This window comes from Monodon monoceros, unplaced genomic scaffold, assembly GCF_005190385.1.
Source record: "Monodon monoceros isolate NGI ecotype Baffin Bay Population unplaced genomic scaffold, NGI_Narwhal_1 Super_Scaffold_9, whole genome shotgun sequence".
Classification (NCBI taxonomy): domain Eukaryota; kingdom Metazoa; phylum Chordata; class Mammalia; order Artiodactyla; family Monodontidae; genus Monodon; species Monodon monoceros.
In genome coordinates, this window is record NW_021703786.1 from 17,785,255 (window position 1) to 17,920,029 (window position 134,775).

General features: G+C 51.3%; 7 protein-coding genes across 12 annotated transcripts in view; 3 read left to right on the forward strand and 4 right to left on the reverse strand.

The window, feature by feature from the left end:
* The window catches only part of ACLY (ATP citrate lyase), a 42,401-nt gene extending 20,641 nt beyond the window's left edge, over positions 1–21,760 (reverse strand). The window contains exons 1-14 of one of the 2 annotated variants that reach the window (XM_029211517.1): positions 21,618–21,760; positions 16,478–16,659; positions 15,191–15,313; positions 13,412–13,474; positions 12,766–12,956; positions 12,221–12,300; positions 11,003–11,133; positions 10,086–10,204; positions 9,349–9,485; positions 8,454–8,515; positions 6,517–6,634; positions 4,361–4,515; positions 3,820–3,910; positions 2,704–2,733 (exon numbers count right to left, since the gene is read on the reverse strand). In XM_029211517.1, the coding sequence (XP_029067350.1) occupies positions 2,704–2,733; positions 3,820–3,910; positions 4,361–4,515; positions 6,517–6,634; positions 8,454–8,515; positions 9,349–9,485; positions 10,086–10,204; positions 11,003–11,133; positions 12,221–12,300; positions 12,766–12,956; positions 13,412–13,474; positions 15,191–15,313; positions 16,478–16,636 (1,459 nt within the window). In that variant the 5' untranslated portion in view covers positions 16,637–16,659; positions 21,618–21,760. The remainder of the gene's footprint in view (positions 1–2,703; positions 2,734–3,819; positions 3,911–4,360; positions 4,516–6,516; positions 6,635–8,453; positions 8,516–9,348; positions 9,486–10,085; positions 10,205–11,002; positions 11,134–12,220; positions 12,301–12,765; positions 12,957–13,411; positions 13,475–15,190; positions 15,314–16,477; positions 16,660–21,617) is intronic. The other variant, XM_029211518.1, reaches the window with a different exon arrangement.
* Positions 21,761–32,134: 10,374 nt separating this feature from the next.
* On the forward strand, positions 32,135–59,658 carry TTC25 (tetratricopeptide repeat domain 25). Of its 2 annotated transcripts, XM_029212439.1 has the most exons (12): positions 32,135–32,347; positions 34,021–34,152; positions 34,407–34,557; positions 35,205–35,266; positions 35,747–35,912; positions 37,235–37,459; positions 37,636–37,843; positions 43,393–43,479; positions 50,734–50,930; positions 54,446–54,546; positions 56,184–56,268; positions 58,925–59,658. In XM_029212439.1, the coding sequence occupies exons 1-12, from the start codon at positions 32,234–32,236 to the stop codon at positions 59,470–59,472; spliced, it is 2,076 nt and encodes a 691-aa protein (XP_029068272.1). In that variant the 5' UTR covers positions 32,135–32,233; the 3' UTR covers positions 59,473–59,658. The 2 variants fall into 2 exon arrangements, with proteins under 2 accessions (XP_029068272.1, XP_029068273.1); XM_029212440.1 differs by lacking the exon at positions 32,135–32,347 and having other exon boundaries at positions 34,023–34,216.
* Positions 59,659–60,964: 1,306 nt separating this feature from the next.
* Positions 60,965–68,163, forward strand: CNP (2',3'-cyclic nucleotide 3' phosphodiesterase). Of its 2 annotated transcripts, none has more exons than XM_029213030.1 (4): positions 60,965–61,126; positions 62,407–63,076; positions 65,083–65,222; positions 66,640–68,163. In XM_029213030.1, exons 1-4 carry the CDS (start codon positions 61,124–61,126, stop codon positions 67,087–67,089), a joined length of 1,263 nt encoding a protein of 420 aa, XP_029068863.1. In that variant the 5' UTR covers positions 60,965–61,123; the 3' UTR covers positions 67,090–68,163. The 2 variants fall into 2 exon arrangements, with proteins under 2 accessions (XP_029068863.1, XP_029068865.1); XM_029213032.1 differs by lacking the exon at positions 60,965–61,126 and adding an exon at positions 61,279–61,366.
* Positions 68,164–69,365: 1,202 nt separating this feature from the next.
* DNAJC7 (DnaJ heat shock protein family (Hsp40) member C7) lies at positions 69,366–97,233 on the reverse strand. Of its 2 annotated transcripts, XM_029211561.1 has the most exons (15): positions 96,730–96,825; positions 88,710–88,907; positions 85,745–85,833; positions 83,907–84,031; positions 83,414–83,527; positions 82,692–82,766; positions 78,788–78,906; positions 77,930–78,083; positions 77,234–77,398; positions 76,320–76,411; positions 73,208–73,281; positions 72,682–72,828; positions 72,297–72,449; positions 70,124–70,186; positions 69,366–69,715 (listed from the first exon to the last, which is right to left on the reverse strand). In XM_029211561.1, exons 4-15 carry the CDS (start codon positions 84,027–84,029, stop codon positions 69,678–69,680), a joined length of 1,317 nt encoding a protein of 438 aa, XP_029067394.1. In that variant the 5' UTR covers positions 84,030–84,031; positions 85,745–85,833; positions 88,710–88,907; positions 96,730–96,825; the 3' UTR covers positions 69,366–69,677. The 2 variants fall into 2 exon arrangements, with proteins under 2 accessions (XP_029067394.1, XP_029067393.1); XM_029211560.1 differs by lacking the exon at positions 88,710–88,907 and having other exon boundaries at positions 96,730–97,233.
* On the forward strand, positions 96,410–103,659 carry NKIRAS2 (NFKB inhibitor interacting Ras like 2). 2 transcript variants are annotated; one of them, XM_029211563.1, is made up of 4 exons: positions 96,410–97,016; positions 100,181–100,288; positions 100,688–100,929; positions 101,573–103,659. In XM_029211563.1, the coding sequence occupies exons 2-4, from the start codon at positions 100,195–100,197 to the stop codon at positions 101,810–101,812; spliced, it is 576 nt and encodes a 191-aa protein (XP_029067396.1). In that variant the 5' UTR covers positions 96,410–97,016; positions 100,181–100,194; the 3' UTR covers positions 101,813–103,659. The 2 variants fall into 2 exon arrangements, with proteins under 2 accessions (XP_029067396.1, XP_029067395.1); XM_029211562.1 differs by lacking the exon at positions 96,410–97,016 and adding an exon at positions 98,968–99,192 and having other exon boundaries at positions 101,573–103,658.
* Positions 103,660–113,841, reverse strand: ZNF385C (zinc finger protein 385C). Its single transcript, XM_029211679.1, has 8 exons — positions 113,718–113,841; positions 113,427–113,599; positions 111,503–111,613; positions 110,031–110,196; positions 106,449–106,739; positions 105,726–105,922; positions 105,315–105,425; positions 103,660–104,779 (listed from the first exon to the last, which is right to left on the reverse strand). The coding sequence occupies exons 1-8, from the start codon at positions 113,839–113,841 to the stop codon at positions 104,543–104,545; spliced, it is 1,410 nt and encodes a 469-aa protein (XP_029067512.1). The 3' UTR covers positions 103,660–104,542.
* Positions 113,842–113,944: 103 nt separating this feature from the next.
* CUNH17orf113 (chromosome unknown C17orf113 homolog) lies at positions 113,945–121,434 on the reverse strand. Its single transcript, XM_029211559.1, has 2 exons — positions 117,877–121,434; positions 113,945–116,704 (listed from the first exon to the last, which is right to left on the reverse strand). Exons 1-2 carry the CDS (start codon positions 118,417–118,419, stop codon positions 115,220–115,222), a joined length of 2,028 nt encoding a protein of 675 aa, XP_029067392.1. The 5' UTR covers positions 118,420–121,434; the 3' UTR covers positions 113,945–115,219.
* Positions 121,435–134,775: the final 13,341 nt, after the last annotated feature.

Here is a 134,775-nt window from a genome sequence, read left to right on the forward strand (position 1 = left end):
AGTTCCCCAACCAGGGATTGATTGAACCTGTACCCCCTGCAGTGGAAGCACGGAGTCTTTTTGTTTTTTCATTTTTTTTTTAATTTTTAATTTTATTTATTTGTTATACAGCAGGTTCTTGTTAGTTATCTATTTTATACATATTAGTGTATACATGTCAATCCCAATCTCCCAATTCATCCCGCCACCACCCCGCCGCTGCTTTCCCCCCTTGGTGTCCATACGTTTGTTCTCTACATCTGTGTCTCTATTTCTGCCCTGCAAACAGGTTCATCTGTACCATTTTTCTAGGTTCCACATACATGCGTTAACATACGATATTTGTTTTTCTCTTTCTGACTTAGGAAGCATGGAGTCTTAACCACTGGACCACCAGGGAAGTCCCTTGGACTTTTTAAAATTGAAGTATAGTTGATTTACAATGTTGTATTAATTTCTGCTGTACAGCAAAGTGGCTCAGTTATACTTCTATATATTCTTTTCTATATTCTTTTCCACTATGGTTTATAAAAGGACACTGAATATAGTTCCCTGTGCTATACAGTAGGACCCTGTTGTCTACCACAAGACTTCAAACAGCTCCCCAACAATCCTTATCACCTGTGAATTTGGACATAAGCCAGCTCGGGACAGGATTTGAATCCTCTTGATTCTAGGTCAGCGTAGGTCCAATGAAGGGGTCTGCTGTACCCTGATCCTAACTGACCTTCCACCTGACCTTCTCCCCACAGCCTCCTCCCAGGTGGCTCTTTCCTGCTCAGAACAATGCTCTTGGACAGGCCGGCAGGAAAGGGGCGTCAGGAAAGGGGTGAGGGGAACAACAAGAGCTGGCGGAAGTGCATTCCTCCTGAGCTGTCGCCCCAGACAGGCAGGTCACCTGACCCTCCTGCTTTCTGCTGGAGAAAAGTAGCCCACAGGGGACGTTCTCAGCTCCCCCAAGGAAAATAACGCAGAGAGCTCAGGGGCATTGGTATTAATTAACCTACTGTACTAGCACAGGCTTGGCTAAAAGAGACCAGTTTCCCAAGGCATGTAAGATTCTCATCCCTACGCAGGCTTGCCTCTTCCATCACAGCCATAAGCTTCTCATGACAGAAGGCTCCTGCTGGTGCAAACACCCGGGATTTACTGTGCCCTGGACCCATCTGGGTTCCAATGAGACGTGCGATCACAGAACAAGGGAGGCCACCTAATCCAGTTCCCTCACTTTCCAGTCCCAGAAAACTGAAGGCCAGAGTTGCCAAATGACGAAGATTGAAGGTCATCTAGCATCAGAGCCAGGATTCTGTCCTAAGCTGAGATGCAGCTCAACTGTGCAACTGAGGAGGGATATAAAGCCAGCACGGCCCCACCACTCCCCATCCTCGGGGAGCCCACATCCCCAAGAGTCAGCATGCACGCAAGTGCACATACACCCATCTGTCCACCCGAGAGGCTACAGAAATCAGGACAAGGCCTGGAATCTCTACGAACCCACCCGCACTTCCAGCTCGAACGGGGGGCAGAACTGGAGCTCTCAGAGCACAGAGAAGGCAAAGCTGAAGGTGGCAATCCTCAGCCCCGCAGCAGCACAGATGGAGGCCCCAGAGAGAACCTGTGCTCCGGGGCTAAGCCCCCACCAGGCTCCTCCACTGGCTCTGCTGTCCTGGCCCAATCTACCCTCCCTTCCTGATCCACCGCCATCCTTCCTCTCCCACGTCTCAGCACCGCCCAGGACAGTAAGACTAAACCCCACCTCCACCCTCCACAGCCAAGAGCTCTCACTGAGAGTCTGCCCCCGTTCCTTCTGTCCTTCTGCGCAGGGCTCAGCCTCAGGTCTGGTCTTTTAGGTAACAGCGGAGGCTGCCAGAGGTTAAGGCGGGAAGGGCTACTTGACCTTGCCTAGTTACCCCTTTCCTCTTCTCAGCAAGGAGTCAGAGGTCATCATTACGAAACCCCCCTTCACCAGAAACTCCCCTTCCCCAGAGCGGGGGATCTCTCACAGCTGTCAATGTCAAAAAGGTAAATGAAGGCGCTGACGCTTTGAACTGATTCACCTATTCACCTCGGTCAACAGATGAACGTGTACAAGTTTGTGTGAACACACACAGAAAATGTCCCTGCTGAACAGTGACCTCACACACCAGACAAAGCCCAGTCCCTCCTCCAGATTTACTGCACACCCTTCCGGGTCTCTCTCTCTCCTTCTCCATTCTGTCTTCCACCCAAATCCCAGAGAAATCTAAACTTGTCCCTGGTGCTGGGAGTCTGGGCTGAAGTCAGCGGTGGTGAGGCTGAGGTGGGAAAAGAAAACGAGGACATCATGGGATGTAGATGAAAATCAGGTGGTCAGTGGCTCCCCTCCTGGCCCGCTGGCTCTGCCACGCCCCCTTCAGTTTCCATGGCTCCCTCTTTCCCAGGAGGACCCTCCCTCCTCGGCTCCACCCACTGCCCAAGGCTGTGGGCCTGGCTCTTGCCCGTCCTGCGCTCTCCACCCCCTCCCACGTATGGAGTCACAGCCCCACGGCAAGGAAAGCGGGGGTGTGAAATAAGCAGGGGTGGGAAAGAAAGGAGAGCGAAGACTAGGACTTGGGGCAGGCCACACCAAGGCAGGGACAGAAAGTATACCAGACAACACTGCAACCCACCGGGGACGGGGAGACAAAGCACACCGTAAGACTGTAACCGGCTAACAAGCCACACGCGGAGCTGGGGGCATCCTACCTTGCAGGGATCTTGGACCTGGGACTGAATCTGTCAAAGAAAATGACCAAGGCAACTGAGTGACCCGCTGATGGCTGGAGGCTTTGGAGGGAGCGGGTGAGAACAGGGAGGGGTCCATGGACAAGCCTTGCAGGGCTGCTGTGCTCACCGTCTCTTGTCTATTCACAACAGACAGGAGCAAGGCCAACAGAAGAGAGACCCCCGATCAGCAGAGTGGAGGCAAGAAGGGGAGAAGGACCACAGAGCACAGAGAGGAGCAAAAGCACCAAGGCTTGGAGGGTGTGCTGAGCACCAAAGGCCCAGGCCCTCCAGAGGGACAGCAGGCCTGGCCCCACCCTCTTGACCTGTTTTGTCCCCATGAAGCACAACGAGGTGATTAGGCCGAGGGACTGGACCTGTCATTCTGTGCTGTGGACAAAGCTGCCGGTTTGGGCACTGCAGGGCGGCGGCTTCCAATCTTGAGTGCCTGGAGCCAGTGTCACTATTTCACAAGATGCCTTAAGCACGCTCCGTCCGTCCCAAGAAGAGGCCACACAGGCCATGTCAGCCCAGCGGTAACTAACACAGGTTACCTAGTGCTGGTCGCAAGAGCTGGCTGGCAGGGATCATGTCTCTCATGAATCACAGGAGGGACAGACGAGCAGGCAAAGCACAGACGGGCTGGGAGACAATGTGCGCCCTTGCGGTGGGCTCACCGGAAGGGAATGTCCTGGTAAGAGCCCCAGGATGGTTGGGGGCGTGGGCGCGGGAGTTCTCTGCCGTTCTGAGCTTTGGGCTCCTGCCGTCCACTCAGGAGGAGAGTCTGAGGGACCCTGCCCCCACCTGGTATTTCTGTAACCCTGTCTCCTCCGCAGCCTCCCTGCCCAGCTCACACACCCCACAGAAGGGGGCGGAGGGGAAGACAATGGGGAGTGGGGTGACCCAGGCGCAGCGTGGGCCCTCAGCACCAGGAGAGCCCACGCGGAAGGCTCCAGCCACCACTTCCTCGTGTCTGTTCCCATCCCATGCACCATGCCCAAAAGCAAAGCCCAAACCGCTTTCCATCCACCTCTGCTGGCCCAGCGGGGCCCAGGAAGGGAAGGGGGACAGGTGGGTCCTGAAACTGCTGAGAGTTACCTAGTGGCATGGCGGGCTTGGCCTTCTTTGCAGGTGCCACTTCATCAGCCCTGGACTCAGAAAAAGACGCCGTCCTGCTAGGGGCTGGAGTCTGGGGGGACAAGGAGAGAGAAACAGTCGCAGGGAACAGCTGGAAAAAAAGCTACCGGTCACTAAGGCCCCAAAGAACTCGGGTAACAAGAACTATGCACAGCTCTGTTCTCTACAAGCTGCTTCCAAAAGAACTATTTAACAAGCCTCTGAGATAGGAATTAGTATTGTCCCCAAGCTACAGGTGAGCAAACTGAGGTTCTTGGCGATACCCACCAAGGTCCCTCCCTTGAACTCAGGTCTGATTAAAAAATCCCTGGTCTTTCCATTACACTACCTTGATAGGGCAGAAAAAACTGGCAGAGATACAGAAACCAACCACATACTACCTTCTCCCCATACCTCCCCAGTGCCCCCAAAAAGCTGGGGACCGTGCCCAGGATGGGATGGGATATGAAGGGCGACAAAGATGACCCTGCAGGCTTTACAGCAGAGGAAGACTGGCACCTACCGACGTGCTCCCGCTGGCGTTGAGGAGGAAGTTTGCAGTGTGGGCCGCTGTGGGTGGCTGATTGGGGATGGGCCGATGGCCCAGGGCCATGCCCACAATGGCCGTCATGTGAGTCTCAGTGCCAAACACATGGATGGGGATCCCAGTGGTCTTCCCTGTGAGGGACGGAAAAGCATCCATGGTTCAAGTCTCCTAATAAGTGCCTTGCAAGGAAGGCCACATGACTCTGGCAAGGCCGCTTTAGAGCCCGCCCGATGTCTGGCGCTTTCTGTGCAAGACCAATTATCCCAGGAGAAGTTGGTGGTCGTTATCTTCACCATCAAACAAAACTCTGTAAAGGTTACCTGCCAATAAGAGCAAGAAAGAGCCTTACAGACACACTCCAGTGACCACAGGCAGCATGAGAGCCTGCGCTCCTCACGTTCCCCGGCTCTCCGACCCCCTCCAGATTTGTCACCCGTGGCCAGCACGCTGCAGCCACCCAGGCCCGGCCTCTGTTCCTCAACAGCCGGGCTCCTTTCCCCAGGGCTCTGGCCCTGTTCCTTCCTCTGCATGGAGCTGTCACCTGGCTGTCACTCAGCTCAGCTCAAGTGCCACCTCTTGGGAAAGGCCTTCTCTGACCTTGACAGTCGCTCCCCTCCACACCGCCCTGCCTGTAGATCCCCACCAAACAGCCTCTTGTTCCAGCCGCTGTTTACTTGTTCATTGTCCCGTGAGTTGAACGTCCCAGGCATGACTGAGTAACATTCACTGTGCTGTTCCGAGGGCTACGTCCATGGCAGGTCCACACTTTCAGGTGAAAACTAGGACTTGGTACCACTTCAAGTGACCTAGGTGGGTTAGTGTTTGCCATGGATATCAGATTTGGGAAAATGGGAAAGTGGAAAGGTTCTGTCTCTCCAGTTAGAGGGCATGATCACCGAGCAGGAGTGTCTCATATCCTCACCCCCCCCGCCCCACACATAACTGCTCTTAGCAACGGGGCAGCGCTGCACTCAAGACCAAAGCTGCTGGTTCCATCAGGTCAACTCAGGGAGACCCACTCTTAGTCCTCACTGATGTCGCATGGTCCCCAAGTTCTTGATGGCTCTGAGTCTGAGGTCTCAGGAGCCTGCAGGAGATGCCCAAAATGCAGAAGGAAGAAAGGAAAAAAAAATGGACCCACATCCTCTCTATCCTCAGCTCAGCGAGGGGCAACTCCCTCCAGTTCTATCAATTACCAGACCCCTCCCGCCATCCAGGTCACCAGCAGTCGGGGCCTGGACACTTACCACTGTCTCCCTCCTCCGCCCCCCAGTCCAGGCCACCACTCTGCCCTAGAGGCTGCTGCAGCCTCCTAGGTGGTCCCCCTGCTTCGACCTGGCTGCCCTCTGGTCTTGTCTCCACCCAGCAGCCTAAACAACCTTCTCAAACCTAAGTCAAATGGTGTCACTCCTCTGCTCAGTCTTCCAGCAGCTGCCAGGGTCACAGCCAAGTGCCCACGGGACCTGTTCTAGCCCCGCGCGTATCTGCTCCCTCGGCCTCTCTGCCTCCATCCCCGGACTCCCTGCCTCCATCCCCGGACTCCCTGCCTTCGCTCTCCCGACCCCAGTCCCTCAGCCCTCCCAGCTGATCCTACCCCAGGGCCTTGGGACTTGCCCTTTCCTCGGCAGACAGTCACCACTGACTGCTCCCTCCTCCAGGTCTCTGCTCAGATGCCACCTTTCTGGTCAAGCGTTCTCGGATTGCCTCATTTAAAACTGCCCTGTCCCCTCCCACAGATGCTAGAGGCACAGATGTCCCGCCCCTTCCCCCTGCTCGTCTTCCTTCATGCCGCCTGACACTGCAGTCACTGTTCTCAACGGCACGAGGGCTTGCTGCCCGTCATCTGTCGCACGTGGCTGTGACCCCAGGGTTCAGCACAGGGCCCGGCACACAGCAGGCCTTCCACAATTATTTGTTAAGTGAACAGCTGAATGAAAATGCCTTCCTGCCCATTGAGTTTAGGTTTCGGTCAGGTGCTCTGTGTCAGGAGGACACAGAACAGCAGCAGAAGCAAGCTGCACCTCCAGAGGCGGAGGGGAGGGCACGGAGGCACTGGAAGACTGACTCTTGCAGGAATCCCAAGGAGGCGTGACACTCAGGGTGGGAGAGACAGAAAAGGTTCCCCATCTTACCGACTTCTCCCATCACCCGTAAGCCCTCCTGGTAGTTGGGGCCACCTCTTCGGACAAAGATCGTGACCTCGTGCTCCTTCAGGGGGCCCTGGTAATCTCGAATCGCTCTCACGATGCCCTGGAAGCACCAAGGGACAACAGACATGTGAGTAGAATGAACGCAGCCATAAAGCAAGCATTTATAACCATGGGAAACAAATGTCCCAGGGCGTAGATTACAAGGGCTGCTGGGAGTTCCCTGGTGGTCCAGTGGTTAGGATTCAGCGCCTTCACTGCCGCGGCCCAGGTTCAATCCCTGGTCGAGGAACTGAGATTCCACAAGCCGTGCGGCACAGCCAGAAACAAAACAAAACGAAAAAAACAGGGCGGCTTCTCACAAAGCACGGCAGGCCCTGGCACTCAAGAATTTTACACGTGTTGCACACACAAGTGACCCAAAGGCCTAGGACAAGCAACCACTGTTAATGGTGCTGAGGTGAGAACATGGGGCACCTAGCGGTGACACCCCTCGATGCGCGGGGTGCTGGGCCTCCAACGCCAGTGGGGCTTTGCTGGTCTCTCTTATCCCAATCTATAGTCGTTCTTGTTCTCTTATTGCAATTTTGGGGGAAACTCTATACCGAGGTCCTATGCAAGAGTTGTCAGGGTGATCAGGACATTGTCTACTTAAATGTCAAAGTCCTACAAAAGCTTCTTCAAGTGATTTGGGGGAAAAGCATTGCAACGGGTATCAACTTTGGAAACGTGGGAGCATGTACAGGTGTGGACCAGTTTTGTCTCTCCAGATGGAGGGCAAGTTTACTGAGTCTAAGTTCTGTCGCTCATGGCATTTCACGGGAAGCTCTACACACAGTTCCTGCTCCAGACATAACCGCCCTTATCGACAGCACTGCCTTTATTACAGGCTGCTCAGAAGTCAAAACAAAGCTGTCGAGATTCACCTGTGTCAGATTTGTTTGTTGAATCAGGTCCAATTAGGGACCTGTTTTAGGCAGGACTGGCGAGGCCTGGTCCCCTCCTTCTCGAGAGCTCAGACTTTCAAGACTGACATTTATTTATGCATTATTTTCTTTCTTTCTTTTCTTTTTTTTTTTTTTTTTTTGCGGTACGCAGGCCTCTCCCGTTGCGGAGCACAGGCTCCGGACGCGCAAGCTCAGCGGCCATGGCACACGGGCTTAGTTGCTCCGCGGCATGTGGGATCTTCCCGGACCGGGACACGAACCCGCGTCCCCTGCATCGGCAGGCGGACTCTCAACCACTGCGCCACCAGGGAAGCCCTATGCATTATTTTCAAAGCTTATGTGGAACTACCAGATGGAAGACACTCTTTTGAAGGGCTTCAGTGAGCACCTGACAGGATGGGATAAGTGGCCTCCTGAGGCGGCCCCCTTGAAGGGGAGGAGTCTCGAGACACGTTAGCTGTCATCCTTCTTGACCGGCAGTCACACTTTCTTTAAACTGGGGCCCACGCCCCTGACTTGTGCACAGGGACCCAGGCTGACGGGCCTCTGGCTGGAAGAGCAGGAGCCCCAGGGCATCAGACACTTCCTCATGCCAACCTTTTGGAGAAGGGGCAGATGGTTGGGAAACAGAAACGCTGGGAGGTGCAGAGAACCCAGAGTCTTACAACGGAGTGTTGGAAATGAGATCAGTCAAGCCAGTTTTAGAAGAATTGGTCCTGAAAGGGGGGAAGACAGAAATTCCCCTTCTCCCCACACTTCAGATGGGAGAATTATGGCCCAGCGAGGGTCGGCTGCTTGGCCAGAGACACACAGGTTCGGATCCAGATCCATCCCAGTGTCTTGTGCACCCCTAGGTCAAAAGCCCCTCCCCCGGACTGGGTAACTCATGGGAACCTGCTTCTGTCTCAAACCTACTTGCGCAGAAACTTCCCTTCCCTGCTCCCAACCCACCCACGTTCCCCTGCAGCTGGTTACCTTGAATGTGGCGGCCACATTGGTGAAGTTGGCGATGCTGCCTCCGATAATGAGGATCTTGCCTGGGTTTGGAGCAAGAGAAGTCAAAAAAAGGTTAGAAAGGTAGACTTGGGCATCATAGAAATCCAACTGAGAGAGTGCTCTCTCCTGAGTGAGCGTCCCCCAGCTGTTAGGAGATACCAGTGCAGAGGCGGGGGGAGCAAGCTGGTCTCTCCTGATGCCTGTTCAGTGTCGTCAGCTCAACTCTCCATAACCTATGCCACCAAGCAGGCGGCTGATCCAAGCCCAGAAAACCTCAATTTCTTTTTCTGGCTGCGTCGTGCAGCTTGTGGGATCCTACTTCCTGACCAGAGATCAAACCCGGGCCCTTGGCATTGAGAGTGCGGAGTCCCAACCACTGGGCGGCCAGGGAATTCTCGAACCCACAGAATCTCTACATCATTCCTAGCTGGCATCTAGAAACCCAGCTTGGTTTTTGGATACCCCTGGTGGGAATCTCTATCTGGCTCAAGGGAAGGGGAACTGGTATGCGTGGTCCCAAAACACAGGACAGGTGATATAGGAAAGCTGGGAATCACACAGCCCAGACAATAAATGTGTAAGTGAGTCGCTAAGAACCGCGTTATAGCAGTCAGCAAAAGCATGCCACCACCGCCTCCCCGCTTGCATCTACTCATAGGGCTGTATACATCCATCCATTCCTCGCCCCCTCGGAGCCCCCAGTCTGACAGACCCTGTCACTGCCCATTGTGCAGTCAGGGAAACTGAGGTCCAGAAGTTAAATAACTAGCCCCAGGTTGCAAAGGACCAGGAAAACCTTGGTGCCTCACAGCCCAGCCATAGCTGTTCCCACCGAGGACGCTGGGCTGTCCTGGGGAAGGAACGCGTGTCTCACCATCGGGGTGCTTCTCGCGGGTCATGAGGGAGAGGATCGTCTTGGCGTAGTCATAGGTCTGCTGCTCGCTGGGGGCTCCCGAGTACTCCCCGTAGTTCGCTAGCTCGTTGACACCCCCTAGGTCGCAGATGGTATCGCTGCCAGGGAAACAAGGAAGTCAGTGCTGGCTCCAGCTTGAGTGGCAGAGGGTGGCGGCCTGGTGCCTGGGAGGCCACGCAGACGCCCCTGAAGCCTTGAGGCCGGGCAGCCTATGGACCTCAGACCCTCAAGGCCCAAACAAGTCATACTTGAAGGTTAACTGTCCTGCATCATACTCTCCCGGGGGGGGGGGGGGCATCCTCCCAGCCCTACCCAACACTTCTATGAAGTGTAGAAGTGTGACTATTCATACAGGCACTACAGCACCTGGAAGGACACCCAACGTGGTGACCTGGTAGGGGGAGGGGTGGTGACACAGCCAAGCAAAATTTGCTTTCTGGTTCATTTTCCGTATTTGTTGTACTTTTGCATGGAGCACATATCACTAATGATAAGAATTATAACTAATAACTTCATTTTGAAGCAAAGAAGAAGGTTGCAGAGACGCTGTGTAGGCCCCTCTGGGATGCCCCACGAGTTCTGCTCTGCACCGAGTGGGGGGAAACTGGAGACCCCGAGGTGAAGCGACTTGATCCAGGCCACATGTGGGAAGCCTAGGTGGACCTGGCTGCCATCCCCTCAGCAGCCCTCTCAGTCACCTGTACACGACAGAGGCGCCACCTCCGGCCACCATGGTCCAGATCCTCCCCTTGGGGTTCAGCAAGGTCAGCTTCAAGCTTGCCCCACTTTTGGCATCCAGGTCTGCGATGTAGGCTTCCTAGGGGCCAGACAGCAACAGGTGGGCCCTGGGGGCACGCCCTTCACCAGGTCACAGATCCCAGGACCCTTCCCCTTCTCCTGGAGTCGTATGAAGAGGTCCTCCATTGCCTTCACAGCGTCAGGGAGAAGGGGTTGTGCAGGGCCTCATGGGCCTGGGACAAAACGTGATGCCGTCTCCAAGTACCAAAACCACCCACAGCCAGTCACCACCTGGAGACAAACTTCCCAAGTCCTTTCTCTCAGACTTCAAGTCCTTGGCTCTCTGCCCAAGTCCCAGGCCTCGCTATGTCACTCTGCTTCTAGCATGGCCCCCACTCCCAGCATCTACCTGCCTAGCTCATCCCGTGCTGTGCCCCCCAGGCCCCATCCCTCCCCCCAGCCCAGCCTCTTCCCTTGACCTGGGTTCTGTCACACATGCCTGATGCTGTGGCGAGGACCTCTCAGAGGATGGGGTGGGAAGGAGCAATTAAAATTCTCAGCAAGTGGCTGAGAGAACTACCTTCCTGGCAGGATTCGGGGAGCCACTCAGAATTACTGAGAAACAACAAATCACGTCACGAGCCCAGGGAGGTTGATTGAGAGGGGAGTCTAAAAGGATCTCCAGCCGGGATTCAGAGGTTTGGCTGACCCCCACACCCTTCTCCTCCAGGGTTTTTAAAAAATTAAATGGCTCCTGGCCTTCCTTTCCTGCCAAATACATAGCCCACAAGGGTTGTTAAATGCTCATAGGAGATCAGTCACTCCCCAGCCCCGCCGGTCCCCCTCACTCTCCATCTCCTCCCCAAACCAGCCTTACCTCTGGATAAGCCTCCCGCCCGAAGGGTGGAGGGAACTCTATATCACCCCACTTCACTTTGCAGATGTAGTCGGCAGTGGCATCCACCTTGGCTGCCAAGTCAAGGACGTAGACGCCATCTTTGGTCACAACTTTAAGAAGAAAAAAAAAAAAAAAGAAAAGAAGAGGCAATCAGACATGGGCCCTAGCCAAGGTGACCATCAACCTCCAACCCCCTCCAGACTTCCCCACACACCACTCCCATGGGGGACCACCCAGGCCTAACGACTCTCCAGCTCAACAAGAAACCAGATTGGTCCTTATGGAGACACAGCTTTTTCCCCATTCAAGGAAAAGCAAATTCTACAAAACCAGTCCCAGCTCCCTGACCTGTAGGTAATAGGGCAGGAACGTCTGTTTCAGTTGCCATGGCAATTTTTAAGCATTTTTACAAAATGCTATACTCCATGCCTTAAATGTTTAACTATTCATCCACCACAACCCCGCTATTTACAAAAAAAAGTGTCTAAGGCACAGTCTCTAAGGCCCCCGGGTGCACACACCAGGGTCTCCTAGGGTCCAGCAGAAGTGGGAAGCCGTGGGCGCACTGGGTCCCCAGCCAGCAGGATTCATTTACTGCCGACTCACCGGAGTCCATTTCCCTTTCCCCCAGGGCCATTTAGCTAATTAAGTCAGCACAGAGCCATCTGGTCCATTAGAGGGGCTACATCCCTAGTTGGAATCTGAATCAGGACTTTGCCCTATGAAACCCTGGCCAGAGCCAGCCCACGCCATCTGCCTCCTTCACAGCGTGAGAGGCTTCGCAGCGATCTTTCCAGCCTTGGGGGTCAATGATGGACCAACTCCTGGAGGGGGAGGCGGGGAGGGGGTCTCCGAGGCACCAAGAGGAAGGAAGGGTCTGACCGGTCAGGCGGATACAGGGGCAGCTCAGCTCCTGGTAGAACAGCCTAACCCACTGGCAGCAAGAGCCACAGGGCAGAGTCAGATCACAACCAGGACTTCCCCATCACAGAAGAAAGAAAGAACCTGGAGTTGGCGAAAAGAGGAATGACTGTGGCCTCCTGAGAGCTCAGGAACAGGAGCCTGGAGATCCCTCCGCCCACGCACAGCTGTCTGCGCTGCCCCCTGCAAGTGGGGGTCTGGTCCTCCGAACGTCAAGGCCAGGGTTACCATAAGTACTCAGACTCTGCCCTGTCCCACCGCAGCAGAGATAGTTACCAAGGGGGTTGATCTCGAGGTAGGTGAAGTACAGATCCTCATAGAAATTGAAGAGGCCGGAGATAAAGCTGGCTAGAATCCTACAGGGGGAGGCAGAGAGGGACTGTCAATCCGTGGCGGAGCGGGCTCAGAAGCAATCTCTCACTGCCTCTGACAGCTCCACTTGCCAACAGCCACCCCGGTGACCCCTCACTTTCCGCTCCAAACCCCGCTCCCCAGACATCACTCTTCAGCCGCTGAGGCGGAAGGGAGCTGTCAGGCATGCAGCAGGAGGGGGACACGCGCCAGACAGAAGGGGCACAGAGGTGAGGGACACTGACGCACGTTTCAGTCTGAGCCGGCCTCCCCTCCACCCTCAGCATCCCTCCTGGGGACGGGGAGTGGCGGTGCCTGCCTTTTGCTCCCCACCTTCCGGCCAGATGCTGGGGCGGCGCAGTGGGTGCCCAGACAGGGATAGACCACTCTGCTTTCCCCACTCTGCGCCCAGAGCTGTTGGCCTTCCCCGTTCCTCCACTGCCACCTCCCTGCCATCCCTCTCACTCAACTCTTTCTTGTCTTCGGGGGCGTGGACCAACAGGTGTTTCTTGATGCCCTCAGGATTCAGCTTCTCGTCCACACCAACGAGCAGTTTCTGGGCTTTGGTGTCCACGTCACCCACGTCCACCCCGCCTTCGTGGTGGAACAGGACGTAGTCCCCTTCTCGGGTAGCATAGATGCAGACATAGAACTCCTCCTCCTTACGGGGGAAGAGAGCACCACGTGGGTGAGGGGCCCAACCCCGGTGGTATCATTTTTAAAACCCCATAGACACCTCTCACAAGGTAAGAGCAGGTCACCATCTTCCCCTTGAGGACAAGAGACAAGAGGCCACTGCCTTGCTGGCTGACAGTCCAGACTGAGCCAACGTGACCTGCTCTGGGGGAAGAGGTCCTGCCTTCAAGTCCTTCTCATCCTAGCACTGGGAAGTCCCTTCTGTTACCAACCTTGATTCCTTCCTGCTGCAAACTAAGCCCTTTCCTTCATCTCTGGACTCCCTGCTCCGTAGCACCCTCAAACCCTTAGCACCGCTTCAGAGACTCTGGTCCCTTTGGTTTTTCTCCAGCAGCTTGATTTCTCCTTCATCATTTTAGGGTCAACAGGCACAAAGCTCCCAGAGGGAGAAGACCCAGCTTGGAGCCACTTCACACATACCTGAGTGTGGGGGACAAAGGGTTCGATCAGAAAGTTCTTGAGGAAGCCTCTGGCCTTGCCAACCTACAGAGATTGAGGGAGGTAAAGCTTAGACCAGAAGGCATGTCTTGCTCGCAGGGCAGGAGGAAGGATCGCCCTCTGGTCCCTCCACCTTGCCCTCCCATCAGAGGCGGGGCCCAAGCACTACTGCCACAACACCTGCCAGAAAGAGATATTTCCAGAAACCAGGGCAATGGGCTCAAGAAGTCTTCATGAGATCTCCTCTTCCATCCACCACCTCGTGCCAGCTACACTTCAACACTGACCTCACACATTCTTTCCTGCCTCCTCTGGAGGAGGATAAATGAGCTGCAGCAACACCCCGCCCCCAGAAGCAGAGATCAGGAGCATCTCCCCCTCTGCTGTGCCACAAATTAAAGCGCTCAGACAAATCAAGGCTATCTATCCCAGAGCTCAGGCAGGGAGACCCAGCCCCAGAACATGAGTCTACGCGCAGGGAATGGCTCGGAGCGGGGAGAGAGGGGAGCCGGAGCCTGACAGGGAAAACTTTTCCACACAGACCTTCCCGGCTGAGGACAACAGGCCTGCAGAGCTAATCAGTTTGAGTGGGTCCCTGGCAGCAGCCGAGGCGAGACAGCCCTCATCCCTCCCAGCATGTCCCGAAGCCCCCGCCCACCCATGCGTGCGTCATTGCTGAGTCAGGACCAGACAGTGATCCATCAGAGGTAATGAGCTGCTCCCGCTGGGGTCAACGCTGCTGCCAGCTCAGAGGTCCCTGACATCCCCCTCCCAACAGACAGCTGAGGAGAAGGAAGCATGAGGACCTCCCTGGGGACACTGCTCAGCCCCCAACCCTGCTGTCCTCTCCCCAAAGGCCTGGGGGCACAAAGGTCAAGATCCCTCTGCCCCCAGGCCTGTGTGTAGCTTCAAGGATCCCTCTTTACCCAGGACAGCCAGAAACCGGGAAATTAACGTGAAGAGCTTAATTTGAGGAAGGCCAGTAAAAAGGAAGATGGCTCCATCACCATCTTCATCCTACTCCCGGGCAACCAAGTTAGAGAACAGCTCAACCCTGGTCCATGGTCACCCCAGATGCAACAAAGCCAGGTATGGACAGCACATCCTCCCCAGTGTAAGCCAAGCCTCAGCTTACTCCCTCCCTTCAGTTCTCCAGCTCCTTTTGGGAGAAGAAAAAGAAATGCAGTTTTATTTCTGGGCATCACTTAGCCTTCCTAAGCCATATTTCACTTTAACTATCTCATCTACAGAGTTGAAATGGATCAATGAGCTGGAAGAAGGCAAGAATTAAGTTTACTCTTCAGTATTATTGTTTCCTCCTCCTAGGTTCTTGGCCCAAGAACGTTTCTGCCTAAATGATTCTGCATCTCCCTTCAAGTTTTTTTTTTTTTACCCACCCCCTTATATATGCAGGTCATGACAAGCTACCCTACCCTTTCTGGAAACTAAAAAGAAAGGAGTTCCCAGAATAGTTCTCAGAGTCCCATCTCCACGACTGTTGTTAAAGAAACAGACCATTTCCACCTGGCTCTCTAATTGTACTGGGGTTACCTGTACAGCACATCTTGCCGTTCCCTGATAGGGGAGCTGGGAACGAGCACCAAGGCAGCCCTGCTGCCTAAGGCAGCTCTGCTGGGCCCCTGCCTTCCCCAGGCTGCAATCTGACCAGCTGTGGGGGTGACCCACAGTGCTGATCTGGAGGCGACCACATTTGCTTCTGTTACCACAGCACATCCACCCCGATCCTACACCCAGACTCACTGTGGCCTCCTGTCCCAGCCGTGGCTTCAACCAGGACTTGACTCCGTCCAGAGTGAGGTTGACCCCAACTAGGCCCAGCTTTCCACGCCGTTTGATCAGCTGGTCTGGCTTAACCACCAAGCTCTGGAATAAGAGGGGTTTGTATTTACAGCAAGGAAAGATAGGGTAGAGTAAGAGGTGACAGTTTGGGGACCCAAAGCACAGCGTAGCCTGGTGGCTTCCAATCCACCCCACCCCCATAGCGAATTCCACCCAACCTTCAAGGTCAACTCCCAGAAGCTTCCCTCACCTACTCCAGCCAACATCTTTCTTTTAACAACAAGGAATCTAAAGCCATCCTCACCCAGGAAGGGGTCTGGCAGAGCAGGTGCTCACTGAATACGTGCTGAATGAGTAAGTGATTCCCTACCCTCCCTATGTGGTATCTTAGCTTCATTCAACGCCTCAGAATATCGACTAGCACCTGTGTTTCAAAAGAAAGAATGGAGACAGAGCCTTGGGGTGACAAAGGACCTTTGAGGACATCTGGTCAACCCAATCCCAGGGTTTGAACCCTGTCTATAAGACCAACAAGCAGCCCCTAGCCACTGCTCACACACCTCTAGGACCAGGAAGTTCACCGCCTCCGGAGGCAGCTCGCTTTGTGGTTTGGGCTGCCTCATGGTGGGAGGAAACCTGCATCCCTGAATGCCTCCCCCTACTGGTCCCAGTCCCGCCCTCTGGGGCCTGCCAAAGAAGTCTAAGCTTCCAGACACCATCCCAACAATAGCCCTGCAGAGATCTACAGAGCGAAGCCTCTACTCCAGGGTGGATCCCATCAGCCATTCTACCCAAAGTACAACGTCACACTTCCTCATGCCCTGACATATTCCTGACAGGGTGGGTGTTTGTCAGTGAGCAACTACCAAGTGCCAGGCAGCACACTGAATACTTTCCAGACATTGTTGCTAATCCTTAAAACTCACAGGGTGAGTGTTATGCCCATTTGACAGATGGGGAATCTAAAACTCTAGAGAGGTGAAATGGCTTGCCCCAGGCCACATGGTTAATATGCAGAGAGCTGCCATCTGAACTCTGGTTTGTCCAGCTCCAGTCCAGGCTCTGTACGCCGTGCCAGGGGACCTCAGCATGCCAAACACAAAACATGCTCAGCCCCCTGCACCCTGCCCACCCATGCAGACCGTCTGCCATCACATGCCCCGGGGGGACATCTCCAGCAAACCGACTGCTTTCTCTTCCTGGGACTCTGGGCCTGGAGGAGGGGCTCAGGCCGGGGGGTGGGCTCACCTGGCTGAGCAGCCACGGGTGGTCCTGCAGCAGGTGGGCCCAGTCAGTGTCAGGGGTGACCCGGGCATACTTGAACCGGTTCTGGATGGCCGAGGTGGTGCAGATGTACTTGTAGAGGAGTTCTTTGCCTGTCTGCTCGGAGATCGCCTTGGCCGACATGGCTGCGGAGGGCCCTGCTCTACCTGGTGGGGTGAGAGGGGCTGGTCAGAGGAGGTGGGGAGATGGAGGTGCTATCTTCTCCAGCAGGGCAGACCTATGCCCAGCTGCCCCCAGACGATAAAACCAGATCTCTGCGCTTCTCTGAGGGAGAAGAGGGCTGCCCCAGGAGGAGGGATGGAAGGGAGATCTCAAACAGCACTTCTAACATCATAGAAGGAGGATCGGGAAATGATGGATGAGGAAAGATGGTGGAGAAAAACAAAGGTGGCATTTTTTTCCCCCAGGGACTCTTGGCCTCCACTCCCTCTAGGAAAACTAGCTCACCCAAGACCACATTCATCTTGGCACAAAGGAAGCCAGATGGGGAGACCAGGAATAGCAGGGATGTGACCCACACCTGAATGCTAGTCTCAGCCGAGGTGGGCATACAGACACTGAAACACACCCTTTGGTTCTGTGACCTGTGGGGAACACGGCCAAATGTCAATGCTGGCCTTACACCCCCTCCACGTTTGGTCTTTCCCACACCCAGACTCACCCACTTCACACTCATACACATCACCAGCCTGAAGGCTAGGTGAGCAAGTCTACTTAGCCTCACGCAGGACCAAGCCCCCAAGGAGCAAAGAGGAAGAGTCACGTCAAAGCCCATTTCTCCTAGGACACTAGACTCCCACCAAAGTTCAGAGCAGAAACAGGCTGGCGGAACTGTGACTTTCAGTGCATCCCACCCACCCCACTGAGTCATCCAGCTACTAATTTAGAGCAAAACAGAGGCCTCTCTGGGGACCACCCATACTGGTCACTTCTAACTGAGCCAGAGTTGGGAGAAGAGGCAGAAACCATCCTCGGTCACATGTATGTGAGCCCTGGGAGGGACATGGAGATTTATGGCCTTGTTTCTTAGATGAGGAATAAAACCTCAGAGGGGTTAAGATAACTTGTCCAAGAAGCCTAATTAATAAGCGGGTTGGGCGGGGAGGACTTCCCTGGTGGTGCAGTGGTTAAGGATCCGCCCGCTAATGCAGGGGACACGGGTTCGAGCCCTGGTCTGGGAAGATCCCACATGCCACGGAGCAACTAAGCCCGTGCACCACAACTACTGAGCCTGTGCTCTAGAGACCGTGAGCCACAACTACCGAGCCTGAGCCCTAGAGCCCGTGCTCCGCAACACGAGAAGCCACTGCAATGAGAAGCCCGCGGGCCACAACTAGAGAAAGCCCACACGCAGCAATGAAGACCCAATGCAGCCAAAAAAAAAAAAAAAAAAAAAAGCAGGGGACCTAAGGCTTTTTTTTTTTTTGGCTGTGTTGGGTCTTCGTTGCTGCACGCAGGCTTTCTCCAGTTGTGGCCAACGGGAGTTACTCTTTGTTGTGGTGCGTGGGCTTCTCACTGTGGTGGCTTCTCTTGTTGCAGAGCATGGGCTCTAGGCGCATGGGCTTCAGTAGTTGTGGTGCACAGGCTTAGTTGCTCTGCGGCATGCGGGATCTTCCGGGACCAGGGCTAGAACCTGTGTCCCGTGCATTGGCAGGCGGATTCTTAACCACTTCCAAACCAGGGAAGTCCGGGACCCAAGGCTTGAACCCAAACCCTCTCACTCCTGGTCCCCAGAAAACCCACATCTCAGCCCTAGAGAAAAGAGCAGTTCTCCAAGAACCAGGCCATTTCCCCTACCTTCACCTCACAGAAGAGTCTCTGATGACAATTTCTTCATATTCCCTCCCCATCGCTTTGTCCTGACACACCCATTCTCCCTTGGGTAGTGCCAGGAGCGATTTGGGGAGAGAAAGGGTGGGGGAGACAGGGAGGGAAAGGAAACCAAGTCATTCATGCCAAGAGCTTGGCCAGATCAGGAAAAGTCACTCCTGCCTCTCCAACAAAGACCCAGAACTGAAGTTGTTGAATTTGCTGGGGGAGAAAAGTCAAGTGTAAATAAAGGAGGGTGGAACTGGAGGGCTGGCTGGTTTATACACTCAGGAAGGCTGGTCTCCATTCCCAGCTGAGGGAAGGCCAGAGTTCCAGGGGCCACTCTGCACCTCCCTCCCAAAAGCCAGGCTGGGCTTCAGGTTCTCACCCTGGCTTGGCTGGCTCCCTCAGCCTCCCAGCTAGTCTCCAGCTCGGCACAATGGGTGCATTCAGTCTGGTGTCTGGCCCAAAGTCGGGTAGCTGGGAAGGGGCTCAAAGGAGACGTTCCCTTTTCTCACCTGCCCCTGGGATGACTTCCGGCTCCTTCTCAACATAAGTTTCCGAAGGAGGTACCTCAACCAGCCCCACTGCCTCACAGCCCTCCACCCCCCACCCACTCCAGCTCCATTTCCCAACCTCCTTGACTCAGACCAGAAAAACTGGTCCTGAAATCAGATGGGTACACGTGCCCCTACCCCCCTCCCAAACGGAGTGCAGCCCAGGGCAGATCAAGCAGAGAAAGGAGGGGGCAACTGCTGACCACCCTTAGCGGTTCAGACACATCAGCCACCGGCTGATCACGGATTCCAGGAGAAAGGAAGCCCCTCGCGAAGCCTCTCCAGCAGAGGGCACTCCCAGAACAACAACCCCCCAAACCTGGCACCTCCCCAGACAGAGACCCAACTTTGGAAAGAACACGGATGAGAAACAAGACCTTCTGCAGCGGAAAAAAAATCTCAATTTTCTTGAGCCCTTGTTCAAATCTCAGATCCAAGAACTCATCTTCAACCAGTCCTCGGGAGGGGATGGGAGAGAAGACAACAGGGGATGATACAGGATAGAAAAGTTTTGCCAGTTCACCCACAGATTTGCCACTAGAGCACTGTGGCTTAGATGGCGAAGGCCCTCTCAAAGCCAAGACACGGAATTTAATGATAGAAAAAAAGCAGGGGAAGAATCTGGCCTCTGCATATTCAAGACAGGGTAAGAAGGTTCACAAAACCAGGGAGTGGACTGGGTGGAGATAAATCCGCAAGTTTAATCATTCAGTAGGGCCTCTCTAGGGCAGTGGCTCTTAACCTATCTGAGGTCTCAGACTCTTCTGAGCACCAGAAAAAAAGCCCAGAAAAATGTGCACATACCCAGTTGTGCATATCATTTCAAGGTGGTGACCTATGACCATGATCTGACAGCCCAGAGACCAATAGCTAAGAACATCTGCTCAAGTGACAATAGGACTTAACGTGTATACCAATCTGGGCTGGGAACACAACACACACACATACACACAAACACACACACTCCACTACGGAGTCTTGGGCTGCCTCCTCAGGAATTGAATAACTGAATGTGCTATCAAACTGGTGAGAGATGGTTTCAGGGCAGAGCGAAGACCCCAGGGGTCCACTCTGGGGCCCCAGAAACTGTTACTTAGCTAAATGTGGCAAATATCATGCCAAGGAACCTGAAAACACACACACACACACACACACACACACACACACACACACTCACACACTCTCTCTCTCTCTCTCTCTCTCTCTATCCAAAGGAGGGACCTTCTGAGCAGAATGGGGTCTTTTCTGCAGACAGGATAAGTGGCCCAGAACTGAGTTCACCCACAGCAGCCACCGAGGGCAGAAGCAGCCCACAGAGAAGGCTGAATGAAAGGAGCCTGTTCCCCAGGACTGTATCCCTGGGACACCGCCAGTGGAGAGGAACCACTGGGGACGCTACTTATGGTCTCTGTGGGAAGGCCAAAGAGCACTTATTTTAAGCTTAGTATCCGTAGGATTGGGATTTTTTTGAAACGACAGACAATCCCTGGAGTAAAAGGAGGGGCAGAATTCTGAGGGTCCTCTACTGCGGCAAACATAGTGGAGAGTGGGGGTGGAGGCACCAACCACCCAGCTCAGTGTCTGAGGGCTGTTCCCATCACCATCCTCCAAGCTGTTGAAGGAGCGCTTAAAAAAAAAAAAAAGCAGAAGAAGCAGCAGAAGCAGCAGCTCTTTCAGAGGTGAAAACAACCCTCTGGGCAACTGGGTCTACCAGTTGTCCTTCACCCAACATTTCAGAATCTCAGAAACCTAACGACCTGAGCTGGCTGGAACCCAGAGCAAAGTTAAAGGGAGGAGAGAGAAGCGGGCTGTGGGCTGGCTGACCAAACTGTGCTATGCACTGCTCCCCTCCCACCCCCCCAAAATCCTCTTCCCAGGCAGACTCCGGAGGACCACCTAATGGCAGACTCCTTGGCCCTTCACCGTATCCGCCAAGGTTGGAGAGGGCAGCTGGCGCCGCGACTGGCCCTCTGCCAAGCCCAACAGGAGGGCGGCGGCAGCATCCTCCAGCCCCATGAGGACCTTGCCTCGACAAAGCTCGGCAGCAACGCCAAGGGTGGGGAGGGAGACGGGTACCCCGACCATCTGTCGCTTAGCGGCTGGGCCCGACGGCACCTCCAGAGCTAGGAGGGTCTTTCCTGCACCGCCGATCCAAGGCTAGGTCCTCGTGGCGAGGCCTGGGTCGGCCCAGCCCCATGTGGCCCGCAGCGGCTGCGTGCCCCGCTCGCTCCCTCCACTTCGGCGCGGGGCTCAGTCGACTCTCCACAGAACTAAGAGGAAGGGCCTGAGCCCGGCTTATGAGGGGTAGGAGTGGGGAAACTAGCCACTACTTCCCGTCCCCGGCATCCGGTGGGAGGGACCCAGATGGGGGCAAGAGGTGGCCGGATAAAGCCCGACGAGGCTCGATGACTGGCCCCGGGGTGGGGATGAGGGGCTCCAGTTAGGAGCAAATGCAATTCGGCGGAGAGAAGACAGCCAAGGACGGCGGCAAGCCCTGTGCAAACTCCCAGGAACTGGAATGTGGAGGAGTGGGGGAGGGGGCGACACGAGGCAACCAGCCGGGATCCCGGCGAAGGCTAACCTAAAGCTTAAGACCCTCAAAACTTCCAAGCAGGTGTAGGGAGCGCGCGTGAGCCCGAAGCCGGCGTCGGGGGAGGCGGTTCCGGGTTGGGGGAGGGAGGCAGGAAGCTCTGGACCAGGTGAGGTCCATCTTGCGAAAGCAGTCGCCCGCCACTCACCACTCTGCGAAAGCCTGTGCGCGGCGCTCGGTCTACAGGCCCCCAAACACCGCCACTACCGGGAGCGTTCCAGCCTCCCGCGGCCGCCCGTGATCCGGCTTTTGTCCCGGCCCTGGCGGGCTTCTCCCCGCCCCCAACGGCACTCTGCCCGAGCCGCCCGGCGATTGGCCATGCGCGTTCCCTAGCCTGAGCTCCAGGGCTCCTCCCAATTCGCTGCCCGGTATAGCCCCGCCCCCGAGGCCGGGCCCCAGTGGCTGCTGGGGCTTGTAGTCCCGGTGGTGCGTCTGTCCCAGACCGCTGGCCAGCACCGCCTCTCCGGAGCCTGCCAGGACAGGGAGGGGTCGGGGGCGGGGCCTCGGGTGGGGAGATAGGCCGGGCTACACTGGGAGGAGAACGTAGGAGGCTAGGGGCAGTGGCCTGATCGCTTAGGAGGTGGGCGGACCGCCGCTGCGATGGGGGAGTTGGGGAGGGGGGCTGGGGTGTCAACCGAACGGGCTGTATAGCAGCTCTGGGGACCCGGAATCTCCTTCCTGTCTCCCCGGGGGAGAAACTGACGTCCGTATCCCCGCAGCCTGAAATCGGCGACAACGAACCCAGGTGCTTAGACCAGGTATTTAAGCAGCCGTGGTAGACTGCTTTCCCATTTGCACGTGGACCTTCTTCGTTGAGCTGGTGGGGCGAGGCAGAGAGCTGAGGCTTATAGATTAGACCTCCCAAAGTGGGTAGGATAGGGCGGAGGACCGGGTGAGCAGGTGGGGCTAGAAAGGTGTCAATCACACCACCTTGCGTCCTACTCACCTGCTCACCTCAGCGCAGAGCTGAGAATTCAACGGGAGATTCTAGCACAGAGCTGGGCCCATCTCTGCTGGTCTCCTGCTCCCGCCCCTCCCCCCACAATCCCACGCTTAAACACGAATGAACGAACTGCTGCCTTCCCCCTTCTCCATTACCTGTGAGACAGACTATATTTTCCAAGTCAAAATCTGGGACACCCGGCCTGACAGGTGCTGGTGAACTTGTGGGGCAGTATTTTTGAAATCAGACAGTCCTGGAAACCAAGACATATATTTACTGCTGCGACATTCTGGAGCTTTCCTATGTCCACCCCAGTCCTCTAGGTCTCCCGAGCTGCCCCCTGACCCTGACAGCTGTCTAGCTCCAGGAAGGAGAATCATGCGCTGAGCAGCTCAGGTGAAGGGGTCAGCCCAGTGTGCAGAGAATCCGCATGGCCGTGTCCCTGCCAAGCACTGGGGTCATACACTGTAACGATGTTGACATTCTTGTGCACAAAAACTCTGCCAAACCCTTCTGCCTGCAATCCAGTCATAGCCAGGAGCGGGGCAGCTAAACTTGCTGCCCATGCCTGAACAAAGTGATCCCTGTTGATGTCACTTTCTGGCCCCTTCCCTTGGGCATCTTTTTGAAATAGCAGTTCCTCAACTCCCCTCTCCTCTTGGTCACAAAGAGTCTTCCACTCCTACATGGAGTGAGCTCCACCCCTACCAAGAATCTCCCCAAATAGCATCAATCTTGGAGAAAGATCACCTCATCACAGCTAAAGAAAGCATCTCCTATGAAGGTACTCCTTTTCTGGCCTTGGTGGATAGCAACTCAGGATCTTCGTGGGCTAGTGGGAAGATTTCAGTCAGGGGGAATCAACTGCGTAGCAATTATCCCTCTGGTTAGAAAGATACACTCATCCAAACAACAAGGCCCTACTGTATAGCACAGGGAACTATATTTAATATCCTGTGATAAACCATATGAAGGGCTTCCCTGGTGGCGCAGTGGTTGAGAGTCCACCTGCCGATGCAGGGGACATGGGTTCGTGCCCCAGTCCGGGAAGATCCCACATGCCGCGGAGCGGCTGGGCCCGTAAGCCATGGCCGCTGACCCTGCGCCTCCGGAGCCTGTGCTCCGCAATGGGAGAGGCCACAACAGTGAGAGGCCTGCGTACCACAAAAAAAAAACAAACAACCATATGGAAAAGAATATGAAAAAGAATACATATATGTATAACAAACACTTTGCTGTACAGCAGAAATTAACACAACACTGTAAGTCAACTATACTTCAACAAAATAAAAAAAAAATACACTCATCCAGAAACAGGCATCCAAGTAGAACATAAACTATAACAAACTTTGTTTATCAACTTGACAATGTGGAGAAAAAATGTAAATGCACACGTCCTTTGCCCCAGCAATTCCACTTCTAACAATTTATCCTTCAGATATATTTGCAGATGTACATGTTTTCTTCATTGCTGTCTCTCCAGCCCTTTGAGTGGGGCCCGGTACATAGTAAATGCTCAATAAATATTTGCTGAGTGATTACGTTCCCCATCTAGATGTTGCTGGACCCAAGTCTGACTAGTCCTGGGTAGGACAACAAGAAAGTAACTGTCCAAGGAGTGAGGGAGGAGAGGTGCTGGCCAGAGTGTCCATGAGCCAATCACTGAGGTTTTTCAGTTCTCTCAGTAGTCCCATTCCGGGCCTCTACCCCGAACCTCGCCCAGGAAGACTCCCTCATTACCTCGCCATGCCCCCACAGAGGCTCCTCTGCTTCAAATTAATCAATCTGGGCCCCATCTTCTCATCTTTCTGTTCTGACTTAAAAGCTCTAAACTCTTTTGATTCTCCCTTTTGAATCACCTCCCTCCTCTTTTAGACTGGGCAGAGGACAGGTCCATGTCACTGGGTACCATCTCTGAGCCCAGGCTTTGGGCATTCTATCTCAGTTTCAGAAGCCTTAGACTACCTAATGACTCCCTCCCAGATTTTAATCCATTTTGGCTAATATTCATTGAGCACGTACTACGTGAAAGGCATGGGTGCTAGCACATACTCCTCACAGCAAACCCTTGCGCTAAGTGTCATCATTATTTTGCAGATAAGCAACTGACCCTCTGCCACCAGGTCCCTTGCCTAGTCCGCTACAACCTGCTGCAGGTGAAGAGGAGGGAAAGATAATCATATCCAGTGCATCTCCCCATTGGACGATAAGCTCCTCAAGACACGGGAATGTGCCTTGTTCATTATGGCATCCCCAGTGCCTAGCATGGGGCTAGGCACATATTAGGCATTCACTGTATATACACTGGAATGAATGTGTGAATGAAAGAAAGAAATCATAGGGGGACAGTAGGGGGAGGAGGGAGGAGATGCAGCCAGGAGGAGGGTCTACGGGAGTGTGCAGTTCTAAATCTACCTCTCTCTTGTGACAGCCAGAGACAGGGGCTTACAGCAGAGACCCATCGTCCTCCACCCTCTGGAGAACCAGGGGGAGTTCTCACTCCTGCAACACTCAATTTTTTCCCAACACCAATTGGAGCCAAGGGCCTGTGTGCCCTGGAGAAGTGCCCCAGGGAGGGTCCACCAGAGCCAGCATCTGTACTCAGGAAGTATCTTCCAGCCAGACCAACCAATTCCTGGCTGGCCTCTTTCTAGTCATCTCCAACTTTACCCTCACCCTGTCTTAAAAATTGCTGCTGCAATAGTTTCCTGTGAAATTCCCCCTTCTTTCAGGAAACTTTCCCCTAGGAAGGCAGTTTACCACTTTCTGTTCCAAGACAGAGCCTGCATGACTCCTCCCTAACAGATCACTCAGGCTTGACCTTTACTTGCCATGTTTTACCTTATCTCTGAGTGAATTTGTCATTTTTGCCTCTTGTCTCTCTTTGCGTTCCATTTTGGGGAATTCTCTCAAGGGCAGGTAGAAGGTGTACAGATAAGAGCTGTCAGGCTCCATCAGGGCCAAAGTCTCTACCCTGACACCAATCTTTTTTTTTTTTAATATTTATTTATCTATTTAGCTGCACCTAGTCTTATTTGCAGCACACGGGATCTTTTAGTTGCAGCACATGGGATCTTATAGTTGAGGCATGCGGGATCTAGTTCCCTGACCAGGGATCGAACCCGAGCCCCCTGCATTGGGAGCGAGGAGTTTTAACCGCTGGACCACCAGGGAAGTCTCCCGACACCAATGTTAAGAGACATCCTGGGATGTTTGGAGGCCTCGTCCCAAGCACAGGTTGCATTCTTCTCTCTCCCTCACAACTTAGGTGTTGTTGCAAGGATGCACAGCCCCTAGTGCTGCTTATTCAGGGCTCCTTGATGACAGATTCATAGAAAGTCAGAACCAAAAGAGACCTCAGAAATACCCTAGTCCAATTCTCTAATTCTACAAAGGAAATACAGGGGAAACTGAGGTCCAAAGAGGTGACCTTACTGCAGATGGGAAGGCAGATTGATGCAACTACTTTGGGGGACTTCCTTGGTGGTGCAGTGGTTAAGAATCCGCCTGCCAATGCAGGGGACACGGGTTCAATCCCTGGTCCAGGAAGATCCCACATGCCGCGGAGCAACTAAGCCCATGCGCCACAATTACTGAGCCTGTGCTCTAGAGCCCGCAAGCCACAACTACTGAGCTCGTGTGCTAACACTACTAAAGCCCGCATGCCTAGAGCCCATGCTCCACAACAAGAGAAGCCACCGCAATGAGAAGCCCATGCACCACAACTAGAGAAAGCCCACACGCAGCAACGAAGACCCAACGCAGCGAAAAAAAAAAAACTACTTTGGAAATCATTTGGCATTTATCTTATAAAATTAAAGAGTCACATACACTAAGACCCTGCAGCTTCACTCCTAGGTATGTACCCCGGAGACTCTCACACACATATGTGCGAGGACACACATGCAAGATTGTCCAAAAACTGGACAGAGCCCAGATGTCCATCAACAGTTGGACGGATGGATGGGTTGTGGTATATTCATACAAGGAAAAACTTGACAGCAGGGGAAAATGAATGAATTGCAGCTACCCACAGCAACATGAATGCGTCTCAAAAAACAAGTGTTGAGCAAAAGAAAGTAGACCAGGGGACATAGGTTCGTGCCCCGGTCCGGGAAGATCCCACATGCCGCAGAGCGGCTGGGCCCGTGAGCCATGGCCGCTGAGCCTGCGCGTCCGGAGCCTGCGCGTCTGGAGCCTGTGCTCCGCAACGGGAGAGGCCACAACAGTGAGAGGTCCGCGTACCGCAAAAAAACCCAAAAAAAACCCCCAAAATCCCCACACAGTTATAGTAGGATTCAACTCACATAGAGTTAAAACAAGCAAAACTAAATTGTATTATTTGGAATGGATACATAGGTGGAAAAACCACAGAGAAAAGCAAGGAAATGATTATTGAAAAAAAAAAGGACAGTGGTTCTTTCATTTCATATGTGTTTACTGAACTCCTGCAATGTGCCACATGCTATTCTGGGCACGGGAGCAACAACAGTGAATGAAACAAGCAAAGATTCTCACCCTGTGGAGCTCACATTTTATCAGCAATAAACAATTCATAAAATAAATAAAGAAGTGATAGTAGTATATTGGAAGGTGGTGCTATGGAAAAAAGAAAAGCACGGAGGCTCAAGAATTCCCAAATCAGGGAGGGATAAATTAGGAGGTTGAGATTAACATATACACACTACTATATATATAGAACAGATAACCAACAAGAACCTACTGTATATAGCACAGGGAACTCTACTCAATATTTTGTAATAACCTGTAAGGGAAGAGAATCTGAAATATATATATATATATATATATATATGTATGTATGTATAACTGAATCGCTGTGCTGTACACCTGAAACTAACACAATTTTATAATCAACATACTTCCATAAAAAATTAATTAGTTAAAAAAAAATGAATAAACAATTCCCGCATTGGAAGTTGAGGGCAAGTAGGTTGCAGTATTATAGAGGATGGGCAGGGTTAGCCTCATTGCAAAGGAGAGATTTGAGCAAATGCATGAAGGAGGGGAAAGTGTCAGTTAAGTGGTGGGGAGGCAGTATTGCAGCCCAGTCCCAGGCCCTTTGGAGCTGAGAGAACAGGCCAAGAGAAGGCCCTAAGGAAGGAGTCTAGCTGGTGTCTTCCTGCATGAGGAACAGTAAGGAGGCCAGGCGGCTGGAGCACAGGGCGTGATGGGGAGAGTAGCTTTTATTCTGAGTGAAATAGGGGACCATTACAGGGTTTTAAACAGAGTGCCATGATCTGAGTTATAATTTAGAAGGAATATTCTGACTCCTGTGTTGAGAAAGAAGGGGGCAAGTGTAGAACGTGGAGACCTAGTTGGAAGGATCTTGCATTAATCCAAGAGAGAGACCATGGGGGCTCCGACCAGAGCAGTAACTGGAAAGGTGGTGGTTACCTGGGTAGGGGTGGCAGTGCACGAGTGGGGTTGTGATTGGGGAGGGGCCTCACAGGGAGCCCCCTGTTGGTAATATGTTTCTTGACTTACCTGTGTGATGAATGCATGGGTGTTCATTTTATAATTATCTATTAAACTGTACATGTTTCATTGATGTTTCTGTACCTATGTTTTAATTCACAGTAAATGAGGAAATAAAGAAGTAACATAAGGAGACAAGCTAGTAAATGGCTGGGACAGGTTGGGATCCAATTCCAGTGCCTTTTACCCTACCAATCCAACCCAAGACACGCGTCCCAGCTCAGTTCCCCTATATCCTGGTGCTGTGGCTTGGGGCAAACCCTGTCACCTCTCTCAGGCCCAGTGTTTCATCTGGGAAACCAGGAAAGTACTGCCTGGCTCCCTCCCTCCCTTGGGTGCTGTGAATATCACAAAGTGTTTTGTAAACTGCCAAAAAAGCACACTTTACTGTTGCTGTTTTATTGATTTTTTTTTTTTTTTTTTTTTTGCGGTACACAGGCCTCTCACTGTTGTGGCCTCTCCCATTGCGGAGCACAGGCTCCAGATGCGCAGGCTCAGCGGCCATGGCTCATGGGCCCAGCTGCTCCACGGCATGTGGGATCTTCCCAGACCGGGGCACAAACCCGCGTCTCCTGCATCGGCAGGCGGACTCTCAACCACTGTGCCACCAGGGAAGCCTGTTTTATTGAATTTAAAAAACCATCTTTATTGATATATAATTGAAGTACAATAAACTGTACATATTTAAAGTGTACCATTTGATGAGTTTTAACACATGCATACACAATGAAAATGTTACCACAATCAAGATAATACACATATCCTTTACCCCCCAAAAGTCTCCTTCTACTCCTTTGTAATCTATCCCTCCCTGCCCTATACCTCCAAGTTCCCAGGAGACACTGTTTTGCTTTTGGGCAATACAGATTAAGTTTGCATTTTCTAGAATTTTATATAAATGGAATTATATAGTCTTTTTTGTACAAATTCTTTCATTCAGCATCATTACTTTGAGATGTATCCATGTTATGCATGTATCAATAGTTCTTTCCTGGGCTTCCCTGGTGGCGCAGTGGTTGAGAATCTGCCTGCTAATGCAGGGGACATGGGTTCAAGCCCTGGTCTGGGAGGATCCCACATGCCGCGGACCAACCAGGCCTGTGAGACACAACTACTGAGCTTGCGCGTCTGGAGCCTGTGCTCTGCAACAAGAGAGGCTGCGATAGTGAGAGGCCTGCGCACCGAGATGAAGAGTGGCCCCCGCTTGCCACAACTAGAGAAAGCCCTCGCACAGAAACAAAGACGCACACTGCAAATATTAATTAATAAACTCCTACCCCCAACATCTTCTTTAAAAAAAACAAAAGTTCTTTCCTTTTAATAGCTGAGCAGTATTCCATTACATGGATAAACTACAATTTGTTTATCCATTGACCGGTTGATGGATATGTTTCCAGTTTGGGGCTATTACAACTAAAGCTGCTATGAATGTTCCCATAGAGCTTTGATTTCTCTTGGGTAGATTTCTAGGAGTAGAATGGCTAGGTCATATGGTAAGTGTGTTGAACTTTTTTAGAAGCTGCCAAACCGTTTCCTAAAGTGGTTAAACCATTTTACATTCTCACCAGCAGTGTGTGAGAGTTCTGGTTGCTTAACGACCTCATCAACACCTGGTAAAATCAGTCTTTTTCACTTTAACCATTATAGCGGGTGTGTAGTGGTGTCTACCTGTAGTTCTTTTTATTTATTCATTTATTTGTTTGTTTATTTATTTATTTTTGGCTATGTTGGGTCTTCACTGCTGCGCACAGGCTTTCTCTAGTTGCGGTGAGCAGGCGGTGGTTTCTTTTGTTGCGGAGCACAGGCTCTAGGCGCGCGGACTTCAGTAGTTGTGGCACACAGGCTCAGTAGCTGTGGTGCACGGGCTTAGTCGCCACGCAGCATGTGGGATCTTCCTGGACCAAGGCTCGAACCCGTGTCCCCTGCCTTGGCAGACAGATTCTCAACCACTGCGCCACCAGGGAAGCCCCGTACCTGTGGTTCTTAATTTGTATTTTCCTAATGACATCGAGCATCTTTTCATGTGCTAATTGACCTTCCACATATCTTCTTCAATGAAATAACTATTAAAATCTTTTGGTCATTTTTTAATTTATTTGTCTTACTATGGAGTTGTAAGAGCTCTTTACTTATTGTACTTACAAGTTCTTTGTCAGATAGATGTTTTGCAAATATTTTATCCCAGTCTGTGGCTTGCCTTTTAATTTTCTTAACAGTGTCTTTTTGAAGAGCAAAGGATTTTCATTTTGATGATATCAAATTTATTTTTTTTCATGTTTTTTTGCTCTATTATTTTCATCTTTTTTTTTTACAGTTTTATAATTCGACCTCTTATATTTAAGTCTTTTGAGTTAATTTTTGTATGTAGTATGAGGTAAGGGTCAGATTTTTGCTTATTTTGCTTTGTTTTGGCATATGGTCATCCAATTGTTCCAGCATCATTTGTCAAAAAGATTATTCTTTCCCCAGTGAGTTTCCTTAGCAACATTAATTGATCATATATGTATGGACTCTATTCTGTTCCATTGATTTATATATTGATCTTTATGCTAATGCCATTACTGTAGCTCTAAAGTACGTGTATCCTCATCTCCCTCACAGGCACACAGAACTTTGAATAACAATATCACTTTGTGTAGTCATTTTTATTTTTTTGGTTTTATTTTTTAAAATTTATTTAGTTATTTAGTTATTTTTGGCTGTGTTGGGTCTTTGTTTCTGTGCGAGGGCTTTCTCTGGTTGCGGCGAGCGGGAGCCACTCTTCATTGCAGTGCGAGGACCTCTCACTGTCGCGGCCTCTCTTGTTGCGGAGCACAGGCTCCAGACGCGCAGGCTCAGTAGTTGTGGCTCACGGGCCTAGTTTATCCACGGCATATGGGATCTTCCCAGACTAGGGCTCGAACCCGTGTCCCCTGCACTGGCAGGCAGATTCTCAACCACTGCACCACCAGGGAAGCCCCGTCATTATTGTTTTATGCAACTCTCTCCCTGGTTAGACAGAACTCTTCCAGGAAAGAAATCACGTTATTTTTTTATATTGGTACTAACGGTATTCTTTTTTAAAATTAAACTTATTTTGACATAATTACAGATTCATATGCAGTTTTAAGAAATAATACAAAGACATCCCATGTACCCTTTACCCAGTTTCCCCGAATGGTAACATTTTGAAAAACTTTAGTGCGATAACTCAACTAGAAAATAGACACAGATCTTATTCAGGTTTCGCCACCTTTACATGTACTCATTGGTGTATAGTTGTGCGTAGTTAAGGGTATCTTTTTGCTATTTAAACCTTAACAGTGATTTTTGTTTGTTTGTTTTTAGCTCCCCCTATGAATACAAGGCTAAGCCCTCATAATCTCGTTGGTGTTGGAAGTTGACGTTCCAGAGTAATGTAGTAGAGACTTCCCTGGTAGCACAATGGTTAGGAATCCGCTTGCCAATGCAGGGCACACAGGTTCAATTCCTGGTCTGGGAGGATCCCACGTGCCGTGGAGCAACTAAGCCCGCGAGCCACAACTACTGAGCCTTTGTGCCACAACTACTGAAGCCCGCGCACCAGAAGCCCCTGCTCCGCAACAAGAGAAGCCACAGAAACGAGAAGCCCACACACGGCAACTAGAGAAAGCACCCCCCCCCCCGCAGCCAAAAATAAATAAATCTTAAAAAAAAATATGTAGTAAATGCAGAGTGTTTATTGGAACCTAGAAGAACCTAGTCCACCTTTTTTGGGGGGAAGTGGTGGTACGGGGAAGGATATCAGGAAACGCCTGGAGGGGGTAAGGGCCTGCCAGGTTGTCACTAAATGTGTCACATTGAAGGTTAGTGTCCTTAGGTGCCTGGCCCAGGGTCACGCTGTGAGTGTACACAGACCTAGCACTACGGCTCCAAAGTCCAGGGCTCTCTCCCTCTAATAGTGGTACACGTGCACATATCCTTGCCACGGATGCCTTACCCCTATTTGGAATTCTGCCCCCGACCTTCTTCCTGTTTTCCTGACTGTAAATTCTGAACGCCACGCAACGCCGAGAAGAACCGATGTAGCGTGCAACAGCCAACATTACAGAGCGCTCCCGCCTCGCAGGCGCCTTGCAGCCGCTGGCCACGAACTCCTCTCGCCCCGCTCAACGCGCGGCTGCCTGGACGCATGCGCACGCTGGCAGCGGTTGTGCCCGGGACTCAGCCTTGCGCGCGAGGGGCGGGGCCGGAAGCAAGTCTACGTCTCCCTGTTGGTAAGAGACGGAGCTTCCACAAGCCAGACAGACGTTCTCAGGCTTCTTTTCCTCCCTTTCTCCGCTTCATCGTCTCCGAATTGCGTCACCATGGCGGACCCAGAAACTGAAGGCCTGCGAAGCACCTTCGCCTCTTACATGGCGGAGGGCGAGCGGCTCTATCTGTGCGGGGAGTTCGCTAAAGCCGCCCATAGCTTCAGCAACGTGAGTCGCGCTCCGAACCTATCAGCCACCCATCACTGAGGTCCTGATGATTCCTGAACCACCCTATTGTTTCCATTATTTCACTGTTACTGATTGATGCACACCTGTCACAGATAAGCCCCTGTTTGGCCGTTTTCTACCAATTCCCACTTGCTTTCTGCCTGGTTGTTAATAACCAACCTCTGTGTTAACACTGACCTCGTCTCCTACTTTTTTACTCAAATGTTTCGCGATTGGCCTCCTTCCTCAGTTTCCCATAACTGGTTGGGAGATTGGCTGGGAGGCTGCTTGCAGAAGTGAAGTCTGGCACACGGTTGCTTCTGGAAGGTGGTCAGTGAATAACTAACATCATAAAACTTTACTGTAGTATAAATAGCTCCACTCGATCCTAAGGGGATTGAGTGCTATTTTAGGATACCAGGCGTACTGTTAAGTGGCAAGCTTATGGGGGAGGTGCTGTTATTACGCCATTTTGTAGATGAGGAAACTGACATAGAAGTCGAGTAACACGCCCAAGATCACTGAACTAACGAGTGGCAGAGGAAGGATTCAAACTCAGGCACTCAGACTTCAGTGCTGAGGTGCTAACCACCATACTCTACTGTACTGTCTCCCAAATAAGCTTTCGTATGTTTTCATGACTGTTTCTTTTATAACAAATAGCCCGCTTGGTACAAATGGAGTGGTAGGATAGCCCTGTAACCAGTCCAAAGGCTCCCCCTAAAGTCAAGCTTCTCAACTGCTACCTAGAGTCTTTTGGCCCTTTGGATCACCAACCACATCCTAACACCAAAAATAATTGATCGGATGGGCCAGCAATTAAGTTCAGGGGCCCTGCCCCGTGCATTCTCCTCTTTCTGGATCCTGTTTCATCCTGGAGAAGCTCAGGTAGTGAGAAAAGAACATCTTGAGGGCCTATAGCTTTAGGTGAGAAGTGGGCTTTTCTAGGAAGAGAAAGTAGCTACTTTCTCTTCCTGGAAAAGTGTGAAGGTCTTAGACAGGGGCGGGTACAGTCTGATGCCTCAGGAAGGACAGTACACTGCAGACTATGGTAATGGTCTTAAGAGAAGGGAGGACATGGGGAGTAGGGGAAGCATTCTGCTGCCACTTTAGGGCCAAAATCACAGGTTCCATTTTCCCCGCACTTTCATCTTAATCCCCTGAAATAGTGATTCATTCTCAAATAAGCTATGTAAAAAGAGAGGGCACGTGGCATGGATAACCAAGTTGCAGATTGTCTAAAATCCATTTTGTTAGCCTCCAGAAGGCTAGCCTCCGAGTAGTATTTTGAATGTGTTGTGCAGCCATTACGGGTTCATGGTTGAATTTTTATGCACCAAACACCCTATGATTCTAAGTGGACTGGAGGCATCCCAGACACTAGGAGAAATTCCGAATATCCACGGGGTAGCATGTTCTCACATCTCAACCAGTGGTTTCCACAGTAGCTTGTGATTTTACCTTGTTCCAGATGAGCCAGATGCAGATAACCTAGTTGACTGAGCGGAGATCAGTGTGGTGCTGCTTTTAGTCTGAAAAGATCCAAAAGACCTGTTTGCTGGCCTGTGGAGTCCCCTTGAAACTCTGGCAGGAGGGTTTGGGCTGCTGTGTCCGTTTCGGCTTCTTACCTCGCCCTGCCTGGTGCCCGTTGACCTGAGTGGTTTCTTTCTCAGGCTCTTCACCTTCAGAACAGAGATAAGAACTGCTTGGTTGCCCGCTCCAAGTGCTTCCTCAGGATGGGAGAGCTGGAGAAATCCCTGGAAGATGCTGAGGCTTCACTCCAGGGTGACCCGACTTTCTGCAAGGTGACCGTAAGGGTGGGAGGACTCACTCTTTCTTCATCACTGCCACCGGCTGCAACAGCCTCTGGTTAGTACTGGTTGAAGAACCAGCCAGACTGCCTGGAGTTGATTGCCGTTTCCCTTCATAGGTTACTTGCCTGGCTCTCTGCCCCTGTATCCCAACATTTATCCTCAAGCCAGGGACCCTTCTGTTCCACCACACCTGAGTCCTAGAAGGCCTTGTCTGCCCTCCTTGATTTGACTTGCTCTCATTTCAGGGGCTTTTACAAAAGGCGGAGACCCTGTACACCATGGGAGACTTTGAATTTGCCTTGGTGTTCTATCATCGAGGCTACAAGCTGAGGCCCGATCGGGAATTCAGAGTTGGAATTCAGAAAGCCCAGGAAGCCATCAACAATTCAGTGGGAAGTGAGTGACCGTGAGGCCTATGCCCTTATCCAGGAGGCTCCTGGAATCCTTAGGTTTGGGGGAAGGCCCGAGGTGCACTGGGTGAGCAGCCACCACCGCAAGGGCTACAGGGAGTCCCAAGCGTGGATCTGGCCGCTCATGATTTCCTTGAGGATTAGGAACTGTCCACTGGGAAGACCAGTCCCCCGATCCGCTGTACCGAGCACTGCAGTGTCTGGTTCTCTCCAAAGCCAGATGAGAAGCACCATTTTACTCACCCCAAGACAGACGAGTAGGGCTCTTTTTGGCCTGCTGTCATAGGGTAGAATGTGGTCCTGAGCCCAGCCTTCCCCGGTCCCTGGCTTCCTCCCTTACCTCATACGCACCAAGGGCTGGCTCTGCCCATCAGCTTAGTGGGGGTGGGGGTGGGTGGAGAGCTTGCCACTGTGGGCGGCAGAATGTGGAAGTGGAGAGCACCCCTGGTGCCCAGGGCCTGCTGTGGCCTTAGGCTAGTGGGGGCTGCCTGGCTCCTAGGAGAGTGTTGAACCATTTGCTTGCTAGCCAGCTTCCACCATCCTCCTGCCAAAGGCAACTATTTCCACATAAAATAGGTGATAGATTGTGCCTGGGGGCCCGGCCGACCTGAGCCCCAGCTTTTGTCCTTGCAGGTCCTTCTTCTATTAAGCTGGAGAACAAAGGGGACCTGTCCTTCTTAAGCAAGCAGGCGGAGGTAAGGGCCCTGGCTGCTCTGACATCATGTCCTTCGGAAGGCAGAGGCCACACGTGCCTGAGGAGCACAGGAAGTTCAGCTCGGTGCTCTGTGATGACCTACAGGGGTGGGATGGGGGCAGTGCTGGGAGGGAGGCCCAAGAGGGAGGGGATATAGGTATACATAGAGCTGATTCACTTTGTTATACTGCAGAAACTAACACTACTGTAAAGCAATTATACTCCAATAAAAAAACCAAGTCTTAATGGCCCTCGTGCCTGGGAGTGATGAGCTCCTGGCCAGTGCGGGCAGTCATGAGATTCTGCCCCAGCTCCTGAGGGGTTTTGGGAGTGTAGCTGTTCCTGGACCAGACACACTCCATGGTTCTCAGCCCACGGAGGTCCTGGAGGGAGCGGTCTGGGATCACAGGCTCAGGGGACCTTGGCTGGGTGCTCCAGGCTCCTTTCTCAGGCTCTGTTGGGTATTGCTCCATATTCCCAGAGCGTGAAAGCCCAGCAGAAGCCTCATCCCGTGAGACAGCTGGTACACCATCCCAAGAGAGAGTCCAAGCAGAAGGGCTCGCTCAAGAGCGAGAAGACCATCCGACAGCTCCTGGGCGAGCTCTACGTGGACAAGGAGTATCTGGAGAAGCTCCTGTTGGATGAAGGTTTCAGACACTTTTTTTGCAACAGGGAACTCGGGGCGAAGGAAATCTGGGGTGGATGCTTAATGTATAAGCCAGAGGCAGAGCCTTTCAAAGGATATTTGCTGACACGTTCCTCTGGAACCATTCTCATTTTACCATTCTCATTTTACAGATGAGGAAACTGAGGCGTAGGAAGGTTAAGTAACTCAGTGACACGGCTCTCGGATTTGAATCCAAGAAGTCCAGTTTCTGAACCAGAGCTCTTAAGTGCTATGGTACCCTGGGAGGGAACGCCGGAGATTTACCACTGCGGTCCCCAAAGGGGTATCCCCTGAGCCTTCAGTCTGTACAGAGGGCAAAGGAATCCAGCTTGGAGGTGCTAGAAGGGAAATCCTAGGACCGTGGAACCGTAATGTCCTAAAACCTCATCTTCTCTAATCCCTCCTTTTATCAGAGAGACCCCGAATGGGGAGTAACTTGTCCAAGGTGGCGAGCAAGCTAGTGGTAGAGCTGGCAGCAGAGCCCAGGCCTCCTAACCTCCAGTGCAGCGCTCTTCCCACCACACCATGCTGGCAGGGAGAGGAAATAGGACAGAGCCTATTTCCTCATCACACATTCATTATATGACTGTCTCCTATAAACATGGGTGGTGGGAGTGTTGCCATTAGCTATTGAACCTGAGCCGGGATCGCCCTTGAAGCCAATGCCTTTTCTCCAGAACTGACTTCCCAAGGTCCTGTGTAGGATTCCTGGCAGGTTGCGTCTCAGGGGCAGCTTCACTGCTGGCACAACTCCTCTGTAACAGGCCTGGATGCTTCCCTCCCTGCAGAGGAGCTTCCATGGAAGCAAGAGGTGGCCGGAACATTACCCAAGTGGCCTTGCAGCTTTGCTCCCAGCTCTGACCTCTGGTTAGGCAGGTGGGCAGAGCTCGGGCATGCCCCTCCAGGTCCCAGCTTGCACTGGCACACTTGGCACCTGGGGACTTGCTTGTCACTGGCAACCTGGACCAGGTTGTGCATTTCGACTTTGTCTTCTCTGAGGACACAGCTTGAAATAAGGGAGCCCCGAGGGCTGGGAGCTTTTCAGAAAGCTATCTACCAGCTGCTGCTTCTGCTAGCTCGTCATGTCTTGTCGTAAGGGGCCTATGCTCGAAGCCCTGTGCCATGAGAGTGCCTGAAGAAGGGGGCTCTGGCCTTGTCTGGACCCAGTTAGACCCACTCTCCCACCCATGTGCTCTTGCTTTCATTACTGTCCCCCAATTCCAGGGAGAGGTCCCCACAGGGAGACCCTTAGCCAAGAGGAGGTGACTCCCCTTAGACGTCTCCCCACACCCTTGCCCACAGACCTGATCAGAGGCACCATGAAGTGCGGCCTGACCGTGGAGGACCTCATCATGACGGGTGTCAACTACCTGGACAGGCGCAGTGACTTCTGGAGGCAGCAGAAGCCCATCTACGCCAGGGAGCGGGACCGGAAACTGATGCAAGAGAAGTGGCTGCGGGACCGCAAGCGCCGGCCCTCACAGACGGCCCGCTACATCCTCAAGAGCCTGGAGGACATTGACATGTGTGGGTGGTGCTCTCAGAAGGGCGGACCTGTGGCCAGGTGGGGACAGAGCCGCACGGCAGCCGGAGCCCCTGGCTTCGCTGGCCTGTGGATGGAATCTGGAGGGGGAAGTGGGCTCCCCTGTCATCCGGGGCGGGGGGGCTGCTCCCCGCTCCATACCGCCTCTCTCCCTTCCCAGTGCTGACCAGCGGCAGTGCTGAAGGCAGCCTTCAGAAAGCTGAGAAAGTGTTGAAGAAGGTTCTGGAATGGAACAAAGAGGAGGTGCCCAACAAGGACGAACTGGTTGGAAACTTGCACAGCTGCATAGGGAATGCCCAGATCGAGCTGGGGCAGATGGTGGCAGCCCTGCAGAGCCACAGGAAGGACCTGGAGATCGCCAAGGAATAGTGAGTGCCTGCAAGGGCTTGGAAGGCCAAGCGGCCGAGGCCTGGGGCGGGGGCTACGTCTCAGCCTTTTGCCAGGGCTGCTGGTGGCTGAGCTCCCACTTTCTGCCCTGTGTGCCTGAGGTGGATTCCCCCAGAGGGAGGAGCCACCTATCCAGGACAAGGGCACACCTAGAATGTCAGCGTTTTTTGCCACAAAAGGAAGGTAGTGGCCCCAGATTCCAAAAAGCTCCCAGTGGTTTGGCTCTTAGGGATATTTTTATTTTTATGTCATCTCCACAAGCATTCATCAACTCCAGACATGCCAGATGTTGCTAGCATTGCGAACACAGCAGTGACCAAGACACAAGGCTCATTTCCCCGCAGAGATAAAACAAAAAGTGACACAGCTAATAAATCGCAACTGTGATAAGTGTCATAAGGAAAAAGTACAGGACCCGGTGCTACGAAAAGTGTATTCCAGGAGGACTTGACTGGGTGTTGGGGACACACTTGGCTTGTGGGAGGGCCCAGAGGTTGGCAGGAGGGAGCTTAAGGCCGAGAGGAGACTGGACCAAGCAGGTAGGGGTTGGATCAAGCAGGGCCTCAGAAACCTTGGCACTGACTAAGAGCTGGGGCTTCGAAGTTGTACCTCCCAGCTGTGGGGCCTTAGGCAGGCACTTAACTAACCTCTTGCAGCCTGGGTCTCCTCTGTCAAATGGACAGAACAGTAGCTCTTACCCGATAGGGTAGCAGGGAGGGTGACATGCAGAAGTTTACATGAAGATCTCCGAACAGCGCTGCGTGTCTGTGATGAATACTGTGTTGGCTCTCGGGAACCAGCTCTTCCCGAGACTTGATGGCCCCTCTCAGGGGTACCATCACTTTCTGGGCACCCTGGTTCTAACCTCTGGAGTCATTTGTGACCTTCTCTTGCCCGGTTCTACTCGCCCCACAGTTCTGAGCCTCTCTCAGTCTCCCATCCTCCCATTTCTGTTCTAACTTTTTAAAAACTTATTTAATTTACTTATTTTGGCCACACTGGGTCTTAGTTGCAGCATGCGGGATCTCTTATTGTGGCATGCAGACTTCTTAGTTGTGGCATGCGGGATCTAGTTCCCCGACCAGGGATCGAACCCGGGCCCCCTGCATTGGGAGCACGGAGTCTTAGCCACTGGACCGCCAGGGGAGTCCCTCCCATCCTCCCACTTCCTCTCAGGTCAGCCCTCACCTCTCCCTGCCTCGAGCTGCTCCCACACGTCACCTCCAGAGACATGCTGATTTTCACCTGTCGACTGTCCTTCCACTGCTGACACACAGGCCTTGGGCCCTCACCTCCTGCAGGTTAAAAGCAAATGCCTTCGCTTGGCACTCAGGGCCCTCTCTGAACCCACTTCTGCACAGCCCTCCAATGTCAGTCCACCCTTCTGGGCCAAACCGGATCTCCTGAACACGCCCGCCACCTGTGTTCTCCCCCTTGCTCATCCGAGTCCTAGAAGCCGTCCGTCCGTTCCCAGCTCATTTCTCACCTGCCCTCACCGTGCTGAGCAGGAATCTCGCATGTTGGCCATTCCAGGAGTAGAAAACAAGCAAACAACAACCAGCTTTGGAGACAGACCTGAATTTGATTCCTGCCTTTGGCACTTAGAAGCAGTGTGGATTTGATTCAGTTGCTGACCCTCTCAGTTTCCTCATCTCTAATGAAGGCATAATAATACCAACTCATGGGGATTTTGAGGATTAAATAAGTATATACAGTACTTTGGATCCAACGTTCTCCCGTGCCCTAAAGACATAAATCTTTACTTCTTGCCTCCCTTCTGAGCTCCGGACATGCATATGCAACAGAGTCCAAGGCATTTCCACTTGGATGTCCCACAGGAGCCCCAAATTTAACATATCCAAAGTGGAGCCCCTCATCTTCCTGCCAAATCTCTTGCTTCAGGACCCCCTATCCGTGAAGATGGCACTGGTGGCCACTCAGTCCCCAGGAAGGAGCCAAGGTAGCTTCCCAGACAGCTCACTCCCCTTACCGCTCACGCCAGCCCGCCATGGCCCATCCACGCCTCCTCCTGCCGTCAAGAGAACATTCCCCAGACTTAACTGGTGGTGCAGTGGTTAAGGATCTGCCTGCCAATGCAGGGGCCACGGGTTCGTGCCCTGGTCCGGGAAGATCCCACATGCTGTGGAGCAACTAAGCCCGTGCGCCACAACTACTGAGCCTGCGCTCTAGAGCCCGCAAGCCACAACTACTGAGCCCACATGCTGCAGCTACTGAAGCCCGTGTGCCTAGAGCCTGTGCTCCGCAACAAGAGAAGCCACGGCAATGAGAAGCCCACGCACCACGACGAAGAGCAGCCCCCGCTCGCCGCAACTAGAGAAAGCCCGCACACAGCAATGACCCAACGCAGCCAAAATAAACTAATTAATTAAAAATAAAATTTAAAAAATTTCCCTTCTCTCATTCCCTCCCACAGCTCAGTCCAGACCTTCCTCACTTCTTGCCTGTTTCCTCCGACCTGGGTTTCCTGCCGCCCAGCTGGCCCTTCTGTGCAAAACAAAGCCAGTGGTCGGGAGACAGTTCCAGCGCCCGGGTCTGCTCAGGTCAGACCGTCCTTCCTGACCTGACTTACCCTGACCTCGTTTGACCAGGCTCTCTCCGGGCCCTTGGGCATCCTGAGCCCTGGCCAGCACCTCTCGGCTCTGCTTCTGTTCAGCCTTCTCTTTTGCCAGCCCTTTCTTCATCAGCTCCCTCCTCCCCATCCTTCAAATTGTAAAGAAGTGTTTTTTTCTTGGGGAAAGCCCACCATGTGCCCCAGAGTGACTTAGCAGCCCTCCTCGGTGTTCCCTCTCCACACGCCATACGTTTCTCGCCTGCCCTGTAGACCTTGGACTTTTCTACTCCCTTTCTCTTCCCAGCATCTGCCACGTAATGGGCATGTGATGCATGTGTGCTAAGTGGCTGAGTAAGCAAACAGAGGTGTTCCTTAAACAAGCTTAGTTCCTTTGCAACATCCACAAACGGGCCTCCAGTCTTTTTTTTTTTTTTTTTTTTTTTTTTCCCTTGGCTGCGCTGGGTCTTAGTTGCAGCATGTGAGATCTTTTTAGTTGCGGCATGCATGCGGGATCTAGTTCCCCGACCAGGGATCGAACCCAGGTCCCCTGCATTGGGAGCACTGGAGTCTTACCCGCTGGACCACCAGGGAAGTCCCCGGGCCGCCAGTCTCACCCATGAGTCTCACCTGTGTGCCCCACGGGTGTCCTCAGTGGAATCAGCCCTGCTCCCACCTCCAAAGCCCACCATCCTTCCAGGCGCAGCTCAAATCCCAACTTGTCTGAGCAGCTTCTTCAGTGACCCCAGCCCTCAATTCCTTTCTCTGATTACTCTGTGGATGACTTGATGGCAGGCTTTCTCAGTCCCACTACTGTCAAAGATAACAGTACACATTATTGTTATGAACAAAGTAACATATTTCAACTTGTCTCTTCACACCGGAAAAGAGCATCCACTCTGGAAGGGGAGGCTGACATCAGAGCAGCAAACGTGGCCCAGAAGCCGAAGAGAGAGGAGCTGAGGGGGCCTCAGAGAGGAGGGAAGGAAAAGATAGGACAAGAAGGGTGGCTCCCTAGGCAGAGGGACAGGGCACGGGTGGAGGGCTGGGGGAACGGCGGCTCGTGTGCTGGGCAGGGGGGCCAGGACCTGTGGGGAGGGAGGAGGGAGGACCTAGCTGGAAGTAGTGAGGGCCAATGAGGGCTTTGTTTTCACACCAGTCCGCGGCCTTGTGCTCGACCCAGAACTGTGTGGTGCTAAGTCTCCCCACAGCCCTCAACACCACACTCCCCTCGCTTCCCTGCGGCCGCGTTGAGATGTGTCCCCTTGGCCCCTTTTCAATGTATTTACCTACATATTTATGTACATGTACACATACATAGGATTTTTAAAACAGAAGTGACTCACTTCTGTGGTTTCTTAAAAAAGAACGTGCCTTGGAAAGGAATGTCTTATTCTTCGAATAGCTTCATAGAAAGGTATTGCAGCACCCACAGTATGCACGTAGGTAACTGCATCCCTGCGGACAGACACTGAGGCTGTTCCCTTTTGCCAGCACACACACAGCTTTGCTGAGACTGCAGACAGATGTGGGTATGTCTGCGGGTAGACGGATGGCTTGGTCAGGTTTGCATTTAAAAGGCAGCGGGGCCACGGTGGGGAGACTAAATCAGAGCAGAGTTTCCTGGAAGACGAGGAAGTCTGCCACTGTGGGCCAGGGGCTGAGGGGCGAAGGGAAGAAGGGGAGCTTGCCTGAGAAGGGAGGGAGTCAGGGAGGGATGCTGGGGGAGGGGGCTGCGGTTGGGGGAGGGCTTTCTTGGTTTATTTGTTGGGAAGGAGGTATTTTTTAACAGATCAGAATGTTCATATGGTAATATGGTAATAGTAAAGAACCAGTGTAGGGGGGAGCGATTGCCTTTTCTTTATGGAAATATCTTTTTTTTTAAGGTGTAAATTTTTTTACTGAAGTATAGTTGATTTACAATGTTGTGTTAATTTCTGCTGTACAGCAAAGTGATTCAGTTATACATATATATGCATTCTTTTTCATATTATTTTCCACTTGATTTATCACAGGATATTGAATATAGTTCCCTGTGCTCTACAGTAGGACCTTGTTGTTTATCCATTCTATACATAATAGTTCCATCTGTTAACCCCAAACTCCCCCTCCATCCCTCCCCCCCGCCATTTATGGAAATATATTCATCGCTTTTCTGATGACACGTGAATACTGAAAAGATTATGTGGATAAATTAAAAGTTTCCTTCGTACTCTCATTTCCCTTGGGTAATCACTGTTAATAGTTAGATTTACATCCTCTATTTCTTTTTAAAATGCCCGCTTTTTAATTTATTTACTTATTTTTTGGTGGTTTAAAACAACGCATTTATTCTCTTATAGTTCTGGGGGTTGGCTGTCTGAAGGCAGTTTCCCTGGCCATAATCAAGGTGTTGGTAGGGCCACACTCCTCCCAGAGGCTCTGGGGAGAATCAGTTTCCTTGCCTTTTCCAGCTTCTAGAGCTGCAGTTACTGCACTCCTGGGCTCGTGGCCCCTTCCTCCATAGTCAGAGCTTTGAGCACAGCTTCTGCTTCAGGCCCGCACATTCACTTTTAACACTTAATGGGGCAACGGACGTTGTATGTGCTCCCATAATCTGACTTTTTAACTTAATATATCAGGGACTTTTTTCGTACACAAAAAATTGCACTGATTGAATTCAGATTGTTTCCACTGTTTATTACTACAAACAACACTCTCTTGAGTGTCCTTGTTACGTTATATTCTGGAGGTGAATTCCTAGAAGGGGAGTTGCTGGACCAAAGGGATATCTTTGCAAGCTGTTGCCTGTTTGCCCTCCGGAAAAGTCCCGATAATGTCCGTTCCCGGCCACAGGGCTCAAGAGGGCCTGGGTACTGCAGCCTTGCCAGCCTGGGCATCGTCCCTCCAACTGGCCCATCTTTGCCTTCTTTTCAGTTTCCATAGTGCCTAGAATGGCCTTGTCTTGCTTCTTCCCCACAGTGATCTTCCTGATGCCAAGTCCAGGGCCCTGGACAACATTGGCAGGGTTTTTGCCAGAGTTGGGAAATTCCAGCAAGCCATTGACACGTGAGTGACCCGGGACTGTCCCCTCCCTACTCTGGGGCCAGGACATCCCACCCTCCCACTGGACTCCCAGACTGGGGCAGGATGTCAGGCAAAGAGGCATCGGAAGACCCGAGTTTGGCTCCTGGCTGTGCTAAGCGACCAGGGGCAAGCCACTTCGTAAACTCTGTGGCTCATCAGTTAAATTAATTAATAGAATAGAATCATTATTTTCTCCAAATTTCCCAGTGACAAGAGTCACCGAGGACACTTGTTAGGCGTATGAGTTACTGGGCCTCTCCGCTGGAAATTCTCATTCTCCAGGTCTGGGTTAGAGCTCAGGAATCTGACTTTAACAAGTACTCCAGGTGACCCTTACTTTGGGCAAGTTCAGGACCAGGTGGACCATTGACTTCTGGGAATCTGACTTATTCTGTCCCTCTGTGCAGTCACATGGGGTCACTGGGAATGGAGTCTGAGCTCTCCAGAGGGCTTAACTGCTCGACTTTTCATGTCCAGCCCTGGGGCTGGTGACCTGCTCCAGTGGGGTGACTCAGCCCCAGGGAGACTCGGGAGCGGGCTTGACCGCACAGAGAGAAGTTGTCCTTCAGGCCTTTGTGGCTTGACTGGAATAGACTCGATCACCAGAGCCTTCTGTTCCACATCATATGGTTTCCCGAATGGCCCCTGGTGTCTAGCTGCCAAAAGACAGAGGCCTGTGAGTGTTTACCTACCCACTTGTATCTTTTTTACATTAAAATACATATATTTCTTTTTAAATAAAAATTTAATACATGTCAATCCCAATCTCCCAATTCATCACCCCCCCACCCCCACCGCTTTCCCCCCTTGGTGTCCATACGTTTGTTCTCTACATCTGTGACTCAACTTCTGCCCTGCAAACTAGTTCATCTGTACCATTTTTCTAGGTTCCACATATATGCATTAATATACGATATTTGTTTTTCTCTTTCTGACTTACTTCTCTCTGTATGACAGTCTCTAGATCCACCCATGTCTCTACAAATGACCCAATTTCGTTCCTTTTTATGGCTGAGTAATATTCCATTGTATATATGTACCACATCTTCTTTATCCATTCATCTGTCAGTGGGCTTTTAGGTTGCTTCCATGACCTGGCTATTGTAAATAGTGCTGCAGTGAACATTGGGATGCATGTGTCTTTTTGAATTATGGTTTTCTCAGGGTATATGCCCAGTAGTGGGATTGCTGGGTCATGTGGTAGTTCTATTTTTAGATTTTTAAGGAACATCCATACTGTTCTCCATAGTGGCTGTATCAATTTACATTCCCACCAACAGTGCAAGAGGGTTCCCTTTTCTCCACACCCTCTCCAGCATGTGTTGTTTGTACATTTTCTGATGATGCCCATTCTAACTGGGGTGAGGTGATGCCTCACTGTAGTTTTGATTTGCATTTCTCTAATAATTAGTGATGTTGAGCAGCTTTTCATGTGCTTCTTGGCCATCTGTATGTCTTCTTTGGAGAAATGTCTATTTAGGTCTTCTGCCCATTTTTGGATTGGGTTGTTTGTTTTTTTAATATTGAGCTGCATGAGCTGTTTAAATATTTTAGAGATTAATCCTTTGTCCGTTGATTTGTTTGCAAATATTTTCTCCCATTTTGAGGGTTGTCTTTTCGTCTTGTTTATGGTTTCCTTTGCTGTGCAAAAGCTTTTAAGTTTCATTAGGTCCCATTTGTTTATTTTTGTTTTTATTTCCATTATTCCAGGAGGTGGATCAAAAAAGATCTTGCTGTGATTTATGTCAAAGAGTGTTCTTCCTGTGTTTTCCTCTAAGAGTTTTATAGTGTCCAGTCTTACATTTAGGTCTCTAATCCATTTTGAGTTTATTTTTGTGTATGGTGTTAGGGAGGTTTCTAATTTCATTCTTTTACATGTAGCTGTCCAGTTTTCCCAGCACCACTTATTGAAGAGACTGTCTTTTCTCCATTGTATATCCTTGCCTCCTTTGTCATAGATTAGTTGACCATAGGTGCATGGGTTTATCTGTGGGCTTTCTATCTTGTTCCATTGATCTATATTTCTGTTTTTGTGCCAGTACCATATTGTCTTGATTACTGTAGCTTTGTAGTATAGTCTGAAGTCAGGGAGTCTGATTCCTTCAGCTCCGTTTTTTTCCCTCAAGACTGCTTTGGCTATTCGGGGTCTTTTGTGTCTCCATACAAATTTTAAGATTTTTTGTTCTAGTTCTGTAACAAATGCCATTGGTAATTTGATAGGGATTGCATGGAATCTGTAGATTGCTTTGGGTAGTATAGTCATTTTCACAATATTGATTCTTCCAATCCAAGAACATGGTATATCTCTCCATCTGTTGGTATCATCTTTAATTTCTTTCATCAGTGTCTTATAGTTTTCTGCATACAGGTCTTTTGTCTCCCTAGGTAGCTTTATTCCTAGATATTTTATTCCTTTTGTTGTAATGGTAAATGGGAGTGTTTCCTTATTTCTCTTTCAGATTTTTCATCATTAGTGTATAGGAATGCAAGAGATTTCTGTGCATTAATTTTGTATCCTGCTACTTTACCAAACTCATTGATTAGCTCTAGTAGTTTTCTGGTGACATATTTAGGATTCTCTATGCATAGTATCGTGTCATCTGCAAACAGTGACAGTTTTACTTCTTCTTTTCCAATTTGTATTCATTTTATTTCTTTTTCTTCTCTGATTGCCGTGGCTAGGACTTCCAAAACTATGCTGAATAATAGTGGTGAGAGTGGACATCTTTGTCTTGTTCCTGATCTTAGAGGAAATGCTTTCAGCTTTTCACCATTGAGAATGATGTTTGCTGTGGGTTTGTCCTGTGTGGCCTTTATTATGTTGAGGTAGGTTCCCTCTATGCCCACTCTCTGGAGAGTTTTTATCATAAATGGGTGTTGAATTTTGTCAAAAGCTTTTTCTGCATCTATTGAGATGATCATATGGTTTTTATTCTTCAGTTTGTTAATATGGTGTATCACATTGATTGATTTGCGTATATTGAAGAATCCTTGCATCCCTGGGATAAATCATGATGTATGATCCCTTTAATGTGTTGTTGGATTCTGTTTGCTAGTATTTTGTTGAGGATTTTTGCATCTATATTCATCGGTGATATTGGTCTGTAATTTTCTTTTTTTGTAGTATCTCTGGTTTTGGTATCAGGGTGATGGTGGCCTCATAGAATGAGTTTGGGAGTGTTCCTTCCTCTGCAGTTTTTTGGAAGAGTTTGCGAAGGGTGGGTTTAGCTCTTCTCTAAATGTTTGATAGAATTCACCTGTGAAGCCATCTGGTCCTGGACTTTTGTTTGTTGGAAGATTTTTAATCACAGTTTCAATTTCATTACTTGTGATTGGTCTGTTCATATTTTCTATTTTTTCCTGGTTCAGTCTTGGAAGGTTATACCTTTCTAAGAATCTGTCCATTTCTTCCAGGTTGTCCATTTTATTGGCATAGAGTTGCTTGTAGTAGTCTCTTAGGATGCTTTGTACTTCTGTGGTGTTCGTTGTAACTTTTTCAATTCTAATTTTATTGATTTGAGTCCTCTCCCTCTTTTTTTTTTTTTTTTTGCGGTATGCGGGCCTCTCACCGCTGCGGCCTCTCCCACCGCGGAGCACAGGCTCCAGACGCGCAGGCCCAGTGGCCATGGCTCACGGGCGCAGCCGCCCCGCGGCATGTGGGATCCCCCCGGACCGGGACACGAACCCGTGTCCCCTGCATCGGCAGGCGGACTCCCAACCACTGCGCCACCAGGGAAGCCCCTCTCCCTCTTTTTCTTGATGAGTCTAGCTAATGGTTTATCAATTTTGTTTATCTTCGCAAAGAACCAGCTTTTAGTTTTATTGATCTTTGCTATTGTTTTCTTTGTTTCTATTTCATTTATTTCTGCTCTGATCTTTATGATTTCTTTCCTTCTGCTAACTTTGGGTTTTGTTTCTTCTTCTTTCTCTAGTTTCTTTAGGTGTAAGGTTAGATTGTTTATTTGAGATTTTTCTTGTTTCTTGAGGTAGGCTTGTACAGCTATAAACTTCCCTCTTAGAGCTGCTTTTGCCAATCCCATAGGTTTTGGATCATCGTGTTTTCATTGTCATTTGTCTCTAGGTATTTTTTGATTTCCTCTTTAATTTCTTCAGTGATCTCTTGGTTATTTAGTAACGTATTGTTTAGCCTCCATGTGTTTGTGTTTTTTACGTTTTTTTCCCTGTAATTGATTTCTAATCTCATAGCGTTGTGGTCAGAAAATATGCTTGATATGATTTCAATTTTCTTAAATTTACTGAGGCTTGATTTGTGACCCAAGATGTGATGTATCCTGGAGAATGTTCTGTGCACACTTGAGAAGAAAGTGTAATCTGCTGTTTTTGGATGGAATGTCCTGTAAATATCAATTAAATCTATCTGGTCTGTTGTGTCATTTAAAGCTTGTGTTTCCTTGTTACTTTTCTGTTTGGATGATCTGTCCATTGGTGTAAGTGAGGTGTTAAAGTCCCCCACTATTATTGTGTTACTGTCGATTTCCTCTTTTACAGCTGTTAGCAGTTGCCTTATGTATTGAGGTGTTCCTATGTTGGGCGCATATGTATTTATAATTGTTATATATTCTTCTTGGATTGATCCCTTGATCATTAAATAGTGTCCTTCCTTGCCTCTTGTAACATTCTTTATTTTAAAGTCTATTTTATCTGATACGAGTATTGCTACTCCAGCTTTCTTCTGATTTCCATTTGCATGGAATATCTTTTTCCATCCCCTCACTTTCAGTCTGTATGTGTCCCTAGGTCTGAAGTGGCTCTCTCGTAGACAGCATATATATGGGTCTTGTTTTTGTATCCATTCAGCAAGCCTGTGTCTTTTGGTTGGAGCATTTAATCCATTCACGTTTAAGGTAATTATCAATATGCATGTTCCTATTACCATTTTCTTAATTGTTTCGGGTTTGTTTTTGTAGGTCCTTTTCTTCTCTTGTGTTTCCCACTCAGAGAAGTTCCTTTAGCATTTGTTGTAGAGCTGGTTCGGTGGTGCTGAATTCTCTTAGCTTTTGCTTGTCTGTAAAGCTTTTAATTTCTCCATGGAATCTGAATGAGATCCTTGCTGGGTAGAGTAATCTTGGTTGTAGGTTCTTCCCTTTCATCACTTTAAGTATATCATGCCACTCCCTTCTGGCTTTGTAGAGTTTCTGCTGAGAAATCAGCTGTTAACCTTATGGGAGTTCCCTTGTATGTTATTTGTCGTTTTTCCCTTGCTGCTTTCAATAATTTTTCTTTGTCTTTAATTTTTGCCAGTTTGATTACTATGTGTCTCAGTGTGTTTCTCCTTGGGTTTATCCTGTATGGGACTCTGTGTGCTTCCTGGACTTGGGTAGCTATTTCCTTTCCTATGTTAAGGAAGTTTTCGACTATAATCTCTTCAAATATTTTCTTAGGCCCTTTCTCTCTCTCTTCTCCTTCTGGGACCCCTATAATACAAATGTTGTTGTGTTTAATGTTGTTCCAGAGGTCTCTTAGGCTGTCTTCATTTCTTTTCATTCTTTTTTCTTTATTCTGTTCCACAGCAGTGAATTCCACCATTCTGTCCTCCAGGTCACTTATCCATTCTTCTGCCTGAGTTATTCTGCTATTGATTCCTTCTAGTGTATTTTTCATTTCAGTTATTGTATTGTTCATCTCTGTTTGTTTGTTAATTCTTCTAGATCTTTGTTAAACATTCCTTGCATCTTCTCGATATTTGCCTCCATTCTTTTTCCAAGGTCCTGGATCATCTTCACTATCATTATTCTGAATTCTTTTTCTGGAAGGTTGCCTATATCCACTTCATTTAGTTGTTTTTCTGGGGTTTTATCTTGTTCCTTCATCTGGTACATAGCCCTCTGCCTTTTCATCTTGTCTTTCTGTCAATGTGGTTTTTGTTCCACAGGCTGCAGGATTGTAGTTCTTCTTGCTTCTGCTGTCTGCCCTCTGGTGGATGAGGCTATCTAAGAGGCTTGTGCAAGTTTCCTGATGGGAGGGATTGGTGGTGGGTAGATCTGGCTGTTGCTCTGGTGGGCAGAGCTCAGTAAAACTTTAATCCACTTGTCTGCTGATGGGTGGGGCTGGGTCCCCTCCCTGTTGGTTTTTTGGCCTGAGGCAACCCAGCACTGGAGTCTACCCGGCTCTTTGGTGGGGCTAATGGCGGACTCTGGGAGGGCTCATGCCAAGGAGTACTTCCCAGAACTTCTGCTGCCAGTGTCCTTGTCCTCACGGTGAGACACAGCCACCCCCTGCCTCTGCAGGAGACCCTCCAACACTAGCAGGTAGGTCTTGTTCAGTCTCCCCTGGGGTCACTGCTCCTTCCCCTGGGTCCCAGTGCACACACTACTTTGTGTGTGCCCTCCAGGAGTGGAGTCTCTGTTTCCCCCAGTCCTGTCAAAGTCCTGCAATCAAATCCCACTAGCCTTCAAAGTCTGATTCTCTAAGAATTCCTCCTCCCGTTGCCGGACCCCCAGGTTGGGAAGCCTGACGTGGGGCTCAGAACCTTTATTCCAGTGGGTGGACTTCTGTGGTATAAGTGTTCTCCAGTTTGTGAGTCACCCACCCGGCAGCTATGGGATTTGATTTTATTGTCCTTGCGCCCCTCCTGCCGTCTCACTGTGGCTTCTCCTCTGTCTCTGGATGTGGGGTGTCCTCCTTGGTGAGTTCCAGCGTCTTCCTGTCGATGATTGTCCCGCAGCTAGTTGTGATTCTGGTGCTCTCGCAAGAGGGAGTGAGAGCCCGTCCTTCTACTCCACCCTCTTGAACCAATCCCTGTATCTTTTTATAATAAAACGTTTTATAGTAAATGTGCTTAATGTTAAAATATTAGTTTGGAAAATATAGAAAAGTAAAAGAAAAAGTCTTCAGTCCCACCACCCAGAGACAAGTACTAATTCTAATCCTGCTCTTCCTTTTATTGGTATTTTGTTTTTCATTCCAGTCTTTTCTCTGTGTTGATTTTCTCTTACATGTGCTTAATGATATTCTTAAATGTTATTATGTTATTTCAAATCCTGTTTTACAAACATTATTTTCAACTCTTATATCGTCAAAGCCAGTCCCATAGATACAGCAAAATAACTTTAGTAGTTTAAAAATATGTTAATGCTTGTTAGCTCCACCCCTGTTTCTAAAAGGACTGGTAGTTGGAGAACAGTTTTTCTTCTGCCATCAGTAGGAAGCCCAGCCTCCTATGGCCGAGTGCAGGGCCTGAGCGGAAGGAGCTGACCCTGGTTCTTGTGTCCCCAGATGGGAGGAGAAGATCCCTCTGGCCAAAAGCACCCTGGAGAAGACCTGGCTGTTCCATGAGATTGGCCGCTGCTACTTGGAGCTGGACCAGGCCTGGCAGGCCCAGAATTATGGTGAGAAGTCCCAGCAGTGGGCTGAGGAAGAAGGGGACATCGAGTGGCAGCTGAACGCCAGTGTTCTGGTGGCACAGGCACAAGGTATGGGCCCCATGAGGACCACCCTACCTTTCCCATGTCAGGGCCGGGAATCCTGTGGCCTGAACTTACCATCCCAGTGTATCCCTGCGTTGAGAGTTCCGATTCTGAGAGTGGGGATAAACCCCTGCATTTTGACCAGCGTATGTAGTGCCTACTTTAAGCTAAGCTCAGTTAGGGCTTGGGGGCCCCTGAGAGCTGCCCTGCCCTTGAGGAACTCATCTGCAGACCAGCACAGTGTCATGTTGTCATCAAAACAGCTCCACTCCTCTTGCCTCGGTAGCCTTTACATGTGCCTTCTTGTACCTAATCACTGTGCAAGCCAGTGATGGAGGCATTATTGCCCTCTTATAGTTGGGGAAACGGAGACTCCGAGTGGTTCAGCAGATTGCCCCAGGTCACGTGAGGGAACTTTTTCGGGTGATGGAAAATTTCTAAAATCGGGTTGTGCTGATCATTGCACAAGCCTATAAATTTACCCCAAATCGTTGAACCCCAAATCGTTGAACTGTATACTTACGAACGGGTGCATTTCATACTAAGTGAATTACATCTCAATAAAGTTGGTAAAAAACAGCAAGGGGCAGGGGTGAGGAGGAACAGATGAAACAAGATTGGTGATATTTTGGTATTTTTAAAAATTTTTAAATTTTATATTGGAGTAGAGTTGATTTACAATGTTGTGTTAGTTTCAGGTGTACAGCAAAGTGATTTAGTTACACATGTACATAGGTCTATTCTTTTTTCAGATTCTTTTCCCATATAGGTTATTACAGAGCACTGAGTAGAGTCTCCTGTGCTGTGCGGTAGATCCTTGTTGCTTATCTATTTCATATGTAGTAGTGTGTATATGTTAATCCCAACCTCCTAATTTATCCTAATTTATCTCTCCCCCCAACCTTTCCCCTTTGGTAAGTTTGTTTTCTAAGTCTGTGAGTTAGTTTCTGTTTTGTAAATAAGTTTATGTGTATCATTTTTTTTTCCTGCGGTTTTTTTTTTTTTTTTTTTGCAGTACGCGGGCCTCTCACTGTTGTGGCCTCTCCCGTTGCGGAGCACAGGCTCCGGATGCGCAGGCTCAGCGGCCGTGGCTCATGGGCCCAGCCGCTCCGCGGCACGTGGGACCTTCCCAGACCGGGGCACGAACCCGTGTCCCCTGCATCGGCAGGCGGACTCCCAACCACTGACTGCGCCACCAGGGAAGCCCTGTGTGTATCACTTTTTAAGCTTCCACATATAAGTGACGTCATATGATATTTGAAGCTGGGTGATGAGTAATGGGGGCTCATGATACTATTCCTCCGACTTTTCTGTATATTTGAAATATTTCATAATATGAACTTAAAAAACAAATAGCTTACAGTAATAAGCAAGCAGTGGAGCTCGGGCTCCTAATCACTGTGCTGAGCTGCCCTGCTCCGGGCACGCAGCTGACCCCAGAGAAGGAGGAAGCGTGATAGGTGCTCTGATCAGGGGCCTTAGCACACATTCACTTATTCACATCACAGATGCTTACCTGGAACCTTCTAGGCACCAAAGCTGGGCATACAGTAGGGAGCAAAACTGGTAACTATCTCCTGCCCGCATGCCTGAGGAGTAACTTTTAAGCAGAAACATTAAGAATGCAAAGGCACCAGCTGTTCCAAGATCTGAAGACAGAACTTTTCGGCCAAAGGGACTGCATTTAAGGAGGTGGGCAGGAGTTTGGCTGATTTAAGAAACTGAAGGAGACCAGTGTCAAGCTCCTGGGGGCCAGGAAAGTCTGGAGAGAGGAGGCTGGTGAGGGGCCAGACCCACAGGGACTCCTGGGCCTCGTTACGTCTTGTAGATTCTTCCCTAAAAACATAGAGAAAACCACTTGAAAACTGTAAACTGCGGAAGACATGATTACTGTGGCGTTTCCTAGAACTCTTTCCTGTTCCTGTGAGGACTTTTCTTTCTTTGGCTGTGCAGCAGGGCTTGCACGATCCTAGTTCCGCAACCAGGGATTGAACCCAGACTCCAGCTGTGAAAGCACCCAGTCCTAACCACTGGAGGTCTTATTAGGCCCTGAGGGCCTTTGGAGAAACAGGCCACTCACTGCCGGTCTCAGTTTCCCCACTCTAGGGTGGAAAAATCCAATCGAGTGCAGCAGCCTGAGAGCCACTGGGTTGTAGAGGCAACACAGCCGAGCGGGCAGATCTTGGGCTCTGGGCCCTCCTGGCAAGTGCCACTCTGTGCCTCAGTTTCGTCCTCTGTAAATAGGGATAATTATATCAATAGTATGTACCTAGAGGGTTGGTGTGAAGAAATAAGGTAATACCTAAGCGTGTAAGCACTTAGAACAAGAACTAGCATATAGCGAGCACTCCAGAAATACTCATTTCTTCCTTCCTGCCCTCTCGTCAGCTTCCCATAAGTGTTTCTAACACAGATGAGAAACAATTACAATCCTTAGAAAAGTCGATTTATGGCTCAACGAAAATGTAAATATAAATGTGTAGATTTGTGGATACACAGAGGGGGGAAGAGAAGAGGAAAAGGGCTCCCAGAATGAAGATAACTTCAGGTTATAGATTCAGTTAAAAGGAACGGCCTTTACTGCGTCACTCCCGTAAGTGTTATGACTCCTATTCCGACCTGCGGTGTCCGAATGACATTGACATTTATTCAGGGTGGTCTCTGAGGGATTACAGTGACTTTCCTTCCTTTCAAATGTGTATTTGAAAAAGAAATATGTATTGACCTCATTCACTGTGACTCCACAGACTTTCAGAACTATATTAGAATTGCTTTTCAGATATAATGCCTTTTGCAGTTTGACTTATGGACACAAGGCCCTTCTTTCCCCGGGGATCCCAAAGCAGTTCATGGGGAGGGGTGGATCTTGGGGTCCTCAGTTATAAGAGGAAGCAGTGGTGTGTAAAGAAAGTGGAGTGTGGTGTTCCCAGACCCTGGCAGGTGAGCACTTTTCTCCTTCCTTCCTGAAATTAACCTCTTTTCAAGGGCAGCCAATCAGTCCATAGGCCATCATCCCTGGCCCAGCACTAACCTGTCCGGTGAGTGAGCTCGGGGGAGCTGCCTCCTCTCTGGGTTCGGATTGTACCAGCGTGGGCATTGATGTCCCAGCCGCTGGCCCACGAGTCACAGCCAGCCCATCCAGATGTGTTTGGTCTCCACAGTGTTCTTAACAAATTTGAGTGAACATTAAAAAAAAAAAAAAAAAGATATTTTCTGGAACAATCTAAAGATGGGGCAAGATGGAGTTGTCCCCCTGGAGACGCATGATGTGGGCACAGACCCCTTCCCTCACTGACTCTTTGCACCTGAAATCCAAGGCTCAGCCTCTCAGGTTCTGGTCCTTAGCGGTGAGGACCAGAAATGTCCTGGGTGAGGACCCAGGAATGTCTGGAAAGGGTGGTGCTGGGAGGCCCAGATGCTGCCCGCCTGGGGCTGCTCCCGAGGGCCACTGGCACCTGCAGGGCGGCCGCATCGTGCAGCACACAATGTCACAATCTACCTGTCTCCCTCGTGCTCTTCAGTGAAGCTGAGAGACTTCCAGTCGGCAGTGAACAACTTTGAGAAGGCCCTGGAGAGAGCGAAGCTCGTCCATAACAGCCGGGCACAGCAGGCCATCATCAACGTGAGCCTCTCCCCCGCTGGGCCGGCTCTGGGGCTGGGTGGGCCCCCCGGGCTCTCAACCCCAGATATTTATCACCCCCCCAACCGCAGGGCACATTCTGGGTAGGGCAGTGGCTTTCCACTGTTTGTGTGTTACCGCCATCAGATGCTATAGCAACCCAGCCAATACCCATACTGTGAACTTTTTATTTTGGGCCACGCCTTGCAGTGCAGCTTGCAGGATCTTAGTTCCCAGACCAGGGGTCGAACCCGCACACTCGGCAGTGCACGCTCGGAGTCCCAGCCACTGGACTGCCAGAGAATTCACCTCAATACACATACTTTTCTTTGAAAAAACAGACAAAAAAAATAGAAAGTTTTACAAAACATATTTACCTTTACTATGTACACTGATATTTCCTACTCTATTCTATTTTCTTTTCATTCCTTTTCTTTAATGCTGGCTGAGCCCTCCTAAGCGCATTTTAGGACTTGCAGTTTGAAAAGTACCAGCCCCCCCATCCCCCACCCCGCCCCCAGGAGCCGATAAGAAATCAGCGTGATTGCCTCACCCTCTTGCGCTGCTTGGTCAGGCAGCCATTTAGAGTAAAAGGAATTAAAAGTAAGTAAAAGTTACGGTTCAGTTCCTCAGTCACACTAGCCGTGTTTCAAGTGCCCAATAGCCACGTGAGGCCTCTGGGTACCACACGGTGCAGATCTAAAGTCTTCCCGTCACTGCACCAAAGGTGACGACCATGGTCCCGGCCCTCAGGAAGTGTGGTGTCTACAGGAAGCTTAGAACACAACGCCCTCGTTCCTGACCCGTGCGACAGGGACTAGGGGATTCAGCGTGAGAGCCTCAGCGGGTAGGCAGGGCTGGGCCTTTCCCCTAAAGGAGGGTTTGAGGTCGCCTTGGAGGCTGGGCAGGTTTTGAAAGTAGGAGGCAAAGAGAAGCGCCTGTCAAGCCAAATGGACCCACGGCCCTAAGTGGCTCCTCATGGGACCAGGCCCCTGACCTTTCACCCCCCGGAATGGCATCTCCAGGCAGGAAAGCATACGAGGGGGGCAGACCAACGCTGCACAAGAGAGTCTAGGCCCGGCAGACGTTTCCTGAGTGTTTAGTGGTGTTCTGCCCCGGGGGGGTCAGGGGGAGGGCTGCGACGAAGAGGGCAGAGTTGCCCTCAAGATGCACACAGGCTGAGTTCCAGGTCCCCGGGGGTCCTGCAGACACCGTGGGAGCCCCTCAGAAGGCAGGCCAGCCCCCAGCCACAGTGTGTGGCTGAGTCCCCTCCGTGGCTTGCTGCCTGGCTGCGGGCTGAAGGGCTTGCCTTGTCTCTTTTACACTGGCTGAAGCCAAGAGAAGCTTTAGGTTAAAAGGTGGGACTCAGTAGACAGACGCAACCCCCCAGAACAGGCCTGAGCCCGAGGGAAATGAGTTTGAGTTGCCTGCAAGCCGCGCTATCTCTCATACCACTTAGTGTGGGGAGTTCCAAGTGCATAGTATCCACTAACCTCAGGGCGGCAGTCTTCAGAAGAGCCAGGGGAAAGGGGAGGGGGCAGGGTTCTGCACAGCCCTGCCTCCTGGCGCTGGGGCTTGGGTGGGGAAAGGACAGGTCACACGGGGTTAAGAGAGCTCACCAGCTCCTCTGCCACCCACAGGCCCTGGACGATGTCAACAAGGGCATCATTGAAGAGCTGAAGAAAACCAACTACAGGGAGATACTCAAAGATAAGAAGGAGAAAGGTGAGTTCTGGGGCCCCGAAGACGGCAACCTCAGAACGCTCCCTCTGCTTTCCTTCTGGCAGTCTTCGCCATGCTTTCCTGCCATTCCTTCGGTCGGGGGCTTGGCACTGCTCACCAAGTATCCTGATTTCAGTGCCGCCACCAACCCCAGCCTTTCTTGGGACAGGAGAGGGAGACCTCGGGCTGCGGTCAGAACCCGTGCTGTCTGCCCTATTTCTTCAGTACTCCTGTATTTCTTTAATCAATTCATCAACTATTTGTTGAGCGCTTGTCACGTGCCAGGAAGGTGTGAGATTTGGGAGGAGACAGAAGCTTGGTCCCTGCCCTGGAGGAGCCCACAGCCCAGTGGGAGAGCCAGGCGATTAGAGTTGCCGGCGACCAGGCCTCCTGCACCGGAGCCTGCTGTGCAGGGGGACAGTGCTCTGCTGTGAGGTCCCGGGCAGGGGCGCTCCCAGTTCTGTGGGGAGGTAGGGAATGCTTCCAAGAGGGAGAATCTTCTGCTTCAGGCTCCAAAAGATGCCCAAGCATTTTCCAGATACAAGATGGAAGGTTGAGGGCATTTCCGGTGGGAAACAGAAGGAGCAAAGACAGAGGTGGAATGACAGTAGCTTACACTGCGGGGGCTCTTACCGCTGGCCCGACACTGGGTTAAGCATTAGACAGAATGATCTCACTCGGTCCTCACCACCTAGGAGGTAGGTACTGTTTTGGGGGCACTGGAGCCTGAGTGATCTGCCCACGTCACACAGCAGTCTGACTCAGAGCCACACGCTCCCCTGCTGCCGGCAGCTGCTCTTCAGGGCCAGCAGTGGGCAGCGCAGGGGTCGGGGCAGGGGACCCAAGGGCCAGCTGAGCTGCATAGGTGGCAGGGCTGTGCTCCTGCTGGCCGGTCTAGCCCTTATCACATTCTTTCTCCCGAGGGCTCCAGGGAGTAGAGAGGCCTTTGATCCCCCGCCTTGCTCTAGGCTGTCTGACTGGCTCCCATGAAAGGAGTGAGGGAAGAGGAAGTGGCTGGGACTCCAGGCCCCACCGTCGACAGGGACCAGGGACGGGCCCCAGAGGGGGAGGGATGATAAGAGAAGCTGACCTCCACTCGGTGCTTCCTGCATGCCAGGCGCTCGTCTAAGCTTTATACATACCGACTCATCTGATCCCAGAGCACTAAGAAATAAGTATTCCGTGCTTGATTTTACGGGTGTGGACATGGAGGCAGAGGGGTTAAAGTCCCACAGCGGATTCCAGTCTCCAGCAGCCTACCTCTGGAACCCATGCTTTTCCCACGCTTGTGCAGTTTCTGTCGGCCCCTCTGAGGGGCCCTCCCTCCAGCCAAATCGCAGTAAAGGGTAGCTGGGGCTGGGGCTCCGGGCTCCTCGGGGGACAGAGCCCCTTGCAGGCACCGAGGCTGAAACCCTCTCTGATCCAGGTACAGCAGCGGGAATTTGGGCATGGGGTTTCTGGGCACCTGAGCAGCCAGATGACAGCCTTTTATTATCCAGCACCTGCCACGTGGTGGCCAGATCCCCTCAGAGATCTGCCTCTGCCTCCACACACCCTTGGAACTGCGCTCAGAAGCCACAGAAGCAATAATGTGAAGGGTACAGCAGGGAAGTGGCAGATGCTCCAAGCATCCTCCTCCCTTGGCCGACGGAGTGCTGGGAAAGGCATCCTGAAAACTCCTCCGGAAGGCCCTGAGGCCGGCAGCTGCTGGGCACTTCCCCTCCCGGACAGCAGGTGGCAGCATTGCATGTGTCTTGGCCAAACCACGTCATTTTCCTGCTCTGAACCCAGAGCCCCTATAGGCGGCTTAGAAACCAGGACTTCCAGGAAGTGGAAGGAGACTCAGGAAGGGATTGGTAACTTTTCTATGTAGCTGGTGAAAACAACGAGCAAAGATCCCTTGGGTTGTAAAATTGCTCTCCGTCCGAACTTCCACCACAATCTGCTCACGTTTTTACGGGGAACCTCCCAACAAATGATGAATATGCTTCCCAGGGACGAAGGGAAATGCAGAATGGGGATGCTGGAGGAGAAGCCACTGTCCTTTCCCAGCACCTGTGCTAGTTCTCGTAGGGAAAAAGAAAGAATGTGGTCTGGGGGCAGACTGTCCTGGGTTCAAATCCTGGCTCTGCCAGTTATTTATTTGCAATGTAACCATCGTGTGTGATTTCCCCTTTATCAATCTCAGGTCCCTCGACTGCAAACTCGAATCAGTAACACTGTGCAATTTTTTTTTTTTTTTTTTTTTTTTTTTGCGGTACGCGGGCCTCTCACCGCTGTGGCCTCTCCCGTTGCGGAGCACAGGCTCCGGACGCGCAGGCTCAGCGGCCATGGCTCACGGGCCCAGCCGCTCCACGGCATGTGGGATCTTCCTGGACCAGGGCACGAACCCGTGTCCCCTGCATCGGCAGGCGGACTCTCAACCACTGTGCCACCAGGGAAGCCCCACTATGCAATTTTTTGATGACTGAACGGTATAATCTGTGCCGCTCACATGATGCCAGGAACAGAGCTGGTGCTCAGTAAATGATGATCCCTTTTCTCATTTTGGAAAGGGGTGCTGTCTCTTAGAAGCACAGGCCCCCACAGGCTGGGGTTCCCCCAGGCCCGGAGACGGACAAACTTCTACCTTTCTTCCCTCCTTTCTCTTGTTTTTCAGAAGATGCCACTACGTTGGATAGTATAACAGTGATGGCAAAGGAGAAGGAAACGATGAGAATGAGAGATGAACCCGAGAAGGTCACCGAGAAGGTGATGAAGCAGTGCGAGCGGGAGCAAATGAAGAGTGAGAAAGCGACCGAAGGTGACTTGTCTAAGGAAACCCTGGGGATCACAGCTAGTGGACCAGAAGAACATAGGCAGAGAGGAGAAGTAGAAAAAGCCAGCCCCTCAAGGAGAAAAGGACCAGCTGCGATGGAGGGAGGTCCAGGAGATGTTGCCGAGGGACAATCCGGAGAAGCAGGCAGGAAACTAACAGCAGTGAACAGAGGGGAAACAAGAGAAATTTACAGGAGGTCTTCAGAACTGGACCAAAACCTCTCAGAAGAATCAAGCACGAGGGAGTCTGAAGGACTAGAGAAGACACTTTCAGAAATCGGCAGAAGAGGGTCCAAAGCACTGGGGAAAACAGAATCGGGAGAAATAAGAGAACCAGAAATAACAGAAAATTCTGAAAAAATGGAAAAAGATGAAAAGGAAGACGAATGAAGCCATCGAGTAGGCATTACAATCAGGAGGCTGGTGTTCACAGGGACCACGGAGATCTTATTAAACTGGACCTTCAAGCTGAGATTTGTCTCTAATAGGAAAACATGTGGACTGGGTCCCACAGGTCACCTCTGTCTCTTTCTATTACTGTGTTCCCTTTAAATGTGCATCTTTCACTCTTACAAACCCTGAGTCTGTCATTTTGCCTCCTTACCCCACCCATTCTCAGAAGAGCCTTAGAGAATGAATGAGTGGGCATGGGGTACCACTTTCCAAGCAGAACTCTGATGTTCTGATTAGGTGAGAAACACGGAGACCCCCAAACAAGGCCTGACCCAGAATGTGACCAAGGTGTGAAATGCGGTCCTCCTCCCCAGGCCCTGTGCAAGGACCTCATGGAAGAAATGAGAAAGGTGCTAAGAAGAAAGGGTTTCAGGAGAGTGAAGAAACGGACGAGCTCCAAGGAGCTCAAAAAGCTTAAAGGGGGGAGGAAAGAGAAAGGCCTGGGAGTAGAGGTGTGTCTGCCCAGCTGCTGGCCATTGGTCTTGCTGAGTACCTACTGTGTGCAGGGCACTGTGGGAAGCTTTCTGGAAGAAAGAAGGATGGGACAGCCTCAGCCACCACACAGTGAGGGAGACCTACTTGTAAACCCCTAAGCCTTGAAGACAGAATGAAGTGCACGCTGGCACTGGTGGGGCTCTAGGAGCCCAGAGGGAGAAGGAAGGTGTCTGCCCACGAACAGGGAGTAGCTGAGAGTAGGAGCTGCGGCTGGACCCACCTGTGCCACCCCAGGGCCGGGCGGTACAGTCAAGTAAACCAGGCTCCTCCAGCTTGTCTCCTCCTCTGTGTAACGAGTACCTGCCTCAGTGACTGGTGTAAAGATTATACGGGTGCTTAGCACAGCACGTGGCGCACAGGAAGCTCTTAAATACCCACCCACTGCGCTTTCGGTGGTTTCACAGAGGGGGTGGCTGAGCAGCTGAGGACGCGAGTTAGGATTTCATTACATTATTCATCCGCTCCTTTGGCCACTGCCATCCTAGTCCCAAACGGCTGCGGTGGCTGGGACCTGCCGGACTAGGGGCAGGCAAGTGAGGCATTTCAGATGCAACTTTTAAGGAACGTAGGGCCAAAAAACTCAATAAGGAAGAGAAAGTATTTTAACGCAATACGGTAAAAAACAATTAATGCAAAACCCGATGATGAGTAAAATATCAAAATTTAAAATAAAGACAGGATTCGACCTTGTACTTGCACGACCCTGCCTCCCTCGCCTCAACCTAATCTCGGCGCGGGACCCGGGAGGGGTGACTGCCTGCCTCTTCAAGGAGTTCATCATTACCTTGTACAAGAAGAAGAGGCCGCACAAGCCCTCCGCTTCCCACCCCCCAGCGTCCGTCGCCGCACAGGTGTCCCATGCGGCGGGCGTGCGGGAGGGCCCAGCGCCGAGTCAGTTTCGGGTTTCGACTCGCCGCGCCTGCGCAAAGGGGGCCGGGCTTGGCCCACCCGGGGCCAGCCCGCGCGCGCTCCGCCCCCGGGCTATGTAAGGCGGCCCTCAGTGGGGTCGCGTCACCGCTACACTCCGTGTCCCTCCGCGCAGGCGGGCGGCCCCGGAGAGCTGGTGCTGTGACGGCGGCGCCCCCTCCTCATCATGGTGAGCGGGCGCGGGAAGGCCGGGAGGGGAGCAAGCAAACCGGGCCGGGGTGGCACCTTAATGGAAAACGGGAGTATTGGGGAATTTGGGAGAGGAAGTGGCATGCAAATGAGGACCCGAAGTTCCGGAGTTGAGTCGGGGCTTTCTTGGCTCTCCGGTACAGGCCTGAGATAGGGGTGGTGCTGGGAGAGTGGGGAGTGCGGACGGAGCTGGAGGAGGAAGGGAACCGCTCTGCAGAAGGTGCTGCCCCGGAGCCGACCTGGCTGGCGGGTGGGCCGGGGTAGCATGCGCTGGGCCCGCGCTGGGCTGGTGTTCGGCGCCCTCCCCTGCCCAGGGCCTTGTCTGAGATAAATGTACGCCAGCCGAGCACTCAGGGTGCTGGCGGGAGGTGGGGCCTCCCGGTTTAGAGGAGAAGACGCTGTACAGTAAAAACTATTGATTGTCACCTGTGGGTTTTAGCAGGCAGGAAAACAAGTGGCTCAGAGAGGTGCTGCTGACACACAGCAAGGGGTGAGCAGAGCTAGACCCTGGACGCAGGTGCCCTGAACCGCCCAGTCCTGGGGCAGGCACAAAGACCACGACTTTGTGGGGGGTCCAAGGGAGAGGAGGAGGAGGTGGCAGGCGTGCTGAATGAAGCCCTTTGTCTAGCGCTCTCCTGCCCTGCCCCCCGCCAGCCCTTCTGTGGGACCATTGTCCCCCCATCCCAGACAAGAGAGTATTATCTGTCACTGGCATTGTTGGGGGAAGGGAGGCGGTCTTTGGGTGACCCTTCTCCACCCTCACCCTGCTCTGTGCCCTCAGGGCCACGGCCGCTGTGGCTTTGCCCAGACATAGAGCCCCCCACCTCCAAAGAGGTCATCCTTAATAAGTGCCAGGAATATAAAGTTAGGGTTCACTCCTAGAAGCGCAGGCTTCAGGCCCTCCCCTGCACGCACTTCCAGCACCGTTTTCCTTTCGAGGTGGCAGCAGTGGGCGATCCTTGAGGCTAATCCTTGAGGCTACGGTTCTCACTAGAGGAAAGAGTTTAGGACCGCTCAGACAAGCATCCCTCTCCATCCTGCAAAGCCAGAAGCCATCGGGTCTCAAGGACCGAGGAGAGACGGTCCAGCAACCCAAAGCTTGGAAGGGTGCCCAAGGCACCAGGGGTGCCTGTCAATCAGGGCTGTAGCACCTGAGCCAGCTGGGGTTCCCGGTTAGAATGAGACCAGAGACAAGGAGGCGAAGCTGGCGGGGTGGCCCCGAGTGACCTGGCTGATGTCTGTCTTCCCCTCCTCACACAGAATAGAGGCTTCTCCCGAAAGAGCCAAACGTTCCTGCCCAAGATCTTCTTCCGCAAAATGTCATCCTCAGGGGCCAAGGACAAGCCAGAGCTGCAGTTTCCCTTCCTGCAGGACGAGGAGACGGTGGCCGCACTGCAGGAATGCAAAACGCTCTTCATCCTGCGCGGCCTGCCCGGGAGCGGCAAGTCCACGCTGGCCCGGGTCATCGTGGACAGGTACCGGGATGGCACCAAGATGGTGTCCGCCGACACCTACAAGATCAACCCCGGTGCCCGGGGGGCCTTCTCCGAGGAGTACAAGCAGCTGGATGAGGACCTGGCTGCTTACTGCCGCCGGGACGTCCGGGTCCTCGTGCTGGATGACACCAACCACGAGCGGGAGCGGCTGGAACAACTCTTTGAGATGGCCGACCAGTACCAGTACCAGGTGGTGCTGGTGGAGCCCAAGACGGCGTGGCGGCTGGACTGTGCCCAGCTCAAGGAGAAGAACCAGTGGCAGCTGTCAGCCGACGATCTGAAGAAGCTGAAGCCTGGTTTGGAGAAGGACTTCCTGCCGCTCTACTTCGGCTGGTTCCTGACCAAGAAGAGTTCCGAGGGCCTCCGCAAAGCCGGCCAGGCCTTCCTTGAGGAGCTGGGCAACCACAAGGCCTTCAAGAAGGAGCTGCGACACTGTAGGTGGCGGGGTGTGGGCGGGTGGGGGCAGTTAGCCTTATTCGTAAGCCCCTCTTGCTGGGCACAGGGTGCTGCATGCACGGGACCATTGTTCTCAAAGCACTGGGGGAGGCAGGGGGCTCACCTGGTACCGGCAGAGGCCGCTTTGGGTGGTGGACGCTCCGTGGGTTATGGGAGAGGCGTTTGCCAGGCACCTTCCCTCTCACCACACCCTTCCTCCTGCCCTCTGCTCCCCATCTGCGCTCTCCCAGCCTGGATCGAGGCCACTGACCCCGTCTTAGAGGTGGGAAAAACAAATTACTTACTACATCAACATTTCGTAAAACCTTGGAGGGAGAATCTGGTCCGATGTTCTCAAACTCATTTTTAGCAGCAGAACTATTTTCTAGAATAGAATATGCCATGCGGCCCTAAGCTGCAGAAAAATGACAACTTGGACTATTGTGACTCCACTGGCGATGGTTCCCAGGCCTTGAGCTATCCAGCGCACCTCCTGTGGCATCCCACAGCTCCAGAGAAGAGTCTCCCTAGTCTAGCCCCTCGTTTTTGTAGATGGGAAAATGCCCAGAAGGGTTGCGGGGTTTGCCCAAAGCTGTAGTGAAAGCTCGACTCTGTTGCCTCTAGAGGGGCCTCCCCTTACTGGGTTGGACCAGGGTTCGCTCCTGCAGGGGCTGTTTGCTCCATCGAGAGGGGAGGTTTGGGATAGGGAAGGACCCTGGTGGCCCTCCTTCTCCAGTGGCCCGTTGGGGAATGTGTCACCCACTCCCGCTAACCATCTGTTCTCCCTTTAACTCATTCCTAGCTCCCCCTGATTCTAGACTATCTTCATACTTGAAATATCCCCACCCGTGTTTCTTTGCATTGTCAGAGGTAATTTGTGCCGGTATAAGTTCTCAGAGAACTCTTATCTCGGCTCCTAAAATTCGAATGCTGGGAAACCAGGGAACTGTGGTGCCTGCACCAGCCGGGCGTGAGCCCTTTACCTGTGAAGAGCGTGACAGAGAAGCTCCCAAGGCAGGGCTCCTAGTTAGAGCTGGTTCTGCCCTGGAGATTACCTCTTGAAGATGCTTTTACCATTAAAAACTGGGATCCTTCTGCCCAGGACACAGCAGGAGAAATGTAATGGGCCACAAACAAGGCCTGCCCTCAGAGTAGAGGTCTCCCTCCCCTGTGGAGGGTGAGCGACGTCCTTCACAGGGATTCAACCCTGGGGGTAAACAGGAAAAGCCTAGTGACTCTGAAGCTAGCCACAAGGCTTAGAGTCTGGAAATTGAAATCACAGATACCCCAAGTCTCATCGAAACTACCAGCCACATAATGTCATCCTGTTACCTCCCAAGACCCTTCCTGCACCAGGCCCATTGCAGGCTTTCTTTCACCAAACGAGGCTGTAAGCTACTTCTTATTACGGTGACCAGGTAACTTCTTGTTCAAGTGGCCCCTGAGTGAAATGGGGCACGACTAATACTTACCTAGGTGGTCTTGGGAAAACTGGAATGTGTGGTCACCCCCAGTTGTATTTGATTGACAGATTAGGGTCAATCACTTGCCCCAGGTCCACAGGCTTGGAAGTGGGCTGGATGTTAATTATGCTGTTTCGGGCTCCTTCCATTATACCACACAGTTCCCAACCTCTTTTTTCTTTCTACCCCATTTTTCATGACCTGCTTCCCTCTTTTCAGATGTGTAGCTAGTGAAGTTCAGATTCCCTTGGCATATGCCACCTACCCCTGGGTTACAAGTACCTTAGTTTTCACATCTGGGTAAGAGACGTAAAAATCTGCAGAACATAAAGCAGGGAACTTATATCAACACCTTTTCATAGCTCCAAAGTTGCTATTAATTTGACCAACTAATGAATGGTAGTGGATCGCTCAGTTATAGTGGATTGCAAATTTATACTTAATGTCTGATTTTTTTCCTCTGGGTCTCCCATGGTCTTGGTGATAGATGTTGCAATGCCCCTGCTCTCCCGCCCTGACTGCCCCACTCTCTCTCCCTTCAGTTGTCTCTGGGGATGAGCCCAGGGAGAAGATTGAACTGGTCACCTACTTTGGGAAGAGACCCCCGGGCGTGCTACACTGCACAACCAAGTTCTGTGACTATGGGAAGGCCGCTGGGGCAGACGAGTACGCCCAGCAGGATGTGAGTGCTCCTCGGGGACACCTGGCTGAGGTGGGGAGAGGGCAGGGTCTTCTGGAGATGGGTACCGGCTCAAGGCAGGGACCACAAACCAGACAGCCTCTCAGGAAAAAAGGCGGCTCCATCCCCAGCTCACCGAAGCCTGTGTAGTGCCCCCCAGGGCCTGCCCATCAGAGCCTGTTCCTTCTGCAGACGTGCAGAGAATGCTGGTTGGCAGCAGCTCCTGCTCTGGCCTCTAAGCCTGTGTTCAGTTCCGAAGGCCAGAAGTCCCTTACCCCCAGTCTGAAGCCTGGCTGCGCTCTGAAGTGGGGAGTGTCGACAGGGAGGCTTATTGGCTTAGGGGTACCAGCCCCGTCCCTGCCACACAGCCCAAGTCTCCCGCCCACAGCCTCTGACATGGGATCCTTAACCACCAGGCGTGGCTGACTCCAGCCTCCTTCAGGTTGCCTTCACAGCAAGGCCGTCCCTGACCCTCTGCCAGCTCCCCCACTTCTCTGCCTAGGTTATTCATTGGTCTCCTCCCACACGAATGGAAGCTCCGAGGGCAGCACTGTTTACAGCGTGGTTCACCTTGTATCCTTAGCACCTATCACAGCTGCATGAATGAACACAGCCCTTTCACTCCCATCTCTGTTCATTCATTTAGCAGTGTTTATTAAGCACCTGTTATGCACTAGACACTGTTAGGACCAGGGGGTGTGAGCAAAATAGGGAAGATTTCATGGTCAAAATCGGAGAGATGGGCTTTTTCAGAGAATCAGATATAATGTAAGCCAAAGTGTATGGAGTAGATTTTGATCAAAGTCCTTTATTTCTGACCTCACCCCACCCTCCAGGATAGTGCCTGGATACCAGGGTGCTTTTACAGGGTGAGTCGAGTAGTAACGACAACAGCCCTTGTCAGGCTCTTTTTTTTTTTTTGCGGTACGCGGGCCTCTCACTGTTGTGGCCTCTCCCGTTGTGGAGCACAGGCTCCGGATGCGCAGGCTCAGCGGCCATGGCTCACGGGCCCAGCCGCTCCGCGGCATGTGGGGTCTTCCCGGACCCAGGCACGAACCCGTGTCCCCTGCATCGGCAGGCGGACCCTCAACCACTGCGCCACCAGGGAAGCCCCAGGCTCTTCTTTAGTCCTCAGGGTGAGGAGGGTTCTAGCCTCAGCTGTCTCTTACAGGTGAATGAGCCCTGAAGCTAGTGGGTGGGGAGCCCGGCCTGAGCGCAGGAAGCCTTGCGTCTCACGCCTGCTCTCTCCTGCCTCTCTGGCACCTTCATTTTTTCAAGCAGCCTGGACAGTGTCGGTGGAAAGACATCCTCCCAGCACATGGCCATGGATGTGGATGTCTGCGGGCTCTGCTCGGTGGCACTCACTGTCCCTCTCTCGATGCCGCCACCTCCAGCTCAGTCCTCTGTCCTCTCTCCGTAGGTGGTGAAGAAATCCTACTGCAAGGCCTTCACGCTGACCATCTCTGCCCTCTTTGTGACACCCAAGACGACGGGAGCCCGGGTAGAGCTGAGTGAGCAGGAGCTGGCCTTGTGGCCGAACGACGTGGACAAGCTGTCCCCCTCTGACAGCCTGTCACGGGGCAGCCGCGCGCACATCACCCTGGGCTGCGCGGGTGATGTGGAAGCCGTGCAGACGGGTATTGACCTGCTAGAGATTGTGAAGCAGGAGAAGGGGGGTAACCGCGGCGAGGAGGTGGGTGAGCTCAGCCGGGGCAAGCTCTACTCCTTGGGCAGTGGGCGCTGGATGCTGAACCTGGCCAAGAAGATGGAGGTCAGGGCCATCTTCACGGGGTACTACGGGAAGGGCAAGGCCGTGCCCACACGGGGCGGCCGCAAGGGTGGCGCCTTTCAGTCCTGCACCATCATCTGAGTGTTCCCGGGCCACAGGCCCCCACTCTTTACAAGGGAATGGGGAGGAGAGGGAAGCATCCCTCTGCTTGATTTTTGGTTTAAGATTTTTCTTTTTCTTTTTTTTTTTACTCAGTTAACCTTCTTGTAACTTTTTAAAAACGTGTAAAATAACTGCTCTTTTTTCCTGCCCACCCCCTTCCCCTCTAACGCTCAAGCTCTCAACACAAGGGGGTGGGTAGGCGCCATTCAGGAACCTGGACCAAAGCTGACGAGGCTGGGCCGAGTTGGGCCTGGACCGGAGCCACGACCCCAAGCCCCGCTTACAGTTGCTGGGCCCCTAGGCCCACTACCCCACACAGGGCCGGCTAGTGGGGAGGGACACCCCAGCGCTGCTCGTATTCACGGGGTGGTCACCACGGCCACAGAAGACTAGTGGTGGATTTGAGACAGGATGATCCCTGGGCTTTGATCCCATTTCTTAATCAGTGTAGCCCCAGAAAGCCTGGGGCTATTTACCGGGGTAGAAAAGGGGTTTTTACCTTCCACCTTTGGTCCTAAGTGCCTGTCCCCTCCTCCTCACACTGTAACTAGGTAACAGTCTGACACCAGGGAAGAAAACAGAACAAGCAGCAGCCGCATCCCAGGCTGGCTACAGGTCTCACCCCAGGGAGCGGTGGGCTGCCATCCTTCCAGGAGCGTAGCTCTGTCGTGTGGATGGGGAGATCAGGGCCAGAGACAGCGCCTCGGTGGGAAAGCTCCAATCTTGCTGTCTGCCCAGCCCATCTTGCCTCCTTGGTGCCTCCGGAGGCCTCTGTGCCTCCACTAAAGGGGGTCAGTGGGTACCAAGAGCCAATGGAGTGGCCCCCAGCAGTTTCGTGCCAAGCCCCACCCGGTGCCTCTGGGAAGGGGCTTTTAACATCGCTGCAGGTGCTGTGGTTCCTGGGGTGCCCTCTGCTGCCCTCTGCTCAGTAACAGGGCCTTGCTAATCGGGTTGTCACTTGACAGAAGTGCCCGGGATTTTAGTTACTATCCTGGCTTTGCCCAACCTCAGCAACTTGTAAGACTGATAATGAAATAAATCGTGTTAATCCTAGCTGCGTGCAGTCTCTCTCACCCTCTGTGCCCAGCTCAGTCTTCCCTGGGGCAAGGGCAGGGTGCATTAGGACTGCCTTTGTCCCCCAGCTTGGGGCCATCGGTCCTGTCTCCCCTCTGCGGGCTGAGCACAGCTGTGGCGAGGCTGGGCAGTGGAACAGTGTTGGCTTTCATGAGGAGGCAGAAGGGAGAGAGGCTGGTCTTGGATGCACACAGGCAGTGGGAGTTGGCCAGTGTGAGGGACGTGGAGCACAGAGCTGCCACCCCCCAGCAACTGGGCACAGGCCCACAGGTGTGCCTGTGGTTCTCTAGGGAAGGCCACCTTCAGATCAGTGCCACTTCAAACACAAGGGAAGAGCTGACTCTTCCAAGCCAACAGGGGCCTGGATGGCTACATGGGAACTTCCCAGGCCTAACGCAGTCAGCATTTCAGCGCAGCTTTGGCACTAAAGGGGGAAGACTGAAAAGAAAGGGGCAGAGGCTCAGATGGAAGAGAAATAGCTATTTGGGCCAAGGTCTTTACCCAGCCATCTCTACTTACCCAAAGCACCAAAAATCAGAGCTTCAGCCAAAGCTTCAAGTGTGTCTGCCTGGAACTGAAATTATTCACCACAAACACAAAAGCTTGACCTGAACAGCATGACATATACCACTGCTTCCTCCCCCTGCTTGCCTCCCATACAGGAAGGGACACCAGTGGAGAAGGCAAGGAGCGTTTGCTAAGAATGGTGTTTCCAGCTAAGTGAGCTGACGTCAGCGCCCAGATCCCTGCACCCAGGAGCTGCCTGTCCCACTTGGAAAGGGTCTGAGGGTCAAAAAGGCAGGATTTTGTCCTTGTCACCATCTCTCTCAAGCAGTGAGAACTCTGAGAGCCCGTGTAAACCTCTGAGTTAGCCCAGCCTGACACCTGGCATCCACTTTGGACACACGCAGCTTCTAGTGATTTCTGGTGGCCCTACCATAAAATGTGTTTTCTGAACTCGCTGCCCCATGACTGGCATCAGGCTGGGCACGGCAGCATCCCCAGGGCCTGCTCAGCACTCCCGTGCTAAACCGATTTGGAGGCAGCCAGCACCCCACCTGCCCCCAGGTGCCCCCACCCCTCGTGGGGTGGCTCGCGGAGCCTAAAGTCCACGTGGGCATCAGCTCCGTGCTGGGGGCTCAGCTCTGGCCCACTGACTCTGGAGTGACACAAAGCAGCTGCCAGAGCAAAGTGCCAGAAAGGGTCAAAACATTTTATTCTCTTAATTTTTTTTTTTTAATAAAGTTAAACAGTAAAACAAAAATTCACAAGCTGCCCTGTCCACCCCCCAGCTCCCTCCCCTACCCGCAGTCTTCGGCGCTGGCTCCCTTTCCTTCACCCCACTCACACAGACACCGGGTATCCAACTGAGAAAACGAAACTGCTCTAAGTACGTGGATCATAATGAAGGGAGGAGGTGAACTGTGTCCAGCCACATTCGAGGTTAAACTGAGCAAGTCTGCATTTTCTGGGTTCTGGATCGTTTCCTTTCATTAGCCAAACTGAAAAAAGAAATTCCCTGGACCAGATGCTGTAGGGAAAAGAAAAGCTTGTTAGCTGGCTCTGTGAGTTTTCTGGGGGAAGATCAGTTTGCCCTGATTATGGAGAGTCTTTAAGGGCTACTTCAAACAGAAAAACCTCTAAGGGTATCAAACAGGCTGGGCCTTGGGGTGCAGGAGGGAGCATGCAAGCAGGTTGCACGTGCGTAGTTCTAACACCTTCACTCTTGCAGAGAAGCTCCGGTACTAGGAAGCTTAGAGACGTCTCCCTGACCCTGTGCAGGTGTGCCCGCAAACCCCTCCTCCATCCTCAGCAGCACCCAAGGGTGCAGATGTCCTGCTGGACGACAATTCTACTGCCTCCACTGTTGGGCCCCTAGTGCTGCCTAACTGGGGAGTCCTTGTGTCGGTTTGTGGTCTGGGAACTCAGGCACACCCACCTTCAAAGCTGAAGCCCCCAGGACCGCCAAAGAATGCCTTGAAGATATTGTTTGCATCAAAATCTGCGGAGCAAAGTGAGAAGCAGAGAAGGCACAAAAAGGTGAAAAAATTAGAAGTGTCTGAAGAGGAACTTAAGAGAGACCCATTCTCTAATGGGTCTCCAAAGCTTTCCCAGATAATATCACTTCCCTCCTTTCCCCAAACTTCACCGACGAGAGGTGATCCCACTACTTGATCCCACTCCTGGGATGTGTTCCCTTCTTCCAAGCATGGTCCCAAAGGAAAGCTTTCTTTGCCTCAACCCGCTTCACTGGGCCTTCTCAACAACTGGAAATGCCATTTGCGCTTTACGACGTAAGACTTTCTCCACACTGTCTCCCTATAATGCTGGGGCTGCTACTGAAAAGACTAAAATGTATCACTTAAGTGCTACTAAGACTGTATATAAGAATGAGACCTATGATTTACTGCCTGTGTTTGATGCCATACTCTGTCTACACTGTATGCCAGAAAAAAAGCTATAGTTTACTAAGCACCTACCAGGTGCCAACCACGATGCTGGATACTTTGCTTACATTATATCATTGAGTCAATTTATACTCAACAAAACCTAAGCAGAAGCTCAAGTAACTTGCCCAAGATCACGCAGCCAGTGAAAGCAACAAAACAACACTGCCAACTCCTGTGTGCCTCTAGCACCGTGCTTTCTTCACCAGGCCACAGCAGGTCTCACATCCCCAGTCTGCCTAACTCCCTAAGCTGCACAGGATTTATCTCCACCAGCCAATCCCACCCACAGGCACATCGTGTCCAAAAGTGAATTTTTCTTTGCCTGTGTATCTGCTCATGTTCCTGGGTCCCCAGCTCAGGGAATAGCCCCATCAGGTCAGCTGTGCCAAAGCCACTCTTGACTTAGTCCTCTGCCTCTCCCAACATGTTCTGCAGCCACTCCTGTTGATTCTCACACTGTCCCCCGATTGTACCCTCCGATTCTCTCCTAGTGATTGTGTCTTCCCTCCTCCTCACCCTTTCCAAACCAGCTCGCCTCACTGCCATCACAAATACATCTCCAGAGCCTAAATGAGGTCCATGGCTCCCCGACTTGTATCCCTTCAACAGCTTTCGACTGCTTACAACTCTTCTCAACTGCTGGGCAGAGCAATGTTTATTATTTTTTTTTGAGGGGGGGGGGAGCTGCACCTCGCAGCATCAAAACCATGCCCCCTACAGCGGAAGCGCAGAGTCCCAAACACTGGACCGTCAGGGAAGTCCAAAGCTAGGTTTTATAACACACACACAGACACACACAGACACACACGAACTGGCGAGGTCACACACACACACACACACACACACGAACTGGCGAGGTCAGAACTATCTGTAGAGCATCAACCTTATTTTAAATTCCAATACGTTTTCTCAGTGGAAGAGAAAGGCTTGGCATCAGAGGCAGTGGTCTGAGAACTGTGCATTGTTTGGGGCTTTTATCTCCACCTAAGCTCACAGTCAGCAATGATGCTCATGGCTGCACTTTACTTCATTCTAGGCCTTCTGGGGAAACTGAAGTCTGTGAGGGCTTACAGGAATGTGTGAGACACATAAGTATCAGCAAACACTTTGCAGTGGGGGAAGAAAGAACTTCCAGCCAAAAGGAAAAGCCCACATTCTTTCCTGTAGCCTCTAAGGCCTGCTGAGGTCTGACCCAGCTTCTGTGCAGTTCTCACCGCTCTGTGCCTCGAGCACCCTCTATCCTCCTAGCCAAGCCCCTGGTAGCTCCCACAAGGTGCTACGCTTTTCTGCACATCCAAGCCTTCCCTTGCTAGTGCTGACCTCCTTGGCACCCACTCTGCACCCCTGACACCTGCTGTATTTTATTGCCCTCGTTGGACTCCATGTCTATTAGACCAGGGGTCAGACTTGGCCTATGGGCCAGAGTTTGCAGAGACTGTGGGTTCCCGGATGTCAGGGAATGTTTGATTCACCTTTGTTATTTTCCACACCCATCAGAGTACCTCACACATGACAGGTGCTTATCAGGGCGCACTTCACAAACTGCGGAGCATCACTGGCTGCTTACAGAAGACTCTCCCTCTGGAGCGTCTTTAGAAAAAATGGTAACGTTCCGCAGCTGTCAGATTCATCCTAGGCTGCCCCAACCAACTGCCAACTCACCACCCATATTCATGCCCTCTTCATCCAGGTCTTGTCCACTGTCATATCGAGTCTTTTTCTTGGGGTCGGAGAGAATGGTAAAAGCTTCTCCGACTTCCTTGAACTTTTTCTCCTCCTCCTTCTGAACTTCAGCACTGGCTCCACTGTGCCGATCTAAAGGGAGGAGTATGGGAAGAACTCAGAGCCTGAAAAAAACAAAGTCTGACAGAAAGACCACATTATCCCTGATTTTAGAATCTGGTACTTCCTGAATCTGGAGGGTATGGAACTGAGCAACACCTTATTCCAGCTGAGCAGCCTCTCTGAGGCTTTCGTGCTGGACTGAGCTTGGCAGCGGCCGGCCTAGCCTGCTCCCCGCACCGAGCCCCCTCCCCACCCGCTCTACCTGGATGGTGCATCAAGGCCCGTTTCCGATAAGCTTTCTTGATCTCGTCCTCAGAGGCATTCTTGTCTACTCCAAGAATCTTGTAGTAATCTTTCCTCTTACTCTTCTTCAGTTCCAGCTGTGCATTTTTTAGGAGCTGTTTGTGTTCTGGAGGAAGACATCTGGCGTCAACGGAAGTGCCTGATTCTGGCTTCCCTTACCAGGCCCCGCCCAGATGCCTTGGAGTCAGAAGCCTCATTAACCTTACCAGGGGCTTTTACGGTGTTTTCTTCTGGAGATTAAAAAAATCTACTGCTAGGTATGTTTTTCACATTGGCCTCATCACACAGAAAAGCAAGTGAAAGTGACAGGGAGGACTGGGGACCAGAAAACAGGTGCCTTGTCCCACTCTCGGGGTCTCTGCTCACTTCTTCAAATAAGCTCCAGGTTCATTCATCCCTCAATCAAACTACTCCTATGTCCAGCTTTAGGACCTACAAGTCAGACCACACAGTTCCCTGAGAAACATGCTCCCAAACTCCTTTACCTTTTGTTTTCTCCGTCTGATATACTTTTTCATAGTCCCGTACTGCTTCTTCATACTGTTCTGTGTCCATGTAACTGAGAAGGAAATACAGGGCGGTACAGCGACATAAATAGCAATGGCCTTCAGTATCACTCTAGGGGAAGAGGCATGGCTCAAGCAAGAGACACACACTTTTGGTTGAGATGCTTCATGAAACAGGAGTCCATAAGCTAGCCATGTGAAAAATGAACTACCAATTCCTCAAGAAAAAGAGAGAGAGAGGTCTCATGCCACTTGCACCTAACCAGCAAAGTGATATTCTGCTCTGAGCAGCCAGCAACCAAGAGGAGAAAGTTCCTTCTGATTTCACTCAGAGCCACCGAGAGGCATCTGGATCACCTCAGGAGAGACAAATGTGAAGGTACCTACTTGATTACTTGGGACTGAAACACAGGAGAAAAACTATCAAGTGAGGTCAATGGATATGGAAGAGCTTGGAAACAGAGTGCCATAAACATGCAGGGCCAGCTCCAATCCAGAGGAGATGTGGGATTCGTCAGCCACTAGAAGGATCAAGTTCAAGGTGGTGGCTGCTGGCAAATGCTTCCATTAAGACTAATCAATCTGAGAGATGTAGGTTAATGAGATAGAAAAGGAGACTGTAAACACAGGCTTGCTTCTATTTCAATAGCACAGAAGAATGGAGGGCCCCTGGCCCAAGATGGGAGGAAACAAGCTTGACAGGCTGATCGCCAGACCTTTTAAGTGTCTCTTCCACAGAAGTAAAGGGCATTTTCCTGATAATATCACTGGCTCCAAGACTGGCCTACCGATTAAACAGACTCTGGTAGCAGTTCCAGACAGTCACCATCAGCTGGGGAGTGGGAAGGGACCATGCGGTGCAGCTAGCCACTGCACAAAGAGGTTCAATTTATTACACTGCTGCCACACAAGCTGATCTTTGCAAACATCACAGAGCCCCACCAGGCTCAGAGGCCAGAGCAGGGGGAGCACTACTGATATGGCTGGCAAAAGTGAAGCCCAACATCTTAGGCATCTGATTTTCTGGCCACATCTTGATTAATGACTTTTAAAAAATGGTGACAAAACCAATGCCCCACAGACGCAAGGCACAAATGCTACTAGGAGTACAGAGAACCCATCTGCAGGATGGAGTATAATAATATAGACTGAAGTAACAGAAAATTAATAACTGACAGCTCTGGGTATAGAAATGATGTGACAAACAAGCTACTTTGATGGACTTACCAGGGCCTACATAATGTACTAAATAAGCTTATATTAGTGATTTGCATTTTTACTTCACATTTTTTTTTTTTAAATTCAAGGACATCCTTACATTAAAATATCTTTTTTAAGTTGAAGAAAAAGAAGAAAAGTAGAGCTTTAGGGCAAATGGAAAACTCCAGCCCATCATGGGAAATGTAGCAAAGATCTGGCCTCTCCCCACCTGTAGGGGTGAGCTGAGGCGGACTGGGGCAGTAGTCAGGGCTCTCGTAAGGCTCTGGCCTGAACTAATCTCCAGTACTTCTTGTCAATCCCAGCTGCCTGAGGGGACTGCTGCCAAGCCCTCCGCCGACTGTGCCGAACAGTGCACGCTGTCCTCTGCGGCAGGATCTCATGGCAGAGCCACTCGAGAGAACGGTTCTGTTTCTACCACAAAGATAAGGAGCTATCTGATCAAAGCAATTCCTGACTTTTATTTATTGCACATATGAAAAACAAAGTCCTTCATCCCATTACCCTAACAAATCCAGAATTTTCTGTTCTCTTCCCAACGCTGTTCAAACACTACAGTGTTCCATTGAGTTGATACAGTATTATGTATCCAGCCACCCCCTTCCCACTAGACATCTAGGTGAGATTCTCCTCTTATGCTATTACAATAACACTGCAGTAAACATGTATATAGCATTTTGTGTCTGATAAAATAAGTCTTTAGCTGGGTCAAAGGGTACGCTTTTGTCTTCCATGTGTGTCTGCAAGTGGTTTGAAAAGATGAGATGACTGACAGTTGGTCTCATAGAATCTGTAATATAATTCCGTGTATGTTTGTTGGACAGATTTAGTCATCTACTTAGAAATTCACTTAAGAAAAAAAAAGCACTACACACAGGAGTTTTCCTATTTTTTACAAACGTGGATAATTTTGAGAAAACTAAATGGGGAGTAGCCCATGCTCTGCACAACTGGTGAGACTGGAAAGCTTGAAGAACTATGGGCTCATCAGGTAGCAGTAACAGCACCTGTTCTTTGGCTATGCCATTTCATGACAAGGAATGGGATGGGTGTTGGAGGACTGGTATACAACAAATAGGTCTTCCTTTAGGAACTTTAAAGACAGGACATTCTTCTCCAGCTGGGAAATTAACCTGAAAAAAGAAAAGATGGATTTTGGGGAGAGGTCTCTCCTAGCCCCTGCTCATGTTCCTGTCCGGAGAAAAGAGTCTAGTGGGGTCAAGAATAAAATGAACAAGTATGCTGGGGAGCAACCTGACTCTGAAGGCAAATCTGAGCACTAGACCTAGGCAGGAATATCCTGCCTCATAAATCACCTAGTCAGACAAGGATATTTCAAAAGGGGCTTCCATATACTGCTGGGAGGCTGAGCCAGATTAAATCCCTTCCTATCAAAAGACTGTCTTCCCTAACCCAGAACATACAGGATAGGCACAACTCTCAACTATCACAAGAGATACCTTTCCTCCTCTTCCAAGCACCATACATTCATTCAACAAAACATTAACTGAGTGAGCACCTACTGTGTGCCAAGCACTATGCCAAGTTAGAGCAAAAGTGTACAACACAAAATAAAATCTCCAAAGGAAATGGATTTAAACTTTAACAAAAGGAATTTGGGTCAGGCATCAGAGGAAACTTACTGACCGTGAGGGGCGTAAGACACTGGCATGGGAGACTGAGGGAGCTTGTGCAATCTCCTTCGCTGGAGGTCTATAAAGATAGTCTAGGGCTGGAACAATCCCACCTAGAGGCAGGGGGAAGGACCAAATGACCTCACAACATCCCTGGGTCTGCTTCATCATCCATAATGCAATTCCCCTGGCAGGCCAGCAGCAACTCCCTCTTCCCCCCACCCACCAGAGGAACTTACCACTGAGCTCTTCTCAAGTAGGCTTTTATATAAGTGTCATCAAGCTTCACTGCATTTGTGCAGTCTTCTATTGCATCATCTAGTTTCCTAAGCTTCAGGAAAAAGAGGAGCAGTCATACTTCACATCTTGGGTGACTGAGGGAGCCCAGAAGCTGTGGGCATGGCTTCAAAATTCTAAGAGGATTGATCAGTCATGCTGGCCCCCTAACCGCCACACTCATTCTTGGTCACTGGAAAGCCAGTATCTCAGAGGGCTAAGGACACCAAATTCAAAATTGGTTTCTTTTCTAAATGATGGAAGCAAAGCACACTTATCTGCAAGGATAAACCGCCTCTGCCACCCAGGTTAGTGCCCAGCCAAGACACGGAAAAGAGTAAGCGCGGTTCTTGCCTCCTATTCTTCCAGAGGCCAACTGGAGGGATCAGAATTACTGTGATTTTTAAACCACTACGACTCTGCAAGAGCAAGGAGCCTATTCTTTCTGACAGTTGTGTGGGACAGAACTTAGGACATTTTCAACTGAACATGGTGACCATCAGTTATACTGGAGAAAAAAACTAAGCCTGCCTCACACTCGAATTTCCTCCAAATCACTCCTAAAAAAGAAATAATCACTTGCTTAGGCAAAAATAAGCAATACTTGCTTTAAAAATTGTCCCAAAGCCTCTAGCCATTCTTTTACTGGAAGAAAGAAACTTGAACAACAGGTGGGAATATCCTTCCAAACTGTCCTCAAGTGCCCCTAAATTCCACAGAAAAAATAAAAGCTTGCCTCTCAGAAGGAAGTTCCTAACAAGCTGAAATATCAACCTTTTCTCATCTGGCTTACCCTCATTGGGCAAATTTCCCAAGACTGCTTTGTTGGCCCTTAAAAATATCTCCATAGGCCCCAAGCCCCAGACCAAGTGCTTACCTTGGAATTAACCGTACCCCGATTACAGTAGAGTTTAGCATTTGTTTTTATATTATTGGGGTCTATCCCCAGGGCTTCTGTGTACAGTTCATATGCTAGCTTGTAATTTCCTTCTTTAAATGCTTTATTCCCATCTTCTTTCTTTGCTTTAAGTGCTTTGGCATTCTACAGAGAAAAGCAAGGAGAGGTCAGTTCACATCCAGAAAGCCCCGTCTGAGAGGCCACTGCACAGAGAGGCCAGAGTCTATTTTCAACTGCTTAGATCCCAGCGGTTTAGCATCACATGGCCCTCCACCCTGCGCAACCAAACCACCTGGGCTATTTGTTGCTCACTGGTGCTTCCTACAGAGTGGTCAGGGGAAACCAAGATTTATAAAAGAATACCAATGAGACCTGTGTTACCCAGGGTTTACCTCCACTCCCCAGGATAAGCATTACTATCTTTTCTTCACTGAAGGAAGAAAAAAAGAAGAAACACACTTAGATATTAAAAGGATCTGACCCTATAGATCACATTTACCTTTAGGCAAATAAAAGTTGCCCTGAAATAATTTCTCATGAAAGGATCAAGCATCCTGGCAAGGAGGGAAGGAGTGCTATCACATTCCCTGTGATTCTAAAACCTTCCACCTTAACTCTCTAAAAGGCTCAAAAGGAATGCTTTCTTTCCTACCAGATCTGGTGCCTAGAACTTACTCTGCAAGCAACGCAGGCCTTCTCATGGTCAGGAGCCATCCGGAGAGCTTGGACAAAAAACTGAACCGCCTTCTCAATACAATCTTCATAATAAAGGCAAAGACCTCGTACATATAGAGCATCGGCATTGGTGGAATCCATTCGTAAAATGTCACTGCAATAGCCAGAAAGGGGCACATTCAGCTGTGGTTAGGATCTCCCCCATCATTACTATCATTTGGCCAGTTTTTTTCTTGACCATGTGTCTAATATGGAAAGTATCCAAAAGTAGATTCCCAAGCACTCTTCCCAACCTGTCCCCAAATAAATCACCTGTATCTATCCTTATATACTTCTTGTGTCTCACAATCTTTATTAGGTCAGGGGTTGGTAAATACAGCCCACAGGCCACATCCTATCTGCTGCTGGTTTTTGTAAATAAAGTTTTATTGAAACTCAGCCACACCATTCATTTATCTATTATCTATGGCTGCTTTTACACTATAGTGACTGAGTTGAATTGTTAACAGAGACAACACGGCCTGCAAAGACTAAAATATTTACTATCCAGCCCTTTAGAGTTCACAAACCCCTTGAGTAGAAAGAAACGGACATTTAAAAAAACAAAAACACACCAAAAAATCCACACATCTCTTCTTTCACATATAGCTCAAGTACCTACTGAACTCCTACATAAATACCTTTGGATTTTCGGTATAATACCCGATCTAACCTTTGGCTTTAAGTCCCAGGAAGGTCTGATCACCCTGGCTGGCCTACCTACAGGACAATATGTTAACTCCTGTTGTAGGGAACTGCCAGACAGCATTCGTCCAGTGGTATCTGGCATTTTAATACAAAACTGGCCTGACTTCATACCTGGCCACAGACTGTGCTTCTGGATAACGACCCAGCATTGCTAAACATTCTGCTTTGAGGATTTTGAAGCGATGGCAGGCAGGGGCATATTCTAGGGCACGGTCCATGCAAAAAACAACCTATGGGCAAGAAGAAAGCAAATAAGGTTCTTCATCCTGGACTCCAGAAAATGTCTTGACTTTAGTTTGGTCACAGGCAACAGATTCAAAGGGAAGTAATACCAGAGTTTAAGAATATACCTGTTTAAACAAACAAACAAAAAGATATATACACACACACACCCACACACACCCACCCCACCCACACCCACACCCACACCCCCCCACACACACACCCACACCCCCCCCCCACACACACACCCACCCACACACACCCACACACACCCACACACCCACACCCACACACCCCTAATCTATCTGATTAAACCACTGAAATGAGGAGAGCAGCCGATCCAGATGGTAATGATGACAGCAAACGTTTACTGAGTACTTTATATATTAACCCATTTAATGCCCACAACGATTTTCTGAAGCAGGTAATATTAATACCCTTATTTTACTGATGAAAAAACTGAAGTAGAGATTAAGTAACTTGTTCAAGGTCACCAAAGCTTGGACCTTGGACCAAACAGGAACAGAATTTGATCTTAGACACGAAGACTCCAGAGCCTATAACCTTAGTCACCATCCTAAGGTGCCTCCACAGGGACTCATATCGATAGTGACTGTGATCAAAACTCACATTCTTCTAGTAGAAATGCCATTATTTGCTACTCTGCATAATTCATCATGCTTAGCCTACTAAGTAAGACAAGGAATACCAAAAAGAGGACCTGCTAAAGAATCATTACTCCCTATATTACTGAGATTGCTCACAGTTCCCTCCTTCCTGTGGCATAAGCCTCACATGGTGGCCACTCTTCCACTTCCACTTTAGTACAGAAATATCTAATGATTAGTTTGCTTTCAATAGTCCTAAACTATACCTAACACATTGCTATACAAACCAAAAAGGTTCTCTCTCTCTCTCTCTCTCTCTGTCTCTCTCTCACACACACACAGACACACAGCTGAGATTATTTCAGTCTTTCAGCTTCATAAAGACTTCCATATATTCCTATTTTTTCTGAGTTTGTTCTCTGAGCTTTCACTTTGGTTTATCTGTTATTCCTGGGAAATCCTTCCTGAATCATATTCTCCTCCAAGAATAACTGACCCAATGGAGAAATCTGGAGTTAAGGGACACCCGTTCCCTCTAAGAATCTGGTCATAGGGATCAGGAAGAGATGAAGTCTGAAAACTGGAAGCAGAAATAACTCAAATTCCATCAACAGGAGACTGGTTAGGCAATGTAGACACTCATATACTAGAACATTAACTACTATGTGGATCTAAAATAGAATGAAGAAGTTCTGCATATACTAATATGGAAAGACTTCCAAGGTCTATTAAGTGGTGGTGGGGGGGGAAGCAAGGTACAGAACTTTGCAGAGCGTTATTACCTTTCATGCAAAAAAAGAAAGAAAGAAAGAAAGAAAATTAAGAATCCATCTTTGTATTTGTTGGGAATTCCCTGGCGGTCCTGTGGTTAGGACTTGGTGCTTTCACTGCTGGGGCCAGGGTTCAATCCCTGGTCGGGGAACTAAGATCCTACAAGGCATGAGGCGCGGCCAAAGAAAATGCTGTATTTGTATTTGTTTATGTAGAACAAAACTGTGGCAGTAAACAGAACAAGAACAGTGGTTATCCTAAAGGGTGAGAAATAGGCAGATGGAAGATAAGTTTGGGGGGAGCACTTATCACTGAGTAATTGTTTATACTTTCTAGCTTTTGAACCAAGAATAGCACCTACTCAAATATTTAAGTTTAAAAATAAAGGGAAGTAGGTAAACACCATGAGCTGTTGCACTGGGAAGGCTTTCCGCAGTGTCAACAGAGCAGTGGTGGGGACACCTTTCCTTGAATGGCACAGCTTATGTTCTAAGGACAATATGAAAATGCAGGTACTGAGAGGGCAGTCATGGTGCTAATTTTCCCCTCCTTAAACAGAAAAAGAATTAGGAGAAGGGCAGTCAGTCAAAATCTAAGCAGCCACAACCTGCTGCCTTGTGACGTTCTGTACGGACAGGGCTTAGCTCATGGTGGGGAGTGTCAGTTGGAGCCTCACTTCCCACCCCCACCTCCCCATGACTATGGACAGCTGCAGGCAAAGAAGATCTTTGTTTCTTCCAAGTTCATCTGTTTCCCCTGCCAGGATCATAATTCTTCATTTGTGACATCACCATGAACTACAGTGGGGGTGCTGGGATGTCACAAACAGAGGATTCTGTCACAGACTAGGGATTCTGGCTCCAGGGTGGGCAAGAAAGAAAAGAAACCCAAAAGACCGCCTTTTGAGACAAAGCTTTTGCCTATGCCAAGCTCTAAAAATGTGACACGAGGCAGAATTGCTTTCCAAACACACACACACACAAAACAAAGTATGAACTGCGCTTCAAAGACACTGTGGTTATTAAAACCAATGGACAGAAGAGGGATGCTAATAAGTTAATGCTAGGACTCTGTATAAACTAATCAGATATTACCAAATAAAAGACTGTCACAGTTTGTGACTTAAGAATGATTCTTAACTGTACCCTTTTATCAAGCATTTGAGTACCTGCTACAGAAAGCACTGAGCAAATTCCCACATATGAAGTGACAACTCTAGTCCTTGGATGATACAATCTTAAGTGATCCTGAAAACTGATCCTGATCAGTGGTTTTTAACCCTTTTGGGGGCCACTTACCTCCCCTTCTGAAACTCTAGTGAAAGCTACTTCCAAGTTCCATCTAAAGAAGGGAATCAGGAATTACTCAGATGAGAGATAACCACTACAAATAAGACTTAGAAAGATACCTGGAACTTTGATACCTTTCCCATACTTCACATAGGTCAATCCCTTTGGCATGTACATTTTTCATGTACTATCACACAGCTCCATAAAGGACGGTAGTGTGCTTCTGTGGAAAGGCTTAACATCAAAAAGGTATGACGACAGGTTACGTACACTATTCAAAAATGTAAAAGGGGCCTTTATCTTTTATTTATGGCTCCATCTAGATCACACAAAGCAGGTGTTAAAGCTAGCTCTCATTATTCTAATAAAAATGGGTTATCCAAACCTAATATTTAATTCCAACTGGCTTTTCCTCTACTAACCAGCGTACCTTGTATCAGAAACAGGAACGAACTCAAGTAACAAACTCATACCGCTTTTTATAATAAAGCGAAATATAATTAAGAAAATAAGAACCTTAACAAAAAAAAATTTTTTTAATGTTGATGATGTGGAGCGACAGAAACGCCCATTCATTGCTGGTGGGAATGCAGAATGATACAGTCACTTCTGAAGACAGTTTGGTAGTTTCTTGCAAAACAATCTTGTAATACTTTTACCATAGGATCCAGCAACTATGCTTCTTGGTATTAACCCAAAAGAGTTGAAACTTATATCCATACAAAAACCTGCACAAAGATATCCAGAGCAGCTTTATTCATAATTGCCAAAAACTTGGTTGTAACAAAATGTACCTCTGGAATTCTCCTCTGGGGAACACTGATAATGGGGGAGGCTACGCATGTGTGGGGCAGGGGATATATGGGAAATCTCTGTACTTCCCTCTCAATTTGGCTGTGAACCTAAAACTCTAAAAACAATAAATACTCTAAAAACAATAAATAGAAGTCTTAAAAAAAAACAGGGAAAGAAAAGGTCAATGCCAAATTAAAGTGATAATTTACTATTCTAGATCTTCTGTACCATACTACTCCTCTAATTACCTCACACACACACACACACACACACACACAGAGAACTTTGTGAGAAAAGTGTAGATGAGACTTCCTCACAGTTGTACTTTACCTTCCGAAAATCCCGCTTCTCAAAATCCGTTTCTGCTATTTTCTCATATTCTAGGACTGCATTAGCATTCTTGAACTATACCAGAAAAATCATACAAGAGAGTTTTAATGAAGTTGCAGATTCAACAACCAGAAAAATCAACAAGGACTTGATGAGTTTATTTCAAGAAAATCAGAACCACGGACTTTTCACAAATCAATGTGGTGAAGATGTAGCCGAGACTCCTTAACAGAAAGGTTAAGGCCCAACCTTTACCCTCAGTTTGAACTTAAGGTCAGAAACAAAGGAGCCATGATACACATACATAAAATAAAAGGCACTGTCAGAGGTTCAGTGAGATTCTCACTAAATGCATCCAGGAGTAAATTAGGTACATATGAAGATGCAACTAAAACATCTTCTAGCTGCTACCAATTTAATCAGGATATGAATTCAAATTTTTTAACCTCACTCAAATCAGTTCCTTGACGCATCTGCCCATCCTCCCAGCTACCTCAGAAACCCTCCGAATTGCACAGATTTTCAAAGCTGTAAATCATATTCAAAATTCCTTTTACAGATAAGGAAGCTGAGGCTCAGAGACTATGAGACTTGCACACAGTCACCCAGGTGTGGCTGATGGCAGAAGTGAGACAAGATCTCAGTTCTGATTCTCAAGTCACTATTCCTCCCAAATATACCACCTGCTGTTTCTTCTGATACTGACGGCATCAGACCCATACCTCCTGTTGTGCCTGAGCATTTTTGTGATCCAGTTCTAGGGCTCTCTGGAAACTACGACATGCCGCCATGGCATTCCCTAGAGATAGGTGGCATTTGCCCTCTCGTAGATGTCCCTAGAAGAAACACAAAGAGGGAAGAAAAGGAGCATGACTGGCCAAGCCAAAAGAAATCAACAGCAGCAACATGCACACAAAACCAAAAAGGGATGGAGCAGCGCGGTTCTCAACCAGGGGCGATTCTGCCTTCCATGGGACATTCAGTGACGTTAGAGATATTTTTGGTTGTTACAACTGGGAAGGGAGGAGAGTGCTACTCACATCTAGTGGTTAAAGGCCAGGGATCTACTGAAAACATCCTATAATGCACAGGATAGCTCCCCACAATAAAGAATTATCTGGCCCCAAATGTTAACAGTGTCAAAACTGAGAAACCCTAGGCTAGAGGAATTCAACTACAGTAACTCAGACCCCCCCAAACAGCCCCATTACATACCCGAACAAAACTGTCATCCAACCTCACTGACTGCTGTGCATCTCCAAGAGCTTCCCGGAACTTTCCAAGCATCATCAAGGTGGCTGCTCGATTCCCGTAATAGCTAGCATTTTTAGGACACATATCTACAGGAAAGGCAGAAGAATGTGAAACGAAGTTTAGCATGGGTCACTGCTTCAAAAACTCAGGGGCCGTCTCCCTCAGAACTATATCAAGGCAATCAAACTGTAACAGGAACGCTGACATACTCTAAAAGGCCACAGCCAAATTTTTGACTACTTGGACAAATGGACAGCAGCAATGGTGCAACCACTTTACAAAGACAAGTTATTTTAAAATATGGGGCTTCCCTGGTGGCGCAGTGGTTGAGAATCTGCCTGCCAATGCAGGGGACACGGGTTCAAGCCCTGGTCCAGGAAGATCCCACATGCCGCGGAGCAACTAGGCCCGTGAGCCACAACTACTGAGCCTGCACGTCTAGAGCCTCTGCTCCGCAACAAGAGAGGCTGCGATAGTGAAAGGCCCGCGCACCGCCATGAAGAGTGGCCCCCGCTTGCCACAACTAGAAAAAGCCCTCGCACAGAAACGAAAGACGCAACACAGCAAAAATAAATAAATTAATTAATAAATTCCTACCCCCAACATTAAAAAAAAAAAAGCTTGGGAAAAGAATTGCTTAGGATACTTTAAAAATATATATATATAATAATAATAATAATTTATACTTAGCTTTAAAGTCCACTGATTATCCTTTATGGGTTAAGGGGTTAGCATATTTGTCTTCTTAATGATTTGTGTTTTATGTAATAAGACATGAAAATGAATTTGCATTTGTTGAGTTGGGGGTGGGGAGCCTGTAAACAAGTTAGGTGAGAAAAATGCTGGCATGGGATTAAAATATACTGGCAAATTGAGCATGGAGGTAACTAAGACTTGTTAATATCTACAAAGGCCATTTTCTAAGATGGTAAATGAATTGGCAATGGCTGAGATGCATTTAGGTGGGTATCTTATTGCCATATTATCTAGAATTTCTAGAACTGCCTTTAATTTGCCAAATGAAGAACTACCTGCTTGAGCTAGAAAAAGTTATCCCTCATAACAGGGGGCCCCAAGCCCCGGGCCGCCAACCGGTACCAGTCCTCGGCCTGCTAGGAACCGGGCTGCACAGCAGGAGGTGAGCGGCGGGTGAGCGAGCAAAGCTTCATCTGCAGCTCCCCATCGCCCACGTTACCGCCTGAACCGAACCATCCCCCCCACCCTGCCCCGTGGAAAAACTGTCTTTCACCAAACTGGTCCCTGGTGCCAAAAAGGTTGGGGATCACTGCCACTAAGGACATTAAACCCAAAAGACTTCACACAGTAACAGTTATCAACCCACTAGGCAGAAAGACTACTTCTTAGAGAGGAGCTATTTATAACAGTATTTGGCGGGGGGTTTTCCTGCTGGTGCAGTGGTTAAGGACCTGCCTGCCAATGCAAGGGACACGGGTTTGATCCCTGGTCCGGGAAGGGTCTGGGAAGATCCCACATGCCGCGGAGCAACTAAACCCGTGCACCACAACTACTGACTCTGCGCTCTAGAGCCCTCGAGCCACAATTACTGAGCCCATGTGCCGCAACTACTGAAGCCCGGGCGCCTAGAGCCCGTGCTCCGCAACAAGAGAAGCCACTGCAATGAGAAGCCGGCACACCATAGCGAAGAGCAGCCCCCACTTGCCGCAACTGGAGAAAGCCCGTGCGCAATGAAGACACAACGCAGCCAAAAAATTAAATAAATAAAAATTTAAAACAACAACAACATTTGGCAAATTATTTTCCAGCGTATCCCTTCTCACCTATGGCTTTTGTATAATAGTTATAAGCTTCATTGTAATCTTTCTTGGCATAGTATGCATTTCCTTGTTCCTTGAAAGACTCTGCTTCCCTGAAAAGGAAAGAGAAAGAGAATCATGTTACTATACCGAGGGAATAACCCCTGTAATCTCATGGGAACAATCTTTTGGTCTAGAGCCCCCAGCACATTGAGCTGAAAGTTTATGCGATACTTGAAGGAATTTATAGATTTGTTTGATGGGCTGATGGACCAAAAGGAGGTGCTAATGAACGAATCCAAGTTCTTCAGATGCTATTTTTTGTCACTTAGATACATTCAAACTAAATCAAGAAACCTCTCTGATGTCGCCTGACCTTTCCTCACTACTCCTACCTGTAATCATTCCCCTTAGGACAGGCAAATTTAGACATTCTCTCACAGAGACAGAATTTTTATATTTATTTCCTTTCCACTGTGTCACAACTTCTGCCTCTTTAGCAAACTTACAGAAAGTCAGTTATAGGTAATGCCGTTCAGGGGCAACTGATTTCTCAATGTGAAATGGGTCATATTCTTGGAGTTTTAATGATTTATTCTCTTGAAAACTGGCTCATGCATTTGTCACTGGAAGGACAAGCAGAGCAAAAGCAGGTGGCAAAGGTGTTAAAAGCACAGCATATTGGTGTTTAAGATGGAGGACAGAGTTGAGTGACAGCAGAGACCAAGAACTTCGATGACAGGGACATAAAAAATATAGACTGCCAGTGCCATGCTCTAACAAGTACCCACCTACTGATGCTCTCTGCCCATCACATCTATGTGGATACTTAACTGCCTCCTCAACCATCCCTCTAGTACCTTGTATAACCACCCAATGGCGTGGTTATGAATATCAAAAATTTTGCCCTACTCCAAGATCCATTTTTTTGAAGCTGTGCATGAGACAAACTGTACTTTCCAAAATAAACAATGATATATAATTGCAAATTATATTCTTGACCAAAGAACTAGAATCAAATCAGACATGACCAACAATGTCTCAAAGAACAAACTTGTAACCTCTATCAGACATACCCAAAATCACTCTAATGACCAACTTGAGTGACAAAGATAATTCTTTACCAAAATGATTACTGCAACATAGCTAAATATCTGGCATTTCTGTTATAAGGAAGAATCTTTGTTTCTTTTTCTGTCCTCCACGCATGCTAAAAGCCCAGTTCAAGGGCTGCCTGAAGTGGGGACAAAAATACAGTTCTTAACCTTGGTGATGGTATAGGAGTTTACAGCTTGATTCCATGGACATCGGCAATGGGAAGATTTGTGATTTTATTTACTCACGTATTTTAAACTACAAACTGGCAAAACCACCCTCCTTTTATTGAGGCAATCTCCCTTTCCATTCTTCTCCATCACTGTCTTGGCAAGCCCTATTAACAAGAAAAGTCTGCTAGCAGAAAGGAGATGGAAAATGGGGGATTTCCCTAGTGGTCCAGTGGTTAGGACTCGGCGCTTTCACTGAGGGGGCCTGGGTTCGATCCCTGGTCGGGGAACTAAGATCCCACAAGCTGTGTGGCATGGCCAAAAAAAAGGGAGAAGGAAAGTGGAAATGACCTATAAATGATGACAGATTTGAACTGTGATGGATTTGAATAATTTTATTACACCAACTGTCACAATGATGTAAAGAGGCCATCTGCTATTAAAAGTTCTCAAGAAGGATCCCCCAACTGCAAGACTTATAAGACCAAGCACAATCTTTCCACATGCTGAACAACTCTAAATTAAGCCAGGCACTATAAGAACTATGAAGAACCTATCCTTTAAGAGCAGACATGCCAAAAGATTTGAAGAAGGGGCTTCCCCAACACTGGATGCCAGAAGTTGAATTAAACCACTATGAAGAAATGGAGTAGTAAATTCAAAAGCAACAGGCCCAAACTGTACCTGAAAAGATCTAGCCTTCTATTCAGTCAGCTAGTGGTAAGACCATACAAATCCTTGAGGAAAACCAAAGGCATCTGAGCACTTGGATAGACGTTGTATCAGCATATAAAGCTTGTGAGTCAAAGGGGGAACAATCTGTAGAAATACAGAGAGATGCCCTTTCTTTCCTGAAACACTCACTCCAGTGGAGGCCATGAGTTCAGCATTGGCTTTCCAGCAAAAATGTAAAGGATGACTTCTGTGGAAAATCAGTAATTATTACTGAGGCCAGGTACTTTCCATATATTATCTTATCAGGTGAGTTTCATTATTCCCATTTTTCAACAGAGGAAATTAAGGGTTAGAGATTAAAAACTGTCCAGAGGGTCAGGGTGTCAACCCAGACCTGCAGATCCCAGAGCTGTGCCCTATCTACTATGCTAAGCTCTCTCTCTCTAATACTCACCTCTACCTATTGCCTAAGACTTTAAAAATTAATCTGTACTGCTAAGAACAATGAATATGAATTTCTTTCAACTAAAACACAAAATAGCCCAGCGTATAAAATCCAACTCCAGAACTGCAACCTGGATTTAAACAAGCCAAATGACATCCCTAACCATCAGTCACAGACAGAGTAAGGCTCCTTTCCCTTTAAGATGCAAGACCTAGTGAACTGGACTTTGCCTCCCCCAAGAAATGCATTTCATTTTAGTAAATGGTGAGTAGATTCCATTCTAGAGCAAACAAAGCGAGTAATGTAGAGTCAGCCCACAGCAGAAAAGAACAAGAAGAATTGTGTTGTGACACGTTACCATGTTTTTAACCTCACACTGCACAGCATCAGGCCAGAATTAGCTATTCCCACACAACTGCCTCATGAAAAGGACTTATTTTCATAGAAACATGGTTGATTAACAGCTGCCTAAACAATGGGCACTTAGTGCTTTTAGACTGAATGCTTATTTTTTGCCTCCAGGTCCAACGCCCAAAGTGGAGTCCCTCCGTCATCTTGAACCTCCCCACCAAATACATGACAAGCTTTAACCAATGGGCCTGACCCTGCGAGACCAGCCGAGGAAAGAGTGGATCTTTGGAATCCAGCATGGCAGCAGCAAGAACTGAACAAGGCTGCATCAGGAACAATTCCAGGGTCAAATCCATTCAAGTCCTGCCTGGGAGTCTGAGAAAGGGCTGAAGCTTGTTCAAGTTGCCCTTACAGCAAAGGGACTGAAGGATGAGATGTCAAAGGCGTAGGACTGGAAAAGAAGGAGAAGAGCTGGTTAACACTGGAATTGAGGGCAATCTGGCGGTGGCATCTGTCACTCCACTCACTGCCAGTCAATTCATTTGAGAACCAAGTGAGGTTACAACATGTACCTAACTAAAACACATCAGTACTAAGAAAGGAAGAATTAGGATTAACTGAGTTCACCTGGATTAGGTAAAAAAAGGAACAGATTCCAAAAGGGACTACATTAAACTACAGATTATTTTCTGTGGCCACAAAATAAAATTCAGACTAAACCCTGAAATATAACACCACATCAAAATATAGACTTGGCCATAACTGACCCGATGACACTATTAACAGAGACTGTATCTCTAGTGCATTTTCAAATTTTCAAAACATTTCCAATGAGGGTCTTCACAACGGCCTTCTGAAGTGGTGATGGTGATAATATCACGTGTCCTCCAACAGACGAAGAGCTAGGGAGGCACCCAAGGTGGCTGCACAGGTTTCCTAAATCTTAGAGTCCCATGTTTTCCCCGCTAGATCCTGTGAGTGGCAAGGTTTTTGGATTAAAACTAATTTATCCAGTTCCCCACCCAATCCTTGGATCACCTCTAAGCAGAAAAAGCTTCACTTCTCTGATTCACCAAGAGATGCTGGGAATGACTACCTCTACCAGACCAGTCCTTTCACTTGAATAGCCAGCAACAAATTCCTGTGAAAACAGCTCATGAAAGGTTTTCCAAAAACTCTGCCCTCTTTGGATGTATGATGGGAGGGTGTCCCACAACGGGATCAGTGCCAGAGGGCCAGGCCGGCCTTCTCTCTGACAGACGTAGGTAAGGAGAATACATTCTACTCTTGCTCTGCTTTGCTATTTTAAAATGTATTTATTTTTCAGAAATAACCTCGTCAATCAGAAAACTGCAGTATGAAAACCTGCTCTTCTAACACTACATGTGCGTGAAAAATCTGTATATCCTCTGATCACACAGTTCCATTCTCTCTCCCAATTTAGCACTCATTCATCACAGATGCTAATTACTCCAACAAACACTGCCAAGGGAATCATTTGGTATCACACAGGTCTTAGCAGGGCTCAGCATCACGTGATCAAATCAGACAACTTGGGCTTATGATCACCAGCCAATTTTGCACATTTACAGATAAATTAAAAACAAATTAAAACACCACAGTTGAAATCGTAATGTGCCCCAAATTAGATGCTCTATAAAAACTTCCATTTTCTCTCTAAATACTTCCAAGTTGAACACTTAAGCAATATCTTTGCCTTAGGCCAACTAGTCTATCTTCTAGAAATTAAAGAGGTATTTAGAAACTTTACTCAACTCTCACTAATGCAGGATTCACTGGCAAGTATTTTTTTTTTAAAACGTCTCAACATCTCTGGGTTCTCTCTGGAATTACTTCACGTGTATATGTGTAATGTACCATTTTTAGATTTATTCTACCCCAGTGCATGAAAAATAAAGACTAACATGGCTTCACTATTCTACATTTGCAACTGAGGAAATACTGATTAGATTTTTGAATGAGCAAGGGCGGGGGGGGAAGCGGGGGGTGAACCACAGTACTCTTATTTATTTCAAGTATTTGGCTAGAATAATGTATTTTTAATAAAGTTCCACTCTTCCAATAGCCATTAATAACAGTTTAAATCAAAACAGACGTGGCAGCTTGAATGAGATCTTTTTTTTTCTTTTTCTTTGCATTTTCTTGATGTAGTCTGCTACTCCAGAAGTGGAAGAGAAATCTACTAAAATTACAACTCAGGACAACGTGATTTCTTGTGAGAGCAGAGGAGCGTTTAGGGGCTCTGACCTGGAGACTATTTTACTGGCAGGAAGAACTTTAAAGAAAGATATCTTTCCTTCTTTTACCCTCAGGTCTTTAATAATAATACTTTATACTGCCAACCAGTCAAATATCCTTTATGCATTCCTATTATATTTACTACTTCCAAAATGTCACCCTTACTCTAGATTGTTGCACCCATTTCTTTTATTCAGTCAAATTTACTAGCTGCCCCTTGATGAAGGAATGCCCTCCACCCTTCAGAATTTATGGGATCTTGGCCAGTCTCAGAGTAGAAATTCCTTCCTCCTTCCCACAGTACAAGACCTCTTGTCCCCAAAGGCATGTCACAGGGCCTGTTTCATGTTGTACTCTCTCTGACCTTCATGAGAGAGTAAAGTAAAAGGAGCCCAGAAGCCTTTTACTCCATCTTACCAAATGCATATTATTCGATTTCTTTCTTTTTTATCCTCTAACAATTTAAGTTTCACATGGATAGGTGGAAGCCATATATGAGCGGGAACAATTCCACAGATAGAGTGTTTGCTAAAACGCAAGGTGCTAGATGTTGAGAGCAAATAAAGGCTTCATAAAGGTCCAGAGAAAATAGAGGGTGGACTCTATCCAACTTCTACCTGTTGGTAAGGGTGGGCTACCCAGCTTCCTTTACCCAATTTCCTATAGAATAGGCAGCTTCTGCTTTCACTTAAAAGCCCAGTTAAAACACCCACCCTCCCCCCAAAAAGAGAAGGAGATGAAGATGAAAAAAATATACCACTTCAAACTGTCCTCCGTCTGGACACTCAGGGAATCTCAACAGGGGCAGAGCCAGAAGAGACCAAAAGGCACCAAGTGCAGTCACAGACACAGCCTACACAAGGCAGCAGCACTCTCTACTGCTCAAGTAGGGAAGGACACCAGGCAACACATTGGAGGTGGCTGTCTTATTCAGTGGGGAAAAAGAGCAAGCAAGCAAGCAATCAATCCAGACGGAAATTCCAGCATTGCAGGCAGAAGGATATTCACACTGAAATAGCAGCCTCAACTGTATTAAAAACTTCTGCTAGTTCCTTAAATGGGAGGTGCCAAAATCTGTGGCATCTACCTAACCTTCATTTACCCCTGGGGACAGGAGACACAACCAAGAAGTTGCTTCTGAGAAATAAGCTTCTCAGAAGCTACTCTGAGGACACAAGCCACTGGCTTTTTGGCATTAGCCAGAGACTTGTTTTCATAATACCTCCCCAAACCCACCATTTTCTATCCCTTGGTTTCCCATTCTGTGACATCTCCCACTACCCTCACGGGGACACTAGCACTCATCAAAAATCTAGAACTGGGGAATTCCCTGGCGGTCGAGTCGTCAGGACTCTGTGCTTTCACACCCGAGGGCCCGGGTTTGATCCCTAGTCAGGGAACTAAGATCCCACAAGCCATGTGGTGCGGCCAAAAAAAAAAAAAAACTAGAACTGAGGAACTATAATTAGGAAAAAGGTTGCTTTCTGAGTTTTTTTGGTTGTTTTTTTTTTTTGGTGGGGGTGGAGAAAGAGGGAGGGAGATGGAGATGGGAACTAGAGTCAGAAGTCTACACTGTCAACTGTTATTTTGCTTCCCAAGTTTTTGTGGTTCTTTAGCTCATCAGGTGGTTGACTGTCTCAGAGCAAACTGCCCGAGGCAGAATTCTCAGGACAGAAACTCTAATAAGAGAGAGCCCTGCTTGCCTCACACACCCTCCCCAAAAGCCTAATATTAGAATCAGAAAAGACAGTTAACACTTTGCTTATCTGACAATCTGGCCACCCCACACAAAATCATAGGCCAACAGAGTATTAGGTCTCAGAATCAGACTCTGAAAGTCAAATATTCCTGATCATATTACCATTCTCAAAAGCCTCAATCACTCATACCCCTGCCATGGTGGGATAAACATAGAAACTGCTGTTTGGATCTGCATGGGAAAGAAAAAAACTGTTAATCCAATAAAATGAATAAACTACTGGAAAAACTTGCATGCTGAATCCTGTTCTTACTGCTGAAATCCAGACAATTTAAAAGAATACCTGGAACAACCTCTAAGTAACTTCCACATCACTCAGCACTGGAGAAAGGGGACCAAACATTAGTGGAGTAAGGGAGAAATGGGCTCTCAGAGAGACTTTGCAGACCACAAGGCACCTAGGCAGCCACTGACCATTGTTCTCCAATCTTCTAAAGTCCTAGAGAAAGAAAGCAAAGGCAAGTGCCCAGTATGCAGCTTTTAAAAACTTAAAAAATACTAGCTTCAAAGACTAAACCAATTCCTGATTGGTTGGAATGTACAATAAGGCTGATCTTTAAGCCAATCAGAGTTCTGGTTGTTGGGAATGAACTAGACACTAGGGCAACTGCCACTCACTTGGCCCAACATTTTATTAAAATCGCTCAATTTACCTGGCTTCAGTTAATACATGAATCTGAATTAAACCAGCAAGGAACAGAGAGACCCTTTCTCTGTGCTCTACCTTTGCTCCAGTAAAGGCTATTTAACAGTTTTGCCACTTGTTAATACCAGGGTTCAATTCAATCAATTAGTTGCTGGTATTCAGGATTCTGTATTCCTAGCTTTATCCCTTCCTTAACCGTGACTTATTTGTCCCACTTCTTCATCTCTGACCCCAAACTTAAAGCATACCAAAATGAAAGTGAAGGCTGAAAGCAGTGTTCCTCACTGATTTGGGCTCCAGGTCAAAGATAAATTCCCATTCAGTTTGCAGGCTTTGTCTAGCTGCCTGCCTTGGAACTTCAAGAGAAAGTTTAGGGGGACACAAACCTAAGAATTTGAAACAGAGTGGGGAAGAAGGGGGAAAAGTAACCCCACAAGCTCTGCAGTTAAGGCCACAAACTCCAAAACACCCCAAGAAGCTGCAGTTAATAGCAACTACAGCAGCCCCCGGGATATGGATTCAGGGTTCAGCGCTTCCCACCAACAATATTCATAGAAAAATAAAAGGCAAAATCCCAAAAGAGTTTACAATACCTAGGTACTAAGAAAGGGCCTACTAATAATTGTTCTTGCTCTCCTCCACCAGGAAAACAGACACTGAGAAGTTAAGATTATCAGCCCAAGGAATCAGGTAAGGATGCCCTTGGCTCCTAAGTCGATGTCTCCCATTGGTTCTTTTGGACCTCGCTGCCCAGTCAGGCCAGATATATGCTGAGACACAGAAGTACTTCCTCTATTGATTAGCAACTTGAAATCCTTCGATTTTACCATAATAAAGACCACCTACGGAGACCAAACTACTCCCCAGTCCAGGAAATATGACCAGACAGCCTTCACTCAAGACAGGCATTCATGTATTAGGTAAAACAATCAGCAACTTCCCAGGAAAATGTAAGTTTTTAAATTAGCTGAAATGTAAAACCTCTGAAATTTAGTCCTCTGGCTCCCCAAGCAGCTTTATCTATTCTGGTGGGCAAAGAGAAATAATAATCTTCATGTCCAGAACCCTGATCTATTTTGGAGTGCCAAATAACACATCTTTTATTTTAGCTTCTCAGCTGCTATAAGGGAAAAAGAACTTTGTCCAGAGTGACAGGCAAAAAAACTGGAGTCCATTTCTTTTTCTGTAGAGACTCTAATGCTAAGGAAATAAAACATGTAGCCATTTAAAATGCTACAACCATGAGGTCCAACTTCTTGAAAGTTCCTCTCACTGTGCCCGCCCCCCCCGACTCCCCGTGGGACTGTGACAATTCAGCAGCAGCAGCAGCAGGATGCCCTTGGGCCACGATGCAAAGAAGGACTCCTTGCTGGACTTTACAAAAACAACCCGAGACCCATCAACTCCTGTGTCCCCAAGTGAACTAGGAGTAGGACTGTAACAAGAGACAGGAACTTGGCCTAATAACTAACCAAGTCAGATAGTAAAGGGCATTTGTAAGAGATGTGCCTATCCCTGCCCTCTGCTGTGGCTACACAGGAGGATTCCAGGATATGTGAAAAATGTAAGACAATCTTCCTCCAAAACTTCTAAGTCACCACTCCATTTTCAGCCTTGGAAAGCTACACATAAACAAGGCTTTTTCTTACTAACAGAGCCCAGTATTTACCCTCCTAAGGATGCCTTATATGGCGGAAAGTCAAATGGTGATATTTTTATTTCACTGTATTTTCCTTTTGATTTTTTCACATAAGTGGTATACAATAAACATTTACATTTTATTATGTCTAAAAAAGATCTATGTATGTTTTACATATAAGTCTATTTCATAAGAATGCGTTTTTCAGTTATAGTTTTTTTCTCTTAGTGGCAGAGAAAACAATCGTGCATTTTACAACCAATGACATCTTAAAACTCCATGAAATAAGGCAGTTAACTTCAGTCAACACCCTCCCTTATTCTGTTTACTGCTACCAAATACCATACTTTTTTTGTGTCTGATGTGGTCACATTACGGCATCACCTGTTTTATGTTTTTTTATGATAGAATATCATAAAAGGGCTGATTTTGTTTTAAGGAAAAAAATTTGCTTTACATAGGAACTTTGAAGGGAAACTCAAATTAAGGACAGTGCCTACGTCAGAGATTTATACTAAGTAGGCTGAGTTTATTTTAAATTACATATAGCCCAACTCCCTATTTATAGTACAAAGAACCACTGAACTTCCAAACACAAGTAAAGTAAATCCCTACAATTAATTTAAGTTCTGCCTGTATTGGTGGGAGTTTTGCGGCCTGTTTTGCAGTTCCTTAATGATGCTTAATTCTAAACACCTGGAAAGAACTGGTTTGTGAAACCCCAAAACCAGGAACAGACAGAGACTAGGCTCTGGTTTCCTGCCTTCTCTGATATCCCAGGGACCTACTACACTTTGTCAAGGCTCTCAGCTCCTGCTCGCAACAGATCAGGAACCTGGGACACTGGCCGTAGTAACTACCCTTAAGCTTGATAACTATTCATTCTGCCTCCCTGAATACCTCTGATGTTTCAAACCTAGATAGTTAAAAATGGTAAAAATTCTCGGAATCCTGATTTCAGATCTCATGAACTAATCACCACCTCGAATCCTCCAGACTGAAACCATAATGGGCTTGGTATAAAGACATGAAATATGTGGGAAGGAGACTGAGAGAATTGTAGTCAGTTAACCTGCGGTTGACGAGGACAGGGCTCCAAACTTCCAGAAGCTGTTCGTTAATTCTGCTCCAGAATTAGGACAAGTATGACTACCCACAACTGTGTTCCAACCCCACTTCCAATAACCTGCCTTAGCTGTAGCCAAAATCCAGAGCGTTCTCGAAAACCAGTCACTCTGCAGCTCCCTTGCCGAGTCCGGACTGGCAATCTCGAGCCACTGCGGCTGCCCAGCAGAGCCAACAGCGCCCAAGCAGCTGCCCTCCTTGCTGCTTAATTTAAGAAACAGCCCTGAAAGAATGAGGACCTTAGAAAGGGTGGAAGGAGAGGGTTTGACGTGTGGAGCACGAGACAAAACCCCTCACCCTTCTTTCTCTATCACCTTAGACTTCTGGGGTAACCGTGGGACCACCAGGTCAATAACGGAGACACACAATACCTCGGGCCCAGACTAGCGCTCGTTGGGGTATAATTACTGAGGAAAGGAAGTGAGGACAGCAAGAGCTTCGGAGACGCAAAGGGCTGAGACACAAGATACAGAAGTTAACAAGAGAAGGAAGGAGTCGGGGGCGATGTAAGAAGGCGTCATCACAGCCGCGCCGCCACCCCACCCCCCCGCAACAGACCTCCGAGACCCCCTTAGAGGCCCGGCCTCTACAATGAGGACAACCTTCCTCTCTGCTGGGCAACAACGCCATGCCTCAGCTCCTCAGCCAGGCGGAAGCAGGAGAGGAGGGCAAACCTCCAAGAGCGCCCCTTCAGGGGGTCCATCCTGACTCGATCTCAGATGGGGGAGGGGGGATTCTCGGAGGGCGGGGCATTGCCTCTGTAGGGCCTGCACCACGGCAAGGACGGGGTTACCGGAGCCATGGAGCTGAAGATCGCCCCTTCCCCTACCCTGCCACCCGCTTACCTCTTGGCTTCCTCGTCGTCTAGCAGCTCTGGCTCCGTCGCCGCCATTACCACATCGCACTCCGCGGCAGCCGCCATCTTACCGCCGGGACCAGAGAGCCGGGTGGGAGGTCGGCGGTGAAGAGCACTTCCGGTCGGAGCATCGAGCAGCTCGGCGGCGCTGCGCCCAGAGGGGCTACCTCGGGCCCGTCTACCAGCGAGAGGCTCTGATTGGGGCCAGAGCGGCCTCCCGCCCCCGGAGGTCCAGGGTGGTCTCCTCGCCGGAGCGGGGGCCCAAGGACGGTTTCTGTGCGTAGGGGGCGCCACTTTACCCGTGGGTCGGAAGGGGGAATACAGGAGGGTGTCGGCTCTCTAGGCTTTGGCTTTCCTCAGTATTCTGGGAGCCTCGTTGCCATAACAACTTCCAATCCTAGAGAGTCTCCTGTGAGGCTCAGGGAGTCTGAGTTGGGTAGGGACGCGGTGACCCTGTACCCTGGAGAGAAAGTGCCCGCCACTACCACCTTCCCGACCTTGGAGTATGTCCACAGCTTCCTCCCGCGAAAGGCAAGAAGAGACACTCTGAATCCAGTTTCCCCAGCGTTCATCGGCCCCTGGAAGCCCTGACCAACCAAGCCAGGGGAACGCAGGGCGTCTTCACACCGCGCCTTTCATCCCCTCCGGATCTCCAAGCACCAACTCGTTCATCACCCTAATGACGCTGACCTTTTTATGAGGCTCCTTTCATGCCAGCCGCCTGGGAATGCCATCTCAGCATTAAGCCTAGGGAGGGTGGCGCAGGGCCCCAGATCCTGCCCTGGAGTTTATAAGGTAGCTCGCGGGGTGAGGTCCCTGCTCTACAGTGTCCTCAGTGCTCCCAACCCTCATATAAACTCTGTGCTCAGCACGCTTGTCTTGCCGATTGCAGTCTGGATTGGGAACTCAGAGAAGGCAAGGACACAGCCCTTCGTAGTACTTCCCTTCACCCAAACCAATAATTTTTGTGGACTTGAGTTAAACAGGGGTTTCCTGAGGTTAAACTGGGGGAATTTGAGGTTAAAATTTTAAAGTTAAAGGGTACTAAAATAAGAATGGGTCAAGAGAATTTTAAAAGGATTTACCCCGCCCCCCAGACCCCTGACGCCCTTGCTTGCTTCTCCAGTAAAAGAGTCTGTGCCATTGTCCATAGGACGCTTGCATGGTTCCTCCTATCACAGTGCTGAGGGAGCTGAGATCACACCTAACACTGGGGAGCGGAAGATGGGAGAGGCTCAGGGGTTTGGAAGAGAGAAGTCATTCAGCCAGCCAGTCATTCAACAGCCCTCTCCAAAGTACCTACTTTGTGCTGGGTTGGGAAAGCGCAGACTCAGACCATCTAACCTGCTTGCCAATGGCTCACGGTCTACAGTCTAATGCAGGAGGCCCATCTGTCTTTAACCATCTTCCTCCTTTGTGTTCTCGGCATCTAAAACTCCCAAGTTACCACCAAGTCTTGTTGATTCTCTTACCAAATGTCTCCCAAATCTATCTCCTTTCCATCCCAATTCAGATTCTCATCATTTTTTGGAAAACTTGGAATACTACCATAGTCTAACTAACCCCAAGTCTCACCTCTCTCCAACCTTCACTCTTTTACCAGAGTGATCCACTTAAAAGCAAAAACTGATCATGTCACTTCGCTGGCATAAGTCGTATCAATGGCTTTCCACTGCTGTTAGGATACAGTTTGAACTCTTTGGCCGGCACACAGGCCTTTGATTATTTGGCTCCTTTCTACCATCAGTAATGAACCCAAATACTTGTAGTTCCAGTAAATGCCATGACTCTTGCCGTATTTCCTCCACCCTTTCCTCCCACACCCTTCAAACTTCAACACGGACCTGACCTCCTCTAGGAAGTTTCCGCGGAGAATGTAATGCCCACTGCCCCCAAGTTAAATGCCCTTAGTTGTGCTCCCATAGCACCTCTGTAATAGTTCTTACCATGCTGTACTGTAATTATTGGTTTAGATGTCTAGCTCCTCTAGATGGTGACGTTCTAATGGGCGGCAACTGTGTCTAATTCCTCCGCTTTTTCTCAGCACGTGGTCCTGTACCTGGCACAGAGTAGGAGCTCAGAAGACAATGGATGAATAAATGACTGAGTAAACAAAGTGTTACTGTAGTAGCCTTTAGAGAAAGAACACATGGGCATCTGAGGCACCAAAACAGCACCCGGCCGGTCTAGGGAGCCTAGAACCCTGTGCTCTGGAGACCATTCAGCCCAGCTCCCGGCCGTCATTTCCCCGCCGGCCTCTGGAGGCGCTGTTCGGCTGGCGCCGGCTCTCTGCCGCCAAAATAGTTCTTGCGGGATGGAAGCTACGGGGCGGGGCCAGACGGAGCCCGGAAGGACCCGGAGGAAGATCCGAGTGTTTGCGGCCGTGCTGCCCCACCCCTGGTCCCGGCGCGCGTAGAGGGGCCCGGCCGGGCTGCTGCGAGGGCCCCAGGAGGTACGGAGCTGGGAGGCCGGGATCGACCACTGCTTCCGGACCCTTTAGGTGGCAGGATTCCGATTCCCTCTGGGAGCCCTCTCGTGGGGAATTCTGTTCCGGAGGTCCGCCTAGCAGTCGGGGTATCCCTTAATTTCGGGGCTCACTATATGAGGCCCCTCGCGGGGAGGGGGATCTGTACTAAGAGTTTACTTTGGAGAGGTTTCTGTTTAAGATCCCTTTGGAGAGTGATCTCTGTATCTCTCCTCTGGCGGGGGCGGAATCCTTGTCTGGGGTTCCTTCTGGGAAGCCTGTGTTTGGGATGCCTTCGAGGAGATCTCTGTTTGGGACCTCCAAACAGAGAAGGGATTTCTGTGTCTAGGCCTTATCTGGGTTTGTCAGTTCAAGAGAAACAAAATTTTTCTTTTTTCTGAAGCGTTTTTTTCCTTAGATTCCTTCACTCTTTTGTTTCTGTCTTTTTCATCTGAGCCATGGCCTTGACTGGGAATTCGAGGGAACTAATTGTCTGGATAAGCCATACGGGAAAGCAAAATGTTCTTCCTAATTGTTCATTCTCCCCAGAAAGAGTGGTATAAGACAGATCCACACAAAATAATAGTCCTGCTTATTTCTCCATGGGGTCATGGTTAAAGAGAGGGAGCTGAGCCAGAGCTCCCTTCAGCAACTGGTCCTCCACATCCTGTGCACAGAAAGGAACCTGGCTAGTGGTTCCTTTAAACCAGCGACTCTCTTCCCCCTTTATGGCAACGCTTACCGAGCACCTGCTCTGTGTCAGTTACTGGCTTCGTACTGGGAATAAGGTGAATAATATACAGCTAACTGTCCAGTAGTGGATATAGACACATCACTTTAGTACACCCTGCCTAGGGTAGCAGACAGGGCCGAACCCCTGAGGCCATGCATCCACTTCAGAATTTGCATCCTCAGTCAAGGGAAGTTTGCCCTTGGTTTTGATCCTGCCTCACCCAGTGTGCTTCCGTTCTTCAAGGTTGAAAGCTAAGCATGGGGAAGAGCTGCAAGGTGGTCGTGTGTGGCCAGGCTTCTGTGGGCAAAACTTCAATCCTGGAGCAGCTTCTGTACGGAAACCACGTAGTGGGTGAGTGTTGCTGGGCGTGAGGCATGGTGGAGGAAGTGGAAGAATGAGGAGAGGATTTGATCACAACACGAAAAGGCTAAAGGTCGCTGCTGCTGGTCATTACACCGAAAGATCCCAACTCTACAACACTGAGGGCATCTGGAAAGAGAAAACCCAATGTCCGAGATAGGAAGGAAAAACTTCCGTGTCACACTGTGTTTAGCAAGATATCAGCGTGAGATTAGAGCTGTTCCCCCAAGTTATTCCAGTCTGGCCAGACTCGCAGTCTTTGGCCCTCTCTCCTCAGCCCCCATGTACCTTTCTCTCCCTGTCTGGTTGGCCTGTTAGGATATATTCAGTCACTCATGTTCCCAATCTCTTTTCTCCCTAGAAACAAGTTTTCTCCTCATTTTGTCCCAGGTTCTGAGATGATTGAGACGCAGGAGGACATCTACGTGGGCTCCATTGAGACTGACCGGGGGGTGCGGGAGCAGGTGCGTTTCTACGACACCCGGGGGCTCCGAGATGGGGCTGAGTTGCCCCGGCACTGCTTCTCCTGCACTGATGGCTATGTCCTAGTCTACAGCACGGACAGCCGAGAGTCCTTTCAGCGCGTGGAGCTGCTCAAGAAGGAGATTGACAAATCCAAAGACAAGAAGGAGGTGTGTGTGGGAACCCTGGTGATGAGAGAGAGTGGGCCCTGGGCTGGCTTTGGGAGGCCTGGAAAGGCTCTGTTTTTCACTGATTTGCCAAGATGTGGGTTTAGAGCTGGAAGGCGGAGATGGAGGCCACTGGAGGGTGTCTTCACTCCTAGAGGTGGCCGTATGTTGAGGCAGCTCTACCAAAGAGGCTTCTCCAGTTTAAGACGTCCTCGCTAGTCTTTCTTTATAATGGTTCTGTGCTCTCCCCTGTGAAGGCCCTTTTGTTCTCAAATCCCGCTTTAAGCTGCAGGCATTCTGGGAGCGCTTCCTCACCGGTTACTTTGCCAACAACTAACTGACTGCCAGTAATGATCAGGCATTGGTGACACAGGGCTTGTAATGGAACTCCTCCAGATGGAGGCCCCTGTCCACAGTTTCTAATTACAGGAAGAGATGAGACATCAGCCATTGAGACTTTCCCTCTCCTAGGACTCCGAGGTGGAAATGGTTGCTTTTTCCTCTCCTCCCTCTGTTCAAATTCTGGCCTCCATCTGGCACCCCCTCCAGGCGTTCCATTACAAGCCCAAGGTGGTCACTGGCCCTCACGACCATTCCTGAGGTCCATGCTACAGCCACGGGCCTCTACTCTGTCCCTCTTCCCCAGGTCACCATCGTGGTCCTTGGCAACAAGTGTGACCTGCAGGAGCAGCGGCGTGTAGACCCGGATGTGGCTCAGCACTGGGCCAAGTCAGAGAAGGTGAAGCTTTGGGAGGTGTCGGTGGCTGACCGCCGCTCACTGCTGGAGCCCTTCGTCTACCTGGCCAGCAGGATGACCCAGCCCCAGAGCAAGTCTGCCTTCCCCCTCAGCCGCAAGAACAAGGGCAGCGGCTCCTTGGATGGCTGAAGAGCTGCCTTGCCAGCTCTGGAAGATGGGTTGAGGGGAAAGGGAGGGGGGGTTTTAGGCAAGCTGTCCTTCCCAGTCAAGGGGGGAGCTCCCCACTAGGCCAGGCAGCTGGGCTGTCCCAGGCTCAGGTCACTTTTGCTCCCTCCCAACTCTGGGAAATGCAAATAGTCTAGGTTAGCGGTCCCCAAGCCCCCCAGTCCCCATCCTGCTGTATCCTAACAGCAATGGAAAGCCATTGATAGGATTTATGCCAGTGAAGCGATATGATCAGTTTTTGCTTTTAAGCAGGTCTAGGGTGGTTTTGGATCACTGTTCCTTCTGCCGGCCCTGGACAGGAAGCAGAGCTGTGTGTGGAAGTGCCCAGTCTAGGGTCTGATTCCTATCGCAGGGGTCTTACACCTCCAGGTTTCCTGCCAATCTCACACACACACACTCACACGCTTACGGCACCAGCCTGGATTCTAGAGAAGGGGCATCCAGGTGTCTCGTTTGTGTGTGTGTGTGTGTGTGTGTGTAGACGTGCACACGTGTGTGTGCTGGTGTTCGGGGCGCCTCCTCATCCAACACCCTGACCTCTCTCCTGTCCTCTCCTGGGCTGAGAGAAGCTAGCCTCCTAGGAGCATAATCTTGTTTCAACTCTTCCCCCAGCTTCCTGCTTCCCCTTCCTGCTCAGGGAGCATTTTCTTGGTTGAGGAGGAATGGAATGCCGACTGGGCTGGCTGGGAGTCACCAGCTGGCTTTGTGGCCCTGCGAGGACTTTCCCCCCTAGGGGCTTCGGTTTTCTCAGCTGTAAGGTGACGGCAGTTGCTTAGATGATCTAGATCCTCTCCAGCCCTGTGTGGGTTGTATACTGCCCATGGTCGGGCTGGCTGCACTGTTCCCTTAGCTTCTCCCGTTTCAAGGTGCTATGCCTGTGGCCCTGGAGGCTGGGACACTGCTCCCCACCCCCCCAACCACCAGGGGGCAAGAGTGCACTACCCACTCTAGTTGCCAGAGTGGCTGCCCAGTGCCCGATCCGCGGACCTCACAGCCCTGGGGACTGGTCGTCACCCTTTCCTGCGGTTGTTTTCAGCTGATAGCTGGACTTCTATTTATAGATTACCTGTGTTTATATGCCTGCCGCCATGGTGGAGGCTGGGCAAGGTGCTCGTCTAGCCCTCCCTTCTTACCTCAGATGCCTGAACAGAGTAAAGCCGGCCAACAGCAGCTTCCCAGGAGCTGCCAGATCTCTGGGGGCTCAGAAGGGTGGTTACGCTTCCAACACGCTGTAAAGTGAGCTGCTGACCCACAACTTCCCGTGCCCACTTCGTGCTTCTGATGTACACATCTAGCATAGGTGAAGACACTACAGCCAGGTGACCTCCAGTACACGCCCCTTCTCCCCAAGGTGGGAGAGGTGAGCAGGGTCAGGTGGCCCAGGCTGGGCGAGTTAGGGCGTGTACAGGCCTGGGCTTAAACTGATTTATTGATGCGTTGGACACAATAAAACCACAACTGTTATCAAAAAGTTTCCCACCCTCCCCCCTTTTTCTTGTTCTCCCATTGGAAACAGCTTTAAAAAAGATACAGGTGGAATACTGGCAAAGTCCCATATTGTGGGGTGAGGGTGGCAGTGCTGCTGGGGTGGGATGGAGGTTATGACATTAATTTTGACAGCATGAAAACGGGTCTTGAGAGTGGCTCCAAGTGGATCCCAATACTCAGGTGAGTCACAGTGAGGGGGGCCTTGGGGTGCTCGTGGGGGAAGGGAAAGCTGAATTGAGCGCTAGGGGCCAGTTTGGGGTGAGAGCTGGAAGGGAAAGCTCTTTGTTTGGGAGCCCTGGGGGGATTCGGTGTTAGCTGGATCCATAGTCTGAGGGAGACCCAGTGTCACCCCCACCCTTCCCCCCACCCCGCCCCGAGAGCTGGGATTCAGGAGGAATCAATGAAAGGCTAAGAGAGGAGAACGTGTGTGGGACTGAGCACTTCCTCTGTTAAAAACTGGGCCCGGCCAGCACATTACCCTGGCCTCCCTGTCGTAGCCCATCCTGTCAGAGCGGATGGAAAGCCCCAGAGGCTTGCAGTTCCAGCCACCCCTTGGCTTTGCCCCACTTAGCACTGCTCCCTTCCTCCACAGTCTTCCACCACATCCCCAATGGTCAGCTCGTCCAGGTAACCTTGAACCCACTCCATCTTGAGACCCTGTGGTTGGGATGGCTGTGACTGTCCCCTTAGCTTCTCCCTTGAGACGGCCCCCTCAACACCAGCGATTCTCTAGAGAATCCAGTGAATGGGGAGGGCCTCCCCTCCCTGCCCCCAGGGCATGGGAATAGAGGTCGGGCTAGGAAAAGGTAAGATTCCTCGGACCTCGGGCCACACGGGTATAGGTCTTGAGTGGGAGAACGAGAGCACCACAGGGCTGGGGCTAGGATTTTGCATAGATCTTTGGATTTTCCAGTTTGTTCCCCATAAATCAGGATGGGAAATGGAGGGGAGCCCAGGGCTAGCCCTAGAAGCCTGGGGAAGGGAGGGTGCAGATGGATGGTCCTTGGGCCGGGGGGCATTAGTTGAATCCCCAGTGCAGATCGAGTGAAGGGCTCTTAGCATTAACCCAGCTCTTCCGAGATTGGGCAGGAACCCCTAGGCTGTAAAAGGCAGTCTCCTGTGGGATGCAGGGAACCGAGGCATCTTGGGGAGAGGAGGAGGGGGAGGGCAGCTGCTGGGAAATCAGCCCCGGGCTCCCCAGGAGGGCTAATAGGGGGCAAAGACGATGGGTCCCGTGGCAGGGCGAACGGCTCCTGCTGGGGTGCGAAACAGAGCTGGGCCCAGGATCGGAGGCGGGAAGAGGGTGGTGGCTGCCGTAGGCGCAGGCCGGAGGGCCAGGGGCCCTGGGAGGGCACAGATGGTTGCCGCCGCGGTGGGGATCGGGCTGGGCAGGAAGCGGGCTGCCAGCGTCTTGGTGAGTTGCTTCTGCAAGGCCAGTTTAGACTGCAGAGAAGAGAGGAAAGGACTCAAGTCTCTGACCCCAGGAAAATCCTGTCCCCTCCCTGGGCCCCCTCCTTGGGCTTTTTGCTGTGGAGTGTGGGGGGGGGGGAACGTGACTGTCAGGATTCCAAACCTAAATCCTCCTCCCTTCCCACCCCCAAACATTCATTCCAAAGGGCTTTCTCCACCACCTGCCTTCCTGCCTGGAGGGAGGAGAATCTTAGGATGGGCCGAGGGAGGAGGCTATGGGGAGCGGGGGTGGAGATGGTCTCTGGGAGATGCATGCCCACGCCTCGCTGTTGCCCCTGAGGTTACTACCTGGGCCCACCTTCCCCCCGGAAATGTTTCTGAGCAGATCCCCAGACAGCCAAAAACCCAACCCCAGCTCTTTCCCTGCCCAGGCAGCCTCCAACGGGGGTGGCTTCCTTCCTGCCCCTCCTCCCAGCCCCCCAGCTGGCCCTCCCTTCCGGCCTACCCTCTCCCCTTACCCTCTCCCCTCTGGACCCGGGTCCCAGCTCTGTTGCCCGGAGACAGATACCTTGAGGATACTCACAGCCAGCGCTGCGTGCTTCTGCAGCCTGCTGTGCTGGCCGGAGGGCTTGGGGGGCTTCCCGGCCAGGCGGTCTTTGTGCCTCCTGCTGCTCAGGTGCTAATGGACAGACAGACAGACTGGGAACAAGATGAGGAACCCAAGGACCCCAAAACTACGGCTAGCTCACCCTTCCTCTACCCACGATTCACACACCTAATGCACATGGCCCTGGAGTGGCCCTGGGAAGGGGAGGTTAAGAATTGGCCTTCGCCTTCCAGGAGCCTCGCACCTCTTCCTCCACTGCTCCCTGCTCTGCTCTACCCACCTCCTCCCCGCAGGCTCCCTCCTCCCGGCCTGGCACTGGGCCCACCCCCCCCACCCCTGCTCCACCCCCAATCCCAGCCGCACTTGCCCCACCTGCTTGAGTTGGGTCTCTGAATTGACCTGGAGCTGACAGAGAGCACAGTGGAAAGGGGGCCTGGGCCCCTGCCGGCCCCCGCGGACACCCGTCACTCTCTTGGCCTTGTGTCCAGCTCCTCCCCGGGGCACTGCGTGGCCCCTGCCCCTGCGGGGAGCGCCCCGCTGACCTTCCACCATCCACCGGTGCTTGGCTCCTGGAGGGAGGAAAGAAGACAGCTTGCTAGCACCAAAGAGGGGCTTCAGGGGCCACGGAGACCCCCCTCCAAACCAGGTCAGTTTGGCTGCCCCCTGAAGCCTCCAGGCTGCTCAGCACTGCCAGCCCCTCCAGCCATGTGAGATTTCTCTTTCCCTCCCAAAGGTCCTCCCGGCTGTTCTCATTTCATGCCAGCATCGCCCGAGGAAGGCCTCGTTGCTGAGTAACAGGTCGGCTTCCCTTTGGCTCTCATTCCAACCCAGTTCCCTCGGGTCTGATGCAAGGAGAGATGTGGGGGTGTCTCCTGTCTTCAGTGATGACCCTCCAGTTCTTGCTGCCTGACTTCTCTCCCCGACTCTCCCTCCTCAGGCATTACCGGGAGGACCTGAAATGCCCACCCAGCCACAGCTGAGCACAGCGCCTCTGTCACCTAGCCCTGGAGCAAAGTGCCCAGAAGCTCTAGCCTGCCCACATCTGCTGAGGGCCATCTTCTCCCCGGGACTCGAGCTGGTGAGGGGCGCACTGACCTGTGTTGTGAGCCTGAAGCTGGGAGGCGGAGTTCACGGTCACCTTACACGTGGGGCAGTAGAGGCGCCCCTTCTCGCTCCTGCCTTCCCCACTCACACTACTTTGCACAGCAGCCGCCACCGGTTCAGGCCCTGGCGCCTCTCTCCCAGGCTCTGGGGAGCAGGGTGGGCAAGAGGAAGAGGAGGAAGAGGAGGCAGCATCCAAGACGTCTGAGTGGGCCGGCTCCCTGGGCGTGGGTTCCGGACTCAGGGGTGGCTGGACTTTGGGACCAGGAGGAGGGGCTGCAGGAACTGCTGGGGAGATGGAAGGCGTGGGGCAAGAGTGTGAGGCCCAAGGTGATTCTCGAGACCACGATTTTAAGCACAGATATTCTGGGGGTGGCATGGCAGATTGGAAGGGTCCCTGGTGTAGATATGACCAGCACTGAATTCCAGACTCCCCACCAAATCACTGGGCAGACTTGGGCCTCCTTGGGCCTCAGCTTTCCCACCTGATATGATAAAGTTGGATCCAGTGGTCTCAGAGAGCCCACCCAGCCCTGATGATCTACAGTCATTAGGGAACTGTTAAATATGTGGAAGTCACCAAAAAGATGTGCTAGAATATTCATGGAGCACTATTCATAGCAGCAGAAAACTGGAAACTATCCAAATATTTGTCAACAGGGGAATAGTGAAAAGAGTTGATGGGTCACGCAATGGAATATTACATGGCAATGAAAAAGGACAAAATACAGCTACACGCAACAACTTCTGATGGGGTTATATCCTGATAAACCCATCGTAAGTTGAAAATACCGTAAGTTGAAAATGTCATAAGTTGAAAATGCAGGTACTTCCCTGGTGGTCCAGTGGTTAAGAATCTGCCTTCCAATGCAGGGGACATGGGTTTGATCCCTGGTCAGTAAACTAAGATCCCACATGCTGCAGGGCAACTGAGCCCACGTGCCACAACTAGAGAGAAGCCTGCGCCTTGCAACAAAGAGCCCTCCCACCGCAACGAAAGATCCCGTGTGCCGCAACTAAGACACAACACAGCCAAAATCAATCAATAAAAAGGAAGGAAATTTTTTTTAAAAAATGCATTTAATACACCTAACCTACGGAACATCATAGCTTGACCCAGCCTACCTTAAATGTGCTCAGAACACCTACATTAGCCTACAGTTGAGCAATGTCATCTAACACAAAGCCTGTTTTACAATAAAGTGTTCAATATCTCATGTCATTTATTGAATACTGTGCTGAAAGTGAAAAACAGATTGCTTGCATGGGCACAGAATGGTTGTGTGTCAGTTGTTTACCCTCCTGGGCACGCGGCTGCTGCTGACCAGCATCACAAAAGAGTATGCACCTACCGTATATCGGGGTCCCCACCCCCCAGGCCACGGATCGGATCGGTACCAGTCTGTGGCCTGTTAGGAACCGGGCTGCACAGCAGGAGGTGAAAGGCGGGTGAGCGAGTGAAGTTTCATCTGTATTTACAGCCACTCCCCATCGCTCGCATTACCACCTGAGCTCCGCCTCCTGTCAGATCCGCGGCAGCGCATTAGATTCTCTTAGGAGCACGAAGCCTACTGTGAAGTGCACGTGCGAGGGATCTAGGCTGTGGGCTCCTTATGAGAATCTAATGCCTGATGATCTGGGGGGGAGCTGAGGCGGTGATGCTAGCGCTGGGGAGCGGCTGCAAATACAGATCATCATTAGCAGAGAGGTCTGACTGCACAGAGACCACAATAAATCAACTGCCTGCAGACTCATATCAAAACCCTATCCGTGGGGGGCTTCCCTGGTGGCGCAGTGGTTGAGAATCTGCCTGCCAATGCAAGGGACACAGGTTCGAGCCCTGGCCTGGGAAGATCCCACATGCCACGGAGCAACTGAGCCCGTGTGCCACAACTACTGAGCCTGAGCTCTAGAGCCCGCGAGCCACAACTACTTAGCCCATGTGCCACAACTACTGAAGCCCAAGTGCCCTAGAACCCATGCTCTGCAACAAGAGAAGCCACTGCAATGAGAAGCCAGCGCACCACAACAAAGGGTAGCCCCCGCTAGCCGCAACTAGAGAAAGCCCATGTGTAGCAACGAAGATCCAATGCAGCCAAAAATAAATAAATAAATAAATTTCTTAAAAAAAAAAAAAAAAAAGTCCTATCAGTGAGTGGCAAGTGACAATTAAGCTGCATCTTACGGAGTAGACTGGACATAAGCAACATACTTCGGGTGTCACTGTCTCCCATCATCCCCAGATGGGACCAACTAGTTGCAGGAAAACAAGCTCAGGGCTCTCACTGATTCTGCATTATGGTGAGCTGTATAATTATTTAATTATATATTACAGTGTAATAATAATGGAAATAAATGTAATGCACTTGAATCATCCTGAAACCAACCCTCCCTCCCCGGTCCGTGGGAAAATTGTCTTCCGTGAAACTGGTCCCTGGTGCCAAAAAGGTTGGGGACCACTGCCGTATGTTGCTAGCCCAGAAAAGATCAAAATTCGAAACTGGAAGTCCAGTGTCTACCGAATGCATACGGCTTTCACACCGTTGTGAAGTCAAAAAATCATAATCCAGGGCTTCCCTGGTGGCGCAGTGGTTGGGAGTCTGCCTGCCGATGCAGGGGACGCGGGTTTGTGCCCCGGTCCAGGAGGATCCCACATGCCACGGAGTGGCTGGGCCCGTGGGCCATGGCCGCTGAGCCTGCGAGTCCGGGGCCTGTGCTCCGCGGCGGGGGAGGCCACAGCTGTGAGAGGCCCGTGTACAAAAAAAAAAAAAAAAAAAAAAATCATAATCCAAACCACCATGAAGTCGGGGACCATCTGTATATCATTAACCAAAACTAGGTGAAATTGATCTCTGGTGAGAAAGGTCAGGCTCATAGTTACTCTGGGGGAGGGGTGTAGGTGGTTGGATAGCCTCACCTCCAAACTCATGTCCATCTGGAACCTCAGAATGTGATCTTATTTGGAAATAGGGTCTTTGCTGATGTAATTAGTTAAGACGAGATCATACTGGACTAGGGTGGGCCCTAATCCAATGACTGGTGTCCTTATAAGAAGACCATGTGAAAGCACAGAGACACTGGGGAAAATGTGATGTGAAGTCGGAGGCAGAGATCGGAATGAGGCATCCACAAGCCAAGGATTGCCGGCAACGACCAGAAGCTAGAAGAGCGGAATGAAACAGATTCCCCCCACCCAACCGTGCCCCCAGAAGGAACCAACCCCGCTGACACCTTGCTTCAAACTGCTGACCTCCAGAACTGTGAGAAAATACATCTCTGTTATTTTCAGCCACCCAGTTTGTGGTCATTTGTTATCACAGCCCTAGGAAGCTAACAACAAGGTAGTGACCGGGAGGGGACCCAAGGAGGGGCTTCTGGGGTGCTTGTGACACATTTCTTCATCTCAGCAGATCCAGACTGGAAAATCTGTGGTGCTCTACACATGTGATGTGTGCCTTTCCCTGTATGTATGGAATACTCCCACACGAGCAGGAATAATAATAGGCAGGAATCGCTCAACCCCTTGTCAGAAGCCAGATTTGGAGTGGGATGGGGGGAGAAAAGTTCAGGACTGACCTCTGCTCTGTGGCTCTTCAGGGGCTCCACTGGCTGGAGTCGGGGATGGGGACACCAGCGCCCCGTCCTGGGCCAGGGTTTGCGGCCTCTGCTTGCTCTTGGCGGCTTCGACAGCCTTGAGTTTTCTGGCGTGTTTGTGGCCTTTGTAGTGTGCTTCGGCCTGGTTCTGGGGAGGGGAGGGCATGGGGTCACCATTCATTGGCTGAGTCCACCTGCCCCATCCATGAGCTGGCGCTGGGCAGGGGGTAGGTCAGAGGGAGGCACGGCTCCGGCCACACAGGGGGCGCATCCTTGTCACCATCACAGCATGTGTGTGGCCCTGAGGTTTACAGAATGCATTCTCATACACGAGCTCCCAGGCAAGCAGCCCCTGGCTTCAAATTCTGCCTCAGCCGCTTATTAACTGTGCATCTTTGGGCAGGTCCCATCACCTCTCTGAGCCTCAGTTTCCTCGCTCGTGAGCTCTGTGATGATAATACTGATTTCACAGAGTTATGAGAATTAAAATGAGAACATGAATGATAAGGGCCTAGTACAAGCAGTAGGTGCTCAGTGAATGTTAGTTACCAACAGGTTTATAAATGCACAAGTGGAAAAACAGAGCAGTCCCCACACTTTCGGGAATGTGCACCTCAGATCATTCAACCCTTTGTACATTTTTCCAACAAATAGTTATTGAACATTTGCTATGTGCCAGGCAAATGTGCTGGGCCTGGTATGAAGAAGATAACGGTTCCTCCCTCAGAGTGAAGTCTCTCTGTCCATCACTTGCATGGCTCACATAACCTGAAGGCCTGGAGGGACCCTCCAGATCTGGCCTGTCCACTAGGGGGTCCCTTCTTGTTGCTCCCAAAAGTAGGAAAGACAGGCCCCCGTGGCCCCTCCCTGGGCACTTTCACCAGAGCAGGGAAGGTCCGCTCTCTAGGGCCGGGCCATGGTAGAAAGCATACGGACTATGGGGTCAGCCAGGCCTGGGTTCAAATCCCAGCTCTACTTACCAGCTGTGTGGCCTCATGCAAGTCACTTAACCTCTCTGAGGCTGAGTTTCCTCATCTGAAAAGTGGGGCTGATGATAGCATCTCTATCCATCTCACAGATGTATCATGAGAACTCATTAAGAGGATAGGCATGAACACATTCTGGAAACTCTCAGGTGCATTAAGAACTCAGCTCTGGACCGAGAGCCGATGGTGACCCCTGGGACCCTGCCTTCTCTCTGGCAGAAGGGTCCAGGACACAGGAGAGAGGCATAGGGGAGGGAAATGAAATCCCAGGGGGATGGGATGGGACGGGGCAGAGGAATCTGGAGAGAGGAGAGGATGGGATGGATAAAGGACCAGGAGCGGCTCTTCCGCAACGAAGGACAGAAAATACGGAGCCCAGTCCCTTTGCCACCCCTATTCCTCCAGGAAAGACCCCAGAAGCCCAGTCTCCAGCCCCCTCCCCAGCCTGTTTCCACTACTCCTTCTCACCGCTGAGTTGAACCTCAGGTGACAGATGTTACAGGAAATGAAGAGCTTCTTCTTCAGAGGGGAGGGAACCCCAAATGTGTGACTGATGACGGCCTTCTGGACCGGGTCCATCTGTGAAGGGGGTGGGAGTGCACAATAACTGTGGGGTCAGCTCAGTAAGGGCAGGGGGCGGGCACTACAAAATGCCAAAAACTAAGACTATGGAGGAGGGCAGTGATCAGCCCAGAGGAAGAAATTTCCCATGTCTGTGGATATTAGAGAAAAAGAAACAGCCTCTTCCTTGGCTGACCTTCTCTGTCAGCCTAGGCTTCTGCTTAGAGGCAGGGGGATGGCCAGGATGACCTCCACGACCTTGCGAAACAGAACCACGTGCTGGCGATCACACTGGCATCTCTTGCCGCCCCTCTGGTCTCTTTTTTTTTCTCATTCGCAAGAATCACAACTATTGGGACAGAGAGTTGGGGGCAGGCAGAAGCAGAGAAAGGAATTTGGAATTTCCTCTCCCATAACCCAGACTTGCGCTGGACCTGCGGGCTGGGGGACATAAGGCTTATCTTATCAGCTCTGCCACTGTCACTAGGTCTGAGAGGGAGAGGGACAGCCACGGCCCAGGGGCGGTGGGAGGCTGGGCGGGGGCAGCAGGGGCAGCAAGTGGAAGCCAGAGGATGGTTCCCTAAGTAGTAGGGTCGTTTCTCTGGCATATTAATTTGCCATATTAATTTCTTTTCCTTATTTTAGATAAATTTTTTTTCTTCTATCAAACCAAGCTTTTATGTTCCCTTTTCTCAGGGGCTAGGTTGTTGGGCCCAAAGCAGAAGCTGTCTGGGCTTGCTTGTCAAGAGGAACTTTCCAAACCTTCCTGAGAGAGGAGAACAGAAACTTTGAGAGAAACTTCCCTGACAAGAGAAAGAGGCTCTAACTCCCACAGCACCCAGGGCGGGGGCGTGCAGAGGACAGGACTTCAGAGGAGAGTGGCCTGCAGGGCCCCCAGTAGGAGGACGACAGCAGGTTGACTCCCTCTTAGGGATTATCTGCCTGAACAGTGAGCATGTCAGCAAGTGACAGTGGGGACCGAAGACCAGAGGACCCTCCCCAAATGTCTCAGGCTCCATAGGACGTTTGCACAACCCTGGAGGGTGGGAAGGAAGGAGCTCCCAAGGGTGACTGAGATGGAATTTCCTACCATCTTGTCAGGATGGGGTGGGGCTCATCAATGATTATATTTGATTTTCCAAATTTTTTAAAAAAGGGGGCGTACCTTATAGCTCATGTAGTGAAGTAAATTTCATATTTACACACATACACACATGGAAATACATGTTTCCGTGTATACAGACTAGTAGACAGACACACAGCGCATAAGCTTACAGGCAGTTGCAAATTACAGAGACAAGTAGAAAGATACACACTGGCATGCACACCAACGGCACGCATCCACACGCTTACGGTCACCCAAACCACGAAAAACACACACTCAGAGGCCAGACACACACCAAACACATACACAGTCGACACCAAGACACACAAAAACTCTCAGATACACAGGCACATACACTAATTACAGACAACTACCCAGGCACAAAGAGTTTATAAACACACATGCACAAGCTCACACCCACGAACAACAAAGCCCTATAGAGACAAACTAAAACAGAAAGGCACACCCCAAGTGCACACAGACATCCCTATAGAGAAACTCAAGTGAAACCTGCAGTTCACAGGCCCCCCCGGGGCCCAGCAGTAGTTGCTGGGGGGAGGGGGTGATACCATCCTGGATCCCTGGCCTAAGTGGGAGCTGGGCCCCATTTCAGGAGCACTTGGTCACTCTGGTGACCAGCTTCTGAGAGCTGGGCCCTTGCAGCCCCCCTTCCCCTCCACCCCTACACTCGGCTGCATGCCCCCCACCCGCCAGCCCAGCCCGTACCGTGCTGAAGTTGGGGAAGAGACTGAGCGGGGTGGCGCCATTGAAGTGGAAGGCGAGCAAGTGCTTGAAGTCCAGCGGGGGCTGCAGAGGCCTGGCGGGCAGGGGCAGGGAGGCCAGCAGGGGGCTGGGGGTGCTGGAGGCCGGGCCTGCTGCAGGAGGAAGAAGGGCAGGGTCTGAAACGGGGAGCCACGGGGCTCACTCCTCCCTCTGCAGCCAGAACATGAGGCTGATGGGCTTCTTGGGTGTAGAGAGAGAGCAGAAGCCCCTGTCTCCCTGTTCACAAAGTAGCACTGGCCGAGTCCAGGGCGATGACAGCGCGTTTCTGTGCCTCTCCTCTCCACAACTGGGGAAGCAGAATCAGGGAGTCCACAGTTCCAGGCTGCCAGCCCAGAAGGATGACCACCACCCCACCCATAGGGGCAGCGTAACGACCTAAATGAAGCCCAGAGGGGAGTCAGGCCAAGGGAGTCAGGCCCCTGACACACACACCACCACGGAGACTGCACGATGCACTGGGTTTCCACTTTATTGCAAATTAAACCCAAACCCAGGAGGCCTGGGGAGAGGCCAGCCCCCTCCCCTCTCACTACCTACCCTGTCCAGATCCCCACATGGTTCACAGCAAGGGCTGACAGAGGGGATAGGAAACCCACTGGAATCTGAAAGGATGTATTCCCCAGCTCTGGTGAGGCCCCAGCTGCTTCCTTCAGGAGGCAAAAAGCCCTCCGACATCCCTGTGTTGGGCCTGAGGCTGCATCTCGGAGTCAGCCAGTCCAGCACTGTGGTTTTACAGTCTATGGTCTTAAAGGTCTGAGGCAGGGGCCCAGGTTCAATCCCTGGTCGGGCAACTGAGATCCCACAAGCCAAGCAGTGGGCAAGAAAAAAAAAAATCTGTTGCGAATTCCCTGGCAGTCCGGTGGTTAGGACTCTGCGCCGAGGGCCCGGGTTCAATCTTTGGTCGAGGAACTAAAATCTAAAATCCTGGCGTGGCAAAAAAAAAAAAAAGTCTGAGGCAAGGGCAGGGGAAGGCTAGGAACTTAGAGAGCAACCAGATTTTGAGGAGGAAAAAAATTAGAAATAAATTTAGTCCACCTGGGACTTTTTTGGACCCTGTCATTGCAAAACCAAAGTAAGTCCTTTTAGATTTCGTGTATTAACACTGTGAAAGATAGGATAGATTTATTTTACATTTATAGATGTGTATGTCGATATACACAGCCATATAGAGAAAAGCCTCAGGCAGCCTACTGGTGAGGAGGGCACCACCACTGCCCTTGAACTGTTAGCTTGTGCACAGAGAGGGTGCTGTGCCGTGTGTCAAAAACAAGGGCGGTCATCTGCTCTCCAGTCACATCTGAAGAGGTGCTGCTAGAAGTGGGGGCCAACAGTCAAGGACCCAGTCTCCTCTCCTTCAACCCCTGAATTGCGCAGACCCTGTCTTCCTCCCTCCAACCAATAGCCCCTCAACTTTTCTAGGACCAAAACTTTGGCTGAGTTCAGAGGGAAAGGGGTGAGCTACTCTCACCAAACTCTGGAAAGGTCAGGAGTGATATTTAGGGTGCCCCAGACCCCAGCACCTCTGCCCATTGGTCCGAGCCCCGCCCCCGATCCAGCCCCTCCTCCACAGCCTACGGGGCTGGGTTAGTACTCAGCGTGGAGCAGAGGGAGCACGGAGAAGGTGGGTGGGAGGCCACAGCTAGGAGGTCAGCTTGGGTGCAGCACAGTCAATTCCGGCTTGGCCCTTAGAGAGCCTAGGGCCCCGGGCTGGCTGGACAGAGGAGAGGAGGCCGCCCTCACGTGAGCTGCGAACCCAGGAGCCCCTCACCCCACCCACCCTCTAGGAACTCCACCGCCAGCGCAAAGTCAAACTCGTGCAGCGGCGGCCCATCCACCGCGATCTTCACCGCGGGGCCGCCCCGGCCTTCCCCCGCCCCGCCCGGCCCCCACCACCGCAGCTCCCGGCTGCGGCCGACCTTGTCCAGGAGGCCGGCGCCCGCGGGCAGCGCCAAGGCCAGGGAGGCGAGGGCGGCGAAGTCAGGGAAGAGCTCGTGCAGTTCAGAGCGAGCGCACGCCAGCTTGGCGCACAGGGCCCGCGGGCCCAGCCGCCCCAGGCTGCACACCACGCGCTTGAAGAGCGCGAAGTCGCCCAGCGCCCGCTGGCACACCACGGCGGGGGCGAAGGCGCGCAACAGGACGCGCAGCGGCCCCTCGCCGTGCGCGCCCAGCTCCTCGGGTGCCTGCGGGTAGCGGCGGGGGTCGAAGATCGCCGCCAAGGCGGCCACGGCGTCCAGCGAGGGCCCGGGGTAGGAGTCCCGCAGCCCCCTCCGCATGGAGTCCAGGAAAGCCCCCCGCAGCCGCTCCAAGCCCTGGACCGCAGCCTCGGAGTAGCCCACCAGCTCCACACCGCGGTAGGTGCAGCGGCCGCGGCCCAAGTCAGGGCTGGAGGTTGCCAGTTCCTGCAGGAAGCCCTGGAGACGCGCTCCACCTGAGCTGCGCTGCGCTTGGAGGGAGGCTGCAGCTGCCGTCACCAGCGGTTGCAGCAAGGCCAAGTCTGGCTCTTCTGGCTGCAGGACAAGGGCGAGCTTCTGCACGGACGGCAGAGCATCCAGCAGGAGGTGGGTGAAGGCCACAAAGGTGAACTGGCGCAGGGCGAGGGCCAGTGCCCTGGTTGTAGGTGAGGCTGGGGCAGAGGCCTCCAGCGTGGGCACCAGGCAAGGCCAAGCCTCAGCCACTGCTTCCACCACAGGCAGCAGGGAGGCCCAGGGCACTGGCCGTGGTCCTGCCAAGTCAATAGCTGCAAGGTCCAGTGCCGCCCGGAGCTCAGGGACCACGTGGGAACTGGGGCCACCATGGAGGCGGAATAGGGCATCCAGCACACTTTCATATTCACCTAGGTAGGCAGGGGGCTTGGGATCTGTCCGGCCGGGGAGGCAGTGTAGCTCCATGAGCAGTGGGCAGGCAGCCTGGAGCTGCGGGCCCACGCTCCCCAGGCGGTCACTGGGGAGGCTTGAGCTGAGCCAGGCCAGCTTGGATGCAGACACGCCGAAAGCCTGCAGAATGTCCAGGAGTTGGCCAGCGGTGGCCTCGCCTTCCTGTAGCTCCACACTGCCCAGGAAGGTGGTGGCAGGCTGGCCATCGCAGGGGGACACCGAAGTGGCAAACAAGGCCAGATTGTGGGACTCAGGCCAGTCCCTGGTCTCGTCCAACACCAGGCCCACATACGGGGATGCCTTCAGGCGTTGGCAGGCCTCTGTGTGCAAGACACTGGCAATGGCCACCTGGGACAGCCAGGGAAAGAAAGGGAGGGAGGACAGAGTTAGGCTTGTCCTGGGAAGGGGAGGCAGGCAGGGTGGGGTGATAGAAAGAGCACAGGCCTGGGGTCAGACTAACCCTAGCTTTGCCACTTACTGACTGTGTGACCTTGGGCAAATCATTTCACCTCGCTGTTCATCTCTGTTTCCTCAGCTCTAAAACCAGGCTGATACCTGACCCCAAGCTCCTCAAAAGGTTGTTGTGACTCATATCTTAGTGCCCTGACCAGGGACTGAACCCGGGCCCTCATCAGTGAAAGCGCGGAGTCCTAACCACTGGACCGCCAGGGAATTCCCATCAATGTAATTTTGTGTTGTACTTATACGTGTAAAAATGCTTTAGGAACCATAAAGATTCTACAGCGTTTTGTGTGTGTGTGTTTTTCTACAGCATTGCCCCTGTCAGCCTTATTCCTGGGGTCTCCCTCTGCTCTGCGGCTCAGGGATTAACTGATAGACATGTTGACTCCCTACCAGTTACAAAGGGCCCCAACTGTGTGCTGTTTGTCATCTCTCTGGGCGATGAGATCCAACTCCCCCACCCCTTTACCAGCCCCCAGGACTCATACAGCCAGTGCCTAGGACAGAGCTGCAATATGCATGCCCCCAGGGGCCACATGGGTGATACTGACCTTGAAGTGGGCCAGGGATAAACCAAAGGGAATGGGGAAGCCCATGCCCTGCTCTCCAACACCAGAACTTCATGCCCTGACTGCAGAGGACCTAGCTTTTTAGTAGAAGTCACAAATCCACATTTTTATATGTAATCTCTTGTGGTTTTTTTTGTTGTTGTTTTTTGTTTATCTTGGAGACTAATTTAAGTTTTCTTAAAAACTGTGAAAACCACCAAAACACATCTGTGGGCCAATCGAGCTCCTAGGCCGCCAGTTTGCAACCTCTGACCTAGGCAGTGAGGGGAGCGGACCTGAGCCCTTGAGGACAGGGCCTGGTCCGGCCTCTTCACTGTTGGGCACCCAGGAGCTGGCACCTAGTACGCCCTCAGTGAAGGCTCTGATGGGCGAAGGTGTGAATGAAGTGCTTTGGCTGCTGCCCGGGGGCCTGGCATGCTGGTGCCATGCCCAGATGGCTCGATGTTCTCCCTCCTCAGTCCCTCCCCCACAGCCCTGGCTGCCACCCACCTGCATGTCCCTCACCCTCCTAGGACTGTAGTAATCGCCGTGCTCCATGCCCAGCAGCGCCTGACACAGGTTGAACCTCTGTAGCTCGAGCAGGGCAGAGCAGCGGTCGTCAGGCACGTCCTCCTTGGCCATGCAGTACACCGTGGTCAGCACGGCCACCTTGGCCGGGTTCGCTTCCACCTTGACACTCCTGAAGCTGGGGGTGGTCGCCAGGCCCGGACAGGTCCCTCCACCCTCAGCCTGGCCCTCAAAAGTGGGCCGGCCCCGGTTGACGGCCAGAGCCTGGCGGTGGGCCCCCGAGGTCACGTGGCGCAGCAGGGCATGGCGCTGGAAGTTGTCGGTGCCCACAGTGAAGGCGTTCTCCGCTTTGCCGTGCTTGTTCCGCACCAGGGCCTGGCGGCACTCTAGGCAAAACATCAACTTCCGCTCGTAGTCGAAGTCCAGCCAGGTGAACTCCTCTTTCCAGTGCTCGTTGAAGTAACGCTTGCACTTCTTATTGGAGTTGGAAGCCTCTCCGGCTGGTTTCTTCCCCGGGGGCACCATTCCTGCTCGAGGGGCAGGGCGCCTCCAACCCCCACCCAGATGCTCTTGTCCCCCCAGCCTGCCCCGCACACCGAAGCACCTCCTTTGACAAGGGGAGTCGGTGGGGAGGCAGGAGGGGGGCAGCCCGCCAGGCTAATGGGGACCATCCATCTAACTTAGCCCGGAAAGTTTATTTCCACTCCGCTGGTGGGAGACTGGAGGTGAAAGAGACAAGGGAGAGGTGTTAGGCGTCCACTGGGGGTTCACACTGCCCACAGAGGACTCCCCGGGCGAGGGGTGGACTGGACCCAATGGGGAAGGGCTACTGGGAGTGGGCCGTAAAGCGTTATCCAAAGTGGGGAGAGGTACGGGGGCTGCAGCCCCCTCTAAGGGTCTCCCTGTATTCAGGACAAGGCATCGAGCTTTGACTGCTGAAGCACGTCAGAACTCAGAGCTGGAAAGACCAGCGCCATCAACGCAAACACACTGTATAATCCCGAGACAGCGCTGGTTCTCAGGGCTCACGAATAACTCGGGGCTGAATCCTGGCTCCTCGCCCAGAGGATAACTGGTGCCATCAGGCCACAGTCATTTGTGTCAACAGAAGGAAGTTAGCACGAAGCTGAGCTCCCAGAGCCACAGGACTGAGGAATGGGATTTGTTTCCTCTGGAGCTCCCTTCCCTAAACACACGCATGGGCACGCTCACACACACACCAGCTGTGCGGTTCTGGGAAGGGTAGCCCAGAAGCAGGGGCTGGGTTCCAGACTAAAGGCAGCCAGCTGGTTGCCTCTACCTCCCTCACTCCACCACCACGCCAGGTGCGAGGCGAGGATGAGGAGTTCAGGACCCCACGGCCACGTCCAGTTGATGGCCAAGACCTGCCACCTCTGCTTCCTCATTATCTCTCACACCTGCCCCTCCCCTCCATGGTTACTGATAACAACAGCGGTAACTACCATTTACCGAGTGCGAACTGACTCAGGCCCTGTGCTAAGGACTGGGGTGACTCCATCAGGAGACCAAGATTACTCTTGCAAGTACTATCTGAGGATGGTATCATCCTCACTTTGGACAGGAGGAAACTGAAGCTCAGGAGCTTTAAGTGACTTGCCCAAGGTTTGCCAAGCAGTAAGTGGCTGAGGTGGAATTAGAACCCAAGTCCCCCTGACTCCACAGGCCATGCTGAGACCCTGGCCTGCACCGTCTCACCTGGATTACGCAGCGGCTTCCGCCTCTGCCTTTGTTCCACCACATTCATACCTCACGTAACAGCCAGAGAGCAAGGCCACACACAGATCCCACTGTGTCACTGCCCTGCTTCCGCCTCTTTGGTGGTATCCCATTGCCTAAGTCTACATACCTCACCGTGAGCCAGTGAGACCCCTCCCACCCCAGCCTCTGGACACCTCCAGAGCCTTCCCATTCCTGTCTGCTCAGCCAGCTCCAAAGGCTTCCCGTGCCTCACACACATTACTGTTATTTCTGCTCCTGCCTCCATCCCCTGTGCCTGGAACTCCCTATCCCTCCTCTTTCCCTGGCTATTTCCCATTCATTCCTGGAGAGCAGCTCAGGCATCCCCTCTGCCACCCTAATCCCCCCCCAACCTGGGCTGGTACCTGTCCTCTATTCTCCCATAATTCTCCGTGTATGAGTCTTTGTAACACAATATGGTGAATGCAGGGATGCTCTACGTATCTCTGTACTTGGTTCCTGGAAGGTCAAGATCACATTTGTTCATTTTTGTACCTCTACGTCCCTGTACAGCACTGGGCACGCAGATGGCTCTCAGCAAAAGCTGGTTGTTTAAAAGAACGAAAGGATTATTTTGGCTATATGAAACAACTTCCTGTTTCTTTTTTTTTTTTTAAGATTTTTTTTGATGTGGACTATTTTCAACGTCTTTACTGAACTTGTTACAATATTGCTTCTGTTTCGGTTTTTTGGCCGGGAGGCATGTGGGATCCCAGCTCCCCTGACCAGGGATCGAACCTAAATCCCCGGAATTGGAAGGCGAAGTCCCAACCACTGGACCACCAGGGAAGTCCCAACAACTTCCTGTTTCTGAGGCCGTTGGTTTAGCTGATTCTAAACTCTGAGAAAGCAGTGACTGTCTTGCCCACCTGATACTACACCCCGCGCCCTGTGTGGAACCTGGCGCTTAGCAGGTAGAGTAAGGGCAGATGAGTAGAATTCCACGGGCAGCCCCTTCAGTGTAAGGAGAAGCACTCCGTGTTCCCAGAAGTGGGTGAACCTTGCTGGTCCTCTTCCCCTGGACTCTGAAAGGCAGTTGGTACTGCTCATCACACCCTCCTGAAACACACTTTTCTCTTGCCTTCCAGGACACCACAGCCCCTGGTTTTCCTTGCTCCCGTCAGCCACTCCTCTGATGTCATCTCATCCTCTTCTTCCCTATCTCAAGCTGTCCCAAGAGCTCAGAACCATCTCTACAGGACCCTCCTCTGGGCACCACACCTTTCCATCCAACTGCCTTCCTGGCTTTTCTAAACAGATCTCTCCTGTATCTGTCCCTACAAAATATGCTCCTCTCCCAGGCTGCCCCGCTCAGGAAAACGGCCCTTTCTCCCACCCAGCTGCTCCGGCTGGAAAACTGCCCATCCAACCCCCACTCTCTTCCACATCAGGACCTGGTCTGTCCACAGGTCCTGTTGATTCCACCTCTACGATCTACCTCTAACTCATCCCTTCTCTCCATGCCACTGCCACCATCCCTGTCCAGGCCACCATCATCTCTTGCTTGGACTACAGCAGTTGCTTCCCGATGGCACTCTGGGTCCCCACTCTTACCCCTGTCTGGGGTCAGAGACTCTCAGTAGCCAGAGGGGGCTTTTTAAAACATACAGCTTAAAATCCCTCCATGACTGCCCATTGCTCTGAGGCCAGCACCAGAATCCCTTTCAAGATCTACCAAATGCCCAGGCACTGCTGACCTCTCTGGGAGCCACTTGTGCCTCCCTCCCCTTCCAGCTACACTGGCCTTCTCTCAGTTCCTCCAGAGTGCCAGAGTCCCATCCCCAGAACCTTTGCACATGCTGCGACTTCTTCCAGAATGTTCCCACCCTCCCTCCCAACACTTTGCCTAATCCACTTTCCCTCTGGTCTTAGCATAATGACCTCTTCAGGGGAGGCTTCTCTAATTATCCTTCCCCAGCGAGTCCCCTTATTTTCTGTCCCTGCCCCGTTTGTTCCCTCCAGCGCACTCCCCAAAGTTTACAAATATGCTTATTTCTGTGTATTGCTTGCGCTCTTACTGTCCACCCCCCTCCCCTGGAAAATTCCCTGAGGGCAGGTAAGGTAATTTACTTGTTCCTCTCTGGACTCCAGAGAAGGGAACCACGGCTGGCCCCCAGCAGGTGCTCCGCAAAATTTGAGCAGTAAATGAGTCAGGAAGCACAAGCTCTCAGGCAGAGACAGCAATGGAGAGGGCGCCTGGGCACCTTTTGGGTGGCTAAAACAGCTGCCTTTGACGTCCTTTCCTCCTAAGGTCCCGTGATGCTGTGACTTTGTCTAGCCCACCACCCAAAGGGTCTTAGAATGGAGAGGAGGTGCAAAGTCAAGGTGACACCCTTCTGGGTTTTTGAGAAAAGAACAAAAGAGTAGGGAGGGAGGAAGCCTGGGAAGATGGAGATTCTGAAACTGTACTGTCCGATAGGGTAGCCACCAGCCACATGTGGCTGTTTAAAATTAATCAGAATTTTAATTTTTTTTTTTTTTTATGGTCGCACCACGTGGCTTGCAGGGATCTTAGTTCCCCGACCAGGGATCGAACCCACGCCCTTGGCAGTGGAAGCGCAGAGTCCTAACCACTGGACCGCCTTGGAATTCCCCAGAATTTTAAATTTTTAAAAATTCAGTTCCTCAGCCACACGAGCCACACTTCAAGTTCTCAATAACCATGTGTGGCTAGTGGCTATTGTACTAGATGGCCCAGATAGAGAACATATACAGCATCCCAGAAAGTTCTACTGAACAGCGCTGCTCTAAAAGACCAGGCAAAAGCCATTGACATTCTCCTACCTCAACCTGAGGGAACCGGGCTGGGTGGGGCGGGATGTAAGACGTGACTCTTGAGGGGCCCCTGGGGCGATGTGTGTTGGCCGGTGGTCCCCACTCCACCCCAGCACTTAAGCCTCAAACAGTGTCTATATGGCCCCAGGATGGGGGTCCCCAGTACCCTCCCCAGGCTTCTTTGGGTCTCCTACTTTCGGGACCCCACCAAGAGGAGTCCACGCTCCCGGCAGACTAGGGGCAGGAGCCCCGTCCCCTGGCAGCCCATCCTCCCGGGGCCTGGATGCGGAGGGCTGGGGAACTTCCTCTGGGGGGCGCGTGGTGCAGGAGCTCTTCGATGGGTGCCGCCCGCGCCGTGCCGCCTCTCCCGCAGGGCCCCCAGCCCCCGTGGCCGCCCCCTACCTGGAGGTTCCTGGAGGGGGCGCCCCGCCCGGCCCCCTCCCCTCCCCGGCCCCTGCACGCACGCACTCACTGAGTCTCGGGAGCCACCATCTTGCGCGGTGGACGCTCTGGCCGCGGTCTCCTTGGGCTCCACTGAGCGACAGCAGCCACTAGCGGTAACCGGGGCGAAGAGGCGCCAGCGGCGGCGCGGGCCGGGGTCGCGGGCAGGGCGGCGGCGCCCCCGGGGGTCGGCCGGCCGCGCCCACCTGCCGCCGCTCTGGCCCGGCGCACCCTTAGCCCGGCGTCGCTCTCACCCTCCCCACCGCGTGCGCTGCAGCAGGAGCAACTCAGGTTAGACCGCGGGAAGGATGCTCCCCGCCAGCGGGAGGGACAGTGGTCATTCATTCACCACAGGTATCCGTGGGTTCCTAGAGGAGCTCACAGGTGAGAACTGACTGGTGAGAGCCAAACAGGCGGAGCGCTAGGGAGGCTACACTCTGGCAAGTGCCCCGAGCGAGAGTGATGAACAAAATGCTTTGGGATCACAGAGGAGCAGGCGGTCAGCTGAAGGTCATCAGCCTGGAGAGCCAATTAGGTTTCACAAAAGGGTCAGTGAGATTTTACCAGGCAAAGGGCATTCAGCAGTGGGAATGGCAGAGCCATTGGGAACCATCGTGAAGTTCAAAGTCGAGTGCAGGTTCTCAAAGCTCAAGGTAGAACAGAGGTATGGAAGCTCTACAGTGAATGCTGGGGATTTTGACCTTCCAGCCTTGTGGGGAACCTCAGGAGGTGGATTGAACCTGGGCCCTCAGCAGTGAGAGCGCAGTCTTAACTGCTGGACCACCAGGGAATTCCCAGGAAATCAGTGTTTTAATAGCTCCAGTAATGACATCAAACACTGAGGCCTTGGCAGCCCAGCACTTAGCCTCAGTTTCCTCACCTGTGAAGTGGAAATTACAGCTGGATAAGGAGGAAGGGGCAGGAGAGGAATGGGTCTGAGGACCAAATAAGATGCTGGGTGTGGAGGCTGTTTGCACAGGGGGTGCAGGGCACTTGGTGACCCAGTCTCCCCTTCTGGTCAGCACAAAGTCACCCGGAAATGCCTTCCAGCCCCTGCACAACTGGGTACACTCTTCTCCCACTCAAGGCCTAAGGCACACGTTGAGATCAGGGCCTCTCCAGTGGTTGCTGGGAGCTCCCTGCAGCCCCCTTCACGCAGCGCTGCTCTGAGCCACCCACCACCTGCCTCTGACATTCACTGAGTCCTGGCCCCCAGGGCCGCTGGGATGACGCACGAGTCATGGCACATGCACACACACGTGTGGCCACTTGGCTTGTGGATATGCTCAGATGAAGGGAGACACTGCAGCCCCCACCCCTGTCCCAAGATGGCACCACACAGCCTGATGGGTCTGCACCCCAAAAACGGTCAGGTGTGTGTTGGGGGTTGTTCTCGGGTAGCATCTTGCAACAGAACAGCCACCCTGGCTAAGTGTCTCAGAGCAGTCCCTCCCCACCCCTGGCCAGGGGTCCACAGCCAGGACCCAGGGCTCATTGGATGGCTGCCTCAAGAGTGTGGGTTGTTACTCTGATCAAACAGGAATAAATCAGACGAAGTGACGGAGAAAAGGCCACCCCCAGGGGTCCAACAGAGCCTAGGGCAGGGGTGCAGAGCAGGTGTCTCATGAAATAACATCACCCTGCCTGCCATCCAAGGGAGCGAATCCGGGGAAACTACGTCCTGCTGTTTTGCCATCACTGGGAAAGATACACACGAAAGAGCACAGGGACACACACCCTGAGGTCCACAGGCATCCACACAGTGACAGGGACAGACACCAAGGCACACACTCACACACATCTCCCTATGGTGAGACCGTCTATGCACATGGATGTGTGTACATACGGAGGTGGTACCCACGCAGAGACAGACAGATAACCCTGCTGGCCAAGGGGCGGGCACAGAGGCCACGCATGAGCACGCATGAACACACAGACAGGCGAGAGCAACAAAGACACACTCGGATCATATATACCCAGAGGGACAGACACACGAGGACACGCAGACCCCTACAGACGCACATACGGACAATACAGAACAACAGGCATGCAGTGGCACACAACACCGCAAAGAGGTGCACGTGCACAAAGATCCATATACAGAAACACACACACCCCTTACAAAATTAAATGCATCTGACATACACACAAGCTCATGTAGCCAAACGCAGAGTCCCCTCCCACCCCCGCCTCGAGTCATAGGGGCAGATGGTAGGGTCCTCCCCAAGGCAGGCATGCACACGCACACGCGTGCTCACACACACACACACACAGACACACACACACACACCTCAAATAGTAAAGTTGCCATTTCTATCACAGATAAAACCAAAACTCTGAAGAAAGGGAGTCCAGGAGGGAGAGAGCGCCAAAGGCAGGGAATGAGAAGTTGAACCAAGACCCCAGCTTGCTCACTCCCCGCTAGGATTAGGATTCCTCCCCACATTCTCCAGTGCCCCCAACCCACCCTGGGCTGGCCAGCACTGTGGAGGCGTTGATGTTCCAGACTCCCGCCCTCCCTGCACCTGAGGAAGACCCCCGAGCCCAGTCACAAGAGGAACTCTGCTCCCAGCCCCACGGCCTCCAGCCCTTGCCCTTGTGGAAGGCGATCCCCCAAATCCTTAAAGGGTAACGGCTGTTTCCCTCAAAAAGGACCAGGCAAGCCCTGTGTGGGGAGGTGAGCCCGGAGACCACGAACGAAGCACGGGGGGCATTGATGTGGACCCCAGCGCGGTGGCTGGACCTCAGCGGGCGCCTGGCTCTCTCATTCTCTGCTGCATTAACAACTGCCCCTAACCCCTGACCCCTGCTCCTCCAGGCAGCCCCTTAGAGGCAGCTGAAGGTATGATTTGATACAAGGAACCTTTGTAGCGGGCTCCTCGGATGACGCACACCTGCCCCGGAGTGCAGCAGCCTCATTCCTGCAGGCTGGACCTCCAGATTCCCGACCATTCCTGCCACCCCGGCCCCACCTTTGCTCCCGGCCGGAGTGGGGGCTCCCCCTCCCCATCCTTGAACTTGGGAAAAGTTACCAAGAGTCAGCTGGCTACTGTAGCCTCTAAACAGACGACTCTGTGGGGGCCGACAACAGGAGGAAAAGAATAGGGCAGGGGAGAGGGGAGAGGGGAGAGGCCCACCCTCGGCTGGAAGCCCCCGCCCCAACCCCCCAGCTCAGGCGTCCTCAGCACTCACCCAAGAGCATTTTCTGCCTTTGGAGGAACCGCTGAGCGCAGAGTGAGAAGCGAATGAAACCCAGCCGGAGAGTGACAGAGGGAAGGGGTGGGGGAGTGGAAGGACAGGAGGGGCGGGTGCGAGGGAGGGGCTCCTGCTTCTGCTGGGAAGCCACGGTTACCGGGCCCTGTCTCCCCTCTCCAGGAAGGCGCTGCCTGTTCCCTGGTTTCCCCATCCCAACCACCGGTGGAAAGAACAGGGCGCTTCTTCCCCGAAGGTATGGGGACAGGGGGAGGGTGTCCGGGGACCTAGTGCCTCTTATACTGAAGCGAAGAGTTGACCCTGCCCACAGAGGCCTCCAGGACAGGAGGTGCTTCCAGCCCCTTCTCTGCCTGCCATAAAATTCTTCTTCTGAACTTTGAAGCCCTGCCTCAGGGCTTGCTGCCACAGGGGCCCCGTTCTCCTATCTAGCCTTACTTATCCTCTGCCCCCATCCCCTTTTATTTACCTCCTTTTGCTGCAGGGGAAACCGAGGCTCAGAGAGGGGGAAGCGAGCGCACGTGGCTTGCAGTTCAGTACCTGGACTGCCGGACCTGCTACCTGGGCAATGCCAGGAAGCAGGGAAGGGGTGTTCATCTGATCACCTAGAACTTCTGACGCGCCTCATCTGCCCGCACCCTTCCTTCCCACCCATCTTTTCTCTTCTGATTTGGCTTCTTCCTCCCCCTCCTCTTCCTGAAACCTGCGGGCTCCTAACTCACCTGAGCACCTGGTGCCGGGAGGGGGGTGGAATGCGGGAGAGGAGACAGCCAAGCCACAGCTGGATCCAGTCTCGCATTCCAAGCCCGGGTCCCAGCGCTAGCCCCCCACCCCCTCAGCATCCTGTCTCCACCAGACAATAACCCGTAATCTCTGGAGCAGCCGGTTCTCAAGCTGCAAAGAAGGCCTGGGGAGGGGGTGGCGGCAGCAGCCCCTGAAAACAGGTTTGTTAGGAAGAGGCTCTGTGGGGGGAAGGACTTGCTGGTGTGGGGAAAGGAAGGAAACTCAAGCCCAGAGCTAATTAACCCACCCAGAGACACAGACGGAACCTTTGTCTTCTGCGGGGGCAGGGATCTGAGCTAAGCCCCCTAATTTCCACCCAGACAGCCTTGCCTTTCCTGGTGGCCCCTGGGGGGAGGTGCTGATGGTCAGGTTCACATCTGTGAGGGGGTGCTGTCCAGGGAGAGTGAGGGCACCGCCATCACCGGCCACTTAAGGAGAACCGCAGGAGGCACTGGTTAGACCCCAAGAACTTCTTAGTGGCCTTGCGGGCGCCAAGGTGAAACAGGCATCCAGAGGCCTCGGGATGGGTTGGGAGGGGTGCTGAGGAGGAACTGGAAACCCAGGGAGATACTGAAGCCACGCGGGGACAGGCTGGAGGGCTTCCGGGGCCTCCTGATGGGACTGAAATTAATCCATCTGCGGGGAGTGGAGGGAGAGGAGCTCATCAAGCCAGTGACTCAGGGGTGACCCAAGCTCAAGGCCTTTGATCTCTGGGGCTCAGAATGCAGCCGGAGGCTTCTGCAGTCAAAGACTAGGAGAGGAGATGGAGGGGCTGCTTAGAATGGGATCTAGGAGAGGTCTGAGGGCGCAGGGCCGGGGACACCCTCCATCTGCCACTCTGATGCCTTCCCATCCCCAAAGGCACAGGGGTGTCTGGTACAGCTGCAGCCGACTTTGCTCTGAAATCCAATATAGTCTGACTCCGTCTCTGCTTTCTTGTCCCCGTTAGTGTCTACCCTGTGCTCCCCATCCAAGTCCCCTCTGGCCATTTCGGTAAGCCAGAGCTTAAGTCATTTTTGAAATCTCCTTCTCTCCCCGCTGGTGTCATGTTGTAATGGTGGGGAACAGGGGATGCGCCCTAAATTGGGCAGCTGGGTCAGTCCTGCCAAGAGACAGGGGGAGGAACCAGTTGGATTTAGAAGGCTCCCCTCCCTGTCCCGAGCCAGCCTAAGCAGAGCAGGAGATGGCTGGCATCTCCCCATTGTCCAGTTGAGGACACCAAGGCCTGGGTTCTGAGCACTTGAACTGCCTGTCACGGGAGCTGGTCTGCCTGCGCTGGGCCATCCCTCCTCCCCATTCCTGAAACATTAAGGCTCTGTCTCTCTTAATGTGTGCTGCTTTCCTCAGCAGCGAGGTGGGGAAGGCATGTGAGAGACAAGATTTAGAGTCAGAGATGCTGGGATCTGAACCTCGCTGTGGCCTTAGGCCTGTTGCTTACACTCTCTGAGTTTTAGTGTCTCAGTTTCTAAAGTGAGGGCTGAATGCCAGTCAGCTACGCCCGGGGATGGCTGGGTGAGGAGGGAATGCTGTGCTCCTTGTGGAAGTGCTTTGCAAACCGTTCATCTCCTAAGCACATGCTCATTGGCCCTGGGGGTAGGTCACAGCTCTTTCCCCAAGGTCCAGGTCCAGGTGTCCGTCCCCCAAGCCCGGTGCTGGCCCAACATCTACACTAGAGGTTGGAGGTAGGAGGGTTGAGGCAGCAAACCTTTCTCTCTGCAGATGTTCAAGAACTACCTAAAATTGTTTAGGGGTACGCGCGTGCACGCGTGTGTGTGTGTGTGTGTGTGTGTGTGTGTGTGTGTATGTGATGGTCAATAGGGTCATTGAGTTCAGCCACATTGAGGCGGAGGTTCCTGGTGCCCACACCTCCCATGGGGGGCAGGTAGGGTGAAAGATGGCTCATTCCTGAAGGATGAAAGGGTCTGCTGTGTGGGAGACAGATCGGGAGGAGGGCTGGTGGGGGAATGACCTGGAGGAGGGGCTGGGGGAGGGTGCGGTTCCTGCTGTTTCCCCATCCTGTGCTGTTTCCCCTTCCTAGGTGTTCCAGGCTGACTCATGGTGGGCAGCTGGGTGAGGCTGAGTAAGGAAGCCTCTGACACAGGCATTGGTGAGGAAGCTGAGAGAGGGGACAGCCGCCCCCCATATCTCCCTCCCACAGACGGCCTCAGGGACAGGATCCTCCAGACAGGATCCCACCTCACTGCCCGTGACGGCCTGTCACTGTGCAAGGCGCCAGCCCCCCAGACCCCTAATCAGAGTGACAGCTCCAGGAGGCCTCCCAGAAAGGGAGCCTCGAAGGGGCATGACTGGGCCGTCACCCCCACCACTTCAGCGTCCTCCCAGGGAACGGGCGGCCCTCCTGGCTGCCACAGGACTGAGATCTCAGGTGTCCAGGAACAAAGTCGTGGGTTAAGGGCTCCTCACACTTTGGCTCAAGCCTCTTGAAAGTAGACATGACTCTCTCCATTTCCAGAGGGTGCCCCAGTCAGCCGTGCCCTCAGGGCTCTCTGCTCTGGTCCAGCCTCCTCGTGAGGACTTCCGCACGACTGAGGTCCCCACCCCCTCACCCCTGGGGAAAGTTCCTAGCATTGGGCTGCCTCTCCCACCCCCAACTCCCAGAGGGCCAAGGAGACAGGAGAGTCCATGGAGGGGGGTGGCTTGCTGGGGAGTCATGACCTGAAGTAGAGTCAAAGATAACCAGGCCAAGGGACTTCCCTGGCAGTCCAGTGGTTAAGACTCCGTGCTTCCAATGCAGGGGGCGTGGGTTTGATCCCTGGTCAGGGAACTATGATCCCACGTGCCTCTTGGTGTGGCCAAAAAAAAAAAAAAGATAACCAGGCCAGTGGAACACAGGTTCTCCGCTGGAGCCCCAGGATCCCAGGGCTCCCAGAAATCTGAGGATGCAACATCCTCGCTCTAGTCACAGCCATCACCCCCCGGCCCACCATGCTCCCACAGTGCCGCTCACTCCTCTTAGCATGGCGGTGGGGGATGGTCTGGCCCCGTGGCTGTCTTTCCCTCCAGACCGTGAATGCCCAGCACTGCTCAGTACAGAATCCCGGCATCCTGCATGGGGCCAGCGCAGGGCTGGAAGGCTGGTGATGCAGGACAGGTGACTGGAGGGCCAGTGACTTACGAGGTGTTGTTTAACAATCTCGGGGGGGAGTACCAGGCATCGTGTCTCCTGGTGACCCCCCAAACCTACTCTGTACTTGGGGGATAAGGACTGTGAGAAAAGGGAAGCCAAGTGAAGGGGAACCCCATCCCTCTGGACAGCCTGTCTGTGGCCACCAGTGTCTGCGGTCCTTTTTCTCACACCCCGCCTGCTCTCTCCACACTGGGATGGTGGGTGGGGGAGAGAAGGAAGGACCACTGCCCAGAAGGAAGGCCTGAAAAGCCAGAGTTAGAGGGGAGCAGGGGTGGGACCAACTCCTCTGGTCACAGGAATGGCCTTCCCCACCCACCCTTGCCTCCCTCTCATTGCCCCCTTTCCGATAACGGAACTGTCCATCACAGCATCCCCTAAGCCAGAGTCATCCTTGGCACCTCCCTTCCCCTTGGCCCCACATCCCGTCAGTCACCAAGTCCTGCAGAAAAGACCCCGGAATCTGGTTCCACCATCCTACCCCCTTCCTTCTCATGTACCCGCGAGACGCACCCTTCCCCCTCACCAGAGACCTCTAAAAACACTAACTACTCCGCTCAAAACACTTCAGTGATGCCTGTCACCTTTAGGACAAAGGCCAGATGCCCAGCCTGGCTTTGAGGACTTTACAGGCAGCCCCTGCTCACCTCCTGCCACGCCAGCCACTTGCCTAGCCCAGCACCACCTGCTGTTCCTGCAAAGCCATGGCCTCAGGCCTGGGTGCATTTGCTCTAGCTCAGGGGTCCCCAATCCCCCGGGCCGCAGACTGGTATTGGTCCGTGGCCTGTTAGCAACCAGGCCGCACAGCAGGAGGTGAGCGGTGGGCTAGTGAACTGAAGCTTCCTGTATATTTACAGCCACTCCCCATCGCTCGCATTACCACCTGAGCTCCGCCTCCTGTCAGATCCGCGGCAGCGCATTAGATTCTCATAGGAGTGTGAAGCCTACTGTGAAGTGTGCGCGAGGAATCTAGGCTGTGGGCTCCTTATGAGAATCTAATGCCTGATGATCTGGGGGGGAGCTGAGGCGGTGATGCTAGCGCTGGGGAGCGGCTGCAAATACAGATCATCATTAGCAGAGAGGTCTGACTGCACAGAGACCACAATAAATCAACTGCCTGCAGACTCATATCAAAACCCTATCCGTGGGGGGCTTCCCTGGTGGCGCAGTGGTTGAGAATCTGCCTGCCAATGCAAGGGACACAGGTTCGAGCCCTGGCCTGGGAAGATCCCACATGCCACGGAGCAACTAAGCCCGTGTGCCACAACTACTGAGCCTGAGCTCTAGAGCCCACAAGCCACAACTACTTAACCTGCGTGCCACAACTACTGAAGCCTGCACGCCTAGAGCCTGTGCTCCGCAACAAGAGAAGCCACGACAATGAGAAGCCCACGCGCCGCAACGACGAGTAGCCCCCGCTCGCCGCAACTAGAGAAAGCCCGCACACAGCAACAAAGACCCAACACAGCCAAAATAAATAAATTTAAAAAAACACAAACAAAAAACCCTATCAGTGAGTGGCAAGTGAAAACAAGCTCAGGGATCCCACTGATTCTGTATTATGGTGAGTTGTATTATTATTTCATTATATATCGCAATGTAATAATAATAGAAATAAAGTGCACAATAAATGTAATGCACTTGAATCATTCCAAAACCATTCCCCCAGCCCCCCAGTCCGTGGAAAAATTGTCTTCCACGAAACCGGTCCCTGGTGCCAAAAAGGTTGGGGACCGCTGCTCTAGCTGTCTCCCTGCCTGGGAGACAAGATCCACCTTCAGTGTCACTTCTCTGAAGCGTTCCCTGACTTCTGTCAATTCACCTCTCCCTCCCACTCCTCAAAGGAACCCATCCCCACATCTATGAAGCCTGCTGTTATCTTGGACAAACTTGTCTGCATGTAGTTATCTAGACAGTTCTTTCCTAACAGGCAGCTCTGTTGCCTTTTAAAAAGACAAATTCCCAGACAAATGCTGTATGTTCTCACTTACATGCAGAATCTAAAAAAGCTGAACTCATAGACGTAGAAGAGAGTAGAATGGTGGTTGCCAGGGGCTGGTGGTGGGGGAAATGGGGACATGTCGGTCAAAGGGTACAAAGTCCCAGCTGTAAGATAAATACGATCCAGGGATCTAATGCACAGCATGGTGGCTATAATTAGCAGTACTGCCTTATACGCTTGAAAGTTGTTAAGAAAGTAAATCTTAACTGTTATCTGTACACATACACTCAGAATTATGTGAGGGGATGGAGGTGTTAACTAGCCTTACTGTGGTAATCATTTCGCAATATATACATGTATCAAGTCATCACACCGTACCCCTTAAATTTACATTTGTTATATGTCAGTAATATCTCAATAAAGAAAAAATACAACGAAAGAAAAAATACTACAAGGTCCTACTGTATAGCACAGGGAAATATACTCAATATTCAATATTTTGTAACAACCTAAAAGGGAAAAGAATCTGAAAAAGAACATATATATATATGTATATATATACCTGAATCACTGTGCTGTACCCCTGAAACTAACACAACATTGTAAATCAACTCTACTTCGATAGAAAAACAATAAAAATAAAAATATGAATACCCCCAATCGGCAGCTTGCACATGTCTGTAGGTATTTGGTGAATTAATGAATGACTTTTGAACACACTCACACACACACACTCCAGAAACATCCATACAGTTGAATATGCTCTTATTCAGAGTCACATCCTGGGGTCCAGCCCCAAGTGCTCAGGTGGGGAAGATGGTACCAGCCATTAGAGCATTCCCTGCTTTGCTTATGCAGTGACCTCTGCCTGCGAGGTCCCTTCTCCTCTGACCCCTGTTCCGAAGCTCACTGCAGCCCCCCTCCTTCGGGAGGCCTTTCGTGGTACCCCCAGGTAGAATCGCCCTTTCTCCTTTGTACCCCTGGGGTCATGTCCCATGTAGCACCCACAACATTCATCTCATTTCGTGTCTGTCTCAGCCTAAAAGACAGTTTCAGTCTCGGGGGCCGCGGCAGGAGGAGTAAGACTGGAACGTCTCCAGGCCCCAGCACAGTGTGGGGAGCACAGAGGGCATCCCATAAACACTCACCCAAACAACAGGCAGCCCTCAAGAGGTCAGAGTGTAGCCCTCTGGCAAAGCTACCAACCTGGGCTGCAGGGTATGTGTGCAGGGCGTGCTTCTGGTGGCCGCCCCCAGGAACCGGGCAGAAGTTCCGGCCCTTCCTGCCTCTCACGCTGGGCCTGGTTCATAACCTGTTTCCCCTGCCGGCCAGCAGCCTGCTGCTCCTGGTCTCTCCCATGACTCCCATGTGCCTGTCAGCTGGAATCATACTCACGAATCCATTCACCCACTTCGCCCAGAAATCTGCCTTGCAGCCAGCGGCCCTCTTGCAGCCCAACCTCTGCAGAGTCATGCCAGCCAGGGAGAGGCCGAAATCCTGGCCAGGAGTCCAGTGGCCAAAGAGAGGGGGCTTCTCCCCGCTCTTCCCCTGACCACCTCTCAGCCCTTAGCCGGAGTGTCGTGTACTTCGCTGACCCTGGCCTTCAGAGACCAGAGCAGGAGCCCGGGGCGCCCCGTAGGTGAGGCCCTTATCTGGAAAAGTATCTGCGAGGGGGCTCCTGGCTGGAGAAATGCTGCTTAGGGGGCCTGGTCCTGAAAGACCCCACAGGGAGAGCCCCAGATCCAGAGGAGGCCTCAGACCTCAGGCCCTGAGAGACCCCATAGAGGGCTGTCCAGATGCAAAAAAACTTGACGGCATCTGGGGAACTTCAGACTCTAAGACCCCATTGAGGGTACCCCAGACCAAAAGACCCCACAGAGAGACGCCACAGACCCAGAGCCCCTCACAGGGGCCCAGAACCAAATCTGTGGGAGCAGTGCCCCTCCACACTGACCTGGCCCCAGGGGCGTCTTTCCCAAGCTGAGCTGCCGCAGGCGCCTCTGGTGGGCCCGCCCCCCACAGTGCACCTGGGCCTGGGCTGCCGAGTTCAGCTGGATGTTGCAGACGTCGCAGAGGGTGTACGACGGCCGTTTTCTTTCCCGCTTGGGTTTAGGTGGTTCTGGAGGCCGAGGGGGGCACTCAGCACCTGCAGATCCTCCGGGGGGCTCCTTCTCACCCGGGGGAGATGGGCTCAGTGGCCGCTTCATACCTGGGCAGATCGGGAGGCAAGTAAACAAAGGCGAGTGCAATGAATACACAGAAGGAGCAAGAGGGCTTCGGGACCCAGAGATGCCTGTGCCCCATATCCCAGCTGAAATTCCCTGGCCTTCTGAAAGCCGCAACCCAAGGATGGCAAAAGGGAGCAGAAGGGGGGCTGTTTTAAACAAAGCAGCAGTAAAATGCAGGGGTATCTGCAAGAGTGTCAGAAATGGCCACACACTGGGTGGCCGACACCTGAGGGCTCAGAGCAAAGCGCTCAGAGGGAGAGCGGGGCTCTCAGAAAGCAGGCGACGTGGAGGGAGAGCCAGCAGAGAGGCTACTGGAGACACTAGCCTGGCCCAAGGCAGGCCAGGCGCTGACAGTGCTGGGACAGGCAGGCCTGTGGTGCCTGCTGGAGATGCAGGAGCTGCCCGCCAGAGGATGACTGCAGAAACCCAACCACCTCGTGCCCAGTGCCGGTGACATTCACAAACGGTGACAGTGTGTGAAGCCATCCCCACCCCTGCCCCACGTGGCTCCCGATGCCCCCTGCTGTTAGGGCAACAGTTGGTGTTTACACACACACACACACACACACACACACACACACACACACACACACACACAC

Excerpts from the sequence above, each read along its gene's own strand:
- CUNH17orf113 (XM_029211559.1), bottom strand. The coding sequence starts at position 118,419 with ATGGTGCCCCCGGGGAAGAAACCAGCCGGAGAGGCTTCCAACTCCAAT. Across the intron at positions 116,705-117,876 it reads GGAGGGTGAGGGACATGCAG|GTGGCCATTGCCAGTGTCTT; the intron begins GTGGGTGGCAGC and ends TGGCTGTCCCAG.
- CNP (XM_029213030.1), top strand. Across the intron at positions 63,077-65,082 it reads CAAGAAGGAGCTGCGACACT|TTGTCTCTGGGGATGAGCCC; the intron begins GTAGGTGGCGGG and ends CTCTCCCTTCAG. Across the intron at positions 65,223-66,639 it reads ACGAGTACGCCCAGCAGGAT|GTGGTGAAGAAATCCTACTG; the intron begins GTGAGTGCTCCT and ends CTCTCTCCGTAG.
- DNAJC7 (XM_029211560.1), bottom strand. The coding sequence starts at position 96,806 with ATGGCGGCTGCCGCGGAGTGCGATGTGGTAATGGCGGCGACGGAGCCA. Across the intron at positions 85,834-96,729 it reads GACGACGAGGAAGCCAAGAG|GGAAGCAGAGTCTTTCAAGG; the intron begins GTAAGCGGGTGG and ends TTTCCTTTTCAG. Across the intron at positions 72,829-73,207 it reads TCAGACGGAGAAAACAAAAG|AACACAAACAGCTCCTAAAA; the intron begins GTAAAGGAGTTT and ends GTCTTCCTCCAG.
- TTC25 (XM_029212439.1), top strand. The coding sequence starts at position 32,234 with ATGGCGGACCCAGAAACTGAAGGCCTGCGAAGCACCTTCGCCTCTTAC. Across the intron at positions 35,913-37,234 it reads GAAGCTCCTGTTGGATGAAG|ACCTGATCAGAGGCACCATG; the intron begins GTTTCAGACACT and ends CCTTGCCCACAG. Across the intron at positions 37,844-43,392 it reads CTGGAGATCGCCAAGGAATA|TGATCTTCCTGATGCCAAGT; the intron begins GTGAGTGCCTGC and ends TCTTCCCCACAG.
- ZNF385C (XM_029211679.1), bottom strand. The coding sequence starts at position 113,841 with ATGGGTGGGGTGGTGGTCATCCTTCTGGGCTGGCAGCCTGGAACTGTG. Across the intron at positions 105,923-106,448 it reads GCTTCAGGCTCACAACACAG|GAGCCAAGCACCGGTGGATG; the intron begins GTCAGTGCGCCC and ends TCCTCCCTCCAG. Across the intron at positions 105,426-105,725 it reads CAGAGACCCAACTCAAGCAG|CACCTGAGCAGCAGGAGGCA; the intron begins GTGGGGCAAGTG and ends TCTGTCCATTAG.
- NKIRAS2 (XM_029211563.1), top strand. The coding sequence starts at position 100,195 with ATGGGGAAGAGCTGCAAGGTGGTCGTGTGTGGCCAGGCTTCTGTGGGC. Across the intron at positions 100,289-100,687 it reads GTACGGAAACCACGTAGTGG|GTTCTGAGATGATTGAGACG; the intron begins GTGAGTGTTGCT and ends ATTTTGTCCCAG. Across the intron at positions 100,930-101,572 it reads AATCCAAAGACAAGAAGGAG|GTCACCATCGTGGTCCTTGG; the intron begins GTGTGTGTGGGA and ends CCTCTTCCCCAG.